The 144,179-nt window shown below is 43.5% G+C and overlaps 1 protein-coding gene across 1 annotated transcript; it reads left to right on the forward strand.

Moving 5' to 3' along the window:
- The first annotated feature begins 2,042 nt into the window (after positions 1–2,042).
- On the forward strand, positions 2,043–88,336 carry GPD1 (glycerol-3-phosphate dehydrogenase 1). The gene is made up of 8 exons (XM_089687321.1): positions 2,043–2,202; positions 25,430–25,607; positions 47,380–47,520; positions 51,532–51,670; positions 51,760–51,872; positions 73,731–73,964; positions 81,360–81,466; positions 87,361–88,336. Exons 1-8 carry the CDS (start codon positions 2,165–2,167, stop codon positions 87,455–87,457), a joined length of 1,047 nt encoding a protein of 348 aa, XP_089543447.1. The 5' UTR covers positions 2,043–2,164; the 3' UTR covers positions 87,458–88,336.
- Positions 88,337–144,179: the final 55,843 nt, after the last annotated feature.

Genomic DNA, 144,179 nt, shown 5'->3' on the forward strand with positions numbered 1-144,179 from the left:
CCTGCCCCCCTCTCCCTCCTCATTGGCTGTGGTTGATGGCAGCTGGAACTGCTATGTCTCAGCCAATGAGGAGAGAGAGAGACTTGGGAGAGCAATCAAATGTGCACAGTGCTGGATCAGGCGAGTATGAGGGGGGGCTGAGGGGGGAGCTGCAACCTGAAAGTGTTTAACCTTCATGCATTAAAAAAAAAAAAAAAAAAAAAAAACCTTCAGCCACTTGAAGGCTTGGTTCACATATATGCATTTTGCGTTGATGCTTTCTCCAGTGCTTTTTGCAGTTTGTTTTACAATTTCTACACATTTTTACCGCATTTTGCATTTTGTTCAGCTTTTTTTGTTAAAGTGGAATTTTTTTGTTGCTGGGCAGAATGAAAATGCAAAACGCAGGAAAAACACGACAAAAACCCACTACCATGCATTTCAGTAGCTTGTCCATTGAACTATTGTAGGAAAAAAAAAAAAAAGCTGCTTTTTGCTTTTAAAAAAGTCCCTGACCCTTTACAAAAACACAGCAGCTCAAAAAAGCATCGATGTGAACATGTTCCATAGGAAACCATGTTAAATGGACTGTAGTGCGTTTCTGCAAAAAGCACTAAAAAACGCATTGGTGTGAACGGAGCCTTAAGGATAAGTTCACCTCTTAGTTAAAAATAATAAATGCACTTTTTTGCAGGTAAAAATGTACATTTATTATTTTTGTCTGCAGGAGCCTGTGAAGCATTGCACCAGTGATCAGCAGATCGTTCATGCATTGCAGGTCTCCTACAGATCTGTCGGAATATCTGCTTGCCGTACGAGATGTACAGACATGCAGATATACTGGCAGGAAGAATCAATGAACTAACACTGCGCTCCACAGCACCATTGTACTTCATTGAGAACTACAAGCCGACATCTGCTAAGGCTGCTGGGACTTGTAGTCTCTTATTCACAGAATGCTGTGAATGAGCGATGCGGTCGGGCGGAGCCACTTTTTTTATGTTACAGCTAGCAGTGGGGAGGAGAATTTCCCACACTAGCTCTCAAAGTGGGAATGGGGGGGGGGGGGCAGTCAGATCGTGGCATGTTACACCCTGAATATGAGTGTAACATGTTATGAAAGATGAACTTATTTAGCCCCTTCACACCGAGTGTACAAAAATATGTGGCCTCTCCGTGGCTGGGCCTTGAAGCCGAGCGCCCGCATATTTGCGTACCATTTGTACACAAACATGTGCTGAGAGTGCGCGCCCTGCATATCGGTGTCCCACAGACAGGTCCTGATCGCTTCTTGTGATTGGGACCTTTCGATCATGTGACCGCCGTGGTCACATGACCTTAAAACCTGCCTGGTCTCCTGGCGTCAGAAATCCCTTAACGGGCCGGGAGGCGCCAGCGTGAACGGGTTAAAGACAGGCCAAAAAAAAAAAAAAACAGGCGTTTTGTTGTATGACAAAACAAAGGGAAACGCAGCAAAGTTAGCTCCAAAAAATGACACAGGAGCAGCGCTGGAGTGCTCTACATTTTTTTTTTTGCCCAACATGCAAAAAAAAAAAAAAAGTGACGCTCCCTGATCACTCAGGTGTGAATGCAGCATTAGAGGGGGACTATGTTTGTTCTCCATGGCCCCACTGTATGTAGCCCCCCTCTCTGGCTCACTCCTATAATAGACTATGGAGGGACTGCTACTCATGTGCACGGTTTGCTGCAAACAGAAGTGACGGGGAAAGGAGAGGTTCAGGAGCACATGGAGCCACAGAACTATCGCAATAATCATTTCATGAAAAAAAACAAGAACAGAACAGAACAGAGGGCCATCAAGTAAGGGGTGTCTATGGATTATTTGTGAAGAATGGAGATTTGGCTCATTGTCCCTTTAATGCAGTGATCAGATGACACTCCCAGCCTATCCAGTCCCAGCCTTGTGGACAGTCCCTGCCCTGCCAAGTGCACATCCTGGTACAACTCCACCACACCCGGGGGGGCAGCTCCCTGGCCAAGTGACAGAAGAGGGGCAAGCCGTCACCTCTCCGCCAATCAGAAGCCGGGGGCGCGGCCCGAGTTTCACAAGACTGTCAGCATGTTTAAATAACAGAAGTTGTGCTGCGTGTGGGAGTATTAGAGGACTCGTCCGATCTGGAGGTACACACCGACAAGGGACATCCCAGGACAGCTCAGCACAGCCATGTCTCTGAAGGTCTGCATCGTGGGCTCTGGCAACTGGTCAGTATACAGTGTATGCCATAGATATACATCCATATGGAGGCTGCTGATAACTGGGCAGATCTTAGTATATACAGTGCTACCTGCTGACTGCTACACAGGGAGACCTCTAATAACTTGTAGATCTTATATGCAGTGCTATCTGCTGACCACTAGAAAAGGGAGCCCTGTGATAATACCCCTATGTAGATGTTATATACAGTGCTATCTGCTCATTGCTACATAAGGACCCAGTGATAATAATACCCCTATGTAGATGTTATATACAGTGCTATCTGCTCATTGCTACATAAGGACCCAGTGATAATAATACCCCTATGTAGATCTTATATACAGTGCTATCTGCTCATTGCTACATAGGGACCCAGTGATAATAATACCCCTATGTAGATGTTATATACAGTGCTATCTGCTCATTGCTACATAGGGACCCAGTGATAATAATACCCCTATGTAGATCTTATATACAGTGCTATCTGCTGACCACTACAAAGGGACCCTGTGGTAATAATACCCCTATCTAGAACTTATATACAGTGCTATCTGCTGATTACTACATAGGGACCCTGTGATAATAATACCCCTATGTAGATCTTATATACAGTGCTATCTGCTGACCACTACATAGGGAGCCCTGTGATAATACCCCTATGTAGATCTTATATACAGTGCTACCTGCTGACTGCTACACAAGGAGCCCTCTAATAACTTGTAGATCTTCTATACAGTGCTATCTGCTGATTACTACATAGGGAGCCCTGTGATAATAATACCCCTATGTAGATGTTATATACAGTGCTATCTGCTGATTACTACATAGGGAGCCTTGTGATAATAATACCCCTATGTAGATGTTATATACAGTGCTATCTGCTGATTACTACATAGGGAGCCCTGTGATAATAATACCCCTATGTAGATGTTATATACAGTGCTATCTGCTGATTACTACATAGGGAGCCTTGTGATAATAAGACCCCTATGTAGATGTTATATACAAGGGTACCTGTTGGTCACCAGTCCTGATCTGGTAGAAGGTGCAGGGGCTGTCCCTGAGCAGTAGAAATGCTATGTATCCCATGGAAGTGCATGTGATTTGGTGCAGATGACAGAACTGCCTTTGTTTATTGTTCATTCAGTGGCAGCGGGACATAATCCACCCACAATAAAATCCATGCTGTGCTGTCCTTCCACGAGGTTCTGTTCACTCACCGAATCGTTGTACTAAAGGAATATTTATGATCTAGTTTCCTTTTTCATGCTCTGAAGTTATGTAAACAATCAGTTCGCCACCTAACCAATCTCACTTTCTAATCATTTATGCGTTCTGGTTTCCTTTGAGCCATGAGGAAAAATCTGGAAAAAAAAAAAAAACAGGTTGTGCAGATCTGAAGGCAAGAGACTGGAAAGAAATCAGTTGTTGTAATTTGCAGGTCAGCTTTAGGCTCCATGCATACTGGGCTTTAAAAAATGCCAGTTACCTTGGCACAAAAACACGCTGGTAGAAAACACTTTTGTACATGTTTAGGCACTTAGCTTTTTTTTCTACTCGAAAACTCCAATCAAAATACACAAACCAGAATGGTTTCTGTTCTACCTGTAAAACGCTGAGCGTAAAATATGCCTTTAAGCATACTAATGTATATGGACACATGGGATAATATCAAGCCGCTTCTGTTAAGTACAGATACTTTCATTCATACATCACTGCTGTGTGCAAGGACCCTTTCCCGCCCATAAGCAGGGTCTTTTCCTATCCAGTCTGACCACAATACCACAGATTTGGTAACAAATGGCTGATGATGGATAAATGTAGAACAAAGTTATTTTCCAGTATGATGAAGGTGAATTCTCTGTGGATGGGAGATTTATCAATGTGACATCTATGTAAAATCTGCTACATCACTACTAGCACATACATCAGAATGATTGTTGATTTTAGGAGATACTTTACATTTTGCGCACGATCATTTGCATTTTACAGTCGCCTACCTCTTATTTGAGTCATCCTGTTTTTAGGGAAAGCCTTGTTCCTGAGACCTCCTTGTTAAATAAGCCTGACCATGGCCTTTAAATATAAGGCCTTTGGGAGAAAAATTGGACTAACCCCACAGAGATCAATTGGTACTCATCATTCATAGGGTATCACAGTTGCTTAGTGGTTAGCACTCCTGTCTTGCAGCACTGAGGTCCTCAGTTCAAATACCAATTAGAACACTACTTGCATGGAGTTTGCATGTTCTTCCTGTGCTTGCATGTGTTACCTCCACCATTCCCAGTAGGACAATTGGCTGCTGTTTAACCTGTCCTCTAATATGTAAGAAATCTTAAGCCGGCCATGGGTGGAGCGATTTTCTTTTCTGTAACCAGGAAAGAAAATCACTTGATTCCCCCATCAACACAGTCAGTGATGATGGGGGAATCCCTTCCATGGAGCCATTGTGTTCTAACCGGCAAGGGGAGCCTCCTCTGCTGGGAGGACCCAGTGACTGCTGCTAGTGGCCACAATCAATATTTGCATGTAAAACCCGACGAGCTGGTTGTATCGATCGATCAACTTGGGTACATCCAGCCTGTCCATTGATGGTTCGAATCTCTGCTGAACCAGCCAAGATTCGAATGGTCTATGGTCAGCTTTAGCATGGAAGAATGCACAAATATAATTGGTAAAGCTTTTTCAAAAACATTTTTATCTTTATACTGGCTTTACAAATTGCCAAATGCAATAATATGGAAGTTTAATCCAATTTTTATTACGGTATAACACTTTTGGTAGTTAGTACATAGCTAACAAAGGTCTATATATTAGAGGGACAAAGGAAAAAGGGACTGAGGGATTTGGTTCACAAAAAGGGGCAGTTGGGGGCTATACTGACTATTTCTTAACTCCATCAGTGGGATGCAGGTTCTGCTGAGGGAGGTCACAAGACTCCCTGTAGGTCCAGCAAACGTCAGCATTTCTTTTTCTCTTCATACTATTAACTAGTGCAGGGGCGGGCAACTGTGGCCCTCCAGCTGTTGTAGAACTACAAGTCCCATGAGGCATTGCAAAACTGACAGTTACAAGCATGACTCCCAAAGGCAGAGGCATGATGGGACTTGTAGTTCACCAACAGCTGGAGGGCCACAGTTGCCCACCCCTGGACTAGTGGATTGTACAGCCTGATTTATCTCTAGATACAAAGCATGTAATATGCTGACCCTATGGCATCTGTACTTTGAGCAGCTTACCCTGAACAAGTATTCGGATCAGGAAAGTCAGACGTCCTTATGTAAGAGGGTCAACATGTCATGGGGACAATTGGTATTTTCAGAAGTAGACAGCTATTCCGCTCTCCTGTTTATCCCCGTGACAGGTCTCCTTTAATTTTCATAATAAACTGGTCTCAATCTGCAAGCTCCTTTATTGCCTTCAGTGTCCCTATGCTGCAGATAGTGGCAGTGAGTGTCCCTGATCTTCATTGATGACATCATTAGATCAAAGTTCTCCAGAGATGTGTTTTATTATTGATCTGGATATTCTCTATCAATGTTTATGGCTATCATAGTACACACATGTCCACAGGCCACTGAATTTTATCTCAAGGATATCACCCCAGCTCATAACCTCTGTACCATCGTAAATGTGCTTGACAGAGCAAATTCCGTCCTCAGACAGGCTATCCTTTTACACGTGCCCTTTGCATGCTAAGAGTAGCTGAAGGAGTTTAACACTTTATCAACACAAAAAACAACAGACTTCCTCCCCTGACAAAGTTTCTTTTCCATTTTATATGAGATGATCCTAGTCTGCTTAAAGAAACCAAAATGTTCTCAACTACTTTTAGCATTGGAGCTGGTGGTTATGAATTGAAGAACATCTGAGCACATTGCACCTTTTTTTTTGAAATTCGTACAATAAACTTAAACATTCTGGAAAACTGATAATGTGAACATTACATTAACATGGGAAGGGTTCATCTTGCTTCACCTTCTGCTCTGACTATGAGAGGAGAGCTAAACTGTTATAGAGGGGAATCTCCAGATGGAGACACCTGTTCTGCTGACAGCTGTCAAAGGTGCAACCTCCCCTCGCTTAGGGAAGCCTTCTCTTACTTTGTGTTATGTTTCCAGACAGAGAGTAAGGAGAAATGTCTCAGACAGGGACATAGAGGTTCCAAATCTTCACTATCCAAAACTAGGTTTGTATTATATGCAGTAGCATCAGACTTTCACAAGGGTGTTGGACCCTAATGAAGCTTTTGGCCAGTGCCTTGTAGGGTCTGAGCAGACCAAGTGAAGAGAATCTAGTTCCATTAATATACTTAAATGGCTGCACTATAAATTTAAGGGATCTTTAGCTACAGATGAGGCACAATTATAGTTGTGATGATGGGTGTGTGTCTCTATTCTATTGTGCATGTTAGCTTGTGGTGAATTCTTCAGTAAGGATGCCACACACGATGATACACCTGATCAGCTACCAGATACATGGATCTGGTCATGTTGGGCTTTTCTTTGGGGAATGATGAAGCACATTTGACTTTTAAAAATTATTGTATGGATAGAATTTGCAACTTGTGGGAAAATCTCTCTTTTTGGATGGTCATGATTATACATAGTATCAATTAAATCACACGTTGGCACTGCAACAGGTTCAGATGGGATGAAGATGAGCTGATACCACAACCAACTCACTCTTGGTGAGACATCTTCTCTATTAAATATGTGATAAAACCTTCATGGCCACCAGAAGTCTTGCGGCACAAGCAGAAAGAACCTGTTTGATAATTTGTTGATGGTGATTAGTCTTCCAGTTTTGTCGAGGTTTGTTCTCGGACTTAGGACTTTAGTGACAAGATCAATTGATTATCAATCATTAGTCTAAGCTTCTCTATACAGGACATATCAGTCTGGTTTTTTAGAGGAGTAGCATCACAAGTGTTACCTACGGCGGTCTGCATGCAAGTGTTGTCTGCCTCAGAACGCCCACTCCTCCAGGCTGACATCCAACCATCAAGGCATTTTAATATTTGCATAACTCTGGTACACTGTGTGCATCAGGGTTAGAGCTGTTGAGAGGAGTACTGAAGCCTGTATTACATAGGGAATGTGACATCACTGGGTTTAAAATAAGACATGTTGCTAAAACAAAACTGGCAATAAGAGTGGCAACAACATTTGGCCAATAAAACAAGATAATCTACATTTTTTTAGTACAGCTTGCTGACAAACTGGGTCCAGGGTTGAATCATAAGAAGCGCTTGGATGGATGGTGGTCAGCCTAGTAGTTAAGAGGTAGAGGAAAATGGGGAGGCCTGGGTCATAGTTACATAGTTAGTCTGGTTGAAAAAAGAAAAAAAAAAAAAAAGGGAGGACACAAGTACATCCAATTCAACAAATAGAAGCTATACAATCCTGTGTTCACAATCCAATACCCACAGGTGATCCAGAGGAAGGCACTGAAACCCAATAAAGCATGATCTAATTTGTGCCAGCAAGTGAAAAAAATTCCTTCTTGATCCCACAAGACGCAAATCGGATATACCTGTGACCAACTTTATCTATAAATATTAGTATTCAGTTATATTTTGTGTATCCAGGAAAGAATCCAGCCTTTTATAAAACAATCAGTCAATAGTTTACAAACCATATTACAGGTTAAGCAGAGGATAAGACGTCATTTGGAGGGTCATTGGTTAATAATCTATTTTAGGACCACTGGGTGTATTGGAAACATTGTACTATACATTGTTTAGTACCTACAGGCTAGGTTTAAATAAAAGATTCCCAAACCTTACATAAAGGAGGCCTCCACCCATTCCAAAAATAAGATAATTTAGTTATGGACAGACAAGTGTTGGGGGGGGGGGGTTCTTGGTAACTGATAAAGAATAGCTTTCCATACCACAAGGGACAGTAGGTTTTTTACAGCCTCTCAATATTTTGATACCTGGGATATTGATTAGACCAAAAAGGGCCCACTCAGGGGGTAACGGGTAGGTATACAAAAAGGTGGGCACTGCCCCAGTTTATAACTGGATTTTACAACAAGAACCATGGACAGGCATCGCATATCAAAAAAAGGAAAGAAAATACCCAGTTCAACTTGCCAGCCAGCTAGCCAACAACCAAATTAACCTGTCTAACAATGTGCGTTTATAAAAATGGGTTTAGTTAGCACACATTTGCAAATACATACGTGAGCCACATCACCCTGATATTCTGTGTTCCTAACTCTACAAATTGTGAGAGCCCTCATAGTAGAGGCACATGCATTTAATGGATAGATCAAGGGCAGTTGAACCTGAGGGAGCCCACCTCTCCTTAAAGGCACAGGTAGGTAGTTTATCAAGTGTGTGGTGGAATAGCGCACTACTGAGTGCCAAAAATGTTTGATCTTGGGGACACGTTCAAAAAACATGGTATAGGTCAAAACAAAGAGTTTTATTTATAAATGTAAATAGCATGTTGATTGAGGGAGATGCAAATAATAAGCAGATTAAACTTTAGCTTCAAAGTCCTTCCTCTTTGCAAAGATGAATGTGTTGAAAAAAAACAATGGACAGTGAGTCTGGGAGTTTGGTAACCATTACAAGAATAGACTGGGCAGTTACTTAATGTCACAGTTCTGCCAACAGCGTTGTGGGTTTATCCTACTGTAGGATACTTGTTCCACTGCCAAACATGTGATTTTGTGGCCATTACACCATTCCACCAGCAGATGCCTGGACACAAATAGAATAAATAGATTGTTTCCGGGAAAAGAATTATACATGAAGGGCCCATTCATGAAATTTAGTGGAGGTATTGTTCACAGCAGCCACCCAGTCCAGCAGTGATTTCTAATGTAAGGTAGAAAATGAAACTGAGAATATGAGTGGTTTCTATCGTCAAAGCCTACATAAACTTTTCCTCCACTCCTCCGGAAGTTTTACCCCCTTCATGACCAGGCCATTTTTTTGGTTTTTGGCCCTACTTTACTTTAACTGACAATTGCGCGGTCATGCAAAGCTGTACACAAATGAAATTTATATCATTTTCATTCCACAAAGAGAGCTTTCTTTTGGTGATATTTTCTTGCCACTGGGTTTTTTTATTTTTTTCCAATATAAACGAAAAAAGAATGAAAATTTTGAAAACCAAACAATATTTTTTACTTTCTGCTATAGAACACATCCAAGGCGGCACAGTGGCTTAGTGGTTAGAACTTCTGCCTTGCAGTAATTGGGTCATGGGTTTGTTTCCCAACCATGGCACCTCCTGCATGGAGTTTGCATGTTTTCCCTGTGTTCGTGTGGGTTTCCTCTGGGTACTCCGGTTTCCTCCCACATTCCAAAGACGTGCTGGTAGGTTAACTGGCTCCTGTCTAAAATTGTCCTAGTTTCATCCCTGGCCATGCGGGATCTCCTGCATGGTAGGGGTTGGGGAAAGACCTGACAACCTACCCTGTAAAATAACTGCTAAGAGAATTCATGGAAGAAGTCGCTTACGAGTGACGGTCCATGCAATCGCCAAGGGTCGGATACGACTGAAGGGATAGATAGAACATATCCAGTAAAAAAAATGTCTTCATTAATGTATGCCGATATGTATTCTGCTACCTTTTTTTGGTAAAAAAATTCCCAATAAGCGCATATTGATTGGTTTACGCGATTGTTATAGCGTCTACAAACTATGGTCTATATAGTGGAATGTTTCTTTTTTTTTATACTAGTAACAGCAACAATATAGCGGGACTGTGATATTGTGGCGGACAATCTGATGCTAACATACACTCTGTGGGAACCAGTGACACCAATACAGTGATCAGTGATAAAAATATGCACTACCACTGTACTAATGACACTGGCTGGAAAGGGGTTAAACATCTAGGGCAATCAAAGGGTTAAATGTGTGCCTAACCAGTGTTTTTGTATGTACATTCAGGTGCTTTCACTAAGGGATGTGCTGGATTTTATTTTCTGTTTTACAGGGAAACAAAATTCAGCAGGTCCCCACTGACAGGACAGAGCTCTGCCTTCTTTACATAGGCAGAGCTCTGTTCTATCTTTCTCCTCGCTGATCAGCGGGTGCTGGCGGTCATCCATTGGCTGGTCGGCTTGTGCTGTGTCTAATCAAAGCACAGCCGGGTCGCCGGCAGCGGTCACATGTGCCCCTTACCCGAAAGTGCCGGATCACGTACTAGGTCTGTGATCCAGCACAAGAGTGCCACTCTGCCGCCATATAACTAGGTTATGCGGTTGGTAAGTAGTCAAGGCGTCATTCACAATGACATAACAAAGTAAAGTCTAAATCCATGTGAGTGCGTGTTTGCATGCATGGGATGCACAAGTTCCATGCATTCTTGTGCAGGCAGTCCCATTCATGTGAGTTTAACATCCATGCGGGTGCATTCCCCAACTTACACTGCCTGCGATCTGGGACACGTACCCACACGCACCCACAGGGATATCAGATTGGGAACAGTGGCTGTGTTTGCGCAGTCACTGCTTCCCAATTGACATGAATGGGGCTGCCTGCATGAGGATGTATGGAACACCTGTGAATCCCTTGGCGGGCAAATATGGCCTTCACATGGATGTACATTTTAGTACGCCTCCCTCCTAGATTGTAAGCTCCAAGGAGCAGGGCCCTCCTATCCCTCTTGTATTGAACTGTATTGTTGCTGTATTGTCTCCCGTTATATTGTAAAGCGCTGAGCAAACTGTTGGCGCTATATAAATCCTGTATAATAATAATACGCCTGTTTGAATGAAGCCTAAATGGACTCCGTTCATTCAGCTGTGGCTGCCATACACTGCCCAGTGCACGCTTCCTTTGTTTCATTCAACAGGAGAATGCTAAACTGGCAAACTGTAGATTAACATTAATTGGTAAATATTGTCTCTGATTTAAGGGAGGATTGGAGTCCATACTGGACCCAGACCTATCATAACTTGTCTTGATATATATATTCTGAACAACTTTATGATCACTGACTGGTTAAAGTAGAACTATGGGCAAAAGTTTTTATTTCATTTTGGATAAGGGAGAGTTATAACCCCTGTCCTTTGCATGTTATCCCTGTGCTTGCGTGGGTTTCCTCTGGGTGCTCCGGTTTCCTCCCATACTCCAAAGACATGCTGGTAGGTTAATTGGGTCCTGTCTAAATTGTCCTAGTTTCATCCCTGGCAATGTGGGATCTCCTGCATGGTAGGGGTTGGGGAAAGACCTGGCAACATACCCTGTAAAAATAATTGCTAAGAGAATTCATTGAAAAAGTCACTTACGAGTGATGTCCATGCAATCGCCAAGGGTCGGATACGACTGGATAGATAGATAGATAGATAGATAGATAGATAGATAGATAATCCCTGTCAGATTTTTTTCACCATCTATGTCCCATTGCGGAGATTATCCTTCACTTCCTGTCCAATAGCCAAAACAGAAAGTGAGAGGAAATCCCTGCAAATTAAGGACATTTCTTTGGAACCCCCAGAGCTAGTGTCCCAATAGAAGATTTCCGCTCTGTTATGTTTTTGGGGACAGCCCAAAATTGTGGGATTTTCTTTTATGTTTACTTTCAATAATAATAGTAAACAAGACAAATAGGGTGAATCTCCCTAACAGGGGCACAGACAGCAATAAAAACTGACAGGTGTTCTAATCCATCTCCACTCTATCCAAAACTTAAGACATCCTTTGCCTTTAGTTATACTTTAAGTGAATTACATTGATTGTCTTGTGACAATGGCATCTGAAAGTCAGTGGGATATATTAGGTAGAAAGTAAACATGTTGTCCATGAAGTTGATGTGTTTAAAGCAGAAAAATTGGGCATCATAGTTTGTTGTGTATGGGGCTGCAGAGCTGTCAGGGTGCCCATGCTGGCCCACAGCCAAAAGCTACTACAATGGGCAGGTGAGCATCAGTACTGTACTATAGAGCAATGGAAGAGGGTGGCCTGGTCTGATGAATCATGTTTTCTTTTACATTATGTGGATGGCTGGGTGATTTTGCCTCTTACCTGGGGGAGAGATGGCACCAGGATGCAGTATTGGAAGAAGACAAGCCGGCAGAAGCAGTGTGATGCTTTGGGCAATGTTGTGCTGGGAAACCTTACCATTCATGGGGATGTTACTTGACATGTGCCACCTACATAAACATTTTTAGTGACCAAGCACACCCCTTCATGGAAAGGGATCCCTTGATGGCAGTGGCTTCTTTCAGCAGGACAATGCACCCTGCCACACTTTAAAATTGGTTCAAGAATGGTTTAAGGAGTACGAGTTCAAGGTGTTGAGTTGGCCTTCAAATTCTCCAGATCTCAAACCAATCGAGCAGCTGTGGAATGTGCTGGAAAAACAAGTCTGATCCAACGAGGCCCACCCCACAACATACAGGACTTAAGGGGTCTGCTGCAGATGACTTGGTGTTAGGTACCACAGCATACCTTCAGAGGACTAGTGGAGTCCATGCCTCTACAGGTCAGCAAAAGAGGGACCTCATTTTGTATTTATCTTGGATCATTATTTTAATTATACAGGATTTATATCGCACCAAGATTTGTGCAGCACTTTACAACCTGAGGGCAGACAGTACAGTTACAATACAATTTAATACAGTAGGAAAAAACGGCCTCTGCTCATTAGAGCTTACAATCTAGGAATGAAGGTCAAGAGACATAAAAGGTCATAACTGTGGGGGAGTGATCTGATGGAGAAAATAAAAGTACAGTTGTTTAGGTGGGGGCAGGATAGGCGCTCTGAAGAGAAGGGTTTTCAGGGATCATCTAAAACAGTGGTTCTCAACCTGTGGGTCATGACCCCTTTGGGGGTCGAACAACCCTTTCACAGGGGTCGCCTAAGACCATCGGAAAACACATATTTCCGATGTGTAAAGAGAAGCTACTGTGTAGAAAGCAGCTGTTGTGTTGAAAGCAGCTACTCTGTTAAAAGCAGCTACTGTGTTGAAAGCAGCAGTATTGGAGGTAAAACGACACTTCATGAATTATAATTACTGGATAAATAATTTTATGGTTGGGGGTCACCACAACATGAGGAACTGTATTAAAGGGTCGCGGCATTAGGAAGGTTGAGTACCACTGATCTAAAAGCAGAAAGAGTAGAAGATAGTTGGACAGTCGGAGGTAGTGCACTCCATAAGTTGGGAGAGGTTCTGGAGAAGTCCTAGAGGCGAACATTGGAGGAGGTGACAAGGGAGCTACAGAGTGGGAGGTCTTGGAAGGAACTAAGAGAAAAGCTTGGTTGGTATTTTGAGACCAGGTTGGTGATGTAGCCGGGGGCAGTTGTGGACAGCTTTAGTTGTTAGTATTTTGAATTTACTTTGTTGGGTGAGCGGAAGCCAGTGGAGGGACTGGCAGAGAAGAGCAGCAGACATTGAACGGTTGGTAAGGTGGATGAGTCTGGCAGCAGCAGTCATGATGGACTGGAGGGGGGATAGCCTATGTAAAGGTAATCCAATGAGGAGGGAGTTTCAGTAGCCGAGGCGAGAGATGACCACGGAGTGAATTAGAAGCTTTGTGGTGTCAATGGTTTGGAAGGGGCGAATACATTTCTATTAGAAAATGTGATCAAAGATATTTTATCTTGTATTTGTCTTCTTTAGTTTATGCATTGTTCACCAGCAGGACTGTTTAAACATACCTGTGTATATACTGTATACAATACATTCATATGATTTGGCTGCTCAGCTTGTTCTGGTGCAGGTGATCTGACCTTTAGCACACTTGGCTATACACTGTGAAAGCTAGAACTGTTCAGTCTTGTTGTATATTATGTAAAGCAGCCTTTTTCAACCTTGTTCACATGGAGAAACCTTTTGAACAACGTTCTGGGTTCAGGAAACCCCTGGTAATAAATATAGTTAATATATTTATAAATACTATATCTACAGATCACTGTACATTATTAGTGTGATGATCACTGGGAAGAATCCCCCCTTACAGAAAGCAGAAAAGATCATTGTCGGTAGTTACTCATCTGAGAGGCAGGAGTTGCACATTTTTCAAGGAACCCCCAGCAACCTGTAGATCAGGCTTAGGCAACCTTTGAGAGTTAGAGATCTACCTGTACAACTTGAAACAGATCAAAGATCACTAGGGTGCGGTGTCAATTTAAAAAAAAAAATTAACTAGCCAGGTCTATGAAAATAGCAAGAAAACTTAGAAAAATCTAATAAAACAAATGTCACTGGAAAAATATATGATAATACCTCAATATGCTCACCCTATAGCCAAAGCAAACAAGTGCTGAACTAAATAAACTATGCATGAAGGTATAAATCAATTGAATCAAGTACATATAATAATATAAACGCAGTGTCCAAAAATTAATAATATAAACGCAGTGTCCAAAATGCCAAGGTATAAATCAATTGAATCAAGTACATATAATAATATAAATGCAGTGTCCAAAAATAAATATTACAAACGCAGTGTCCAAAATACCAAGTGTCCAAAAATATTAAAGTCACACACTAAAGATGCAAATCCAAGTACTTTCTGCAGACACTTTCCCAAAAAGACTCCAAAATTCCAAAAGTGATCCTCAAAAAAAAGAAAAAGGAAATAGTGTATTATCCTTAAAACAATAATGTACAATCATATACAACATATGTGTCACTCCACATCAAACGTGACCATATATGTGAATCAAGTGCTCGATGTGAAAAAACGTGCTAGTGAAACACTCTGGTGATCAAATCAAAAAATCAAAGTGCTGGTAGTAGTGCACACTTCTATAGTGTAATGACTGAATACCCTTACCAGATGGCAAAAGAAACAGCACTTTAATACCACTAAGGGTATACACCATCCAAGGAAAGCTAATCCAGCCTGGATATGTTCATTGAGATGTCCTCATAGCCTCATGGATAATGCTCCTATCTGTCATCAGGACCTTGAGCAGGAAAAATATAAATGTATAGAGATTGATAGGGAGCGCTAGATCATCTACCCAATAGGGGGTGGACCATGGGTGGTTATATTAGTAGAAGGTCCATGTGAGAATGTCATCCAAGTCCATCCTTAATGGAAGGGTTATGGGTATGTGGGCTTGTAGGAGGAGGCAGCCGGCTGTAAGAGCTTGTAGATACTCCTATATGCAGGTAGAAAAGAGAGACAATGGCGCCACTCTTAAGTGTAGATGGTATTAAAAACAGGCAAATTTAATAATAAAATGTACTCACAAGAGAAGATAATAATAGGCATGTCATGAGGAATGGTTGTCCGGTGGAGCAGATAGTCCTTTACGGCACTCTAGGTGCATCCCTGCTGCTCCGGTGGTGTTCAGGGCTCGAGGAGTAGCAGAGAGGCGCTGGGAGGCTCACTCAGATGTACAAAAGACTGGTCACCTACCCAGGTCTATAACTGGCTTTTTAAACAGTGAACATGGAAGGCGTCACTACGTGAAAAAGTAAAAAGTAGGGCTATCCAGTTCAACTTGCCAGCCTACCCCAGTCTAATAACGGCCATTATCGGCAAGGAACTCAGATGGCGTCACCACATGGACCAGGTTTCCAAGATGGCGTGCGTTCGGAGCATGCGCGCTCTTTTGTCAGGCCAATCCGGCGGCCATCTTAGTGGAGGTTAATATGGGCAATGCAGGTGGGTTGGACGATTAGGCAGATCAGGCCACGCTGCAGATGAGATGGAGTGGTTCACACTAAGGGCGCTGGATGTGGGGCGATGGAAAGTTTGTAACATGCGGCAGCAATAAACAATGTATACATAAAAGGATATGCTGGTGATACTTACAAAAGAAGCTGAGAGGCAGTATTATAAACATGACAGACCTTAAAGGTCCTGCAAGAATTAAAAAACAATCATGGTAAGACTTATAGAATGTGGGCAATAATATAAGTGATAAACATATAAATAAAAATATATATATATATAATTTAAAAAAATAAAAAATAAATAAGGGAATATAGAGAATGTGAAAGTAGAGAGAAAAGAATGGAAGTAGACATGGACCTGGGAGTGAGTTATAGCAGGTGTGGATAATGCATAGGAAGGGAACAATGACATTATTATTATTATGTGTGTAGGGATTTATAATGTGTGGAAGAGTAGGTGGGTGAGTGATGGGGGGGGGGGATATAATGATAGGTATTCTAGTATCATGGACAATTCCAGCCTCCCGGTGCCAGGATATTTAGAGTATAGACCCATAAGGTCTGTCTTTGGCAGAGGCGTTTGAAGCGTTCTGCCTGGGAGGGACCCCTGGGGATGGTTCCTATTACCCATACTCTCATGTAGTCTGAGGATTGGGAGTGAAATTCAGAAAAATGTTTTGGGATGCTCAGTTTGTTCTTGCCATCATCTACTGAGCGTCTATGTTCTCTGGATCTTTGGTGAAGTGTACGGATGGTACAACCAACATAAAGGAGTTCACAAGGACAGGATATGCAATAAATAAGGAACAATTGTAGAATTCTTCTAAGTTGTAAGTTTTGCCTTGGGTAGAAAATAGTTTTTGTCCATGTAGGACGTGTTTACAGGTAAGGCATTTTGGTTTTCTGCACTGATACATGCCTTTGATGGATAAGCAAGTGGGCATGGAGTTGGTGGGTATTTTTGCTGTTTTTAGTTTGCTGGGGGCCAATTTGCTTTCCATGTTGCGAGCCCTTCTGTAGGAAAATTTGAGAGTATGTGGAATGGATGTCCTAAGGTTAGGGTCCTCCATGAGGATTCCCCAATGTTTGCGCAAGATGCGTTCCATTTTATGGTGGTGGGTATGAAACTGTTGTGAACCATAGAGGTCGAAGGTTGGGGTGGTTGGTGTTAGGGGGAATTTTTTAGCTAGAGGGGTGGTTAAATAGAGGGAGAATGCTATAAATACTGAACATTGTCAGTCAGTAGAGCAGCGGACAGTGTCAGAAGGACAGAGGATAGTGTTAGTAGAGCAGGGGATGTTGTCAGTGGGCAGTGGGCAGGTTGGTGGTGTCAGTAGAGCAGTGGATGATGTCAATGGAGCAGTGGATGGTATCAGTAGGCCAGAAATTTGTGTCAGTAGGGCAGTGGATGGCGTCTCTAGTTTTTTATTTTTATTATTTTTAACAGCCCTGTTGGGGGATTATGGTGAAATATTAGGGGTCTAAACAGACCCCTGATTTCTCACTTTTGAAACAGAGAAAAGAGATTGAGGACTGTGTTCTTAGTTTCCATCTCTGTAGCCTCAGCTGCACAGAATTAATTAACAGGGAGAGCTCTGCACAGTCTCCCTGTTCATTCACAAACTAGCATAGTAAACACAGTTTACTTTGCCGTGGTTATGAATGAACACATTGAGTGATCGGTACCAATCACTGACTGTGTTCATTCAGGAAAGGAAGAAGTCGGGGGCATGACATATTTACCGGCCCTTTCCCTTGCTCTCCATCCTGAAACAATCCCATGCAGCAGCTTGCCAGAGGGAAAACTGGAAGCTCTCCAAGGGTGGGGGGGGGGGATCAGGGGAGCACAAAGGGGGCCCAGGCAGCAGAAGGAAGGGGAACCTGGACAGGAGGGGTAGCATTTACTGGAACAGATACCCTTTAGTTCCCCCAGCAGCTGAAAGAGGGCAGGAGGGAGAGGAGGAGAAACTAGGTGCTGCAGGGGGGAACTACAGGGAATCGGTTCCAGTAAATGAGCAGTCTGGGGTTTGGCAAGAAAGGGATGTGATCTACCAGACACCTGCCTGCAACCAATGGGTTGCCAACCCCAGCTCCTAAGGAACTCTAGCTGAGAAAGACTGATCTAAAGCGATAGAAGCAGTTTATTTATTTATTACAGGTACTCCGATAGCGCTGTCAATTTACACAGTGCTTTAAATATACTGTACATTCTTATCAGTCCCTAATCCTAAAGGAGTGTACAATCTAAGGCTCTTAACTCACATTCATACAGATAACTGGGCCAATTTAGTCAGGAGACAATGAACCTTCCAGCGTGTCTTAGGACTATGGGAGGAAATCAGAGTACATGGAGGAATCCCATGCAGAGACAGGGCGAATATGCAAACTCCACACAGGTAGTGCCGTGGTTGGGATTTAAGCCAACAACCCTAGCGCTGCTAGGCAGAAGTGCTAACCATCTAGCCACTGTGCTGCCCAAGATGCATGACATAAACGTATACTCACAGGTATTGCCATTTTATTATATTATTAGCCACACTGATTTTTTAGTGCCAGTGTAAATGTTATTTCGAAAGTGTCCATCATCAAAGAAATTGCCCCAATTATTGTAAGGGTAGGTCTAAAGCCATCTGACTGATAGCCAGATCATTAATGGGCATCGTGAAAAGTCATATTTTTCAAACCTGTATTAAAGCTACTCCAATGGTGCAGCTAATAACTTATGAGCAATACAGTTCAGTTAGCTATGTGGATATCTAGAAAAGATAAGTAACTATTGGGACTTTGGTAAATACTGGCCTAGACCAGTGGTGGCGAACCTATAGCACGTGTGCCGCAGTGGGCATGCAGAGCCCTCTCTGTCGGCACGTGAGCAAAGTCGCCCCAGCAGCCAAGCATTGGATAACAGCTCACATAGGGGCCAATGTGAATGCTTGGAAAGGAGAAGTGGCACCAGGCGATGATGTCACGAGCCGCAACTCATTAGCCGCGACTCGTCCGAGCTTTCGCATGGCCGGTCAGTGTGCTGCCAAGAATCTATATATTGGACTGGCTGTGAGTTTTAATACATTCATTTTTATTAACACAAGATTTTATCTTGTGCTAGTGGTCAGTGGAACTTTGCCTACTTGTGCTGGTGGTCAGTGGAACTTTGCCCCCTTGTGCTGGTGGTCAGTGGAACTTTGCCACCTTGTGCTGGTGGTCAGTGGAACTTTGCCTCCTTGTGCTGGTGGCCAGTGGAACTTTGCCCCTTGTGCTGGTGGTCAGTGGAACTTTGCCCCCTTGTGCTGGTGGTCAGTGGCACTTTGCCTCCTTGTGCTGGTGGTCAGTGGAACTTTGCCCCCTTGTGCTTGTGGTCAGTGGAACTTTGCCCCCTGTGCTGGTGGCCAGTGGAACTTTGCTCCCTTGTGCTGGTGGTCAGTGGAACTTTGCCCTCTTGTGTTGGTGGTCAGTGGCACTTTGCCCCCTTGTGCTGGTGGTCAGTGGATCTTTGCCCCCTTGTGCTGGTGGTCAATGGAACTTTGCCCCTTGTGAAGGCGGTCAGTGGAACATTGCCCCCTTGAGCTGGTGGTCAGTTGAACTTTGCCCCCTTGTGCTGGTGGCCAGTGGAACTTTGCCCCTTGTGCTGGTGGTCAGTGGAACTTTGCCCCCTTGTGCTGGTGGTCAGTGGCACTTTGCCTCCTTGTGCTGGTGGTCAGTGGAACTTTGCCCCCTTGTGCTGGTGGTCAGTGGAACTTTGCCCCCTTGTGCTGGTGGCCAGTGGAACTTTGCTCCCTTGTGCTGGTGGTCAGTGGAACTTTGCCCCCTTGTGCTTGTGGTCAGTGGAACTTTGCCCCCTTGTGCTGGTGGCCAGTGGAACTTTGCCCCTTGTGCTGGTGGTCAGTGGCACTTTGCCTCCTTGTGCTGGTGGTCAGTGGAACTTTGCCCCCTTGTGCTTGTGGTCAGTGGAACTTTGCCCCCTGTGCTGGTGGCCAGTGGAACTTTGCTCTCTTGTGCTGGTGGTCAGTGGAACTTTGCCCTCTTGTGTTGGTGGTCAGTGGCACTTTGCCCCCTTGTGCTGGTGGTCAGTGGATCTTTGCCCCCTTGTGCTGGTTGTCAATGGAACTTTGCCCCTTGTGCAGGCGGTCAGTGGAACATTGCCCCCTTGAGCTGGTGGTCAGTTGAACTTTGCCCCCTTGTGCTGGTGGCCAGTGGAACTTTGCCCCTTGTGCTGGTGGTCAGTGGAACTTTGCCCCCTTGTGCTGGTGGTCAGTGGCACTTTGCCTCCTTGTGCTGGTGGTCAGTGGAACTTTGCCCCCTTGTGCTGGTGGTCAGTGGAACTTTGCCCCCTTGTGCTGGTGGCCAGTGGAACTTTGCTCCCTTGTGCTGGTGGTCAGTGGAACTTTGCCCCCTTGTGCTTGTGGTCAGTGGAACTTTGCCCCCTTGTGCTGGTGGTCAGTGGAAGCTCTGTTATTGTGCTTTTCTTTTAAGACAAAAGATGTTAATATAATGGGTTGTTTTTTCTAACGTAAAACCTCAGTATTCAGGTTTAATTGCAGTTTTGGCACTTTGCAATAAATAAGTGGGTTTTTGGTTACAGTTTGGGCACTCTGTCTCTAAAAGGTTCGCCATTACTGGCCTAGACAGAGTCCTTCAGTATATTGTACATGAGAGATTATGAAGTGCCCTGTACTGGTCAAAAGATATTTTGTCTTACCAGCTCAGCTGGCAACCTCTCAAGGGTATCATATTGAGACCTATGCAGCCCTCAACTGTGACCGTTTTTAGTAGCTTGCTAACCCATGTTTTCCTTGGAGTGTAGAACTTTGGCAGGAACATAGAGTCCATTTTTTGCATATGCTATATATCTTTGTGGTGGAGTTATATCAAGTATTGTCTCTAATTTTACACTACATCACCTCCAATCTTATTCATAATCTTTGCAAATTGCACAGTGAAGGCTACCTTTGGTGTTTCATTTGGCCTAAGGAGTTTGGGGTTATCTTAGCACCCTGGACTCACTGCAGCTCAACGCTGGATTTAGGAGACACAAATCCCTTCTCCATATCAATAATTTCGTTCATCCTGAGTAAAGGTGAAGTAGGCCCTCTTAGCACAAGTTAATAGGATCTGTTGATGATGTCAGCAATGGGATTGGAGAAAAGTATTATTTATGGATAAAGCACTCCAGCCAGTGCTCGTGTTTCTTCTGTGCAATATAGATGGTCAACTCTACTGTATTGCACCCTATGGAAGACTCTTACATGGAAGGCTTTTGTATGCAGTTTGAAGTGGCTGGGCATCTGTGACATTCAATGGCAAGTATAACAAGTCAAAAGCAAACTGTGCTGAGAGGAATACTGAGGCTGCAATTGCAAACCCATGAAAATGCCATTTTTTTTTTTCTGGCAGTCTCCGGCTTCAGTTCATAGTCTGACCCAGAGTAAGTATGCAACAAACAATGTCAGAGAGAAGCTTGAACTCTTGATTTACATACTTCTTCCATGTAATTTAAAGATGGCTTTTATTCTCAAAATCTGATTGTACAATTTCCTTTCCAGTTACCAAAACGGTGTCATGAACGGACCTACCTTAAACATTCAATCTATTCGTATCAAATAAGGCAGGCCATTGTACTATATAGTTGTTGGCAGATTTTAAAAATATTGTTTGATCAGATTGTAACTAGTATGGTAGGCAATGAGGTCAACAATGGCAGCCCTACATATTCCTCTTAGTACAGCTTTTCTTACAAGTGTATGTAATGTCTAACAATGAACTTCTCATATTTGCTCTCTTTGGGTCTGTTAACTATACGATTGAAAACATTTTGTTATATCTTTTGATTAGTGCAAAAAGGAAAAAAAAATGTTGATCATGTGAGAAATTCAGATTTATCATGTGCACGCTTTCTGTGTTATCTAAAACAGCCCTCCCGGTTATTATCTTGGACTACAGATTGATTAGCCTTTATGTCGTGAATATAGGAAAGCGGTAGTGGCTGAGTAATTTAGCAAAACGCAACGAGCAGGGCTGACACCAGGGGCGGACTGACCATTTGGAAACTCAGGCACTGCCAGAGGGCCCGGGGTCAGTAGGGGGCCCCATGAAATGCCCCTGGTACCTTTTTCATAGGCTTTTTTGAGTTTGGGCAAGGACACAGGGACCCCATGATCCCCTGGCTGACACCATTCAGTTCACAAAAATATTGTGTGTCATCAGCCCACAACAGGAACTGAAGCTGAGTGCTGTGGTAGAACAGGTATCTTTCTGTGCTTTCAGGGTCTTTAGCGGCCAGTTCACACTGTGATCTCACAGGAATGCATGCCGCCTTTCCTTGCGATTCCCGTGTGGTGTGACTTTGCAGCTCATTCATTTAAATAGGCTGCAAATTGCATTGGAATGCAGAAAATGTAGTGCATGCACTACTTTTAAAATCACGCCACACCAAATTGCATGGCACTGTAAAACCATGTAATTTGGTGCCAGCACACGCACTGCATTTGTGATCTGTGTCAGGGGTGCCATTAACATCACAAGGGCAGTGCGTTTGAGTATCATTTGAGAAACGTGCACAGAACATGCCTTTCCTGCTCCATGTTCTGGTGTGAACTGGCCCTAAAGGAATAAAATCTGGGAAAATATGCATGTATTGCAGAGATGTATTGCATATTTTATTTTATTTTGCCTTAACATATACTTTAAATATAATAACATAATTACAATATAGTAAGGGTACAGGTAAACCGACCAGCTAGCTAATAAATGCTGTTCAGTTTTTGTCAAGAGTAGAAAACAAAGAGTCCTATCAGTACAGAACATATCTGCGTAGATTAAACATCAGTCACATGTTCTTTTCAAAATCAGCATATCATGTAATATAGATAGTGTTGCCCTTGCCTCTGGGACGCAGTACTGGGCTCCATGCACTCGGGGCGTTTTAATAACGCTGGTAACATTAGCTGTGTAAAGTCATGTTAAAAATGTATAGTTTTTTAGCATTTTTGCGTTAGCGTTTAGCAGCGTTTTACCACTTTTTTGTGTTTTTTGTGTTTACGTTTCTTAGTGGGTTTTTTGCTTTGTTTTTCAGCGTTAGAGCGTTTTACAGCTAAAAAACTCATCTAGAAACCCACTAGTTCTGGGGGTTTTTTTCTAGCCAAAAAATGCCCCTGCCAAAAACCGCTGATTAAAGCCTATGTGTGAATGGACACATAGGATAACATGCTGGGGGGTTTACTGGCTGTAGGAAAAAACATCAAAAGCCAAAAACAGCCGCTGTAAAAACATCCAGTGTGCATGAGGACTTAAAGAGGAACTAAACTGCCAGACTAGATAAACAAAGTTGGGCTTCCAAGAACTTTTTGCCATAATGTACTATAATATTTTCACATTATGGCAGATTACTTAGCAAAGTGCCCCCCTCCACTGCTGCACAGACCCCAGGTGGACAAGAAGACAAGGCACCTCCTGCAGAGTGCATGGGCTGCTGTTGGTGGCTGGAATCTAAAGAGGACCTTCACCTAACAATAAAAGTTCCCATAACCACCCCCCATTCCTTTGCTTGTAACATTATTGCAGTGTTTTTTTCCTCAGGAAGAGAGCACCTATTTTGGTGGTACTTGTCTAGGCAAGGATGGCCTCTCCTCCTGTTTCTCCCTTGACTTTTATAGCTGCTGACTTTTTTAATTTTCCCATGCCCGAGCAAAGGTACTCCTTACGCAGGTGGATGGTGACATCAGATCACTCCCCTCCTCTTACTCCTAACCCCTGGGGCCTTCACTACCGCTGCCAGTGTTTAGCTGCAAAGCAACACCTTGGAGTGAATTTAATAAACACAAATAGGCTGAGCACTTCGCAAGTGCAGTTGCCCTCATTTTCCCCAGAGCTTAGTAAATGTGATAAAGCTTCACTTTGTAAGAATACCCAGTCAGGTATAAAGAAAATAAAACATAAACAGCATTTTTGCTTGCACATGATTGGATCATGGAAACCAGTAGAACCTCACCACATTTACTAAGCTCTGGAGAAAATGAGGGCAACTTCACTTACGAAGTGTACAGTCTATTTGCCTTTAATAAATCAACCCCTTTGCTTGTTCACAGTCACATTATTCAGCTATCCACCATTAATTATAGATTTTTTTCGTATGCCTCTAAGCCAGCCTTTTTCAACCAGGGTGACCAGGCACCTTGGGGTGCCTTGAGGTTTCTTCATGTCAAAATATTGCCAAAACTTGTGTACAAGCCATTGGGTGGAACAAGCTTTCCTTTTAGTTACACAAAGCCACGGGTTTTCATTGTGCACCATTACGACCTTCTACCCACCAGTGTCCTGACAACCAATGATGTTATCGGTTGATAAGGAGGATGTCGATTGTCTGCACAGCATCCTTGTTTGACCCTCCCCTGCCCCTTTCCGTCAGTGCTGGGGTCACATTAGCTCAGTGATGGAGAAAAGAAACATTGGAATACTAGTTAGTACCAGTGTGCAAACTTTGCTTTGGAAGAATAAATCACCTCTACCATTGGGTATTCTACATATGTGGATGTTGCTGTGTTATATAAAACTATTAGAATAGAATGGGATGCCTCGGGACTGTCCATAATTTTAAAGAGTGCATCGGGACTGTCCATAATTTTAAAGGGTTCCCCGGGACTGTCCATAATTTTAAAGGGTTCCCCGGGACTGTCCATAATTTTAAAGGGTGAATCAGGATTGTCCATAATTGTAAAGAGTGCCTCGGGACTGTCCATAATTTTAAAGGGTGACTCAAGACTGTCCATAATTTTAAAGGGTGAATCGGGACTGTCTAAAATTATGGATAGTCTTGAGACACCCTTTAAAATTATGGACAGTCCCGATTCACCCTTTAAAATTATGGACAGTCTTGAGTCACCCTTTAAAATTATGGACAGTCCCAAGGCACCCTTTAAAATTATGCACAGTCCCGATGCACTCTTTAAAATTATGGACAGTCCCGAGGCACCCTTTAAAATTATGGACAGTCTTGAGTCACCCTTTAAAATTATGGATAGTCTTGAGACACCCTTTAAAATTATGGACAGTCCCGATTTGCCCTTTAAAATTATGGACAGTCTTGAGTCACCCTTTAAAATTATGGATAGTCTTGAGACACCCTTTAAAATTATGAAGGGTGACTCAAGACTGTCCATAATTTTAAAGGGCAAATCGGGACTGTCCATAATTTTAAAGGGTGTCTCAAGACTATCCATAATTTTAAAGGGTGACTCAAGACTGTCCATAATTTTAAAGGGTGCATCGGGACTGTCCGTAATTTTAAAGGGTGCCTCAAGACTGTCCATAATTTTAAAGTGTGCCTCAAGACTGTCCATAATTTTAAAGGGTTCCTTGACTGAAAAAAGGTTGAGAAACACTGCTCTAAGCATCCAGGCTGAACCGCAGATTGGGAAACCCTGATCTTCAGTATAATTGTTACTATGTATATGTTGCCCATTGGCCTTTGCAGTAAATAAATGTGCTTTGTCAAATTTTAGAGAGAACCGTTTTTCAAGTCTACTAGCTAAACATAATCCATTGCCAGTTTAAGATTTCTGCCTGTACAATAATTCACCATGCGATGATTTCATCTAATTAATGCTGAATTCTAATGTACACATTTCTCTGCACAGGGGATCCGCCATTGCAAAAATAGTGGGCGAAAATGCTGCCAAGCTGCCTCAGTTTGATAATGTGGTGAACATGTGGGTGTTTGAAGAATTAATAGGAGGGAAAAAACTGACAGAGATCATCAACACAGATCATGAAAATGTCAAATACTTGCCTGGACACAAGCTGCCTGCCAATGTGGTACGTGGGCCGTTTTCTTCTGTATTGTAGGTATCCTCAGGAACTGGGTTCATGTGACTCAGCCTGCCATCTAATATGAAGGATAACCTTGCACTGTTATGATCCTACTGAATCAAACAATCCAATATTCTCCCATGGGACTTTACTGCGCTTTACTAGAGGTCCCTTCCCTGTCATTAATTTTCTCTTGATGTCAGGAAAACAATTCAGAAGTGATTCATGTTGATGACAGAAGAACAAGGCAGCAGACAGAAATGACACTAACACCCGATTTTTAAATCGTGCGACTTACAGTGAAGTCGCACGATTTCAAAGTCGGGTGACATGCTGATTTGAGGTGCGATTTTCAAGACATGTGACACAGATGTCTATGCAAATTGCACCAAAAGTAGTGCATGCACTACTTTAGAAATCGGCGCAGTGCCAAGTCGCAACCGCACCAATATGACCGTTCTAATAGCGGACAATACGTGCAACTTGGCATACGATTTGCAAGTCACACCCGATGTGACCGAGGTGTTAGTGCTTCTAATTGCGACAAATACACACTATAGAGGGATATGCTTTTTAATTTCATGTCTAAGGTTTACAACCACTTTAAAAGAGTACCAAACCCAGGGTGGCAAGCCATAGATTATGCAGTTTTCTTTCCTTCAATCACGGGTTGAAGGAAAGAAAATTGCTTGACTCCTCAATCCCTCCCGCGGCGCTATTGTGTTCTGCTAGAAGGGAGTGTGGGGAGTCTTTACCACCAGCAGAATACAAGAATCACTGCTGTCGGCTATATCCACCGGCAGTGATTGGGTGAAAAACCCTACAGGCTGGTTATACAGAAGTCGATCGATCACTGAATTGACTTTAATACAACCAGCCTGCCTACAGATGGATCGAAATTCGTTAATTTCCTGTTGAACTAGCTGCATTTCAATTCCTCACATCCATCAGAGCCTTTGTTTACCTTAGCAGGGACTATAACCGCTTTAGCGCTGCCCCATAGCAGAAATACAGCTACAGGGCGGCAGCTGTGCGCTAAATCACATACATATACGTGATTTCGCATTTCTTGGTAGGGGTGCACGCGAGCCCTACCCAAGCCGCCATTTGCGGCCGTAGCTGTCAATCACCGGGTCCTGGCCGTTGATTACTGGCTGGCACCCGGTGATTGCCGAGCATCTCCAATGGGGAGGGGAGAACTGTTTGTAAACAAAACAGTTCTTTCCCATCAGTTACTGCACACTGCTTTACATAGCTGTACATAGCAGAGCCATGCAAAGCAGTGTGCTTACAGTGAAACACTAACACAGCACACTTAGCACACAGTTAACCCTTTGATTGTCCCACATGTTAACCCCTTCCTGCCCAGTGCCATTAGTACAGTGTCAGTGCTTTTTATCAGCACTGATCACTGTATTGGTGTCACTGGGGATGTCAGTGACACCAAGTCAGATCCCCCCAGTGTCAGAATGTACTCCACAGTCCCACTATAGGTCGCTGATCGCTGCCATTACTAGTTAAAATAAAAAGCCCAGTAAATATACCGCCATTTGTAAAGGCTATAACTTTCACGTAAACCATGATGGGACTTTACTGGTACAATCAGTGGATAAACTTGTGTTCATACATTTACATGTTTATTGAAATACATCATACAATGACATTGTGTAAAAACAATACTTGGCTAAAAAGCCCAAATCATAACAGCATATTGTTCTATGGCACATGAATCCTCCAAAAGTCGACGCGTTTCACTTGTTAGCTTCTTTAAGATGTGAACAAGTTTGTCCACTGATTGCACCAGTAAAGTCCCATCATGCTTTGTTTTTCTTTGAATTGTATATAAGGGATGAGGTACATATGCAGTCAATAACATAATGTTTCATGTCAACCAATTAATTTACATGTATTGGGATTTTTTTTAGCAAAGACATGTAGCAGAATACATTTTGGCCAAAATTTGTGACGAAATTTGATTTTTTTTTACTGGACATGTTTAACCATTTCAATACCGTGCAATTTTACACCTTCCTGCCCAGGCCATTTTTCAGGTTTCAGCGCTCTCATACTTTGAATGACAATTGCGCGGTCATACAACACTGTACCCAAACTAAAATTTTATCATTTTCTTCACACAACTAGAGCTTTCTTTTGGTGGTATTTAATCACCACTGGGGTTTTTATTTTTTGCTAAATTAACAAAAAAAGACCAAAAATTTTGAAAAAAAAATCACATTTTTCTTTGTTTCTGTTATAAAAGTTTACAAATAAATAATTGTTCTTCATAAATTTAGGCCGAGATGTATTCTGCTACATGTCTTTGGTGAAAATAACCCAAATTAGGATGTATTTTTTAGTTTGTAGGAAAGTTATAGAGTTCACAAACTATGGTATAGATCTGAATATTGATCAATCCTGAAGTACTCACAGCCAATCTAATTTCTTGAGCTCCAAGAATGTCAGAACAGTACAGATATCCCCCAAATGACCCCTTTTTGCAGAGTAGACAGTCCGACGTACTTCATAAGAGGCATGGCGAGTTTTTTGAAGTTGTATTTTTATGTCATAATTTTTCGGAAAATGAAAAAATTTAAAAAATTATTTTCACTATTTTTTTTTTTACATACTGTCACCAGTGCAGTACAGTCATCATATAACTGGCATGGTGGTTAACAGGGACACTGACTGGTGACAGTATGAAAAATATATATATATATATATTTTTTTTTTTTTATTATATTTAATTTTTTATTACATTTTTTAAAAAAAAATTTAAGATTTTTTTTTCATATTTTACTATGACCAAAGTAGTACAATGTTACCATAGTAACACTGTACTACTTTGGGGAAGTGATCAGTATTTTTTTTTTACACAATTTGCTTATAGCAAAGAATTACTTTGCTATAAGCAAGCATTTACCTGAATGAAATCGATTCATTCAGCTTTTTTTTTTTTTTTTGTGCTTAGCTGTGATTTGGTCACAGCTAATCACATGACATGTGCATGTGATTAGCTGTGACCATTCACAGCTAGGCACTGGTATACAATGGATGGCATCATGAATGAAGCCATCCATTGTATACAACTGTCATGTGACCTGCTGTGATTGGTCACGGCCCGTGACAGATCCCGCTGCTGCGCCGCTCTGCATTACCGCAAACGGCGCATGTGCGGGAGCACGCCAAATGGCGTGCACCCGGAATGAAGAGGCACATCTGAAGCCGCCAAACGGCCATTGGCCGGGCGGCTAATGGTTAATAGCAAAAAGTAAAACATTTTTTTTTTTCGCACAGACGATCAAATTATGACTGAAAGAAAGCTCTATTCATGGGGAAAAAAGGATGTAAATTTCATTTAGGTGCAACGCTGCATGACCGCGCAATTGTCAGTTAAAGTAACGCAGCGCCATAACACAAAAAATGGCCTGGTCAGGAAAGGGGGTAAATCCTCAGGAGGGCAAGTGGATAAAGATTCTCATAGAACTTTTTCATTTTGGATAGAGTATGGAATGGTTAAAAGCCCTGTCAAATCTTGTTTCCCATCTGTGTTCCTAAACCCTTTACAACAGGAAATGAGAAGAAATCTCTACAAAGTGAGGGAAATCTCCTCTTAGGTAGTTGTCACCTGAACAAGTGATAGAATAGAATTCTATCTAGGGCAGCACAGTGGCTAAATGGTTAGCACTTCCGCCTGGCAATAATAGGGTCACTGGTTCGAATCCCAACCATGGTACCACCTGCCTGGAGTTTGCATATTCTCCCTGTGCCTGCGTGGGTTTCCTCCGAGTACTCCGGTTTCCTCCCACACTCCAAGGACATGCTGGTAAGTTAATTGCATCCTGTCTAAATTGTCCCTAGTAGGTATATGTATGAATGTGAGTTAGGGACCTTAGATTGTACGCCCCTTGAGGGTTAGGGACTGATGTGAATGTACAATATATATGTAAAGTGCTGCGTAAATTGATGGCGCTATATAAGTACCTGAAATAAATAAATAAAACAAATTGTCATCTATATCTGTAATGGTGACACCATGGCGATTTTCCCTCCCTTTTTGTCCTTGCAACAAATGTCAACAAATCAAATAGAGAGAGTGAATCTCTCCAGCAGGGACACAGCAATAAAACCTGACAGGGGTCAGTTATGGCCATGCTGGAGGCAGATGCTTCCAGAGGTCAGGACATTCTGGCCAGCACAGTACTCCAGCCTCATTACTGCCTCAATTATCCTCACAAACCGCATGGACATGGCGTAAATACATCAGTGGTTCATATAGGGAACTCGGTGTAGATTATTCACCCTGAGGTCATCACAGAGGACAAGGGGGCACTCTTTACGTCTGGAGGAAAATAAATTTCATCTCCAAATATGCTTGAGATGTGTCAGGAATGGAGATTTTTATTTAAATGTATTATGATCATACATTTCCATCCTTAACTTATATATAAAAGTAAAAAAGTACAAAAATACAATAAATAAATACAAAACTAAACAAAGAAACTGAAAAAGTCCCAACGACCCCTGTGGGAGAAATAATAAACAAAGAACATAAAAGTCCATAACCTGGAGGAAAAAAAAAAAACTATATACCATATATATACAAGGCCTCTATGGTCAAGACAAAAAAGAATTATAGAAGGGCCTTTATGGCTCCAAACATGAAACTGAACCATATGCAATTTCCATATATATCCACTGCTTACGGTCTATATGGCCTAACTATACGCAGACCAACCTCACTCTTATGTACACCACGGGGGAGGGCTAAGGAACCCGCAGATCTTCCACATCTGACCCCTACAACCTACCATGCAAAAGGCTACCAAAAAGACCGAAACGCAAAAGCTAGGGAGTGCAAGAGGCAGAAAACAGGGACAGTTCCCATCACCCGAGATCAACAGACCGCAGCAACAGGCTTGATGTTCCTCCACGCCTCCATCCAAGCCTTACGCTGCAGCCTGTCTTTCTCAAGACCCCGAATTTTCCCCACCTCACCAAGGATGTCACTCGCCACCACCTGAACAGGGAGGACCTTCTGCCGAATGGAGACCTGACACCGTGCCATCCAAGTGTAATAACGGACAACTAAGCTGACTAAAAACAAGGTGTCCAAATCAAAACCCATGCGACACTCGAATGCTCCATACACCCACTCCGCATACGACATGCGATGGAGGAAAGGAACACCCAGAGCCCCTCCCACCTGTTTATACACCTCCACGTTAAAGGGGCACTGAAGCAAGAAGTGGTCCATAGTCTCCACTTCACCCCCACACTCCGACCTCGGACAACCACGGTCATCCTGAGGACGGTACTTCAGGTTACCCCTCACGTAGAGCCTGCTGTGGAAGGCGAGCCAGGCCTGGTCCCGCAACTTCAGGGGGATCCGCTCCAGATTTATCAACCGCAAACCCTCCCTCATAACATGGCCCGGGCAATCTATCAAGGCCAGCGGCGCATGGAAAGCAGATGCCACAATCCTCTCACCCAGGAGCCTCATGGGGAGGGACCGGACCTCCTCCGCAGTCACATGCCACCGCCGCAGTAACTTCAGGCACGGGGCCACATAAGCCGGGAGCTTACCATGCTTGACCCGCAGGCTTCTCACTGGCCCGCCACTCTCCCAACTGTGCAGAAAGGGTCCAAACCAGATCCGGAACAGTCCTACCCATGCAGGCAGTCTCTCTGCCAGCATGTTTCCTAAGTTATGTTTCAAGAACATCAGAGAGAAAAAGACCACCGGGTTGACCATACCTAGGCCACCCTCCCGCCTGGATGAGTAAGTCACGTCCCTCTTGACGAGGTTCAGCCGATTCCCCCATAACATCTGGAAGAAACAGCTATAGATCCTCGTATAGAGCGATTCTGGCAAGAGGCAAATGAATCTGACGTACAAAAAGACTGGAAGCAGGAAAGTCTTGATCAAATCAACCCTTTCCCTCAAGGAGAGCCACCACCCCTTCCAGCATCTCACTTTGACCTCGGCATCTGACAGCTTGGATTCCCAATTTTGCTTGCTGTAATCAGCAGAGCCAAAATTGATGCCCAACACTTTGATGTTCGGCTGAGGCACCGGGAAGGTGTCCGGGAGTGAGAAGCTCTCACCCTCCCTACCCATCCAGAGAACTTCACATTTGTCCTGATTGACCTTGGAACCTGATGCCTCGGCATACTGATCCATTACTGAAACCACCTCCTGCGCCTCCTCTGGTCCAGAAATGAAAACAGAAACGTCATCAGCATAAGCCACAAGTCTCAAAGGCGGATCTCCAGTGGCACCCACCGCCACCCCACTCACCGCCCCGCCATCTAGCCTCCTGACGAAGGGGTCAATGGCAAAGGCATAGAGCAAGGGACTCAGCGAGCACCCCTGGCGCACCCCAGATCCAACCTCAAAGGGCTGCCCAACCCAACCATTCACCAACATGAAGCTCTCCGCCCCTTGGTACAATGTCTTCAACCAGCCGATGAACCTCCCCTCCAAACCATACCGGTCCAGGAGATGCCAGAGGTACTTGTGATCAACTCGATCAAAAGCCTTTGCCTGATCCACCGCCAGCAAGTACTTTCCCCATCCTTCAGCCTTACATCGCTCCAGAGCCTCCCGGACAGCTAACACCGCTGTAAAGGTACTCCTGCCCCGGACCGAGCAATGCTGCTGACGAGAAAGCAAACTGTCTGCCACTGACGACAAGCGCCAAAACAAGATCTTCGCCAGAACCTTTCTATCGACATTGAGGAGGCTGATGGGGCGCCAGTTCTCAATAGCCGAAGGATCCTTACCCTTTGACAGGAGAATAACTGCAGACTGTCTCATGGAAGGAGGGAGAGATCCCTCATCCAGACAGCTGTTATACACTTCCGCGAGACGAGGTGCCAGGCGGGATTTAAAAGTCTTAAAAAATTTGGCTGTCAGACCGTCTGGCCCAGGAGTCTTTTTAATGGCCAGACTATCAATCGCTCTGGACACCTCTTCTGCAGTAATCTCCCCAGTCAAACTCGCCAAAGGGACATCACTGTCCAGACCAGGCGTGGATTCCAAAAAGCTCGACATCCCTGTCCGGTCAAGGTGCTTCTCACTCAGTAAATCGGCATAAAAGGACCTGGAGACCTCCAAAATCCCTGACCTGGATTTAGTCAGGGACCCTGTACTATCCCTCAGAGCAGAGATCGTCTTAACTGCTGCACTCTGTTTGCAATTCTGGAAAGGGTCGGGTGAGTGGTATTTCCCATAATCCCTCTCCAGAACCAAAGAGGCATGCCGATCATACTGGAGTTTCCTAAGGAGAAGCTTCACCTCCGAGATTGCCCCCGAATCTCCACCGCTAGAAACAAGGCGGTCGAGCTTCCTCCGCAACCGCTGGTAGGTGTTATACTGTTTAAACTGCCGTCTCTTACCAACGGCCTTGAAAAACCTGCTGATCCGCACTTTGGTGAGCTCCCACCACTCAGACTTACTGCCGCAGAAATCCAGCACCGTCTCCTGCGCCTGAAAGAACTCCTCGAAAGATCGTCTCACCTCCTCGTCCTCCAGCAGAGACAAATTCATCCTCCAGATGCCCTTTCCTCTCAGCGGTGTGTCTGAAATATTCAAGGTGACAGATAGCATAAGGTGATCGGAAAACTCCACCACCCGACACTCAGGTGCCAAGAAGGCAGAGTTCTCCTTCAAAAAAAACCTGTCTATCCTACTCTGGCTATTACCTCTCCTATAGGTGAAACCCGTGCCGTCTGGGACACTTTGAATCCAAGCGTCAACCGGACCTGTCTCCCCGACTATAGCATTTAGAAAATTGCTATCATATCCCAGCCTGTCAGTGAAGCCTCTCCTGTCCTTGGGCCTAGTAATGGTGTTAAAATCACCTCCAAAAACTACCAGCCGGGATGTAAAGAGGTAAGGTTTAATCCTTGCAAAGAGGTTCTTCCTGTCCCACTTGGACTGTGGGCCATAGATATTAATGAGACGGAGCTCATGCCCCCTTACGAGAACATCCAGAATCAGACATCTTCCGATCTCTACCTCAATTATCCGCCGACACGTTACCATGCCGCTAAAAAGCACCGCGACTCCGCTGTAAGGCTCAGCCGCAAGAGACCAGTAGGAGGGCCCACGCCTCCACTCACGCTTGGCCAGATGAACATCAGCCAAGGTGGGCAACCTGGTCTCCTGCAAAAAGAAAATATCAGCTTCCATCCCACTGATCAAAAATAAGGCTGTTTCTCTAGCACTTACAGACTTCAGGCTGGCAACATTAATAGTTGCCACCTTTATCGGAGCGGGAACTGCCATTAAGATAATTGAGAGGGACGTTTCTTAATCCTCCTCTTGACTTTCTTTGCAGGGTCCCTCACTCTCTTAAGAGACCCCCCAGCATCCTCGTCCTCCATCGGGGAAGCGGGATCACCTGACCCCTCCCCCGACAAAGCCCCAAACCTATTCCCCAGGGCCACATCCCCCACCTCTAAAGAGGACACCGACCCCGCTGAGGACAAAACTGGCTTACTCCGCCTACCCACCAGGGACCACCCCTCCTCCACCTGAGCCCCTACCGGAGCAGAACCTTGGGACTCCCGGGACCCCCTACCGGGCTTCCCACTCCCCCGCAGCGGCAAGAGCACGGGGGGAGCAGACACTGAGGGACTAGACCTAGCCTCAACCATCCCGGCCTCTTTAGCAGCCTCCCTCGGCTGTTTCTTACTCCTGGGAGGAGGAACCGGCACACAAGAGGGAACAACGGGGGACTTCAAAGGGGTAGATGAAACAGGGGGGACAGAGACAGGAGGGGCCACAGAAACCTCCCCTTCCCTCACAAGGGCCGCCACAGCAACCGAAGCCGCTCTCTCCAATGCCGCCTCCGCCTTTTCAGCATCTATCTGATCCAACTCTGCTTCAAGCTCCCCCACCGGAAGGTTGTGGAGGGCCTTCGGGCACTGGTTGTATGAATGCCCGAGCTCCCCGCAGAGATTGCATCGGATGACATTGCAGTCCCTGACCAGGTGTCCTATTTCCTGACACAGGGAACATCTAATGACGGGGCAGGTGGCCGCAAAATGCCCCTTGCCCCCACACCGGTGGCAGACCCTCGGCTGACCCGCATAAAAAATTATCAGGCGGTCCTTCCCTAGAAAAGCGGAAGAGGGAATGTGCTGGAGCACATTTCCAACACCTTTAAGCGGACGGTGGTCATCCACCCACCTGTCCATATTCCCCTCTCATCCTTGATCTTCCCAAGGGGCCCCATCACATCCCCATATCTGCTTAGCCAGACCACAATATCTGATGCTGGGATTGATTCGTTTCTCACCAGCACCGTTATTTTTTTAATCAGGGACTGGCGAGAGACGAGCCTCGGGGTTAGGCCCACCCACCTAGGGCTGGTGACAAAGGTGGCCTCATACCTCTGCCAAAAGTGGTCCAACAATTCCGGCCGCATGAAGGACACGTCATATTCTCCAGTACCAACTGGAGCAATAAACGCGAAAATATCCGCGGCACGGAAGCCCATTTCTAATATGCGGTCTATGACCTCTCTCCTGCTAAGGGGGGGGGCTCTCCTGCTAAGGGGGGGGCCCTCCCCTGACCATTTCAGCTGAACAACATTTCGCCTTGCGGCCGAAGTGGGTAGGTTACCTGCCCTTGCCTGGGCCGATCCCACTGACCCCTGACCTCCCCTAACTGCAGCAGAGTAACTGAGCCCCGATCTAGCCCCAGGGGCGCTCAACACCAAGGGGGCATGACCAGGGAAAGCCGCCACACCAGCAGCAGCAACTGAAGGGGCAGACGCTGATGAGCCATGACCTGGGGGAGCCCGGGGCTGGGGACCACCCATACCAGCAGGAGAACCCACCTGAGCCTGACCCGCAGGAGCCTGGACCTGAGAACCTGGAGCCCCCCGAGGAGAAACCGGGGGACCTGCTGGTTGCACACCAGAGGCCACCATGCCCTCCAAAGGGGCGGGGCCTAGTGGGATCACCACCGGAGGGGAAACACCCTTAGCCAGGACTGTAGGGCTAACCTGCACCTCAGACAATTTTGCAGGCATTATACCCGCTACCCCAGTGTCCAGAACCATCTCACCAACACACTCAGCAGAGTCCTTCTACTTCTCCCCTTCCAGTGGCTCCCCTGCCTTTGCCAACACGTCCTTGGGGATGTGTTGCAGCATGACAAAGGCAGCATGCTCTTTCACCACCGGCTTAGCCGGCTTGCGGGGGATGACATCACTTTCAGCTTCTTCCTCTGAGTCCTCGGACGTAAACCTGAAGTCGGCTCCACGCAGCTCTGCAACCGCCTCTGCCAGGAACTGCAATCCGCCCGCCATCTCCGCCTCCTCCACCTGGGTCCCCCAATCCACAGGCAGCTGCCCAGGGAGGAGGGACTCTGATGATCCTGCGACCACGCTGTCCTCCATTTTAGGCGTCATTTCCTCTGAGGGTGCTGCGGGCTCAGCCTGCCCCTGCTCACCTTCCACCAGCAACTCCCCCGACAATTCCTCCACCGAGGAGGCCTCCTCCACCGGACCCCGCATCACCGCAACACTGCGGCTTCTTGCAGCCTTAAATCTCGCTTCACTCAGATACTTCTCACTTAGGACGCCGCTCTTGCGCTGCAGCGCCGCCACATACCTCCCCTGCTGTGACACATGAAGTTCCAGCGCCTCCAGGTCCGGTTTTATGGCCTGCCGCTTTGTAGACCATACACGGTCGTAGGATGACCGGAGCTTCTTTAGCTCCAGAGTCAGCTTCTGGAGCTTGGCTTCCTCCTTCTCTACTAACCTGGCCCGAGCGGCCACACGGTCCTGGTAGGCAGAATAAACTTCCCCCTTCCTAGGGGCCATTCCCAGGTCCTCTACTGGTGAAAAAGAGAGGCCGGTACTAGGCCCCTCCAGGGCCTTCTCCTCGCTGGACCCAGGCCCAGGATCCGCCATCCTGCCTGGGCTGGGCAGGGCACTTTAGCCCCAGGCTTCTCGGGCCTTTCTGGAGCTCAGCAGACAAGTGCAACACACCCTCTCTCAGAAATGGACTCGCCAATAGTGGTGGGACTCACCTGCCTTGTGGGTTGCAGTTCCAGGGCTGGCCAGCGGGTGCTCTCAGCAACCAGAGGCTCATTCCTGCAATCAGCCAAAACACCTGAGGCTGATTGCAGGAGGTGCATATAAGGAATGACCAGGCCTGTGATCTGGGCCTTGGTGTATGTTTCCCATGAGTCCCTCTACCTGGTATCCTGTGTTCCTGTTCTGCTGATGATCTGATTTGTTGCCGACCCTGCCTGATCCTGACCTCTGCTGACTTCTCCTGTTGAACCCCTGGCTTGCCTGACCATCCTTCTGCCTGATCCTCGGTACCGCGCTGCCCGCTACCTGCTGAACCTGGCTTGTGACCCCGACCATTCTCTGCTTGCTCCTCCTGTACCACGCTGCCCGCATGATACCGACCCAGCCTGTCTGACTACGCTTACTTCACCTGATGATCCATCCATCCCGCACAGATCACCTTTGGAAAGTCTGCCTGCCTCTTCCCATCAGCACTCCCCTGCCAGTACTCTCTACCACAGCCGGACACACTCAGGGGTCGCGACCTGGTTCCAGTCTGCACCAAGTCCATCCCCACCATCAGGGGCCCTGGTGAATAGCAGGCTGGTACTTAGACCCCGCACCCTGGGGAAATCCGTGCTGTGGGCTGCTAGAGACACTGCCAGGTGGCACCTGACAGTACCTTACGGCCTGCCTGACCATTCCACCTCTCCAGCCTGACTACGCCTGTGTTCTTGAATCCTGCTTCTTCCCTGTGTCCGTCCACACATTTCTGTTCATACCCGGATCCCTAACAAGATGATTGTAGCTGTATTAGTGCATTTGCGACAGGAACATTTGAGTACTGTCCGTGATACTTTTTTTATTTGCACTAACAAACAATTTTGAGGACAAGCTTTCGGTGAGTGTCCTCTTCTTCAGGTCCAAGCAGTACTGATCACAAAGGTTTAGCAGAATGTTAGAAGAAATGTAGGGGATGGGAAAAAAAAGAACAGAGATAAGACACAGCAAATGCAAAGTCTGGGGGTTGGGGGGACAACACTCACAGAGGCAGTCATGCTTGAGGTGATAGTCATAAAACTGTTGGATAATGAGTGAGGAATCCCATGTCCAAATTCAGGCCGTTATCTCTTCAAATAGAATTATCATTCTTAGTTCAAAAGTTTTTCTTTCCTGAATGGATTTGAAATTTCTTTTAAGAACCTTTTTTTCTATCCCCTACATTTCTTCTAACATTCTGCTAAACCTTTGTGATCAGTACTGCTTGGACCTGAAGAAGGGGATACTCCCCGAAAGCTTGTCTTCAATATTGTTTGTTAGTGCAAATAAAAAAAGTATCACGGACAGTACTCAATTGTTTCTATCTCCAAATATGGAAAGGTTTCTTCACAGTGAGAGCTGTGAAAATGTGGGATAGACTCCCTCAAGAGTTGGTTCTGGCCAGTTCAGTGGATTGCTTTAAAAAGTCCTGGATTCTTCCTTAGATACACAGAATATAACTGGTTACTAACATTTATAGGTAAAGTTGATCCAGGAAATATCCGATTGCCTCTCAGGAGATCAGGAAGGAATTGGATTGTGCTTTGCTGGGTTTTTTTTGCCTTCCTCTGGATGAACTGTGGGTGTAGGATTAGAACTTTTTTTTTTTTTTTAATAGTTGAACTGGATGGACTTTTGTCTTTTTTCAACCAGACTAACTATGTAAACAGTTTTACATTCTATCCAAAAGTAAAAATAAATAAATAAATTTGGCTTCATATAGCCTTTGATGTACTCCTGCACACCCATGTTATGTGTAAGGCCACCCATCACAATGAGGGCCAGAGGTGAGGTGCGGTAGGAGAGAGGGGGCAAGCCAATTCTTAGCAGGATTTTAGATTTGAATAATAGAGCATCATGCATTCTGGAGCTTTTGGGGCATTCATGAAGATCACTAAAGGAAATCTGAAGTGCAAATCTATGGAGGTTGCCACTGATGACTTTCCCTTTTGAAAATGCTAACTCCCTGGCTGTTACACTGATCTATTTGCTTAAGTCCTGTGCATTATTGGCTTGTACCCAGTATGCAGGTTAGAAGCTTCATTTTGGGACTTTCCTGATTTGCACAATTATTCCAGATCAATGTTTTAAAAAGTAATAAATCCAGATTGGGAGGCAACAAACATTTTCAGAAAGACAGCAATGGTAGCCTTCATATTTCTCTTTGTAGAAGGTTTATTTTAAAGGCATGCATAGTATCGTCATTTTGCTTGCCATTAAATTCACATTTAGGAAATGACAGGTTTGCAAAGAAAATGCAGAATTCACTTTTGGGTTTGTTGCTCCACTGCGCTAATGTAATGTGAATACAATGCTGTATTTATCATAATAGCTGATCGCTGCTATGCATGTATTATTTATAAGAGGTACATCATTCTTTTCTATAGATAAAAAATTCAAATACAGATCCTGTTGTGCTTAAAAGATATGCATGTAGGCTGTATATAGGGAAAGCCTTCACATTAACCTTAGGTCTGTAGGTGGCAGAACCATTAGGTATTACAGTAGTCATTACAAGCTGGCTGGGAACATACAGGTGGGAGTCTAATGCAGATATAATGTAATAATACCTCCTGCAGAATAATAGCCTTCTCCATCCTCCACCTCATTTACATGATGTATAAAAGTCTCCAGCGGTTGGCAGATAATGTAATGTATTACGTGAGAACATTTTACTTTCCCTGGTTCCTCTTGCTCCATGAATATCTCCAGAACTGTTTACACAGATGCCATGCACCGTCTCACTGGGTTACATAATCGTCTCTTGACGAGGAGCGAGGAGCCACATTTTGACCGAGAGCCTCATTTCGAGCCGCTCTGAGAAATTATCAAAACCAACAAGGCTATTTGATTGCTCAATAATGCAACACGACCCTTGCCCCGCATACATAAAGCCTACTTATCAATCAGAAGGCTGCTCGGGTGAAATCGTCCAACACACTAGGGGAATGAATGCATGAAAGATCAATGAAGATAAAAGTGTGCCGTCATTTGTCAGTAGTGACCTGCGAGGGGAAGGTGCAGCACCTCTCTGAGGGAAGATGGTCCCTATGGAAGAACATGTCTACCTATGTGTTCCCATTAAAATGTGTTCACTGGAACATTCCCTCATTGGCTTTAGTCATACATGTACACCGAGGTTTCAACAGGCCTCAGTGTACATGTATGGCAGAACTAAGAGACCAAGTGCATCCTGACAAAGAGGAACTCTCCAGCCAGAAGTTATATATATCATTAAATATGAATGGGCCAAAACTGTGCCACATCCCTATTAAAACTCAACTCAACATTTGACACGATGGGGTGTTGTAGGCACAAAAAAATCTATATTTGTCTTTTTTTAAAAACAGTTTATTCATACAAAATTCAATTAAAACATGATATTTTCATCGACCTAATGTCTAAAATCACAGTCAATTCTGCAAAGCTCTTAAATTCTGCAAAGCTCAACACATTTCTTGGAATTAATCCACTTCATCAGGAGCTAGAGATGAATGTCTCTGAAAAAACCCATATAAAGGAAGAAAAATAAGTTGTCAGAGGCCCAAAGCAAATGGGGGCATTCGTGTGTGTATACATTTGATCCCCTGCTGATTTTGATGACCCAAAACACATGGCCAAGGCAACAAAGGAGTGGCTCAAGAAGAAGCACATTAAGGTCCTGGAGTGACCTAGCCAGTCTCCAGACCTTAATCCAATTGAAAATCTGTGGAGGGAGCTGAAAGTTCAAGTTGCCAAACATCAGCCACCAAACTTTAATTATGCATCTGGTGAGTGCTTAATTTTACCACATTCCTGGCACATCACCGAATTATTGATTTTAGCACGTGGAACACCGATTTGGGATCATACTTACCTGGACCTCCACTTATTTGTCACCTTTATGGACATTGATTTGTCATTTTTGTGTTACTAGTTTTGATAGTGAAAGACTATCAGCACTTTACCATAATAGCACTTCATTGTCACTCAATTTGGACATTGATTTACTACTCATATAATATTGTTTTATTATCAGCACTTTATGTGCACTTTTTCAATTGCGCATTTTTTCTTGAATGATACCAGTATTTTATAAGTGTTTCAATTTCATTTAGCACTGCCCCTATTTATTACATGGTTTTTGGAGGTTTTTGGTTGCCTTTTTGGTGCTATAGCAGCTTGTGTTTTAGCACTCGCTTGTTTGTTTGTGTTTATTAATGAGAGGATCTGCCAAGAGGAGTGGGCCAAAATCCCTCATGAGATGTGTGCAAACCTGGTGCCCAACTACAGGAAATGTCTGACCTCTGTGATTGCCAACAAGGGATTTTCCACCAAGTACTAAGTCATGTTTTGTGAAGGGGATCAATTACTTATTTCCCTCATGAACATTCAAATCAGTGCATAATTTGTTAGACATGCATTTCTATTGAATTTTTTGTTGCTACTCTGTCTATATATATATATATATGTGTGTGTGTATATATATATATATATATATATATATATATATATATATATATATATATTGTGGCAGTACGGTATCCTGCCACGGTGGAAATCATGATGGACACCCAGGATTCTCAACTATACAGGTTGAGGGGCTCCAGGCAGATCTCATAATGCAGAGGAAACTGGTTTATCAGTTTCCTCTTTGGTTTGTAAAGCCTGTTTTGGGACCTGTAGCCTGGAGATTTCTTAGAGATTTGGGAGGGATGAAATCTCCAATCCTGGGCCCATATTTTGGGAGCAGCCAGCGTGCTGATTGCACAGGTGTGTGCAGGCCTTTTTGTGGAGGCCAGGCCATGATTCTGAGCTCCACCCCGGCAAACGGAGTCAGGAGGGCTCCAGCCTGGCAGACGGGAGGTCTCTGCCTTGGAGGCAGGTGGAAGCCAGACTAGCTGTGTGCTAGTGGCCATAATTTGGGAAGAGTCTGCAGGAGACAGACATAGAGTGGTATCCCTGAGAGAGCCAGAAGGCTGAGTATTATTTAATTTGTGTGATGGTGGATACCCCTGCGTGGGAACCTCTTATGTTACGGGACATTCTTTAAGGAAAAGTGGGCAAAAAGGCCCTTAAAAAATAAGTGAGTTGCCGTGTGCTTTGAAGAAGCTCTACCACTTGAAGCGAGTTCCCACAATATATATATATATATATATATATATATGTGTGTGTGTATATATATATATACACACACACAAAATTGTGCTCAAACGTTTGCATACCCTTGGAGGATTGGCAATATACAGTTTGTACCATTTTGAAAGAAAACCTGGGTGAGCAGGCAAAACATTTCTTTTATGTCTTATGGGATTCATATTGAACTGTAGGTCCTAACAGAATGGCATAATCATAAAACAAAACATGGCAACAAGTATCAAATAAAATGCTACCTGTTCAAAAGTCTGCATACCCTTAGTTCTTAATACTGTGCATTGCCCCTATAGCATCAATGACAGTGAGTAGTCTTTTGTAATAGTTGTCTATGAGGCAATGAGAATTCTTGCAGGTGATATAGCTGCCCATTCGTCTTGGCAAAATGCCTCCAGGTCAAGCAAACTCTTTGGTCATCTTGCATGAAGAGCACGTTTGTGATCTCCCCAGAGTGGCTTGATGATATTAAGGTTAGGAGACTGTGATGGCCACTCCACAACCTTTGCTTTTTTCTGCTTGGCCTTGTGCTTAGGGTCATTGTCATGCTGGACAGTCCAAGGGCACCCCATGCGCCGCTTTCATGCAGAAGAATGCAAATTGTCTGCCAGTATTTTCTGTTAACATGCCACATTCATCTTGCTATCAATTTTCACAAGATTCCCCATGCCTTTAGAGCTCACACACTCAAAATACATCAGTAAGCCACCACCATGCTTCACAGTGGAGATTGTTTTCTTGGCACTCCAAACATAGCTCTTATTTTGGCACTTAGTTTTGACCTTAAAGCTCTATTTTGGTCTTGTCACTCAATATGATAGTATGCCGGAAGCTGTGAGGTGTGTTAAGGTGTTGTCAAACATGTTGTAACCAGGCTTTTTGTGTCAATGGCGCAGTAAAGGTTTCTTTCTGGCAACTCAACCATGAAGCTCATTTTGTTCAAGTATCGACGTATTATGCTCCTTGAAACAACCACGCCGTCTTTTTCCAGAGCAACTTGTATTTCTCCTGAGGTTACCTGTAGGTTTTTCTTTGTATCCAAAACAATTCTTCTGGCAGTTGTGGCAATCTTTTTCGGTCTACCTGGCCTTGGCTTAGTATCAAGAGATCAAGATAATTCTTCAGTGACTAAACAGTACTGATTGGCATATTTAAGGCTTTGGATATCTTTTTATATCCTTTTCCATTTTTATTAAGTTCCTTTACCTTTTTACACATGTCATATGAAAGTTCTTTTCTGCTCCCCATGGCTCAGTATCTAGCCTGCTCAGTGCATCCAGGTGAGAGCTAACAAATTCATTGACTATTTATACACTGACATTAATTGCAATTTAAAAAGCCACAGATATTGAAAATTAACCTCTAATTGGCATTTTAACCCGTGTGTGTCACCTTGTGTGTCTGTACCAAGGCCAAACATTCCAGGGTATGTAAACTTTTGATCAAGGCCATTTGGGTGATTTCTGTTATCATTATGATTTAAAAAGGAGCCAAACAACTATTTCATAATAAATGGCTTCATATGATCATCATCCTTCAATAAAAGCGCATTTTTTGGCATGGTCAGTCATATTTTCAATATCAATGCCAAAATGTCATGATTTCTGCCAGGGTATACAAACTTTTGAGCACAACTGTATGTGTGTTTATTTGTTTATTTATTACAGGTACTTATATAGCACCATTAATTAATGCAATGCTTTACATATATATCGTACATTCATATCAGTCCCTCCCCTCAAGGTGCTTGGGCCAATTTAGACAGGAACCAATTAACCTATTGGCATGTCTTTGGAGTGTGGGAGGAAACTGGAGAACCCGGAGGAAACCCACGCAGGCACAGGGAGAATATGCAAACTCCATGCAGGTAGTTGAGATATAACCCCAATTTCAAAAAAGTTGGGACGCTGTGTAAAATCTACAGAAAAACAGAATGCAGCAATTTGCAAATCTCATATTCACAATAGAAAATAGAACACATATGTTTAAACCAGCATTTCTTAACCAGGGTTCCATGGAGTGAATGGTTTGAACCAGCGAATAGTGCGACCCCTCGGGAGGACTATCCCCATAACCCAGGGAACAAAGGGTTAAAGGCACAATTAGACCGAAGTTACTAGTAGAGGTTATTAATAAGGTGAGAGGTTGAAGGTGGCGGTATCGCACAAGGCGGTGATATCACATTTACCTGTTTTGTGCACTTGGATGGGACTAATAAACTGTTTGGATACTAATGGAACTCCCTACCCCAATCCATCAGAATGTCACCTACCCTCCTCACCTTCAGGCGCACCCTGAAAACCCTCCTCTTCAGGGAGGCCTACCCCAACCTCACCTAACAACTAACCTCCTCCACTCCACCCACCACTCCATCCCCCACAGCCATCTCCTCCTGTACCACCTTCCCCTCCCTCCTAGATTGTAAACTTGAAAGAGCAGGGCCCTCGAACCCCTCGTGTATTGTACTGTTACTGTCTTGTCTCATGTTCTGTCCCGCTTGCTACTGTACAGCGCTGAGCATACCCTTTGGCGCTATATAAATACTGTATAATAATAATAATAATGCCCCGTACACACGATAAGAAAATTGTGCAAAAAAATTTGCGGAACCCCTGATCAAACGATTTTCTCTTCGTTGACGTGAAGGATATTTTAACCAATAACAATATTGTGAACGAAAAAATTTGGTTGCACAACAAAGAAATATTTTGTCCTTTCGCATACGAACGACCAATTTTCTATGCGTTAGTATGACAGTCGTACAAAAAATATCTATCAAGCACTATCTCGCATGAGTGGAAACAGAAGATGACCCGGATGTTTATGTCCAAGGAATCTTCGTAAACACAAATGAAAAATCCAAATGTTAAAAGTAGATTGGCCTAATGAGACAATGAAACCAGAATTCTGCAGATTATATTTTATGTATCACTATTTATGTATATAGGTCATGTAATAAACTATATTATACTCATTGCTGGTAATTGTGTATATCGCTCGTTCTGGCCGGAAGGGCGTGGCTACAAGGTCACATGCACACTGCATCACTTCCACTTGTATGGAAGACGTCAACACTACGTATTGCCCGACGAACGATTTTTTAGATTGGTTAATGTGGGCCACGATTTCAAACAACGAACAAACGCCTCTCAGTTGTTGGATGACCAGTCGGTCGATTTTCTAATCGTGTATTCCCGCCTTTAGAAGAACTTATTAGATATAAGGACTGTGATCTTTTGAATGTAGCGCTTATTTATATTGATATATATTGTTTATTGATAAAATTGTGTGGTGCGATCATATTCGGACATGGCAGAAACTATTTTGATAAGTTTTTAGTTCCATTTAGGAGTTTTATCATTTATTTATTATAGGTGATTGCACAAAGGTTTTTATTTTATTTCACTAGTAAATGAGGGGAATCTCTGCTGACTTCCATCATCCAATCATATGCAAGCAGAATGCTGTTTTTTTTTTTTTCATTTTCCTTACATGAGATTGGGTATTGTTTGCAACGTGAAGCTTCATGTTAACTACTGAGCTCTGCAGAGTGCACATTCTATTTGCCTTTAGTAAACCCACCCCACTGTTAGTAAAAAAAAAAAAGAAAAAACAACAACCTGACAGCTGTTATAATCCTCCCCTCTTCTATCCAAAATGGATAAAAAAAATAGCTTTAGATACAGGAAATTTTGGCTGGAGTTCAAGGATTGTTACTTTTTACCCAAACAATAGGTGCTGTGTTTTATGAAATAATCATGTCTCTGTCCTGCTGTTTACTGCTTCTGTCCTTGACTGGTTGAGAATCAGACCCCATTCACATTACATAGTTACATAGTTAGTCTGGCTGAAAAAAGACAAAAACTCATCCAGTTCAACCATATAAAAAAAAAAAAGTTATAATCGTACACCCACAGTTGATCCAGAGGAAGGCAAAAAAACCCAGCAAAGCATGATCCAATTTGCACCTGCAGGGGAAAATATTCCTTCCTGATCCCCTGAGAGGCTATTCGGATCCTAATCGGATATTCCCTGGATCACGTTTACCTATAAATGTTAGTATCCAGTTATATTCTGTGTATCTAAGAAACAATCCAGGCCTTTTTTAAAGCAATCCACTGAGCTGGCCAGAACCAACTCTTGAGGGACTCTATTTTTTGCTGACACTCAGAATCAGTGAGAGAGCAGGCCAGGCCAAACAGTTCTGATGAGAAAACAATGAAAAATAAACTTTCAGTGCATGTAATACTCCATAAAGCCGTAATGCCCAACACGCGGCTTGCTGGCTTCTTGTGTGCGGCTTAATGTGCCCTGGGCTAGGTCCGCCATCTCTGCCCAGCACTATAGATATAGATGGCAGCAGCAAGTGAAGAGGTAAGGTTACATTTAGCTGCCAATGCACAAAAGGAGGGAGGTCAAAAGAACACAATGTAGTGACCACCAATACAGGGGGAAAGGGAGGTGGAGGAGGGAAAAAACACTGCCACTAACCACCACTAGGGGAAGAGAGTGGTGCAAAAAATCCTGGCAGTAATATGAGTGGGTTAAAAAAAAAAACTATCTCCAATCACCAAGGTGAAGGGGGGGGGGTAAGAAACACTACACTAACCACCAATGCCACAGGGGAGGGATGGGGTGGGGAGTTAAAACCACTGCACTGACAAGCAGTGCATTAGGTAGGAGGGGCGTGTATTAAAAACACTAATGGAGGAGAGGGGGTTAGGTTTCTGCTATTAGGCACCAATGTTGGGGGGTAAGAGGGAGGTGGGTAATACCACGCCACCAATGCTGAGGATTATTATTGTGGTCACTGACATCAATGGCTACAACGTTCTCTTCAGTGTGCATTGTGGTGCAGCAGGATGGATCTTTTTAGGCATTACTACCCATTTGCTTTGAATGACCTTCCAAACTCAACTCAAGGTACCTCAATGCACCACTATTTGGGGCCCCCTGGGAAGTGTCAGTGGCCGCAATTGGGGCTCCCTATTATTTAAAGTTGACCATCACGGTCCTAAACCCTTATTAATTTGTGCTCAAGACCAGAGGTGAACAGGATGGGGTGCATTAGAGGTTATCAGTGGATGCTGGGACTTGTAGTTCCTTAGGGAACCACGGGAGAACTAAATCTGGCTGTATACAGAAGAAATTTCATTAGTTTCCTGAATCTGAATCTGCTGAAATTCGATCAGTGGTTGGCCTTGTCTGCACCTGTTTCGACAATCTTCAGTCTGCAGATTGAAGGAGTGGACAGTAAACTGTTGGCCAAACCCTGAATGCAACTTACCAGACGGTCACTGTTTGGGCATTCGGACGGCTGGCAGCACCAGCTGTCAGACTTCAATAGCCAGCAATGGGAACATGCTGCAGAAGGAGCTTTCTCTGCCTGTTTTAGTATGACTTATCAGTAAGGAAGATGTAATGGAAGAGGGGGGGGGGCACAAACATCATTTTTAAAGTTTCGGGGGGTTCTGTAAATTTGCTTTTCATGCATTGAATGGTAGGTTACATTTTAGTTTTATTTTGTGATTCCAGCTGTTGCCCCTAGTCATTATTTGATATGTTTCTTTTGTCAGGTGGCTGTGCCGGATTTGCTGGATGCAGCGGCCGGGGCCGATATCTTCATCTTTGTCGTCCCTCATCAGTTCATTGGGAAATTATGTGATCAGCTGAAATCTCATGTAAAGAAAGGAGCGTTTGGCGTGTCTCTCATAAAGGTGAGAGTGATGTTCCTCTGATCTGTGTGCTATCATTATATCATGGAATGTTATTGAGTGGCTGGAGAGTGCACTGTCTATACAGCATTTGAAAACTTTTCTTTCAGGTTTAGTTTTATTCAAAGATGTTTTCCAGCTGAAGACCCCAACAGAGTCACATTCACTTCACAATCCTGCAACACCTCAGTAGGATTATTTCATTAGGCAAACAGCAGTGTACAAATTGCAGCCATCAACAGCAAGCAAGCAGACCTAAAGTGTTGCTAAACCCACAACAGTAAAATCAGTCTGTATATGCAGTGAAACATGGTTGTTATACTCACTGTGGAACCTAAGGGGTTAATCCTCGGCATTGTGTAAAAATGCTGTTTGACCCTGTCTTCTCTGCTCCTCCCCTTCTTCTACTGTCCCCAATCCATCTGCTGATAGAACAGAGCCTTGGGGGCAAGCTGCACATGGTCAGTTTGGTGTGTATTGCTAGAGAGGTTTTTTTTTTCTTGGGAGAGTGCATGTGATCAGCACATGGCCAATCAGCACTGTCCAGGCAGAGATCAGGGGTCATGAAGCCTCATTGGACAATCAGGGGAGAATGAAAACTCTTCCTACAAGCTTTAACCAGTGCTTTGCTGGACACTGATAGAAGTCACTATATACTGCTGATGAGAAAAGGTATTTAGTAGTTTATATTTACCAAAATAATTGTATTTCCATGTTCTGTGTACTGTGGGAGATCAGATATAGTGGATGCAGGGCCTGGGAAACCAGATATAGTGGATGCAGGGCCTGGGAAACCAGATATAGTGAATGCAGGGCCTGGGAAACCAGATATAGTGAATGCAGGGTCCTGGGTTTAGTAACACTTTAAAGCCTAACTCAATGGAGAAGAGTTAAGAGTTTCTGTCTGTGACCCCATTGAGAAAATTTTCTCCTCACTTCCTGTCCGTATGACACTCTTACAAGAACTTTGGGGGGGCACAGTTGTAATTGGGACAGGATAATAGTAAAAGTATGGAGTGATAGACTGCTTGATATGTTGCGATTTATGGTGGAAGGTGCGTGGAGATTAACAGCTCACCCTTAAGAGTGGTCCCTGAAATCATGGAAGAGGATTAAAGAATAAGAGTGCCACTCCACTGGTAAAAGTCCTGAATACATTTTTTTGCACTCAACAAACTAAGCCAACATGTTCCCGGGGCCATAGGGGCCCCCCTTCTTTAGAAGGTTAGGATCTGGCCTTGGCTGAGGATTCTTCAAAATAGGACAGCTATGGACTTTTGTAGCATCTGTTCCAGCTCAGTGACTTATAACAAGCATGCAGGTCAGAAGCTGCAACTTCCCAGCCACACAGGCCTGTTGTGGGGATGTTTAGACAGGCAAAGGTGCACTTTGTTGGGTATCGGATTTTATTCCCCGCCACATCCTGGCACCCTAAGGAGTCTTTTGCTGGCGCCAGCCGTGCAGCCCCGTATTTGTTCTAGTTATTTGACATATTAAGACGTGAAGACAGAGATAAGGTTGGCAGACTAGCATTCTGAAAAAAGAGGTTGGTTACAAAAGTAAATGTATTTCTCTTTTCCATTTTAAAGATGAATTCTGATCAGCAATATACATTTTTAATTAGGGTACCCCCCCAAGCCCCCTCCCCTACTATGGCCTTGTGACCTCCTTCACATAGGTGTATGTAATCCTATACCCATGTGAGGGTCATGTTTTGCCTGTACACTGGTGTTCCATGAATCCACATGAACACAGTCCCATTCATGTTAATTGGGATGCAGCGGCTGTATGGGAGCAGTTTCTGTTCCCACCTGGACATCCATTTGGGGTGCGTGTTCCTGAACTCACACTCCGCGTTCAGGAACACGAATCCACATGGATGCCAAACTGGGACAGGTGTCTGTACAGCTGCTGCATCACCCCAGTTGTCCCGAATGGAACTTCACGCACAGGGATGCACAGAACGCCTGTACATCCTGTGTAGGCAAAACGCAGCCCTCACATGGGTATACGCTTAAGTACACTTTTGTGAATGAGGCCTGGAAATTCATGAATTATAACTTGTTTAGTTGGGGGGTGTTATGTAGAGGAATACTTACCCTATTCCTCTCTCCTGCTGCAACCAGCAATCTTCCTCGCTCCCGTTCCAGCCCTAGATTTACCTTTTCTGTTTATAGTTGACCATGCTATAAAGTTCAGGAAGGAACAGCATGCTGAGGTTCTATTATATATGTAAAAAAAAAAAACCTGACCCCCCACCCCCATTAACTCCTGAGTGATTTGAAGCATTTTTTCAGAAGTGCTTCATTGCTTGACACTCAGATTTTAATGATATTTTATTGCGTCCATTAACGTGCTACCGATTATCGCTCAAAAATGTTCAGGAGCTTCTTTGGAACATGATCATACAGTCTTAGCCCCAAAAGACTTTAGTGGGAGCACCTGAAAAATGCGTGAAACACATATTTTTCACATGACTTCACACTTTACAGCCATCTCCTCCTCCTATTGACTATCTTTCCACCGGCTAAAACAAAACCACTTAAGCCTGAAACATGTAACAAACATATGTACAAACACGCAAAAAAATTTGTGTGAAGAAACTGGCAGATACTCAAGTGTGAATGTAGCCTGGAGTGTTTCTGAACATAACACACCATCAAGTCTGATATCCAGTTTTGTACAGTTCAGTTGAGGCAGTGCACACCACCCAAATAGAAAATGCTGAAATACCTGTAGCACGCTACTAGTGTAGAGTAGGCTGTTAGGTAAATTTAGTTTAGCTCTTCTGTGATCAGTGGAACACGGGTGGATTGATTAGTGCTGCACAGTGTTTCCCTGGCTGCTGTTCTGTTACTTCCCTCTGTCTTCTAGAGAAATCTAGAACATAGTGGGATGAAAGACAGAGTCTGCAGCCTGAATATTTATGGGACTCCAGCCATTCCCTGGGGAGATGTGCTCAGCAGTTGTGGGAGATCCCATAAATAGTCTGAGGCCTGAGCAGCAGGAGCAGTATTCCTGGGTCCAGTTCTTCAGGAGGAGACCCCTGTGCAGAGGCCCTGCCCCCTGGGGCAGAATTCTGGGAGGGAGCAAGCCTGAAGACACCGAGGTCCCAGCTAGGCTCAGCTGGGGGGGGGGTTCTATTTCCAAGTCCTGTACTAAGCGTGGGTGGGAAGCTCTCAGGAGAGTGCCAGGAGGAAATTGTGGGAGAGACCCCAAGCTTTCCTGTTGTAGTGTGAGTCTACATCTCCCTCATTAGGAAGAACCTGGTAGATATTGGCAGGAGGCAACTGATGATACTGTGGCTAGGTGAGAACCCCACTGCTAAAGGAGTGTGTAGCTTTAAAACTCTGGAAGGAGTACAGGTCACAGTCAACCTAGAAATCCAGTGGGACATTTCTTTGTGCAAGTGCAGCTAACAGTTTGTGCAGTGCAGCCAGACGTGAAGCAGTCCTCAAGTTGTATAGTTTACATTCCTGGGGTTATACCATGCTCCCAATCCCTAGCCAAGTTCATTTGTCCCAATAAAACCTGAAAAGAAACCCCTAGACTGTTCTCTGGAGCACGTCGAAGAGTGCCAAAAATGCTGTGAGCCTGTCTGTGTGTGCTCTAAGGGGGTAAATAGGACTCAATTCCCCAGCAGCTCTTGCAGGGGTGCGCTACATACCAACACCAGAATACATGAAAAGTTTTGTCCAATTTCAAGAATTCAAGTTTAGTATGCAAATAACAATTATGTACAACTAACCGCGGCTTGATTGCCTACTTATATATAGTCATATAAAGCTAAGAAACTCAGAAAAGGATCAGGCCAAACCATAGATGCTCTCTTACACACCAGCCGGTCTTCATAATACTAGAGCTTCTAATCTAGGCCTGCCCAACTTTCATGATCAGATGTAAATATGGCAATGATATCAACAGATTCAGCAACATATTGCTGCGTTACTTGTTCCGCATAGGTGTTGGATTGTCTATTACTGGGTTATAACAGTATCTATTAATTCCTCCCAGGGTGTAGATGAGGGGCCAGAAGGTCTCCGACTCATATCAGATATCATTCGGGAGAGGTTGAACATCCCCATGACCGTGTTGATGGGTGCCAACATTGCCAATGAAGTTGCAGATGGAAAGTTTTGTGAGACAACAATCGGTAAGCTGCTATAAAATGAGTTATTGGATGAGTCCAAGACATAAAATAAATATATACCTTAAGGTCATATGTACAATGTTTTTCACCAGGCTGCAAAAATAAGGAGCAAGGAAAGATCTTGAAGGATTTGTTCCAAACAGCAAATTTCCGTATCACAGTGGTGGAGGAAGCCGACACAGTGGAGATTTGTGGAGCTCTTAAAGTAAGTGATATAATGACACGTGTGCTTCTTTAACCACCTTCCGCCCGCCCTATAGTCCAATGACGGGCGCAAGGTGGTTCTCTCGTTCTGATAGGACGTCATATGGCCAGGAAATGGTGCATCTGAAACAGCTTCATTGTTTGCATGTGCATTGCTCTCTCCCCCCAGCCAGTGGTTGTGTTCCTGGCCTCCGGTAAGAGCATGAGAGCCTGTGAACCACAGGAGGTGAGTGAAGGGGGGGGGGGGCGGGGGCGGTGCCGACGGGAGGGGGGGGCACCGCCCTGCCGACTCTGTGAAAGTGATTGCCAGCTATGGAGCTGCCGCATCACTTTCACTTTCAAACCGGGAGCTGGCTGTTGACTTCAATGACAAGGATATTTTATGATCAATGGATAATGCCTATGTATCAGATGTGATTTCAACAGGGACACTGTGCTACTTAGGAGTAGATTTGGCCACATGGGCGGTTTTTAATTGATTGTGGGCTCTTGTAATTATTTTCTAATAAATACACCTACTGTGATCTCTAGTTTGTTGCATATTCCAGTATTCATTGTATGACTGTTCATGGTTAAAGGAGGTCTATGGTCACAGCATACACTTTTATTTTATAATATCAGCATTGTAAATAGCAGTACAAGCAATAGTTTTTTTAGACAATCTAATATAAACTAATGTAATAAATCTTTGCAAGTTCTGTCTATCTGCTGGTCATCTCTTTCCACAATTTCCTGGATTCTTTATACTTTCATGTCTGCTGTTTACGGTCAATTTCTAAGGACTACATATCCCATGGTACCTTGTTGCCTGCAAGCTGTGATTCCTGTATTGGCTCTGCCTCCTGAAACTCCTCCTCTCAACACCTCTGTAGTTCAGAGGGCAGGCTTTGTGAAATGTGTGACACAGTATTGCCTATTCATAGGACAGAGTGAATATAGTTGTGCTCAAAAGTTTACATCCCCTTGGAGAATTGGTAATATACAGTATGTACTATTTTGAAAGATAACATGATTGGGCAAGTAAAACACATTTCTTTTATTTCTTATTGGTTGCATTTTCAGCTGTACCTCATAACAGAATGGTACAATCAGAGAACAAAACATGGCAACAAGTAAACAAATGAAATGACCCCCGTTCAGAAGTCTGCATACCCTTAGTTTTTAATACTGTGTATTGCCCACTATAGCATCAATGACAGCGAGCAGTCTCTTGTAATAGTTGTCTATGAGGCTCCAAATTCTTGCAGGTGATATAGCTGCCTGTTCATCTTGGCAAATGCCTTCAGACAATGCAAAGTCTTTGGTCATCTTGTGTTAACCACACGTTTGAGATCTCCCAGAGTACCCCAATGATATTAAGAACAGGAGACTATGATGGCCCCTCCAGAACCTTGACCTTTTCTGCTGTAACCACTGGAGGCTTATACTTAGGGTCATTGTCATACTGGAAAGTCCAAGAGTGTCCCATGCGCAGCTTTCATGCCTTTTAGAGTGGCTTGATGATATTAAGTTGAGGAGACTGTGATGGCCACTCCAGAACCTTCACCTTTTTCTGCTGTAACCACTGGAGGTTCAACTTGGCCTTGTGCTTAGGGTCATTGTAATGCTGGAAAGTTGAAGAACATTCCATGCGCAACTTTTGTGCAGAGGAATGCAGCACTGATAGGTGGCACTGATTGGCATTGATAGGTGGCACTGATGGGTGACACTGAAAGGCAGCTCAGATGGGCACTGATATGTGGCATTGATGTGGCACTGATGGGCACTGGCACTGTTCAGCACTGACAGCTGGCACTGATGGACACTGACAGGTGGCACTTCTGGGGCCACACTGATCATCAGGGCACACTGATCATCAATGCCCTGATAATCAGTGTACATTTCCCCTCTGCGGAATGCCGATTACTGGCTCTCCTCTCGAGCTGTCAGCATGACAGCTCGTGAGGAGAGAAATGCCGATAACCGGCATCTCCCTGTTTACATGTGATCAGCTGTGATTGGACACAGCTGATCTCATGACCGAGCCGACATCTTCGGCTCTTTCTGTGGATCGGTGATCCGCTGTGTCCGAGGGACAGAACGAGAGAACCACCTTGCGCCCGTCATTGGACTATATGGCGGGTGGGAGGTGGTTAAAAAGGAGCCAAACAACTATGTGCTAATAAGTGACTCCATATGATCACTATCCTTCAATAAAAGACAGTTGTTTGACACGATCAGCCATATTTTCAGTATAAATGCCAACATTTCATAATTTCTGGTATTCAAATAAAGTGCAGTGCTCAAATATATCAAACAAAATGAATTAATTATGGTGATAATAATGTGTGAAAATTAGTAAAACTTAATCACAAAGTGTCCATAAATTATATATTCATATGGTGGAATCAAAATAGAGCAGTCCCAAAACTGTGGTGAGATCAGAAGACTTCCAAAGACAGCCAGTGTGACATCATCCACTCACATGCAAGGCTTGTCATATATGACGAAATGTGTAGGGCGGAGGTATGCACACTCGCTACCATGCATGTGCAACTGGCCAGTGGCCATCTTGGATGCTGGAATGACCTGTTCTTATGTTTGTACATACTGAACTGTGCCTTTCACCATCTGAGTGCAATTTATTCAATAAACTTTGTATCTTTGATGGTTTTACACTATGTAGATACATCTTTTGTTGCATGTATTGCGCCACGAGTTCTTAGTCCAATAACGTATCTGGAAACGGTTGGATCTATTGGAAGATCATTTATCATTTCCTTGGGTGTATCGTATATTTCCCTTGATGTTACCAATGATATCCCACAAAGCGCATATTGACCACTCTTAGTAGGGGTCACATGCTGTGACGGGAGTCACTTTGGGTGGGGGGCCAATGGAACCCAGCTCACTTTGGAGAGGTGGGGAGACCCCTGTCTCAGCTCCCCATATCCCTCTTATGTGTAAATCACCCTGTGCCTGTTAGGGGTACAGGGTGATCTGTCCTAATATTGTGTGGGCTTTGTCTCAGACTGTGTAGACATGTTTAGGAGATAGGTGGGGGTTGTTGATTGTTTAATGTTATGTGGCTGCATCCCATTGTTCTATTGTTTGTCTGGCTTGGGAGCAAACTATTATGGGATGTATGTGTTTATGTGTATTAGCTTAGTGGGGGGGGTGTCTCCAGCAGCCCTCCCTCCTGATGGGACTGTCTGCTGGTGTGAAGTTTGAATAACTGTGTGTCTCTTGTTACTAAATGTAGATTGCCCTGCCCTGTGTCATTATGCAGGGAGGGGGGATTGTCCCCTGAGTGTATATATCTTGTATCTGTGTTCAAATAAGGAGTTCCATGTTCAGACAGACTGGTGTCGTCTAGTTTTGTATGGTCGGCTGTGGTGTCTGTTGTCGGTGTTCAGACGGGGAAGCGGTATTCTAACGGAAGTACTTACGTGCGGTCTGGGTTGGTTCCGTTACACATGCCTTCTGGTAAGCCTTGCATGTGAGTGGATGATGTCAAATTGTCTGTCTTTTTGGAAGTCTTCTGATCTCACCAGTTTGGGGACTGCTCTATTTTGATTCCACTATATGAATATATAATTTATGGACACTTTTAGGTGTTATTAATTTTCATACATTATTATCACCATGATTAATTCATTGTGTTTGCTAGAGCGCTGCATTTTATTTTAAAACTGTGTATGAGGTGCCTGGTATCGGTACGGTGTCCAGCTGATGTATGTATTTATTTGTTTTTCTAATCGTAGATTTTGGGTATATTTAGAATTCATAATTTCTGAGCTTTTGAACACAACTGTAAATGTCAAAGAATATGTTTGGGATCTACACTAAATAAGTTTACAAACTTCAGAGCATTAGAAGTAGGCTAGAAATAATTGAAATTCAATGTGACAATTAGTATGCGATTTTACATCTTGAGCATAGATATGCTTCAACTGTAGGTGATCTCTGCATCCTGCAATCACAGTATCTTTCTGGCAGTTTAGGTTTTAAAACTCAGGTCTAAAAACAGGACAAGACAGCCTTAAAACCTGATTCTCTGAGCATTGGTCAAAGTTTTGACAGTCCCAGTTTAGGGGAACACAGGGATGTTTACCATCCATTATGCAAAGTCACATTGTTGGCTTTGTCTTTGTTTTTGTCACTTCTCCTATTCCCTCAACTGTTGCCTTTTTGAATAGCTCATTATTTTGTTAACGTTTAAACAAATAATGCCACAGAATTTCCTAACCCCTGGCTGTTTTGTTCTTTGGGCACAGTCATTTGGTATGAAGAGATCTATCGAGATTACAGATAAAATGTTGTTGGTTTATGTTTGATCACAGTTCAGTAATGGATATTTGTGCTTGGGTTGCAGATTACATTTAGCAAGGAGTGTCATTCAGACTTAAACTATAAGAGGATTATAATTCTGCACACAAGATAAAAACAGCTCACAGTCCATAGTGATGGGGGGGTTCTTTTCTTTATTGGCTGGATATGCTGGAATGGCACCTGCAACTACCTGTAACATAAAGGGAAACTACAGTGCTTTTAATGTATTTTAGATATAAAAGCATAGGAAGTAAAAGTGAGGATAAGCAGGATAGGCAAGCAAATAGCATTTTCAGGAGAGGTCAACAATGACACCTTCCATAAATCTCATATTATGGGTTTCCCTTAAAGTGTTACTAAACCCAGGACCCTGCATTCACTATATCTGGTCTCCCACAGTACACACAACATGGAAATGCAATTATTTTAGTAAATATAAACTGCTAAATACCATTTCCCATCAGCAGTTAGAGCAGTCTTGTGACTCCTATCAGTGTCCAGCAGAGCACTAGTTAAAGCTTGTAGGAGGAGTTTTCCCTCTGCTCTAGGAGGATGCAGGTCCCCAGACCTCTGTCTGAACAGCGCTGATTCACCCTGTGCTGATCACATGCACTCTCCCAAGAAGTCTGATCAGGAGATAAGAGGGGGGCACTGGAAGAAGGGGAGGATCAGAGAAGACAGGATCAAACCGCATTTTTACACAATGCAGAGGATTAACCCCTTACGTTCCACAGTGAGTATAACAAGCATGCTTTACTGCATATACAGACTGATTGTACTGTTGTGGGTTTAGTAACACTTTAAAGGAATGTATGAATGTAGTCTTTTCAGTTATTTTTTTAATTATCTACATGAGATATTATCATTATGTAAATATGTATTGTGTGTTTTTATATATGAAGACAGCCATATTCAGAATCTGCTTGAAGCAAAAAGCCAGCCATACATGGATCGAAATTCACCCAGTTCAGCAGGGACCAGCCAAATTTCGATCCATGTGTGAGCACCCTGGTTGTACACAAGTCGATTTACTGATCAACTCTGTCTGTTTTTTCCTGAACGATTAATACCACTGGCTATACCTGGCTCTAATAATTGTGTTCTGCTGGCAGGGAAGGGTCCCTGTCAGCAGAATGCAATAGTGCAGGAGGGATGGAAATCGAGCAGTTTTCTTTCCTTCTTTCCCACCTTTTAATGTGGCTGGCTTCTTCACTCAGTGCTGCTTCCCTATGGTCTTCACAGGAAAGAGCTAACTGTGGACAGTGTAGTCTACAGTCCGTAAGTTGGAAGGGAGGGGGAAGAGGAGGGAGGAGCAGGCGAGCACCTTGCCGCCCTGGGCTGTGGGGCTGTGTGTTTCAAATAATGTACACAGTGTATGGAGACACAACTCCCTGCATGCAAGGGTGGCTCCATGGCATGCTGCACGAGAAAGGAGCCAAGCTGAAACAGGATGCCTGGACCATGGTACAATTCAAACTGGAACATAGGCAAGGATGAAAGGATAGCCAAACCACATACTCAGTAATTGATGAAATCATAAAAAGCAAGGGTGCAGCGCTAAAATAACTGATAAAATCTTATGATGACTCACATGAAAATAAACATGCTTGATCCAAAATATGTCATAAATAAAATATGATAAAAATGGTAATAGGTCCAGTTACAATGTGCAAATAAATTGCCACTAAAAAGTGACCAATAAAGTGAATAGTGCCAGACACATCAACCCAACATAGTTTGCAATGAAGGTGCATATGAGATCTCTGATGATCCTCAGAATCCAGTGAAAATATCCAACGATATGGTGATGTGAAAATACCGTGGAAAGATTGCGCACTTACGAGATACGCAATCAAAATGTGCATAGACAGATGATATCCTCAGCACACTGGAAATCCTTATGCGGGTCAGGTCTGGTCCGATCTGGTATCCTTCACTGTCTGGTACACACTGACACACTAGGAGAAGCTGCTCTGTAGATGTACACAGCTCACAAGGAGCACCAAAAAAAAACAGAGGAGGCCAAATAGTGTGATATCCTTTTGACATGAAGCGTTTATGTCATATGTGCCATATAAACAATAGGGACAAAACCACTGACCATGTGTGAAGATGAGGATGGCCGCCGGGGCCCTCCTAGGCGCCGGCGGCGTGACGTTACAGCGCTGTAGTCCCTCTCTGACGCGTTTTGTGCGATTGCACGTAGTCATAGGGGGTCACTGGACATATTACCATTTTTATCATATTTTATTTATGACATATTTTGGATCAAGCATGTTTATTTTCATGTGAGTCATCATAAGATTTTATCAGATGTTTTAGCGCTGCACCCTTGCTTTTTATGATTTATTTGAAGGTTTTATATGGTACCTTTGGTGTTTAGCTGCTATTTATGTTTTAAGCGCTCGCTCACTTCTTGATTACTGAATGGATGAAATCAGCCTCTGAAAGTAGTTCAACAAAAACAGACGGTTTAATATCACTTTAACCACTTTCAGTCCAGACACCTTTACCCCCTTCCTGTCCAGGCCAATTTTCAGCTTTCAGCGCTATCACACTTTGAATGACAATTGCGCGGTCATGCAACACTGTACCCATATGAATTTTTTAGCATTTTTTGAGACAGATAAAACTTTATTTTGGTGGTATTTATTCACCACTGGGATTTTTAGGTTTTTTTTGCTATATAAATGTAAAAGTCCAAAAATTTTGAAAAAAAGTGTTTTTTCTTATAAAATTTTGCAATTAAATAATCTTTCTTCATAAATCTTGGCCAAAATGTATTCATCTATCTTTTTAGTAAAAAGAAATAACCCGAATTAGCTTATAACCAAAATTTTAATTTTTCAAAAACATTTTTATTTTATTTTTTTACATTTTTATTATTTATTTATTTATTTTTAAACCTACTGTCACCCTAGCAGTACAGTGTCACCATAGTGACACTGTACTACTTGTGGGGGGTGGTGAAGATTTTTTTTTACACTGATTGCTTTTACATCCATGAAGGCTATAAAAGCAATAATTTCTCTTTCTCTCTGGCTGCATTCTTGCAACCATTGAGAAATACTGTGAGAGCTGTGATTGGTCACAGCTTGTCACATGGTACAAAGCTGTTGTGAATAGCACTGTACCATGTGACCTCTGTGATCATTCACAGATTTCACTAGTAGTAAGCAATAATGTCAGACTTGACATCTTGCTTATTACTATTCATGTGATCACTGATTGGCCAATCAGTGATCACATGATCAGGACCTCACACAGAGGTCCCGTACAGCGATCGGTGTTCCACTGTGTCCGGAGGACACAGCGGGCACCGGATCGTGGTGCCACGAGCTCCCAGGGAGCACGCACAGGCTAAACCCGCCCCTGCGCTGCTCCCGTCCAGCTGTTTATATACACGGGCCAGACGGGAAGTGGTTAGGGAGAGAAGGCAAGTGACTGCTGAGTGAGTGTTTGATTCCTCTAGTAGCTATTTACAGATCTCTATATACAGTCATGGCCAAAATTATTGGCACCCCTGCATTTCTGTCAGATAATGCACCACTTCGGCCAGAAAATTGGTGCAATTACAAATGTTTAGGCATTCTCATGTTTATTTCTTTTGTGTTGGTATGACTCAAAAAAAGTAGAGAAACAAAAAGTCAAATCTGACACATTCCACGCAAAACCCCAAAAATGGACTGGACAAAATTATTTGGCATCCTCAAGTTAATATTTGGTAGCACACCCCTTGAAAAAAATAACTGGAATAAGTCTCTTCCTGTAACCATCAAGTTTCTCTCTACTGGAATTTTGGAGCACTCTTCTTTCGCCAACTGCTCCAAGTCTCTCAGATTGGAAGGGTTCCTTTTCCCAACTGCTGTTTTGAGATCTCTCCACAGGTGCTCTATGGGATTGAGATCTGGACTCATTGCTGGCCAGTTCAGTACTCTCCAGCGCTTTGTCTGAAACCTTTTTTGGGCGCATGTACACAGCTTTAGTCCCAGTTCACACCAATTTGTTCTGTTTCGGATTCCGCACGACAAGCCATGACAAGAGGAATCTCATTATTTCTATGGGGAAGAACTCCCCATACAATTGCAACTCGTTTTTCTGTAACTTGGAAAATGGTTCAGATGCTTCATTTGGTGCAACATAGTGCATTTTTTTACTTTAATGGAGAGCATTTAAAAATGCACCAAAAAACACATGATAAAGCAGATGCAATGGGTACGATGTATCGTGTGGTGGCAATACTCTAGGGCAGGGGTCTCCAAACTATGGTCCTCCAAGTGTTGAGGAACCGCAAGTCCCATGAGGCCTTGTAGGACTCTGACAGCCACATGCAAGACTCTCAGATGTAGAAGCATGATGGGACTTGTAGTACTTCAACAGCTGGAGGGCCATAGTTTGGAGACCCCTGCTGTAGGGTAACCAGGTTTTGGATAAACCTTTTCCATTCAATACACTGAATCACAGACGTAAGTTTGGCTAGAACCCCTGAGATAGCCCTTTTTCAGAAACTGGATTCTGACATTCCAAAATGGCCTAAACAGTTGATCTTATACATACTTCGAGCAGCCAGGATCGCGATAGTGTGTTGGTGGAAGCAAATGGTGGTCAACGTGGATTATGTCAAAAACAAGTTAAACTGGATAATGATTAATGAGAAACTCACTTGCACCCTTTCCAGTGATTTAAATTTCATAAGACATGAGACCCTTGGATGGCATACATTTTGAAGAAAACAAACAGAGGGTGCATCGGCCTGGTGCATTACCTGAATTACATTTATTGATTGAAAGTCACAGATCGTGATATACTCACAAACAACAATGGTAAAAAGGCTCATCATACAGAACAGCAATGTCCGGTCTGCCTGATGTGGTAATCCGCACAGAAACACAGGACCTCCAATAGGCTAATGCGTTTTGGGGACTTGCCTCTTGTTCAGAGGATCTCTGTACATTCATTGCTACTGTTGATATGGATGTATGCATTTACGTTTACATATGTAATGTTCACTATTGTTTATTTCTGAACCTTACCTGGACATGTTTTGTATATGCTGCTGTTTTACTTGGAAAACTTTAGTATACAGACTGAAATAAAATTTAAAAATGCACAAGCGTGACTGTATACTTTTTACCTCTGAGCTTGTGAAGAGATTTTAAGTGATGGAGCATGAGGACATAACTGAATTCTGTATTGGACTCAGCTTTAACTGATGCATGTCAAGGTTATAAACAGTCTAAATACAGTATATTCCAAGGCCATCAGCCCAAAGTGTAAAATGTTTTGATTATGGTTAACAAGGCCATTCTGCTTTGTGCATTTGTTAAAGTTTCCTAAAGGCAAAACTTATTTTTCATGTTGGGTAGAGTAAGGAAGGATTATAACCCTTGTGAGCGCTGGGGGAGCAGAGCAGAGAGCCGGTGACTGATAGCCATCAGCCCCCGGCTCACTGAAGACTGAGGATGGAGTGATTGGCAGTCTTTGATCGCTCAATTCTCGGTGTAGAGGTGGCGGGGGATAGATGCAGCATTTATACTTACCTAGATCCACCTAGGTGAGTATAAATGTTTGTTTTTTTGTGATTACGAACTTCTCTTTTAACATTACATAGAAGGGAAAAACTTCAGTTTTCGGAGTTTTCAGAACAAAGCAACTAAAAAATCGTATCTATTAAATACAGATAAATATTATATATTACTAGCCGTGCACACACAATAGTGCTCAGTGACAAATCATTACAAACAAATATCTCTTTCCACAAGTATAAGTGAAACATGACCTTAAATATGTGACAAACTACAGATAATTGTGAAGTGATTCTTTAAGAAGAAAAAATTCCCGTGCTATTTATCACTATCTCTAAAAACACACTGTGTATATACAAACGTCAAACTAATCAAATTATATATGTGTTAATTGAGAACATAAAGTCCATGCAAGTGAATCTGTGCTGATGTGATCTTTACTCCAGTGAAAAATGAACAGAAATCCTCAAATGGCAGCAATGCCTGCTCACCTCCACACATTGACCCCCACAGGGCCACAGGGCTATAATAAACAGTAACAGATCCTCTCCACTCCTCATCACAGGGACCATGGGATAGGAAAAAGACCTCTGCTCAGCGCACCTTATTCACTCCTCCTCCACTCAAGGTAACATATATAGGGTATAAAGCAAAAAACCTTCCATGGTGCAGTATCTTTTTATTTAAATTGCAGATAAAAGTTGGTAAAGCACTCACATGTATCCCCAGTAACAATCGCCTTTCACCACATACTATGGGTGTACTGCATGGTATACTGGGTGTAGCAAGATGGCTGCTGCCGGAAGTGCGTCACCACATACCGGAAATGACGTATCGACGCGTTGCGTCACGTGACTCTATCAGGGTTCAACTAAAAAAGTAAGCAGCCATTTAACATTTTTGTATTGCTATGGAAATGGGAACATGGAAAGTGTTGCTCCACCAGGGATGCTGTCAAAGTGGACAGCCAGTCATAGGGAGCTAAGCCATTCCTGGTCCCACGTTCACACCACTACATGCTCTTTGCCAGGGGCGGACTGACAACTCTTGGGGCCCCCGGGCAATAGGGGATCATGGGGCCCCTGTGTCCTCACCCACACTCAAACCACACCCAAATAAAGCCTATGAAAGGTACTAGGGGCATCTCATGGGGCCCCCTACTGACCCTGGGCCCTCGAGCAGTGCCCGAGTGGATGAATGGTCAGACCGCCCCTGCTCTTTGCATATGTGTGGCTGTGTAGCGAGGAATCCCTCCACCTACTATGATTGGCTTTCCACTTTGATAGCTCAGTGCGGTGTCCAAACCCACCTGAGCTCATCCCTATTCTCTAAAATGGTCTGGTCTGTCTTCTCTTTGTGTCTTAGGTCTTACCAATGGCATGTTCATTCTCTGTGTGACTGTATGCTTCCATCTTCTTGCCTTGGTCTTCCTCTTATGTCTCTTCAACTTTACCAAGCATAATTATCTCTTCCAGTGGATTGGTTCTTCTTATAATATATGCAAAATAAGGCAGATTTATATTAGTCACATTTGAAAATCCATTTTTTTTTCTTTAGAAATTCATAATAGAATTAAATTTTGATCTTATTCCACTCCAGCCATAAAATGCCATTCATTTATAGGTGGAGGGGTGCCTTGCATGGACATATGTCACCGTTGACTGCACCAGAAATTAGGCTTCTTATCTTTCCTTGGAGTGAAATCACACAATATAACAGCTCAATATTCTAGCAAAAGCTTGCCGGCCTGGAACATTTTTTATCGCTATCATTATATGGAATTAAAAGTATCACAAAATGTTTTTATTGTTGAGGGAAAAAAAATACTTGGCCTGATGATTATTTCTGTAGCATCCATCTGCTGGACTGGAGATGTAGCTGAAAAGCTGAAAACAAGTTTATTAACATAATGTCAGAACATTCCGCTCTGCTGAGCAATGAATTGGAGAAGACAGTTAACAGCTGTATAAGTGTAACAGGGGCACTAAATAGGAGCTCAGTGATTGAATCAGTTATGTGGAACTAATTTGGGTCAGCAGAACAGATAAGAGTTTGGGCAATCTTTTATGGTGCCTATTCACTGCCCACTGTTTTCTGCAGTGCAACACCCTTGAGATTAGTTTGTGATAATTAAAAGTAAACAATTGACAATAAACATTGTACATGAAAAAGGCGAAATAACCCGAATGCAGGAAAATGTCAGAGCTGAAAGGGTATATAAACTCTATTATTTGCACCCTTTTAGTCTATTAAATATCCCATTGAAAGTATTTTATTATATCTAATCAACAAGGGAAAAAAAATAGCTGTTCATGTAGCCAGAAATCTGATAACTTCCTGTACTCTCTGTCTCTGAACTGTTATCAGTTAGCATTGTTTTCTGGTATCTCCATGGAAGACAAAACACCTCTCCCTGTTGTGGATAAGAGAGGGAGATGTTTTGTAGTCCTAGCACACTCCCAGTCCTAGGGTGGGACAACTGCTCAGGACAGTTGTCACCCTAAGACAGGAAGTAAGTTAAAGGCAGGATCTCCAGGTTAAAATAATTGAAAAAAATTGTGAACAAATGGAAAAGAATGCAACTGCCACATCAAGGATAGGTAAGCTGCAATACTATCAGTTTTTTTATTCATGGGTTTAGATATGCTTTAATAGTGCCTGAATAAAAAACATATATACTCGCCTAGGCAGCATCAGTCTCATGCTGTATTTGTCTCCCACCAACTCTAATACCGAGAATCAAGTAATCAAAAACTGCTGAACGCTCAGTTCTCAGCCTTCAGTGAGCAGAGAGCGTGTCCATCAGTCACCGACTCTCTGCTCTGCCCCTCCAGCGCTTACTGGGGCACTGGACTGTGGAGGGGGCAGGAGCAGCTTGCTCAGGGTCTCAGGGGCTTGCTGAAAGGCTGATCCAGGTGCCGGTCCAGGGTTCTGGGTGGATCCCGACTGTAAAGTCAGGATATTTCCAGAGCCTGGACCGGCTGAGTGATGTCAGCCAACAGAGGGTTTTAGCTTGCTGATGGCTAGAAACAGGTCTTAGGAATGAACTGCACTCCTGTAACCTACAGGAAAAGTACAGCCAAAAAAAACAGCTTTGGCCATACTTCTCTTTTAAGCTCCTTATCTACATCCCCTGCAACTAGTATAGCTACTGTAAACCTACTATGTAGGTAAACTGTGTTCATATAGAAAATGCTAATAATGCGGCTGGACTAGTTATTATTCAGAAGTTGTCACCCCCAGGGGCAGACTGACCATTTGGAAACTCGGGCACTGCCCGAGGACCTGGGGTCAGTAGGGGGCCCCATGAGATGCAACTGGTACCTTTTTCATAGGCTTTTTTGAGTTAGGGCAAGGACACAGGGGCCCCATGATCCCCTATTGCCCGGGGGCCCCATGAGTTGTCAGTCCGCCCTGGTCACCTCTATATTTATTCTTTACATTTAATTGGCTTCAAATTTTCGTTAAGGAATTGGCTCCTGCAAAGGAGTCTCCCTGCAGTGTGGTAATGAAGGGTATTGATCTGGCGGAGGAAGGGTAAGGTTCTCCATACACACATAGATTTCTCTTGTTCAGCCCTGTGGGGTTCACTTGAATCCCCCAGCATGGAAGGAGAAATCTCCTCTGATGACTAATGTATTCCAACAGCCACAACATCCGAAGCTGTCAGAATACCTAGAAGTGACTGCATCTGATTGGTAGCAGTCACTGTTTGACCAAGAATTTTCCACCTAGCTGATTCTAATGTCCAGATTGATATTTGTCAAGTCTGGTGGTGCCAGCAGGGCCACCCAAAGCTCAGCTTTCAGATGATTCAGCAGAAATCAGATGGACTTCAAGCGGTGGCCAGCCTGAAGCCTAGAACACATGATCAGAAAATCGTATGAAAAATACAGCTTTTGAAGCTATCGTACGATAATCTGATTGATAGTACACAGCTTTCAACTGAAATGATTAGAACAGACAAACATGAACATTTTTCTTGTGCAATTTTTATTTAATCAGTACAGTTTTCGTCTGAAAATACAATACAATACATGACATCACTTCTGAATTCTTATTCTGCCGTACAAGAATTTTCGTAATTTTAGTAATCTCTTCACTTTCAATATCAGAGTAGCATGCAAAAAAAAGGGACGATCATTCAACCGATGTTCTCATTGTGTGTATGGGGCTTTACACATACTGCTTAAGTGGAGCTAAACTTACCTTTCCTAAAACAGTCCCAACAGTACCAGCATCTTCTGCTGGGTGCTGGTCTTCAGCCACCTTCATTATCTGGCCCGGGATGACGTCACTCCGTCAGCCATCCCGGCACACAGTTTTGGTGATGTAAACTGAGCTGTGCAAGCACAGCTCAGTTTACATTCCACAGAAGACAATGAGAAGGCAGGTAGGTGTATTTTATTGCAGAAGAGACATTACATGTCTTTTCTGCAATAAAGAACCTACCTCCTTGCAGTTTTTGACATCAGGACTTTAGTTAAGCATTACTATGTAGAGCTGCCACAAAAAGGGTGAATTTTGGCCGGTTCATGATGAAAAGCTAATATTCATTCAGTGGGTGGCCCTGTTGGCTGCCTCCTTCCCGACATCCCACGACTGAAAAAAATCAAAATAGCCAGGTAGAAAACCGATGGTCAAACAGCTCCAGCATCCAATCAGAAGAAGTCTCTGTTTGGGTATTTTGACAGCTGGCAGGACTGGCTGTCTAAATACAACAGCTGCAGCAGAAGATTCATCCATCTGCAACATTAGTATGGATAGAGGATTCTGTAAAATGTTTTGGTTCAATCTGCAGGCTGAATGGAAAAAAATCGATGTGTGTATGGCCAGGTTAAATGTAATGTTCCTATGGATGATATATTATATTGCCAAAAGTATTGGGACCCCGTCCAAATCATTGGATTCAGGTGTTCCAATCACCTTCATGGCCACAGGTGTATAAAAGCAAGCACCTAGGCATGCAGACTAGTTCTCAGGGAATATTGTGGTACCATGATAGGTTGCCACCTGTGCAATAAGTCCATTAGTGAAATTTCCTTGCTACTAAATATTCCACGGTCAACTGTTAGTGGCATTATAACAAAGTGGAAGCAACTGGGAACAACAGCAACTCAGCTATGAAGTGGTAGGCCATGTAAAATGACAGAGTGGGGTCAGCGCATGCTGAAGCACACAGTGCGCAGAAGTCGCCAACTCACTGCAGAGTCAATAGCTAAAGATGTCCAAACTTTTTGTGGCCTTCAGATTAGCACAATAATAGTGCATAGAGAGCTTCATGGAATGGGATTCCATGACCGAGCCGCTGCCTCCACATCACCAAGTGCAATGCAAAGTATTAGATGCAGTTGTGTAAAGCACGCCGCCACTGGACCCTAGAGCAGTGGAGATGTGTTCTCTGGAGTGACCAATCGCGCTTCTCTGTCTGGAAATCCGATGGATGTGTCTGGGTTTGGCAGTTGCCAGGAGAACGGTACTTGTCTGACTGCATTGTGCCAAGTGTAAAGTTTGGTGGAGGGGGGATTATGGGGTGGGGTTGTGTTTCAGGGGTTGGGCATGGCCCCCTAGTTTCAGTAAAGGGAACTCTTAAGGCGTCAGTATACCAAGATATTTTGGACAATTTCATGCTCCCAACTTTGTGGGAACAGTTTGGGGATGGCCCCTTCCTGTTCCAACATGACTGCGCACCAGTGCACAAAGCAAGGTCCATAAAGACATGGATGAGTTAGTTTGGGGTGGAGGAACTTGACTGTCCTGCACCTGACCTCAACCTGATAGAACACCCTTGGGATGAATTACAGCAAGCCAGGCCTTCTTGTCCGACATCAGTGCCTGACCTCACAAATACGCTTCTGGAAGAATGATCAAACATTCCCATAGACACACTCCTAAACCTTGTGGACTCCCAGAAGAGTTGAAGCTGTTATAGCTGCAAATGGTGGGCCAACTCAATACTGAACCCTACGGACTAAGACTGGGATGCCATTAAATTTCATGTGCGTGTAAAGGCAGGCCGACCAATACTTTTGGCAATATAGTGTATTTGGGGGGTTTAGGTACACAGTGGCCACAGACATTCCCCTGCTACAAGAATTATCAGTAGGGAAAACTGTTAGAAATTTCAAATAAAAAGCATTAGAATTCACAGATAATACACAGAAAATGCCTGCCTGGAATGTTTTCATTCTAAAGTATAATTCCACACAATTACAGACTAGCAAGCGATAGGAAGGAATAGCGTGCCCCTGTGACAAGTTCCACCCCAGTTGGGTACTTCCCGGCAGTTACAGCTGCTACATGATCATTTGAAGACAACACAATTATTATGTTTTGTCTTTGGACAGAAAACAAGCTATTTGTATATATCCAGCAATGAAACTGCAGGGAACGTACAGTTTGCTGGATTAAATTATTATGCGACTGTGACATGCCCAGTACATAATAGTAATAATAGGTAAAGTTTCTTTGATTTTGGTGCTCAGAGAAAGCTTCTGAAAATATAGTCATTATTCTGTGCACATAGCCACATAATCACTGCATGAGGGCCATATTTTATCCTACGGTTTTATTACAAATGTAGAGGTCAGCGCCACTTAATGTTTTTATCAGTTTTCTATGGTCACTGACAATTTGAATCACATAATAAACTTTATTAAAGACAGCAACAGTCAGAAAACAATGACTGTCACATCCAATTGTAGTTGCACATTAGGGGTTACATTTTATGAATGAGCTTCTTGCAGCAAAGAGAGTTCATTGCTGATTGGAGCTGCATTTGGGTGATGTGCTAGTTTGTCTGAAACACACAGAAGCAAGGCCTGAAAGAGGTTGAATTGCTTCTTACAGCCTTTTCTTCCAATTTATACATAGCTACATTGCTATTCAATTTACATATGTGAGGCCTGATTTGTATTTTGCTTGATCTTCTCCTTCCATGCACAATATAAAGATTACATTTATGTTCTGTTGTATTGACTCCACATGTAAATTATTTTACAATGCTCACGCTTTTTTGTGTACTCAGTATATATAATTTTTGTAATCATGTAATTACAAAATCTGGCAGGTACTCACAAGCAGAATAGATGAAGCTTTCCAGATGCATCTTCCTATTGGCGTTGCCAAACCTGAGACATGGTATATACAAGCTGTAATGCTCAGAATGTAGGTCGGTAGACGGTGCACATCTTCATTCATGGGGATGCAAGGATCTGATCATGTGCACAATAAGACTTTTTCTATATGCACTGTGTTCTATGTTCAATCATCATAGACACAGTTGGAGGCTATAGGGCCATTCATGTGTGTATTACTGAAACAACGCTCATCAGCTGAACCCAAATACTGAGCCAAGTTAGACAACTGCCAACCCATGATTTGTTCTACGGTCTACCATCTGCAAACTGCCAGATTTTCTTAAACATAATCAGGCTGTCACGTTAAAGCCGAACTCTGGGCAAACCGCTAAATACACACGTGAACCTTTTTACTTGCCGAAGTGTTCATGGTGTTCTACAGGCAGTCTTGTGATACACACATCCATGGCAGACAGCAAAGCCAAACCATGAAGCCCCAGGCATGTAGTAAAGCAATAGAGCCTGGTCCAGGACATACCCCCACCTTATGACTAGACCCTGAAGAAGCAGCAGAATCCTAGGTCATCTGTTTGCTCTTACCTCCTGTAAGCATGTTCATGGACAGCACTATGTAAAGCAGTTGAGCACTGCTTAGCTAAGCATTGACCCTTCTCCGTCTACATCAGTGGTTGTCAACTAATAAGCTAAAGGGGGCCTCAAATGCAACCCTTGACATCCACAAAAGGTGGCACATAATGTTCAGTATATGTAATGCTTGAGAGGACTGTCAGAAACTGCAGACCTACTAGAGCAGCGGTTCTCAACCTGGGGGTCGAACGACCATTTCACAGGGGTCGCCTAAGACCATCGGAAAACACATATTTCCGATGGTCTTAGGAACCGAGACACCGCTCCTCTGTCTCAGGCGATGTGTGGGCGGGATGATATGCTGCCCCTGTCACCTGGCCACACCTCCGGGATCACTCAACAGCTCCGCCTCCTCGCCGCTGATTGGCCACCGGAACTGTAGCTCAGGAGAGGCACACAGGCGGCCAATCACCGGCGAGGAGGTGGAGCTTGGAGAGGAGGAGCCGAGCGGCAGCGCGTAGATCAAAGAAGATCGAGGGAGCTGCCGGAGCAAGTGAAGAGGAGAGCGGCCAGAGAAGGAAGACAGCTGACAGGTAAGTGCAAATTTTGCTGCTGCAGCCAGGTATGCAGGCTGTAGATGGGAGAGGGAGAGAGCGAGCCCAGGCTGGAGCAGGGGTCAGCAAGGTAAGTATCATTGGTGTCAGTGGGAGGAATAGTGTCCCATCATTTGTGTCACTAATACCAACGATGGGGCACTATTTCTCCCACACATACACCAACGATGGGGCACTATTCCACCCACTGACACCAATGATGGGGCACTATTCCTCCCACTGACACCAACGATGGGGCACTATTCCTCCCACTGACACCAATGATGGGGCACTATTCCTCCCACTGACACCAATGATGGGGCACTATTCCTCCCACTGACACCAATGATGGGGCACTATTCCTCCCACTGACACCAATGATGGGGCACTATTCCTCCCACTGATACCAATGATGGGGCACTATTCCCCCCACTGACACCAACGATGGGGCACTATTCCTCCCCCCACTGACACCAACGATGGGGCACTATTCCACCTCCCACTGACACAAACGATGGGGCACTATTCCTCCCCCCACTGACACCAACGATGGGGCACTATTCCTCCCCCCACTGACACCAACGATGGGACACTATTCCTCCCCCACTGACACCAACAATGAGGCACTATTCCTCCCCCCACTGACACCAACGATGAGGCACTATTCCTCCCCCCACTGACACCAACGATGGGGCACTATTCCTCCCCCCACTGACACCAACGATGGGGCACTATTCCTCCCCCCACTGACACCAACGATGGGGCACTATTCCTCCCCCCACTGACACCAACGATGGGGCACTATTCCTCCCCCCACTGACACCAATGATGGGGCACTATTCCTCCCCCCACTGACACCAACGATGGGGCACTGTTCCTCCCCCCACTGACACCAAGAACGGGGCACTGTTCCTCCCCCCACCGACACCAATGATGTGACACTATTTCCCCCCCCACTGACACCAATGATGGGGCACTATTCCCCCCCCGACCCCAATGATGGGGCACTATTCCCCCCTCCACCACACTGACACCAATGATGGGGCACTATTCCTCCCACTGATACCAATGATGGGGCACTATTCCTCCCACTGATACCAATGATGGGGCACTATTCCTCCCGCTGACACCAATGATGGGGCACTATTCCTCCCACTGACACCAATGATGGGGTACTATTCCTCCCGCTGACACCAATGATGGGGCACTATTCCTCCCACTGATACCAATGATGGGGCACTATTCCTCCCACTGACACCAATGATGGGGCACTATTCCTCCCACTGACACCAATGATGGGACACTATTCCTCCCACTGACACCAATGATGGGACACTATTCCTCTCACTGACACCAATGATGGGGCACTATTCCTCCCACTGACACCAATGATGGGGCACTATTCCTCTCACTGACACCAATGATGGGGCACTATTCCTCCCACTGACACCAATGATGGGGCTCTATTCCTCCCACTGACACCAATGATGGGGCACTATTCCTCCCACTGACACCAATGATGGGGCACTATTCCTCCCACTGACACCAATGATGGGGCACTATTCCTCCCGCTGACACCAATGATGGGGCACTATTCCTCCCACTGACACCAATGATGGGGCACTATTCCTCCCACTGACACCAATGATGGGACACTATTCCTCCCACTGACACCAATGATGGGACACTATTCCTCTCACTGACACCAATGATGGGGCACTATTCCTCCCACTGACACCAATGATGGGGCACTATTCCTCTCACTGACACCAATGATGGGGCACTATTCCTCCCACTGACACCAATGATGGGGCACTATTCCTCCCACTGACACCAATGATGGGGCACTATTCCTTCCACTGACACCAATGATGGGGCACTATTCCTCCCACTGACACCAATGATGGGGCACTATTCCTCCCACTGACACCAACGATGGGGCACTATTCCTCCCACTGACACCAACGATGGGGCACTATTCCTCCCACTGATACCAACGATGGGGCACTATTCCTCCCACTGATACCAACGATGGGGCACTATTCCTCCCACTGATACCAACGATGGGGCACTATTCCTCCCACTGATACCAACGATGGGGCACTATTCCTCCCACTGATACCAACGATGGGGCACTATTCCTCCCACTGACACCAACGATGGGACACTATTCCTCCCACTGACACCAACGATGGGACACTATTCCTCCCACTGACACCAACGATGGGGCACTATTCCTCCCACTGATACCAACGATGGGGCACTATTCCTCCCACTGATACCAACGATGGGGCACTATTCCTCCCACTGATACCAACGATGGGGCACTATTCCTCCCACTGACACCAACGATGGGACACTATTCCTCCCACTGATACCAACGATGGGGCACTATTCCTCCCACTGATACCAATGATGGGACACTATTCCTCCCACTGACACCAATGATGGGACACTATTCATCCCACTGACACCAATGATGTGGCACTATTCCTCCCACTGCAAAATTACAGTTATGAAGTAGCAACGAAAATAATTTTATGGTTGGAGGTCACCACAACATGAGGAACTGTATTAAGGGGTCGCGGCATTAGAAAGGTTGAGAACCACTGTACTAGAGGAAATGATGATTTGAGACATGTAGCATGTGGACATGCTACATTTTTGGCTGGGGATATGCTGCAGAAGACAGTATGAAACTGGGAATATGTTATACGAAGCTATTCAGTGCTATTATCCTAGTCCAGGGGTAGGCAACCTGCAGCTCTCTAGCTGTTGGGGAACTACATTTCCCATGAGGCATTGAAACATTACAGAACTGACAGTTACAGCTATGACTTGCAGAGAGGCATGATGGAACTTGTAGTCCTGCAACAGCTGGAGAGCCGCAGGTTGCCTACCCCTGTCCTAGTCAGTGTTCCCACTACAGACTTCTGAGATCTGAGGGCTGCACATCATATACCAAAGGGCCAAGTGTGGCCCTCAGGCTGCAGGTTGGGCTCCAGGGGTCTACAAGCTCCTGCAGGATTACATCTCCCCTCCTTTAACAATTCATCAAACCATATAGCGCTGATATCCATAGGTAACCCTTGTAAAGGGAGGGTGCATGGCTTTATGGTGATACCATCCAAAATTCAGCAATGATCAGAAAACCAGAACACTGAGAAGGAGATTCTAAAGCAGGATTTACTGAAAGTGGTTTTAAAGCCTCAAGGTTTTTTTTTTTACCGTAATGCATTGTCTGCATTAAGGTAAAAATACCTACTGTGTCTAGGATCCCCCCTTATATTTATCTGAACCTGATTTCCATCCAGCACAGTGCACAAAATCACTAGGTACATAATCAAATCCTAGGACGAGCTGAGCAAAGCCCCGCTGTCTGTGTCTATGGATGTATGGCTGGGGATGTACTTGAAGGTGGGGGGGAGCCAGGAGCACCGACAGGGGACCTGAGGAAAGGAGGAGAATTGGGGCTGCTCTGTGCAAAACCATTGCACAGAGCAGGTAAGTATGACATGTTTGCTTTTTTTTTTTTTTTTTTTAAAACCCTGAATCCTTAAAAGTCCCAAAAAGAGGGCTACCATGCTCTCAAAACGTTGGTGTAACTTTATTTGCTTCAGAATCTACTTTCTGGTGTGCTGGCTCTCTTCACAGCTGCCTTTTATATATCTGTCTGAAGTTTAGCAATAGATCTGTGTCTAGTAGACATTATAAATAAAGAAAATAAATTAAAAGTAATGGAATTACTATCTTTCCATTTCAGAACATTGTCGCTGTGGGAGCTGGTTTCTGCGATGGTCTTGGATTTGGAGATAACACAAAGGCTGCCGTCATCAGGCTCGGATTGATGGAGATGATTGCCTTTGCCAAACTATTTTGTGCCCCACCGGTAACGTCTGCCACCTTCCTGGAGAGCTGCGGCGTTGCTGATCTCATCACAACATGTTATGGCGGCAGGAACAGAAAAATTGGTGAAGCCTTTGCACGCACTGGAAAGGTAGGAACATGGGAAATTATTTTTCCAGCATTGTCTTGCGGTAGACTGCTGTTTACACATTGTAAAATGTTTCTGGAGAAATGGACAACAGAACTGGTTTGCATATCAAAAGCTGACTAACTCCATCATCATAAATCCAAGAAAAGCAATCAAGCTGACGAGAGAATTAATTTTTTAGATTTCATTAATTGGTATCTTGGAAATTTTATAGATAAGTCACTGCTATGTTAATATTGATCAGTGATTTCAAATGAATAATTACTACTGTAGTAGGGAATAGACAAAAAAAGATACACACAGCATCTTTCCAAATACCTTTTCTGCTTATTCTAGGTTTCTTTTTATAACCATGCTTACTTGGAATACACATCAATATTAGGTTAATAATAGGTTTCAGTTCCCTACATCATCAGAATCAACATGCCCAAGTGTCCTAGGTGCCAGAAAGAAGTGTATTTTGGTAGATCCTATCAGGTAGGACATCTCCAAAGATGCCTACCCCTGTCCTTTGCTAAAAAAAATGTGGCATTGCCTTTGTGCTCCACCAACATTTGTAATTCCTAAAAATGAATAAAGTAAGCAGACTTTGTTACATATACATATCTTTCTGGAGAACCATTCATATAAGGGGTGCTTGGAGATTTATCTGGTGAGAGCCTACAGTTGGGAATCTACACATCATTAGATTGCCCAGCGTTCTGTGACCACCCACCTATACGGGGGTCAATACCTTCTGTTTTTTGGAGAGCCAATAATAATAAGGGAGCCAGGAGATTCATCCCATGAGAGCCTGCAGTTAGGAATCTACATATTACTTGATTAAATAGCGTATTTGACCACCCAATGGGGGGTCAACACCTTCTGGTGAGTGAGAAATTCATCTGTTACTCACACTTGGTGGAGAAAATTTTTTTGAATTATGTGATACCCTTATATGGGACTTCCATTCATCTACGTATAAAGAATCTTCACTATACCCTGTATTAGTTAACTATTCACATGGTGTTGGGAGAGCACTTTTCAAGTATATGATATTTATTGTATTGAGCAAGCGCCTATCTATTTATGGTTTGTTACATCAATATTACAATTGTAGTTGGGCTAGTTTCTTATCAGCGCCCTAGGAAAGTGAGTACGTGGCAGAAGAGTTAGTATAATGCCAAGGACATTGGTTGCAGTCGACTAAACATACAAAATGAAATACCAATATGTAGAGTTTAAAATTTCTTTCACACCAGCAGTAAAATTTAATCCTGCAGTTGCTATGGTAAATGGCCCTTTGTTGCTTTTACCACCATCTTAATAAATAAAGAACCCCCATAGAGTGTGTCCCTTAATCCTGGGGCCTATAAAGAGATGATTTATAAAAAAAAGGTGCAAAAAAAAAAAAGTAATATTTTCTGATGCTAAATATACACAGGCATGTTTGGTATTAATTTTTTTTTTTTTACACAATTAAAGCAATGGCATAGGAATCTAAAAGGCTGCAAGACGCTTCAACACTTTTCACAAGCTGTCTACACGCCATTAAATTGTGCTGTGTTGTTATAGTATAAAATGGTATAGACGAGTCCTTTCTGTGACACACACAGCAATACTACTACTAAAGGGATGGTGTACGTCAGATTTCAGCACTTTAGAGTACTGAGCACAATGAGAGCATTCCTGATTGGTTCTTATGGATTACTGAGCTTTACATATTACTCTTTGCGTTAATAATAAACTTGTTATTTTTGTTGAATTATCCACATCAAAAGTTCCTCTTCAGCAAGGCAATGCAAAGATTACAGTACAGCACTTGTTGGCAACCAATCAAAGGGCTATAGTTAGCACTCTTGAGGAGTATCTATGACAGGTCTAGCGGCTTGTATTAACCCCTGCAGCACTGCGAGATTACTGCTGTAGGGGTATTGGGGGGTGGGGACAGAAGATTTCTCCAAATATCACTCAAACCGTACTCTCCACTCCTCGCACGACCTCCTGCTCTCTAGCTCCCTTGTCTCCTCCTCCCATGCTCGTCTCCAGGACTTCTCCAGAGCTTCACCCATCCTCTGGAACTCTCTGCCCCAATTTATCAGACTATTGCCTACTCTGCTCACTTTTAGGTGATCTCTGAAAACCTATCTCTTCAGGGAAGCCTATCCTGCCTTTCGCTAATAATGAAATCTTCTATTCCTCCTACCAATTCATCCCCCACAGTTACTACCTTTTGTACCACTAGCCCCTCCCTCTTAGATTGTAAGCTCTTGTATTGAACTGTATCATTGCTGTATTGTCTCCCTTATATTGTAAAGCTCTGAGCAAACTGTTGGCGCAATATAAATCCTGTATAATAATAATAATGTCTCCCTTTATATTGTAAAGCTCTGAGCAAACTGTTGGCGCAATATAAATCCTGTATAATAATAATAATAATTTTAACTAAGAGAGCAGCCACGAGCACAAAGGACACTTCTCATTGAATGTAAGCATCGTCCCTTAATTAAAATAATCACTTGATTAAAAAAAAAATGTAACTAAACTTAGGCTTTAGATCTCAGTATACTTTAACTGATTTAACATCTGATTGGCTGCATTAGGTAGTTGCACTGTGTACACACCCTGTGCTCTCTGGAATACTGTACAGAATAAATCTATAAATCTCTCCACTGGTATTGGGTTAGAATTTTGCAATATGTTCCCTTCATCAGGCTTATTGGTGCTAATTTATTACGACATGCACTCTGTAATGCTGTCAGACGGCAACCGCAGGCAGTTCTTTGTATTGTTGTGAAATCATGACTCTTGTCTAGATATAGAGGGGAAAGTTTAAGCAATGTTCTGTTCACTTCTACTGTCTTTATCTCGGTTATATGGCTTCATTTGCTGTGGGAGGCCAGATGCCTGTACTGTTCAACTCAAGCACAGCAATGTGGACTCTAATGTGCCCTTTATATCGCCTTCTTGAAAATATCATATTTGTGCTCAGAAAAAAAATTCTGTTTTAGGGTGACACAGACAACAAAATCTGAATGCTGCAAGTGTTTATCTGTGTATTCTTGTTAGGGGGGGAGTGAGTTCTCCCAGAGGAACACAATAGAACAGTGGTGAATCCCTGCATCAACATTACTTGTGTTTATATATATTTTATATCTGTCCTTTTTTTTTTTATCATTCAACCTGTGAAAAAAAAAAGTTTAGCCGTATACCCAGTTTTATTCTAGCGACGGAGCTGCTTTAAAGTGATACTAAAGGTCCACTTTACAAAACAAACATATACTTACCTGCTTTGTGCAAAACCATTACACAGAGCAGGTAAGTATATGTTTGTTTTTTTGTTTTTTTTATTTTAAATCCTCCTCTGCACGGGTTTCCCTCCCCGGTGGTTCTGGCCCCTCCCCAATACTGAATGCCCCCAGAGCAAGCTGCTTGCTCTAGGGGCACTTGTGCGTCCTCGCTCCCGAGCCGCCTCTGTGTGTCTATGATACCAATATAGCATGCTTTGGCCCCTCCCCCTGCTCCCTCCTCACTTGCTGTGATTAACAGCAGCGGGGGCCATTGGCTGTCTCAGCCAATGAGGAGGGAGAGACCCTGGAGAGTCGAGGCTCCCGTGCACAGTGCTGGATTGAGATGAGGCTCAGGTAAGTAATGGGGGGGCTTGGGGGACCTGCACACAGAAGGTTTTTTACCCTAAGTTGACCTTTCATAACATGCTACACCCATATTCAGGGTGTAACATGTTATAAAAGCAAAGGCCCTCGCTCCCCATCAATCCCCTGCTTTGACAGCTAGCAGGAGATCTTCTCTCCAACCAACCCCCCCGCTAGCTGTCAAATTTTAAAAAATGCGGCCGTGCAGGGCTCCGCTTGCCTGCGTCACTCTGATTGAGAAACTCCAAGTCCCGACAGCCTTAGCAGTTGTCAGCTTGTAGGTCTCAATGAACTACCATTGTGCTGTGGAGAATTGTGGTGGTTCAATGAATCTTCCTGTTACCATATCTGCTTGCTCTTACATCCCTGCAGCAAATAATAAATGCACATTTTTTTACATGCAGAGAATGCATAAAGGTAAAAACAAACTATGAACTAATTTTGTACATCTGGTCTCACCCACTTCCCACTCTGCATAGCCAGTGAGGTTGATGCTAATGCTTCCTCTTGTAGCTTTCTAGCTTCCTGTGTCACCTTTCCTGATCACTGGGTGATGAAAGAGAACCATCTCATTGTCCACTCTGTCTTCTAATATTCCTCCTGTAAGCTGACTGAGCACCCCCAGCCCTCAATGCCGGAAAACCTGTTAAATTTACAACATTGTGCAGTATTATAGTACAAGCAAACAAAAAACAGATTCCTCCATCCACATAATCAAGGTGGATAGGATAATCCTCCCAGCTGAGACATTGTATTCTGACAGCTGAGATCCTCTGCTGTCAGACTACATGGCCCATTGGCTGCCAACAGTTAACTGTTATCTAGAGCTGGGGTTAGGGTCCTTTCACACGGGGCAGACCCATTTAGCAGATCCGCTTGCTTAGCGTTCAATCTCTCCGCTGAGCAAGTGGATGACAGCTCTCTTATGGAGTTATAAAAGTTACAAAGTCATGGAAATGTACATCTGGATGTAGATATCTTACATAGTTACATACTCACATAGTTTGGTTGAAAAAAAAACCCACACCAGAGTGCCTAGAGCCACTCTTTATACTCATAGATTGCAGGGAGGTTTGGGAGTTCCACATGTTTCTAGATACTACTTGGCGGCTCAGATTTCCCAGTTGTCTATGCTTCATGCCACGACAGATATCCCATTATGGGTACTCCTTGGAATTACCCAACTGTGCTCCGCTTTCCTTAACTACATTGCTTTGGCTCCTACCTAAGTTGAGCCCTCCGGATTTGAGCCCTATCATGCTTCATAGTTTACGAACCTGGGATTCTGTTAAATATTCGGGTAATTTGATATCATCGTTTCTACCTCTTTTGCCAATTACGCCTAATCCTTTATTTCCACCAGGCCTAGAATTTCCCCCTTCTTTCTCTTGGTGGACATCCCATGGCTTTGTTATTGTACATGATTTTCTGAGCGCTCGTACGTTTTCATCATGGGAGTCTCTTCGAGAATCACGGGGGGGTCCCGCTACGGGAATATTATCGGTATTTGCAATTGCGCCACTGGGTCCTGTCTCTCCGTCGTACCTCTACATGTCCTTACCGCAAAATGCCCTTTGAGCACGCTTGTCAGCATTCCCCAGGGTCCCCTGGTCTCATTTCTGTAATTTATGCCTCTCTTAACAGTAGGTCCTCCTCACCACCCCTGTCTTATGTCTCTCAATGGGAGCGAGATCTGGGTTTCTCGATTGCGGTGGAAGATTGGTGTAGGGCCTGGGGGATGGTGGTGAAATGTTCCTTCAATACCATCACTCTTGTGGCAGCCTACAAAGTTCTCCTGCAGTGTACTGTGTCCCGGCTCGGAATGCTCACTTTAATCCGATTGGTGGAAATAGGTGTTTCCGGAACTGTGGTCTACGTGGGGACGTCTTGCACATTTGGTGGTCGTGCCTGCAATTGATAGGCTTCTGGTCTAGGGTTTTTGATTTGCTGCAAACATTACTTCATATTACGGTCTGTAGGGATGCAAGGGTGTCCCTCCTGCATTGCCCAATTTTGGGTCTGTCTAGGTCTCAGCAGAAATTGGCATCCTACCTATTTATTTCGGCCAATCAATTAACAGATGTCTATCGTTCTTCATGATTCTTATCTGAGATTCCTTAAGGTTTGGGAACCTTGGATACGTTTATTCCCTGCCATCCCTGCCTCCTACTAATTATGGCCTCTTATAGTCATTGCCTGTGCTAGCCCTGGATCTGTGATTATTCTAGTCTTCTTTTCCTCCATGCTTTATTTCTGATTCTTTCTTTTTTTCTTATTTTTTTCTATGTTTTTATGTTTTCTTTTTCCTTCTTTCTAACTTTTTTTTTTCTTTTCCTTTTTCCGGTAATATGATGGATTGCTGCTACTATTGTTTGGTTCGGCTTTTTGCCATCCCTCCTTGATGTCAATGGACATTCTGTTATTTGGCTAATACAAGTCAGCAGGATATATCTGTTTGTGTTATTGTTCTGCTCTGCCCCTGCGTGGGTGTATTTTGAGCTTGTTGTATTCTTAAAACAAAACTTTCTCAATAAAAATATTGAAATAGAAAAAAAACCACAAGACCATCTAGTGCAACCAACAGCTTGCTTGTATTGTATGTTAACGCATACCTAAACCCAAGAGCAAAAATGTAATTTATTGCAGCTCGCCAGTCCTTAGATGTGGCTTCAGCATTAGTTTTGTTAAAGGAGAAGTACAGCCAAAGCTCTCTTGGCTGTACTTCTCCTATGGATTACAGGAGAGCAGTACGTTCTGCACTCCTATGACCCGTTTTCAGCTGACAGCCGGTCCAGGCTGGGGACCTGTGAAACCTCATTTTTCAAGCTGTCAGAGAGTGAATGTCTCAGAATGAGTGTCTGGGGCATATGCATTTGTGGAGTGTTTTTGATGCATTTTTGGTGCGTTTTCTGGTTGCATGTCTCCAATTATTTACCTGTGAAACATGGACATATAACTCAAAAAGCACACCAAAAACCTTACCTTGGTGCATTTTTTTATGCATTTTCCATTCATTTCAATCGGGAGGTGTGTTTTTAGTGCACTTTTTAAACATGCACCAAGAATGCAGCATGCGGGGCTTTCAAAAACGACATATAACTGCAGCAAACTGGTGTGAAGAGTTCCATAGGATTTAAAGGGATATCTTTTTCATGCATTTTTCCTCTGCTTTTTAAGCCCCAAAAGTGCACGTAAAACCAATCATAGTGAAAGGGCAGGGATTCTTCCCAATGACTACAAATGTAAGGAGCATCCTTCCCAGTAACTAAACCACTAAAGTACCATGAGTTATAGACAGAGTCATTATTATCAGGGGTTTGCTGAGACTGGAAAGTTATTTGTAGGGTTCCTCCATGTTAAAAAGGTTGAGAAAGTCTAGTCTGTGGTGTCCATTGGTAACGGAGTTTTGTTGTCCTTCTCCTATTCTGTACCGGGAGACTGAAAGGGAAAATTGTATTGGTTGTTGGGGAAGCATAGAGTGTCAGTTCTTCCCCCCAGTCTTGACAAATAAGGACTGTACTCGTTTTGGAAATGCTCAGCCGAGAGATGGAAATGATCCTTCCGTATATATTAATGTATCAAAAATAGGATAGAGAAAAAAAACAGATGAAGGCAGAACGTCAACTTGTAATGAGAGTTGTCTTTGCAGCTTCAGCATTTAGCCTTTTTTCTTCCTTCATTAAATTGAAATATTTTGTCTTCCGTCAGATGTTGTTGTACTCTGTGTACCGCTCACAGTCACTAACTAATGACATTTGTATTGCAGTCCATAGAGCAGCTAGAGAATGAGATGCTGAATGGACAGAAACTGCAGGGACCACAAACCTCAGCGGAGCTCAATCACATCCTCAAGAGTAAAAACATGGTGGAGAAGTGAGTATCCTGCTGATATAGAGGAGATTAATCCTGTCTTTGTTTACTGAGAATTGACTTCCTTTGCTTCTTTTTCCAGTCACGTTAAAGCAGACCTGTAATTTACTAGTGAAGTAAATAGCGTATAGATTCATCTGTGGAATGAAGGAGAGAAATCAGATTTCTGCCATCCACGATAAACAGCAAAGATGAAGAAAATTCTCCTGCCGGCTATCGTAATCCAACACCCAAGGCTGTCAGAATACCCAAAAAGTGAATGCATCTGATTGGTTGCAGTCACTGGCCAATACTTTTCCACCCGGCTCCTGACAAAAAAGTAATTTGAAGATTGATCAAAGGAGAGAAATCTAAAAAATTCCTCCATCCACACTAAACAGTGTGAATGAGGGAATCTTCCCTGCTGGCTATTGTGTGCCGAGACCCGAGGCTGTCCGAATACCTGAACAGTTACTGCAGCTAATTGGCCGCCAATTTTCTACCTGCCTCCTTCTGCAAAAGTCAATAGAAAAATTGAATTTTGCTGAGCCCAATGGTGCTGACAGGGCCACCCACAGCTCAAATTTCAGACAATTCAGCAGAAATTAGCTGAAATTCGAGCCACATTAGGAAGGCTTAAAGTGGTTCTAAAGGCAGAAGGTTTTTCACCTTAAAGCATTCTATGCATTAAGGTATAAAAAAAACCTGCATATAGTTCCCCTCCCTCAGCCCCCCCCCCCCCAAATACTTACCTGAGACCTTCCTGATGCAGTGATGTGCACAAGAGCAGCGGCTTTCTCATCTCTCTTCTCATTGGACAGAGAGGCAGGAATGGGAGCCATTGGCTTCTGCTGCTGTCAATCACAGCCAGTGAGGAGGGGAGGGGGTGCGAGCTGCTCTATGTGTGCTTTGTGTATGGACACACAGAGCTGGCTCGGAAGCAAGCATGGACAAGTGTCCCCATATCAAGCAGCTTGGAGGGCACTCGGCAGGGAGAGGAGCTAGGAACGCCGGCAGGGGACCTGAGAAGAGGAGGATCGGAGCTGCTCTGTGTAAAACCATTACACAGAGCAGGTAAGAATGATGTTTTTTATTTTTTTAAAAATAAAAATTGTGCCTTCACATTCACTTTAATGTATTTTGTCTATTTCCTTTTATTTATTTTAATTTAGAGACTATTGATATCCAATCGTTACAAATAAACTTCTGAAAGTTGCAAACCATTCTGGGCTTTCTAATATTTTCCACTGCAGAGGAAATATCAAAGTGATCCATGTTCACAGTGGATATGTCCCTTCGCTATTTTTGCCCATTCTGATATGTTGCTACTTAGATCCAGTCAAAGAAGAGGCTATTCACTGCATAGCAGTAAACTAGGTTTAAGAAAACGTAGAACAGCAGCCTCACATTTGCTGTCTACTGACTGCAAGTGATGGTAATTATGAAATATTGATATGGAAACCCAAGAAAAAAACAAAAAAAACATAAATCGATCATAACTGATCAAATGGTAAACACAAATCTGGATACCATGGGTTAATGCAGCTTTCACTTGATTGTTGCCCTTTAGCCTGGGTTCACACTGATGCGGTGCAGAATTCGCAGCTTTTTCTCTGCGAATTCTGCACCGCATCACAATCACACCCTGTTCAGGCGAACCGCTGCGGGTGTGTATGTTAACAACATCCCGAAATCAGTGCAATGTGCAGAATCAGATCACATAGGTGTGAATACCCATGCGATCCTATTCTAGTGCGGACACAAAGAAAGGGTCCTGCACCTTTTTGGTGTGGGTGTGGTGCGATTAGAGCCATACAAAATGTATGGATCACATCGCACCGCACACAATTCGCATGTGATCCGCACAGGAATACGGTGCGGTTCCTGTGCGAATCAAGTGCGATGTACCACACGGCACATATGTGAACCCAGGCTTAGAAGACTGCTTTATTAAATGAGCCAGGTTGTGTACCTTTTATTGAAAATCAGTTTCTTTCGAGTACATCTATAAAAAGTCGGCTGTAGATCAGCAGCTTAATGTATTAATAAGAACTATTGAATGTGCAGACTTTCTGAAATAGAGCACACACAGAATGAAAAGTAAAAGCAGCAGCTGTCAGTCACCATCTCCCCTATGGTTACCACATCAATAACTGGCACAGCAGGCTCTTGTTTTCCTCTCGGGGATGTGGAGAGCTCTGCCGGCTGGTAATAAATTTGGTGACAGCGGGTAGTAGGATTCATATCTTCCACAGACAATTCCTAAGGTTGCAATGGGTGTTAATTTGCTGCTGGGATTCTATCAATGTGACTGTCAGTGTATCATTGCTAGTTCTGCACTGTAGACTGTTCCTGTCATTGGATGTCTCCTTACCAGTGTAGACCTATTAACACGGATGAATCTAAATAGAAAATCTAATGATGTGTCATGATTAATTCAAAGCTGACATAAGCAGCCTTTACAGAGCATGTATCCATGCTCTTGTCACATGGGAGTCTCTGAGCATTGTGTTTTCCCAGCTGGGAAACAGAGTTCTGGAACAGCCAGAATAAGTGGGATTTTCCATCAGGTACTGTATTGCTGGCTTGTAGTCTAAAGCTGACTACATGTAAAGGTTTCTCATGTTCAGCCCAGCGAACTGAAGATGTCTACTGATTCCTCCATCTACAAAGAGTGGCAGTGGAGGAATATTCCCTGCTGGATATTGTATGCCTATAGCTGGCATATGCAACTCTCAGAATACCCAAATAGTGACTGCAGCTGACCGTCATACCAGGGGCGGACTGACCATTTGGAAACTCAGGCATTGCCCGAAGGGCCCAGGGTCAGTAGGGGGCCCCATGAGATGACCCTGGTACCTTTTTCGTAGGCTTGGATGCAGTCACTGTTTGGCCAACTTTTTTCCACCTGGATCCTTCAATTTCTCAATTGAACTTTGTTGAGCTGAGTGGTGTCTGCAGGGCCACCCATTGACTGAAATTCCTGTGAATCAAGGTGTGTATGGCCAGCTTTAGACCTCGATAATAATTATGTATGTTACCAGTTAGGAAATGATTGTGGTGGCTACTTCAAATAACTTGAAGAGACTATTAAAGAGATTATTGTGTTTTTTTTCCTTTCTTGTGCAATAATTTTATTGAAAAGTAACAGAATAGTAATACAAGAAGCACCTTATCCACCCACACAGGGGCTATGACTGGAGCCATCAGATGGAACAAATATACATAAGATGACTTTTTTTTCCCCTTTCAATGCCATGTATGCTACATGGTCAAAAGGTTGTGAACAGTTGACCGTCATCCAGGGGCGGACTGACCATTTGGAAACTCGGGCACTGCCCGAGGGCCCGGGGTCAGTAGGGGGCCCCATGAGATGCTCCTGGTACCTTTTTCATAGGCTTTTTTGAGTTTGGGCAAGGACACAGGGGCCCCATGATCCCCTATTGCCCGGGGGCCCCATGAGTTGTCAGTCCGCCCCTGCGTCATACATATGTATATGGCTAAAAGCAGCTGGATGCCTCAGTGTTTCCAGTGAAGGATACAATGTACAGAGACATTTTGGACACTTATGTGATTCCAACCTGAAAACAGTATGGAGAAGGCTCTTTTCTACTCCAGTATGACCATTCCCCCATGCAGAAAGCTAGGTCCATAAAGACATGGTTTGATGAGTTTGGTATCAAGTCGCCTGCAAAGAGTCCTGACCTTAATGAAGTACCTTTGGAATAAATTAGAAAGCCCATTGTGAATCAGCTACTCTTGTCCAAACCCAATATCTGACCTCACTAATGCTTTTCTGGCTAAATGGGCACACATTTTCGTAAGTACACTCCATAGTCATGTGGAAAGCCTTCCTAGAAGAGTGGAGGTTGGTATAGCTACAAAAGGGGGATGGGTACAACTACATTTGTCCATAGTTTTGGAATGGGATGTCCAACACATGATCAAATATTCACAAGCTTTTGGCCATATAGCATAGTGTATGTGATGCAGGCGAGATCAAACAGGTAGGTGGGGCATATGTTGTCCTTGTTTTTACCCCCTTACCTGGAGTCACAATGTAAATGGCAGAAAAGCTGAGTGTAAATAGTGAAATATTTCTATTCCAATCATTTTTATTGTTTTTTTTCTAAAAAGCTTAAAAGCAGTAAATAATTTACAAAATGAGTTTATAATAAAGTACAAACAGCTTCCTGCCCCGCTTCAGAGTCCTGAGAGGCAGGAAGGTTTGCCCTATCACGTGACCTCTGTGATTGTCTGTCACAATGGTCACATGATTGGAAGTCAACTCTGGATCATTACTAAAGACCAAGAGCTGTCTTTGACAGATCTGTCACTGCACTTAGTATGTGCAGTGAGTGTGCTCTGCCACCCATGGTTGCATATATGCAACTTTTGGGCATTAAAGGATAAGTTCACCTTTTATAACATGTTACATGTTACGCCCATATTCAGGGTTTACCGTGTTATGAAAATATCGACCCCCACTCCCCGCCGATCCCCCGCATTGACAGCTAGCAGGGTTCTTCTCCCCCCTGCTAGCTGTCAAATTAAAAAAAAACCTGGCCATGCAGGGCTCCGTCCTCCTCTGTGAATGAGAAACCACAACCACAAATCCCAGCAGCCGCTAAGGCTTGTAGTTAGCAATGAACTACCAAGGCACTTTGGAGCATCATGGTAGTTCATTGAATCTTCCTGTCAGTATATCTGCTTGTCCGTACATCCCGTACGGGCAAGCAGATATACTGACAGATCTGCAGGAGACCTGCATTGCACCAGCAATGTGCTGATCGCTGGGGCAATGCATTACAGGCTCCTGAAGCAAAAAATAATAAATGCACATTATTTTACTTGCAAAAAAATTTGCGTTTATTTTTTTTATCAGAAGGTGAACTTATCCTTTAAAGCCCACTTTCTTTGCTGCTGCACATATGCGTTACATGGGTGGCACCAGGTTAAGGACTAATGTGTAAGGAAGCCGAGTGTAGGTGTCTCAGATAGAGTGGTAAGGCTGAAACCTTGTGGTATGAGTTGTGTAGTATAGGGAGGATATTATGAGAGAGGTAGAGTATAAGAGGTAAAAGGTTGGTGTAGGAGCTCCACTCCAACCATTATCTGCAGATAGTCATATGGTAATGAATGACGGGACAATTGGAGGACTGGGGTTTAGCATTAGAGGGCAAGAGTAAGTGAGGGAGGAAAAGAGGGCAAGAGGTGGAAAAAGGAGTAAGAGGGAGAGAGGAGTGGAAGGGGGATTTAGGAAAAAAGGAAAAGAGGAAAAGAAAGCAGTGGGTGGGAAATGGTGGGGTAGAAATAAGGACCAAGTGCATAAGAGACTTTAGATTGATAAGAAGGTTTAATGAAATAAGGGCAGAAAGTGCAAGACCCAGGGCTCCCTAATTTTCTGACATTTCGGTAGGTTATCTTGTTGAATAGTAGTCAGTTTTTCATAAAGCATGCAAAGGTACAATCATGATTTAAAGACTTCTGTGGCGAGGGTCAGTGATTCATGGCTTTAGTCAAGGTCTGATGCAGAAATCTGCCAGCCGTCTATGACCAACTTGATGGTAGCCCATAGATGGACCTATTTTTTTTTTTTTTTTAGTTAACCAGCATGTTGAATGAAAAAAACACTGACCTGCTACTCCCATTCACATATTTGGTAGGTCAACTTCTGTACAACCTTCCTTCCCATACATGGATTGAAATTTGGCTGGCCAAATTTCAATATATGTATTGATCGGCTTTAGAGGTTATATTTATAAGGCTGCTTTCTGTCACTGACTGTCTCAAACAGCTAATGGGTTTTGAAGGTACAATTTCCATTTTAAACCTGTCTGGTCCTCAAGTCTAACTATCCAGTATTACTGACCAGCCCCATGGCCATGCTGACAATACTCCTTCATTGTCTTTTGCAGATTTCCTCTCTTCACTGCTGTATATCTGATCTGCTATGAAGGAAAACCTGTAACAGAGTTTATTACATGCCTCCAGAATCACCCTGAGCACATGTAAGCTGGTCCAGTGAACTCTGACCTTCATCCTCTTCACCTCCTGCGCCTTTCAGCAAAAAAAAAGAAGAAACTCAAGTTGTTGGACATATGTTTGGATACACGTGTCTGTGGATGTAGCTATACGCTCTATGCAGACATCTAGAGAAACAAGAACATACACTGTGACTGTAAAGATCCCACTGGCTGGATTTATAGAGATTAGTTGTATTCGGTGCTAATGCCCAGGGTTTACCAGGTTGAACTGTTTCTGGGGGTGATTTAGATATTTTAAAGTATTTGCCTGAAGGGAATTTTTTACCTTGTTTTAAAAAAGATTATATATCATTCATGGTTCCCATTTTAGTTCCTGGTCATTCCAATTCACCAGATATAAAACCACAATAAAATTCTAACATCCTATTGGCATAGGCAGCTCTGCTAGGAAGATGGGGGAAAAAAACAACTAAAAGTATGTGAGATGGAAACTTTGATTATCGTCATGCCTGAATTAATGCAGGCCACCTTATTTTAACATTCTAGTTCCTCTGTTTGTCCTGGAATACCACCGTCTTCAGTCAGGTATAAAATTCAGCCATTTACCAATTTCTTCTATAATATTAAAACTCTGCTGGGCTCATTAATAAAACGTACTAGTGCAGAGGAAGTGGACGCATGACCCATAATAATCAGATTCCAGCTGTCATTTTCCATGGTAAGCTGCTATGAAAAGCTTGATTGTCTTTATTCTTTGCCTCAGGTTTTGTAAATGACACCCAGTGCATTGTTCCTGCTTAATGTATTGTCTTAATGTCCTAAACCCATCCAGGATGTTCACTGTGCATGAATAGAAAGATGTTTGATTAAAATGAACACTTGTAAATAAAACCTCCTGTGTACATTTCATGTTATCATTTTTCATTGATTTATTAACGTTCAGCAGCAGTATCTTTAGCAGTCCTGTGCACAACGAGGATGTCGGCAGACATCACAGTGGTGGTCAGCTTCCCGAATATAGGGGGGCTTCAACTGCAGCTCCAGGGATCACCGAGTGGCTGCAAATAATATTCAGTGTATATAAACTCGCCCTCTCCTAACACGTTTTAGAATGGGTGTACCACCATGTGTCCATTCTCTGCCACCATTGGACGGCTGTCTATAGTTCGTATGGAGTGTGCACTGCACATGCATGGCCAATTGTTTGCTTTCTAGCAGATAAATGGCAGTTGCACATGCAGTTTGGTTCTGTGTTAGCTTTGAGCAGATGGGGTGGAGAGTGCACAGGTTGGAGCACAGTATGACAGTACTGGCTGTTAACGAAGACATGAAGCTGCGGCCCACTGGCTGCTAGTCACAGATTTGCATGGCGTGAGGAGGTGCCACCCATTCCACTACTGTGTCTGGGTGGCTGTCCCTCCTGCCCATCTCTTGTCCCTGCACTGCATTAGTTAAGGGAACCCTACCCATACATTCTATGCACATATGGAATTGGCCTGAAAGCCACACCATCTCTTTGGATCTAGAGCAGGATTTCTCAACCAGGGTTCCTCCTGCAGTTGCTAGGGGTTCCCACTAACATCACTGATATTGTTATCTATCTATAAAGGGGTAATTCTTTCCAATGATCACAAGTGTAAGTACCATTCTTCCCACTTACCATCTCACTAATGTATCATGATTTGTAGATAAAGTCATTTTTAGCAGGGGTTCCCTGAGACCAGTGGTGTATTTAGGCTTTGTGCTGCCCTAGGCAACGCAAAAATTGGACGCCCCCCCTTCATGGAGAGAGCCTGACATTGACCAACAACCCCCCCGAGAGAGTCTTTCGCTAACACACATCATGGAAAGAGAGAAAGATACATACCTTCACAGCTCTGGGCACCCCCAGGAACGAGAGTCAGGCTCTGCATACACCATCAAGCGGCCCACGGCCTCTCTCAGATCCCACCTGGTCCCCATGCCACAAGTGTCTCTTCTTCCGGGGGCGGTGCTGCCCCCCTGAAAAATGCCGCCCCAGGCAAATGCCTTATTTTATACTATATACAGTTGCAAGAAAAAGTATGTGAACCCCTTGGGATTACGTGGAGTTTTGCATGAATTGGGCATAAAATGTGCTCTGAACGTCATCTAAGTCACAACAATAGAAGAACACAGTCTGCTGAACATAATACTACACAAACATTAGATGCTGCCATGGTTTAATTGCACATAACATGTAAACATTCACAGTGCAGGGAGGAAAAAGTATGTGAGGCCCTAGCTTAATGACTTCTCCCAGAGCTAATTGGAGCCAGGAGTGAGCCAACCTTGACTCCAATCAGTGTGATGATATTGGATGTGTTGCTGACAGCTGTCCTGCCCTTAAAAAACACACACCTGTTTTGGGTTTACTGGTTTCAAGAAGCACTGTCTGATGTGAACCATGCCTCGCAGAAAAGAGCTCTCAGAAAATCTACGATCAAGAATTGTTGACTTGCATGAAGCTGGAAAGGGTTACAAAAGTATCTCCAAAAGCCTTGATGTTTATGTGTCCACGGTAAGACAGACTGTCTACAAATGGAGAAAGTTTCGCACTGTTGCTACTCTCCCTAGGCGTGGTCTTCCTGTAAAAATGACTGCAAGACAACAGCGCAGAATGCTGCATGAGGTAAAGAAGAATCCCAGAGTGTCAGCTAAAGACCTACAGAAATCTCTGGCACATGCTAACATTTTTGTTGACAGATCTACAATAAGGAAAACATTAAACAAGAATGGAGTACATGGGAGGACACGGAGGAAGCCATTGCTGTCCATAAAGAATATTGCAGCATGTTTGAAGTTTGCAAAAGAGCACCTGGATGTTCCACAGCACTACTGGCAAAATATACTGTGGACAGATGAAACCAAGATTGAGTTGTTTGGGAAGAACACACAACACTGTGTGTGGAGAAAAAAAGGCACAGCACACCAACATCAAAACCTCATCCCCACTGTAAAACATGGCGGAGGAAGCATCATGGTTTGGGGCTGCTTTGCTGCCTCAGGGCCTGGACGGATTGTTGTCATTGATGGGAAAATGAATTCCAGAGTTTATCAAGACATTTTGCAGGAAAATGTACAACCATCTGTCCACCAACTGAAGCTCCGCAGAGGATGGGTGATACAACAGGACAATGACCCAAAGCATACAAGTAATTCAACTAAACAATGGCTGCAACAGCACAGAATACGCCTTCTGGAGTGGCCCAGTCAGAGTCCTGACCTCAACCCGATTGAAATGCTGTGGCATGACCTTAAGAGAGTGATTCACACCAGACATCCCAAGAATATTGCTACACTGAAACAGTTTTGTGAAGAGGAGAGGTCCAAAATTACTCCAGATCGTTGTGCAGGTCTGATCTGCAACTACAGGAAACGTTTGGTTGAGGTTATTGCTGCCAAAGGAGGGTCAACCAGTTATTAAGTCCAAAGGTTCACATACTTTTTCCTCCCTGCACTGTGAATGTTTACGTGTTATGTGCAATTAAACCATGGCAACATCTAATGTTTGTGTAGTATTATGTTCAACAGACTGTGTTCTTCTATTGTTGTGACTTAGATGACGTTCAGAGCACATTTTATGCCCAATTCATGCAAAACTCCACGTAATCCCAAGGAGTTCACATACGTTTTCTTGCAACTGTATAACCTTTTTGTGATATATTACAATAAATAAAATAAACTAAATTAAAACATAAAGTGTTCAAATAAAAATCACAAAAGGTACATTGTTTGGTGGAACTTGCCTAGAGCCATGTCTGGAGCTGAAATGTCTATGTTTTAAATGTAAGTGATTATTAAATCTATCCCTATGCTTTGAATATCAGTCCTGAGACCATTCTTATCTTTCTGAGGACCTTGGAAAAATGCCATTGAAGAGAGTATGGAGAATTTCTGATCCATAGTATTGTTAAAGCTTTTCAATACTCACAGAGGGTAATAGTATTTAGTACTATTGTGTGCTGGTTGATGGTGTGCATAGAGTTGTAGTGACCACTGAGTGTTCACAGTTGATTTGTGTGATTATGCGCACTATAAGAAAGGATTTTTTGATTTGAATAATTTATTCATTTATTATATAAATATATATATAATTTTTGCACTATATTGAGAGTTGCACTGGGTGATTACTTTAGTTTACTATGGTAATGCACTAGATTTTGTATGTTTTTATTTTGAGGTTCTTACTGGATGAAATAGAAGTCAATCCTTTTATTTGATGAAAAAGTTTGAAAATTTGGGACTTTTTTGGACATTGTTTGGACTTTTTTTGGACATTTGTTTTGGACACTTTTGGTTTTTTGGACTTTTGTGATTTTTATTTGAACACTTTGTTTTAATTTAGTTTATTTTATTTATTGTAATATATCACAAAAAGGTTATATATAGTATTGCACTTTCTATGGAGGAAGTATGACTTTTTGAGGGGTGTAAAGGAGGAGGGTATATATTTATTCGGTTAAATGCCTTATTTGCCTTGTGGCAAATTTGCCCCTGCCTGAGACCCAAAAAGTTATTTCAAGGTTTCCTCTGTGTTCAAAAGGTTGGGAAAGGCTGACCCTTCCCTAAAACCCCTCAAAGCTTTGATCAAGTGTTTTTCTGCAAAGTAAGCTATACAGTAGAAGTTTGCAGGCTTCCATTACTGGCTTGCCAAGTTGGAAAGTGTGGGCTTGTGCAGTAAACCTTGTAACTGTGTATATCATAGCAGAGCACCTGGTGTTAGTGCTGAGAATTCTATACATTTTCCTCTGATTGAATAAGTGCTGTGCTGCAATAAGGCACCGCAGGGAGATCATTCCCTATGAAATGTTCTCCAACAGAGGGATCATTGAAGAGGCTGAAATGCTGGAGGTGTACCTGGGAATTACAGATTTCGAAATTATATAATACATGTCGGTGAATAAATGAAGTGTGAGCAGGTGGTAGCAAAGGCAGGATCCAGCTGAGCTAGACTGAAAGAGATGAAAATAGTTAAATCAGATTACCATTTACCATACACATTCTTTTCTTGTTTTATGTACACAAGGAAGAATGTTTTCAAGGCAGAAAGATATTGCTTTTTTTTTGTGTACTGTGACAATCTTAGAAACAAAAAAAGTTTCTTGGCTGTATTTGTTGAAGACCGGAATAAAGCAAATAATAGGACCGGTACTTGCCATAATCTATTCTACAACATTTGGTTCATTATTACAGGGACTAGTCAGGCTTATTACAGGACAAAACTGTATGATTCAGAGTTACCAATAAGATATCAATTAACTGTAGTTATGAAGGATAAAGGAGAATTTGATTGCTGTGGGTTATTGCACTTCACCTATAATTACTGCACTTTTTCATTCCTTGATAATTAAGCCTTGGTGTGCACTGTTATCAAGTACAGAAATTGTTTTTGCCCCCACCTGCTTACCTTGGAAAACCTTTCATGAAAGTACAGAGATTATAGTGTGTCCACAGTATTTCCAGGGCGGTGAAGGTAACCATCCTCGAACTAACATGAGTATTAGAGCTGAACTCCAAGCAAAAAAGTTAAATACACAGATGGAATAGATACCGGTTGTGTAACCAATCAAAGGATTTGTATTTCTGTCCATCCTGCTATGAAATTTATTCAGCTCTGCCACACAGCACATGCCTGTCTGGTAGAGAAGGAGATCTGGTTTTGCTCAGCAACATAGAGCTGCTCCCCATTCCCATCATGCAAATGGTCAGTGAAGGAGAAGCAGCATCCTGATGAGCCCACCTCTCCATCTTTCTGCTCTCTCCTTCTGCCAGCATGCTTTTTTGCACTGCAGGAAATATAATTGGCTTTTTGTGCTGCTTTTCCTCCCCTAGTCGAAGCTCTGCTGTACAGGGAATGCAAGAGAGTGACAACTCAAATTCAAATTCTTACTGTGCTTGCAGAGCAGCAGCTGTGTCTTTTACATCTCCTGAGAGTTGCGCTTGAATTTGAATGGTCAGACTTTCACACAAAGTCACATGAGAGAATTTAAATAGAAATTATAATGGTTTTTAGTTTAACTGAAATTTGTTTTTTTACTCTTCATAAGTTTTGTGCAGCTTTGGGTGGGATAAAACCTCCATTCCTAGGTCCACGTTACCTGTTAATCAGACTACACTAACTAGTCTCAGCTATCCCTTTATACATACAAGCTGACTGAGGGTCAAAGGGGGGTTCCCTCTCTGGCACTCTCTGATGAGGGAACCTTCTGCTGATTGAAAAAGCTGAATGCTGACAGAACACTAATAAAGGTACAAATGCTGTGTATTTGTTATGGGGAATCAATCCTGTTAGCCAGAAACTGACTTGAGTTTAGTTAGTAGCTCAGATGAGATGTTTTGGTTGTTTATGATATGGACTCCTGCATTGTGTTTGCTGCCTTGCTGAATAAAAGTGCAGGACAAACCTGCTTGGACTGTTCCAAGTCCCTGTCCCATGCATGTTTTATAACTGCCAACACCAGTCGAACCTGCCCCTCTTAAAGTGATACTAAAGGCTTAATTTTTTATAAATAACAAACCTGTTATACTTACTTGCTCTGTGCAGTGGTTTTGCACACAGCAGCCTGGATCCTCCTCTTCTTGGTTCCACTGCCGGCACTCTTGGCCCCTCCCTCGTGTCGGTTGCCCCCACAGCAAACAGCTTGCTATGGGGGCACACGTTGCTCCATGTGTCCATTCACACATGGAGCTGTGGCTGAGCCCCACCCCCGCGCTCTTCTCATTAGCTCACTAGTTGTGATTGACAGCAGCAGGAGCCAACGGCCAATGAGAGAAAGGAGTCCCAGGATAGTCGAGATTCCCGTGCATATCACTGGATTGAGAGGGGACTTACGTGAGTAGGGGCGGCTCAAGGGTGATGCTGCACAGAAAAGGTTTTACCTTCATGCATAGAATATTAAAGTGTTACTAAACCCAGGACCCTGCATTCACTATATCTGGTCTCCCACAGTACAATTATTTTAGTAAATATAAACTGCTAAATAACTTTTCTCATCAGCAGTTAGAGCAGTCTTGTGACTTCAGCAGAGCACTGGTTAACCACTTGAGCTCCAGAGGATTTACCCCCCTTAATGACCAGGCCTCTTTTTGCTACTCGGCCCTGCACTAATTCTACTGATAATTGCGCGGTCATGCAATGCTGCACCCAAACGAAATTTACGTCCTTTTTTTCACACAAATAGAGCTTTCTTTTGGTGGTATTTGATCATCTGTGTGGTTTTTATTTTTCACGCTATAAACAAAAAAATGCCAAAAATTTTGAAGAAAAACAATATTTTTTATTTTTAGCTATAAAAAATATATAGTAAACTCAAAGTTGGTTATAGATTTAGGCCAAAATGTATTCTCCATGTTTTTGGTAAAAAAAATCCCAAAAAAATCCCAATAAGTGTATATTGATTGCTTTGTGTGGAAGTTATAGCGTCTACAAACTATGATATAGATACTGCAATTTACGCCATTTTTCTGCTATACAGCGCTGCGCTAGTTTAACGGACAATTGCGCGGTCATGCAATATGGTACATAAATGAAATTTACATCCTTTTTTTCCCACAAATTGAGCTTTCTTTCAGTGGTATTTGATCGCCTGTGCGGTTTTTATTTTTTGCGCTATAAAAAAAAAGTCTGACAATTTTGAGGAATAAAAACAATATTTTGGACTTTTTGCTATAAAACATGTCCAGTAAAAAAAAAATGCAAAAATCAAATTTAGTCATAAATTTCTGCCAAAATGTATTCTGCGACATGTCTTTGCTAAAAAAAAACCCAATAAATAAATTAATTGGTTTGCGTGAAAGTTATAGCGTTTACAAATGGCGGGAAAGATACTGGGATTTTTAGGTTTTTTTTTATACCAATAATGGCAGCGATCAGCGAATTATGGCGGTGATCATGGACTTATGGCAGCGACCAGCGACTTATGGCGGAACTGCAGGACTGCAGCGGACATTTTGACATTGGGGGGTACTGACTTGGGGTCACTGACATCCCCAAAAACACTAATACAGTGATCAGTGCAAAACAAAAAAACTGACACTGTACTAATGGCAATGGGGAGGAAGGGGTTAACTTTATTTAGCAGGGAAGGGTTATATGAGTGAGGGGAGTGTTTTACTAGGGGGCGGGGGTGTGTACTGGACGGGACAAGGCTGATCGAGAAAGAAAAACTGTTCTTTCTCGATCAGCTCATCCTCGAGCTGTCAGGGAAGTGACAGACAGCACAGCTACTGCAGCTGTGCTCTCTGTCACTGTTTGCCGCCGATCGCCGGGACATAGCCGCTAAGGAGCGGCTGTGACCCGGCGACTGACATCTGCGGCAGAGAACCGCGGGACAAATAGGGTGGCGGCGCGCCTCGCGCGCGCCCCCTATTTGTGTTACAAATCACACGTCTTAAAACGTGGTTTTGCCTGTGAGTGCTGCCCTGCCACCGTATATGTACAGTGGCTGGGCGGCATGCGGTTAAAGATTGTAGAAGGGGTTTTCTCTAGGAGGATAGAAATCCCCTGATCTCTGTCTGGGCAGTGCTGATTAGCCCTGTGCTGATCACATGCACTCTCCCAAGAAAAAAAAACCCTCTCTAGCAATACACACTAAACTGAGCATGTGTAGAAGGGAACGGTTCAGTCTGTCTTGTCAGCACAGGCATTTGAACAAAAAGAGGGGCAGATAAGAAATGATCAAACATCCTTTTTACACAATGCAGAGGATTAACCCCTTAGGTTGCACAGTGAGTATAACAAGCGTGCTTTACTGCATATACAGACTGATTTTACGGTTGTGGGTTTAGTAATACTTTAAGCCTTTACAACCACTTTAAAGTAAGTACTATCATTCTTTAAAAGCTGTAGTTTTTGAATTAGGTTAATGAAATCCTAATAAATATAATATACAAAATATTTTTTGGTTCAGTGTTTAAATTCTTCACTGTTCTGGAGGAGCTGGGCTGACTTGCAATGAATAATGGCTACCCTGACACTGACCTCTCCCCCAGCCGATTGGCTGCAGCCGCTGATAGAGAGAAATTTTCCAACATGTCTCTTCAACAGAAATCGATCAAATGATCAACATCCGTAAAATGGGGACTGCCACGCACTGATTTTGTCCAGTCTATGCTGAACTGGCCAACTTTCTTTAGTGTATTGTCAGCTTATGTTTTATCCTAAAAAATGCACCATTTGCTGTCAGTTTATTATGTACTAGCTCAGCAACCAAGTTTTTTTTTTTCTACATGGTCATTATCCTTTATAACAAATAATAGTGTGGTATGGATAAGTGCTTCCACCTCTGTGTATATCAGGACATATACAGTGAGGAACAGAAGTATTTGAACACCCTGCGATTATGCAAGTTCTCCCACTTAGAAATCATGGAGGGGTCTGAAATTCACATTGTAGGTGCATTCCCACTCTGAGAGACAGAATTTAAAAATTTCAGGAAATCACATTGTATGATTTTTAAAGAATGTATTTGTCTTGCACTGCTGAACATAAGTATTTGAACACCTGAGAAAATCAGTTTTAATATTTGGTACAGAAGCATTTGTTTGCAATTACAGAGGTCAAACATTTCCTGTAGTTCTTGACCAGGTTTGCACACACTGCAACAGGGATATTGGCCCACTCCTCCACACAGATCTCCTCTAGATCTGTCAGGTTTTGGGGCTGTCGCTGAGCAACACGGGGTTTCAGGTCCCTCCAAAGATGTTTTATTGGATTTAGGTCTGGAGACTGGCTAGGCCACTCCAAAACCTTGATATGCTTCTTACGGAGCCACTCCTTGGTTATCCTGGCTGTGTGCTTCGGGTCGTTGTCATGTTGGAAGACCCAGCCATGACCCATCTTCAATGCTCTGACTGAGGGAAGGAGGTTGTTGCTCAAAATCTCACAATAAATGGCCCCATTCATCCTCTCCTTAATACAGTGCAGTTGTCCTGTCCCCTTCACAGAAAGGCACCCACAAAGCATGATGTTACCACCCCCATGCTTCACAGTAGGGATGGTGTCCTTGGGATGCAACTCATCCTTCTTTTTCCTCCAAACACGATAAGTGAAGTTTAGACCAAAAAGTTCTACTTTGGTCTCATCTGGCCACATGACTTTCTCCCATGCCTCCTTTGGATCATCCAGATGATCATTGGCAAACTTCAGACGGGCCTGGACATGTGATGACTTGAGCAGGGGAACCTTCCGTGCAATACATGATTTGAAACCATGACGGTGTAGTGTTCTACCGACAGTGACCTTTGAAACTGTGGTCCCTGCTCTCTTCATGTCATTGACCAGCTCCTCCCTTGTAGTTCTGGGTTGATTCCTCACCTTTCTTATCATCAGTGATACCCCACAAGGTGAGATCTTGCATGGAGCCCCAGTCCGAGGGAGACTGACAGTCGTCTTTAACCTCTTCCATTTTCTAACAATTGCTCCAACAGTTGATCTATTTTCACCAAGCTGCTTGGAAATTGCCCTGTAGCCCTTTCCAGCCTTGTGGAGGTCCACAATTTTGTCTCTGGTGTCTTTTGACAGCTCTTTGGTCTTGCCCATGGTAGTAGTTGGCGTCTGACTGACTGTGGGGTGGACAGGTGTCTTTAAAGAGCTCAGACAGGTGCTACTAAGTTAGATTAATGAGTGGAGTAGAGGTGGACTTTTTAAAGGCACAGTAACAGGTCTTTGAGAGCCAGAATTCTTGCTGTTTCTTAGGTGTTCAAATACTTATGTTCAGCAGTGCAAGACAAATTCTTTAAAAATCATACAATGTGATTTCCTGATTTTTTTTAAATGTCTGTCTCTCAGAGTGGGAATGCACCTACAATGTGAATTTCAGATCCCCCCATGATTTCTAAGTGGGAGAACTTGCAAAATCGCAGGGTGTTCAAATACTTCTGTTCCTCACTGTACATGGCCAGTATGTTACCCATCACGGATAAAAATGTGGCTGTTTCAGCAGTGACCAGCCAAATTTAATCCATGTATGACTAATGTGGTTGAAAAGAAGTTGACCTACCATCCCATTGAATTTTAGCTGCTTGATCAGTGCTGCAGCCTACAGCCTGCAGCACTGTTTTTTTGTATTCTGACGGCGGGGAAGTTTTCCTACTGTCAAAATACAATAGCTCCATTGGAGGGATCCCCCCATTCACCTCGATTGTGGGAATGGGGGGAAACAGGTCAGTTTGCTGGTTGAATGAAAAAAAAAACAAATGTATGGGCAGCGTAATTCAGTCACTGGTTTGTAGAACATACCCTTTGAATCCCATTATCAGACAATGACAATGCTTACTATCAGAAAGTCCAGGTAGAGTAAACTGTTTCTGTTTGTAGCCAAAGCAATTACTAGCAGGGAGCTGAATGTAGGGAAGAGGTTACTCAGATAAGTCCTTTTCACACGGCATTTCCTGGAACTGTGACCAGTGTTTCGTTATATATTAAAAAGCAGAAACATTCATATTATTCTCAATGGAAAATAATTAAACCACAGGGCCCAGTGAATGAATGCATGTACAATTGTGGCCTAATACACACTGGACATTTGCATAGCACTCCTTAACGCCTTTCTCCTGGCAGGAGAAAAGCAGCATCACAAATGCGCCTAAAGTCACATTTTTATAAACATGTTTAGGAGTGTCAAGCATCTTTTTCTGTCAAAATGCTACTGCTCCTGAATTCGCTGGCATGGGGGGAGGGGGGTTCTGTCTCTAAATGCCTGTAAATGCCTATGTGTGCATGGACTAACATTGAGGGAAGTTTAGAAGCAGGAAAAAAACATCAAACCTTCTTAAAAGTGGTGGGCTAAAAAATGTATAGAAAACTGACTGTTTTACTAGTCTTGTGTAAAAACTCAGTAGCAGAATTAGAAGAGTTCTAAATTCCTAGAGGAGAAATCCTGAGTTCGTAGAGAAGAAATCCTAAATTCCTAGTGGAGATATCCTATATTTCTAGAGAAGAAATTTTAAATTTATAAAGAAGAAGACTTCTATTCCTAGAGAAGAAATCCTAAATTCCTATAGAAGAAATCCTATTCTCCTAGAGAAAAATACTAAATTCCTAGAGAAAAAAATCCTCAAATCCTAGAGAACAAATCCTAAATTCCTGGAGGAGAAATTCTAAATTCCAAGAGAACAAATCCTAAATTCTTAGAGGAGAAATCCTGAGTTCGTAGAGAAGAGATCCTAAATTTGTAGAGAAGAAATCGTAAATTCCTAGAGGAGATATCCATATTTTTTCTAGAGAAGAAATTTTAAATTAATAAAGAAGTCTTATATTCCTAGAGAAGAAATCCTACATTTCTAGAAACGAAATCCTAAATTCCTAGACATCAAATCCTAAATTGAATGTGACAGTTCATAGCCAGACAGGAAACTTCTGTATACTGGAAAAATTCTGCCCAATCAGGGTTGGTAAAATCTCAATGACTGAGCATGTCCTGTGGCAGTAAATGGGCTGTTCAATCTCTTTTGGGCATTCATGACTAATTTTATCATCTTTGATAATGGCAAATACCAGCAGATGGAAAACTGCAGAAGGATATATAGAGTTGTACCACAGAGTAAGCAGAATGCACCTTCAGTTTGTGTTGTACGTGTTCGAATATGTTATGTATAGCATACTGTATAAAAAAATATCCTGTTATAAGTATTAGATCTGCTTTAATGTAAGCCCAGAAAAATATGTAGGTTTCTTTTGCTGACATCATAGTGAGATGTAGGTTGCCTGATTACTATACTGATCCTCTGACTGAAATCACTGGCCTGGACTAAGTGTGCAGACATGGCTTCACTAACAGCATGCTTGTACTAGGTCAGTAACTTTGATGGCCAAGCAGCTATCATGTTCAAAAAGAGATCATCAATGGCATTCTCCATACCTCTCTCAGTCCAACGTAGTCCCTTGAAGACTGAGATTGAGCTCTGCAGTCACTTTTGCAGCATTTGTTTTCTTATTCCAGGTCACGATCCTGCGCAATGTCCTTTTGTCTCTTTCAGTCAGTTGACCATGTCGACTGCATTTATGCTTATCAGACAACATTTTCCCGGAAACTGTATATGCCATCAAGACTTTTGATACTGTACCATGCAACACAGCAAATAAATTGGCAACTTAAACCACAGAGGTACCAGCTAAGCGGGTACCAACAATTTGCCCTCTTTGAAGCTCAGTAAGCTCTGACATGACTCCTTAGTATTAGCAGCGCATGCAGTGAATGGCGAAAGGGAGCCTGTTAGCTAGGTGTCTCATCACAATGCGGAAGCAAAAGAAGGTTACATCGCTTGTGCTTTCAATGCGAAACATATCGACACTTCACACCTGCAAATCATGTAGTGTTTCTATATTTTTATCTAACCCCTGTACAGTGAGGAACAGAAGTATTTGAACACCCTGAGATTTTGCAAGTTCTCCCACTTAGAAATCATGGAGGGGTCTGAAATTCACATTGTAGGTGCATTCCCACTCTGAGAGACAGAATTAAAAAAAAATATTCAGGAAATCACATTGTATGATTTTTAAAGAATTTATTTGTCTTGCACTGCTGAACATAAGTATTTGAACACCTAAGAAACAGCAAGAATTCTGGCTCTCAAAGACCTGTTACTGTGCCTTTAAAAAGTCCACCTCTACTCCACTCATTAATCTAACTTAGTAGCACCTGTCTGAGCTCTTTAAAGACACCTGTCCACCCCACAGTCAGTCAGACGCCAACTACTACCATGGCAAGACCAAAGAGCTGTCAAAAGACACCAGAGACAAAATTGTGGACCTCCACAAGGCTGGAAAGGGCTACAGGGCAATTGCCAAGCAGCTTGGTGAAAATAGATCAACTCTTGGAGAAATTGTTAGAAAATGGAAGAGGCTAAGATGACTGTCAGTCTCCCTCGGACTGGGGCTCCATGCAAGAACTCACCTCGTGGGGTATCACTGATGATAAGAAAGGTGAGGAATCAGCCCAGAACTACAAGGGAGGAGCTGGTCAATGGACATGAAGAGAGCAGGGACCACAGTTTCAAAGGTCACTGTCGGTAGAACACTACACCGTCATGGTTTCAAATCATGTATTGCACGGAAGGTTCCCCTGCTCAAGTCATCACATGTCCAGGCCCCGTCTGAAGTTTGCCAATGACCATCTGGATGATCAGAGGAGGCATGGGAGAAAGTCATGGTGGTCAGATGAGACCAAAGTAGAACTTTTTGGTCTAAACTTCACTCGTCATGTTTGGAGGAAAAAGAAGGATGAGTTGCATCCCAAGAACCACATCCCTACTGCGAAGCATGGGGGTGGTAACATCATGCTTTGGGGGTGCTTTCTGCGAAGGGGACAGAACGACTGCACTGTATTAAGGAGAGGATGAATGGGGCCATTTATTGTGAGATTTTGAGCAACAACCTCCTTCCCTCAGTCAGAGCATTGAAGATGGGTCATGGCTGGGTCTTCCAACATGACAACGACCCGAAGCACACAGCGAGGATAACCAAGGAGTGGCTCCGAAAGAAGCATATCAAGGTGCTGGAGTGGCCTAGCCACTGATATTAACACTGATTTTCTCAGGTGTTCAAATACTTATGTTCAGCAGTGCAAGACAAATAAATTCTTTAAAAATCATACAATGTGATTTCCTGAATTTTTTTTTTAATTCTGTCTCTCCGAGTGGGAATGCACCTACAATGTGAATTTCAGACCCCTCCATGATTTCTAAGTGGGAGAACTTGCAAAATTGCAGGGTGTTCAAATACTTCTGTTCCTCACTGTATGTCTGTACCTCTAGAGAAAAAGTGTCAGTGGACTGTGCGGTGATCACTGCACTGTTCCATTGCGAACTACAAGTGGTGGCAAACAAGACTTGTAGCTCATTCATTCACAGATCTCCAGGGAGGAACCTGCTGTACTGACGTCACGCCGCCACATCCTCATGAAGGTCCGGCGGCCATTTTAACTATTATGCTACCAGTTCTCTGTATCCACGTGGATGATCTTTTCATTTAATAAGTTTTGCTACACCATAAGCGCTCCTGTTGTGGCTCGTTTTTCGAGCTATTTTCCCCAAGGTGGATTGCAATATTCCTGCTGGCTCTATCCATGGTAAAGTGTCCTGAGCCATCCCTGTAATACAGTAAGAGGCCAGTGATGGTGTCGGAGTCATCCCTGTCATAGCTGTCAGAAGTCAGTGGTGTTTCCTTGTCTCCATACCATGATTTTCCTGAAGGAAGGTTTCCCTACCTGTGGAGGAGCTGGATATTTTTCTATGTGCATTTAATATGCGCTTCTGGTGAGTGCATTAATATAGCATTATCTACCACAGAATCACTTTTCACCCGCTTATCACGCAGATTTCTGGGATGTTTTTATCCGAATGATCTCATCCATTTAATTTATATTGGACTGTTCACCATTGTCACTTTATATTTATATTTATCTGCAATTAACAGTCACTTGCTGATATTCTGTAGGACACCCATGCAATAGTATTCACTTTAGCGCTAGCTCCTTGAATATATCACCATTGTCACTTTATTCAGTAATATTGTATAGCGCTGCATTTTATATTTTTTTATTCAAAGATCTCTGTTGCAAGAAAATAACCCTTGCATGCTGTCACGGTGGGGGTATAGGGCACGTTTGGGTAGGGGGTCTTATTTTCACCATGTTACAACTATAGAAAAGAACCACTCCCCTTTAAAAAAAAAAATCGAATTTTTTGCTTTGCAACATGAAATGAAGAGATGCATTTTTTGTTTTATCCAGCTGTATTTACTCAGTGCAACTTATAACATCCAAGTGAAAGAAATAACACCAATATGTCAGAAAAAATATAAACAATTCAATAACAGAATCACTGAGTTCTAAACCCCCCCCCCCCCTGCCTAAAAATGACTTGTAAACTCAATCAGGTGTAACTAATCACCTTGTCAATGGCACACAAAGCCATTTGACTTTCAACTGTCATAAGCTGTGGTCATTTTAATTAGCTCAGCATGAAATTAGCTTTCCTGGAGCATTTCAGTCACTGATAGTGAAATTGAAGCAAACAATCAACTATGGGTGGCAAGGCACTGTCAAAAGATCTCTGGGACAATGTTGTGGATGGGCACAAGTCAGGAGATGGATACAAAAAAATTCAAAGGCTTTATCAATGCCTAGAAGCACAGTGAAGTATTTGGTACAACACACACCCTCCCCTGGATCAAGGTGTCACTCTAATGAGCCAGGAGGAAACTGGTCAGAGAAGCCACCAAGAGACTTACAGCAACTCTGAAGCAGTTGCAGGAAGTTATGACAGAGTGGTCATTGTGTGCATGTGAAAACAATATCACAAATTCTCCACAAATGTGGCTTACATGGGAGGGTTGCAAGAAAAAAAGCCACTTCTCAAGAAAGACCACATGCAGTCACCACTGCAGCTTTGCCAAAACGCACCTTGAAGATTCTGGGGCCAAATGGAAAAAGGTGTTCTGGTCAGATGGGACTAAAATTGAATGATTGGCCTCAACACTAAATGATATGTCTGGCAGAAAGAGAAATCCAAAAGAGCTCACCATCCAAATAACACCATTCCTACAGTAAAGCATTCCTTTGTCTTTATCCCCGAGGCATAGGCTCTCATTGACTGACAGGATCAACAGGTTTTTTTTTGCACCTATAGTCCAGTGTTAGGGATTCCATCCACTTTAACTGCTCCATGGAAGAGAGAGGTCAGTTACTGTATGATCTATAAGCAGACCGTGTACAATCAGTATGGGGTAATCTAGAATAATCAGCAGTGTATTATGTTTAATACACCGGTTTGTGTTGTTTGTCTCCACTCTGCTTACTTTTTCAGGCAGATCCTGTTTGGCAGTTACAAATACTCTTGGCCCTGACCAGAAGCTCATTTGTAATCTGTCCTAGGCAGTGCGTGACAATGTAAATGTACCAGTCCAGCTACATTGAGTTTTCTGACAACAGGCCATTGTCTCCCAAGTGACACCGCAGTGTTGACTCATTGAGAACCACAAGTGGCCAAATCCCTAATGAGCACGTGAGCTGTCCAAAGGTGTGCAAACACTATCAGGCATTCACTAATATATCCATGGGGTCTCCCTTACTTTATAATGGTCTTTAGCCTAGATGTGTGAGGCCCAACTGATTTTGCTGTACAGTTTATCTATTAAAGCAGAACTCCAGTCAAATTTTTTATTTTCCCTTGCAGTGGGTCTCTGCGCACACTGCATGGGTTAACTGCTCGTTTTGTCCAGGGGCTCAGGGAAAAGCTATACTTTCCCCATCCTCCGATCTTCCAGAAAACCAAGCCCCCCCACATCCAGCAGTGGACTGTTCCTACCATCTTTAAATCCAGAGATGGTCTATAGGCGTGATGATGTCAGGAACAGCCCATTAACAATACCGCTTAGTGCGCACGGGGGGGGGGCAGGACCAGTCTTGTGCTCAGAGGATCGGTGGATTAGGCAAGTATATCTCAGCGTTATGAACCCCTAGATAAAAACGAGCCTTTAACCCATGCAGTGCGGGAAGCTGTCACGTGATCATATCCCTGCTGGTCCAATTGGCTGCGCCCAAGGCATTCCCTGCCCTGCAGCTGCATGTACACAATGGAGGGGGAATGCTCATGATGTAATTGACCTTATATTACCATATGGCCATTTTAGGTCAATGACATTTGGACCGAACCCAGGTCATCCCTAGTTCAGACCGCAGCTGTCACACACCGTAGGAGAGGTTACATACACGTTCCCATGTTTTTAGAATGATTATACACATGCTGACTCAGGCCTCATGCAGATTGTGTGTTTAGCCCTATGCATGAGGCTCCAAAGTTTAGGTGTGGGCAGAAGGCACAGGCACACTGTCCAGCTCAGCTGCCAGCAGCCTAACTCTATGAGAGGCTGAAAGCTGATACTGAAAGCTGAAAAAAACTGGACAATGTACTAAGTAGTATTACTAAAATTTAGGACCATATGCACAATAAGTCTCTGTTTCGGACATTTGTTCTCAGGCGCATACTGCCTCAAATGTGAGTACCACTCAATGCTCCGTCCAGCCACAGCAGCTTTCACCCTCTCGGAGTTTAAAGAATATGTTACCTCAACATTTCATATTCCTGATACGTGCCTGTTGTACCACGTACTTGTGTTAAAAAGTATCCTGTTATCTTTGTATTGCTTCCTTTGTATGAAATCACTGGTGTTCCTGCCAGTCCCTCTACTTTATTATCTCAAACTGACCACACTAAGCAAGAGAACACATCCATCTCAGCTTAGTCAGTTTTTCAGCTGTGCTGGGAGAACAGTCTGCCTATACTCTATTGATCAAACGTGTACTGACACACCCCCATGAACAGCCATTCACTGGGAAGACCAGTGTATTGCTGTTTCTTGTCTCCAAGTTCTCTAAGCCCTTTATGGAGCGGAGGAGAGGGGTTATGTAAATCACTTAAAGAAAAAAAGATATTTTAATATATATATATACACATACACACACACACACAAATGTTTAGCCTTTCATTTCTATTTATAAACCAAATGTATTGTTTTACAAGGTGAGGCCAGGTAGCTGGCAGTGGGGCCTGATGGAGCACCCATGCCTTCCGCCCGCACCTAAACACGGGAGGCTCATGCACTGGGGCTAAACCCATAGTCTGCATGGGACCTTAGAGGCATTGGGCTCCCAGAAAACAAAAATCAATTTTACAAAAAATAGAAAAAAGGCTACACTCTAGTCTTATAACTAAATGCCAGTCTATGCAGAATGCAAATGATTCTTTGAATGTGAAGGGCACTGTCAAGCAGGGAATACTGTTTTCTTAAAGAAGTGTACTTGCTCACCAACAATGTGTAAGTAGGTGGTACGTGTCAAATAACATCCCCATGAATGGCAGGATCCAAGGTATCCCAGCAGAACATTGTCTAAAGCATCACACTGCCTCCACCAGCTTGCCTTCTTCCTGTATTGCACCCTGCCGCCATCTGTTCCCCATGTAGTGACACACACACCCGGCCATCCACGTGATATAAAAGAAAATGTGATTCTTCGGACCAGGCCACCTTCTTCCATTGCTCCGTGGTCCAGTTCTGATGCTCAACTGCCCATTGTAGGCGCTTTTTACTGTGGACACGGGCCAGTATGGGCACCCCGACTGGTCTGCAGCAACACATCCTCATACACAACAAACTGCAATGCCCATTTTTTCTATTAGCACTTCAGGGACAACATGTCTACTTGCTGCCTAATAAATCCCACAGCCTTTCAGACACCACTGTAACAAGATAATCAATGTAATTCACTTAACCTGTCAGTGGCCATAACGTTTTGGCAGATCGGTGTATATACGACGCAGACATGTTAAATCCCTCACTCCATGTCTCCAACTTTAGTATTACCTGAAATTTAAAGCTCAGCCTATTTAGGGCAAAGAAAAACCTTGCTTCACTTATCTTTCTGCTCTGAGAATCAAAATACCTGGTACTTCTGGGTATGGATGAGCATGTGACTCTCTCCATTTGACAACAATGCTGGGCTCAAGCATTGTCATTCAGGCAGTCCATAACCCTGTGAAAGCTAAGACTAGGGAAACTCATGGCAGATACATTACTTTCCTTCATTCCCAGTGTCTGAACACAGCAATGGGGGGAGGGGGGATGTAAGTATATGTGCAAATGATAGTCTGCATTGAAGGGCGCCTATTGATTTGCCCTTCATGAACAAGATTCACTTCATGTTTTATGACAGACTAAAGAGGGCGGTGAAATTATTACTGTCCCATCAAGTAAATGTTCTTCTCTATTGTTCTCATAGTAGGAATTTGAAAGACTCCAAACCAGGTGGTCCAAATTTACCAGGGTAATAAGACATAGGTCTGCATATGAACCATGGCTAGGCTAAGAAGTAGGCAGACAAGGCAGCTGCCTTGGGTACTTAAGCAGAAGGGAGTGCATGAAGGACCTGCAACCTATATTGATGCAGTAGTTTGCAGCTCATGGTGAGGGACATACTTTGGCTTTTTCATCTTTTGTGCTAACAAACTTGTCCCAGGTTCAATATCAACTAATTTCTCATTACAAAGGGAGCAGGTAAGTGTTGAATGGCTACATTTAGTTATTTTGCCAGCTCCTTTTTTAAAACAGAATTTGAGACATGCCTATTTTTGCATAGTTACATTGGTCCAGCTTGGGATAATCCCCATGAAAGCTGGAAATCACTGTAGTAGGCACTGCTATTACAGTGATCTCCACTAGCTTCAAGGTCTGTGCCAAGCGGCCACCTTGCTGCTTAGTGAACACAGAATGTTGCTTGCTTGGCCATTCAAAGAACGCTTTGCATTTTTGTGATGCAATGATGCAAAGCATTCTCTGAATGGACAAGGTTGAGAATGTGATGTTACCTCCCTGCTTCTCCACCTCATCCAAACAGAGAACACTTTACATTTATTGAGAAAAATGTAAAAAGTGTTCACTGAATGGCACCTGTGCCGAACCAGTGACCTTCTGTGTTCACCATGGAGCAAGGCAGCTGCTCAGCACAGGATCCAGAAGCTAGTGGTGATCACTTTCCAGCTTCCACAGGTATGACAGTTACTTACTTATATTGGTCCATGTTGGACCAATGTAACTCTGCAGAAATAGCCATACCTAGTCTTCAGAATTAAACCCATATTATGCATATCCTTTTAAACTGGAGTCTTTAACTACTTCCTGTCCAGCCCATGTATATAAACGGCCAAATGGGAGCAGTGCAGGGGTGGGTGGCCGTTTATAAACGTCCTCCCTGCTTCCCCTGCTTGTGCATGCTCCCTGGGACACCGATCGTTGTACAGGACCTCTGTGTGAGGTTCTGATCATGTGATCACTGATTAGCCAATCAGTGATCACATGAATAGTAGTAAGCAAGATGTAAATTCTGACATCATTGCTTACTATGTGTGAAATCTGTGAATGATCACAGAGGTCACATGGTACAAGGCTATGCACAACAGCCTTGTACCATGTGACAAGCTGTGACCAATCACTCTCACAGTATTTCTCAATGGCTGCAAGAATGCAGCCAGAGAGAAGGAGAAATTATTGCTTTTACAGCCTGTATGGGTGTAAAAGCAATCAGTGTAAAAAAAAAAAATCTTCATCACCCCCCACAAGTAGTACAGTGTCACTATGGTGGCACTGTACTGCTAGGGTGACAGTATGTTTAAAAAAAACCCAAAAACATAAATAATAATATAAAAAAATAAAATTAAAATGTAAAATAAATTTCACTATGGTGACACTGTACTGCTAGGGTGACAGTATGTTAAAAAAAAACCCAAAAACATAAATAATAATAATGTAAAAAAATTTTTTTTAAATTATAATTTTTGGTTATAAACTCATTTGGGTTATTTTTTTTTTACTAAAAAGATAATTGTATACATATTGGCCAAGATTTATGAAGATTATTTATTTGCAAAATTTTATAAGAAAAACGCTTTTTTCAACATTTTTGGACTTTTTGATTTATATAGCAAAAAAAAAAAAATCACAGTGGTGAATAAATACCACCAAAATAAAGTTTTATCTGTCTCAAAATAATGCTAAAAAATTCATATGGGTACAGTGTTGCATGACTGCACAATTGTCATTCAAAGTGTGATAGCACTGAAAGCTGAAAATTGGCCTGGACTGGAAGGGGGTGAAAGTGTCCGGACTTGAAGTGGTTAAATAGATTTTCTACTTCCACAAAGAAGGTGGAAGACCTGTCCCCATACGTCCCCCCACCTTGCTGCTGAGTGGCGAGATCTTCCCACTGACAATGAGCTGTCTTAATATCACAGCCAATCAGTAAGCTGCAGGTTTTATCTGTACAACACAAGCTGCCCATTAGAATGTGATAGGTGCTCTATAAGCAGTCATAGTCTTGGAGCTGCTCAATGGACTTTCCAGGAGGAGGGGCGTCTAGTCATGAAGTTTTTCTTTTCTCTCTGAATATTAAAACCCCTTTAAATGAAGTATTTGGATGACACGTTTTAGCTCAGTAGTAACACAACATGTTATAGAAACCCTGCTCTCCATGGATCTCCATTGTGTGAACATTTAGAGAGGCCACCTGAGCGTATTCTACAGCGGTTTGCTGCATTGATGTGCCTTAAAGGTGTCCTCTAAGATCAGCCTGAGCCCTAACAGCTGTGTGACTTGCCCCATGTGTGAGCAGACTCTGACCTTTCCAATGCCTGGGTCTCCCTCCCCCACAACCAGGGAGAAGGAACCTAATCTGCTGACGGAGCAGAGAGCTGGGAAGGTTTTCTGTGCTAAATGTCAATGTCCTGATAACCTTTTTGCAGCTAAGCAGACACAGTGACCCAATTTCTTACATCCCAGCACTTATACCCAAACCCCTGCTATCCCCTTCATTGCTGAGCATGCTTTGGTGACAAAGATCTATATGTGACTGTGCAAATCTCAGACCCCCGTCCGTCCGTCCCTGCATGCAGACGGTCTTCCTGCCATCCTAAGGGTCTCGGATCTGGCTGCATACACCAAGCATGTATCAAATGCACATTGCAGGAATAGTACTGGGATCAACGGTCAGAGCGCTTACTAAAATAGGACAGACCGCAAACCCTCTAAAGTGACCTTTCATACAGAGACACAGTTTTAGTTGTAGTTTCACGTCCCCTTACATAATTGCACGCTCTTACATTATATTTTTATCTGATAATATTGAAGTTTAAACATAGATATTTTTATTATACAGCTTTCTGTGAAGAAAGAGCTTCATCAGAAAATGTATGGTTGAAAAGCAAAAAATATATATGTATATACGGTGAAGGAGTATTTGATCCCCTGCTGATTTTGAATGTTTGCTCACTCACAAAGAAATGATCAGTCTAAAAATTGAATGGTAGGTGTATTGTAACACTGAGAGACACAATAGCAACAAAAAATTCAACAGAAATGCATGTCTAACAAATGATGCACTGATTTGAATGTTTATGAGGGAAATAAGTATTTGATCCCCTTCACAAAACATGACTTAGTGCTTGGTGGCAAATCCCTTGCTGGCAATCACAGAGGTCAGACGTTTCCTGTAGTTGGCCACCAGGTTTGCACACATCTCAGGAGGGATTTTGGCCCACTCCTCTTGGCAGATCCTCTCCAAGTCATTAAGGTTTGGTGGCTGACGTTTGGCAACTCAAACTTTGAGCTCCCTCCACAGATTTTCAATCGGATTAAGATCTGGAGACTGGCTAGGTCACTCCAGGACCTTAATGTGCTTCTTCTTGAGCCACTCCTTTGTTGCCTTGGCTGTGTGTTTTGGCTAATTGCCTTGCTGGAACACCCATCCACGACCCATTTTCAATGCCCTGGCTGAGGGAAGAAGGTTCTCACCCAAGATTTGACGGTACATTGCCCCGTCCATCGTCCCTTTCATGCGGTGCAGTTGTCCTGTCCCTTTAGCAGAAAAACACCCCCAAAGCAGAATGTCTCCACCACCATGTTTGACAGTTGGGATGGTGTTCTTGGGGTCATAGGCAGCATTCCTCCTCCTCCAAATACGGTGAGTTGAGTTGATGCCAAAGAGCTCGATTTTGGTCTCATCTGACCACAACACTGTCAACCAGTCCTCCTCTGCATCATTCACATGCTCAGTGGCAAACTTCGGATGGGCCTGGACATGTGCTTTCTTGAGCAGAGGGACCTTGCGGGCACTGCAGGATTTCAATCCTTGTCGGTGTAGTGTGCTACCAATTGTTTTCTTGGCGACCGTGGTTCCAGCTGCCTAGAGATCATTGACAAGATCCTCATGTGTAGTTCTGGGATGAATCCTCACTGTTCTTATGATCATTGACACTCCACGAGGTGAGATCTTGTATGGTGCACCAGACCTAGGGAGACTGACAGTTGTTTTGTGTTTCTTCCATTTGCGAATGATTGCACCAACTGTTGTCACCTTCTCACCAAGCTGCTTGGCGATAGTTTGGTAGCCCAGTCCAGCCTTGTGTAGGTCTACAATCCTGTCCCTGACATCCTTGGACAGCTCTTCGGCCTTTGCCATGGTGGAGAGTTTGGAATCTGATTGTTTGATTGCTCCTGTGGACAGGTGTCTTTTATACAGGTAACAAAATGAGATTAGCAGCACTCCATTTTAGAGACTGCTTCTAATCTCAGCTTGTTACCTGTATGAAAGACACCTGGTAGCCAGAAATCCTGTTAAATGATAGGGGATCAAATACTTATTTCCCTCATGAACATGCAAATCAGTGCAGAATTTGTTAGACATGCATTTCTTTGGAATTTTTTGTTGCTATTCTGTCTCTCAGTGTTACAATACACCTAGCATTAGATTTTTAGACTGATCATTTCTTTGTGAGTGGGCAAACATTCAAAATCAGCAGGGGATCAAATACTTATTTCCTTCACTGTATTTATCACAGAAATGTATAAAGTGCAGACAAATTATGCAGCAATATAAATTCACATCAGTCCTTGTCGTCAAGGAGCTTACAGTCTAAGGTCCCTATCTCACATTCATACATGCGCATGCTAGGACCAATTAAAACAGGAGCCAATTTATCTGCCAGCATGTCTTTGAAGTGTGAGAGGTAACCGGAGTAGCCAGAGGAAACCCACCACCTATTTTTACTGTACCCCCCCCCCCCCAGCCATACATGTAAATGAGCCCTAAAAGTGCTGCATATCCTTATGATTTTCCTTACTTCAGTAAAAGACTTCTGCAGTCATTTCACATAGATAACATTTCACTAAACACTATAATAAAATCTTTAAGCAGCTTCTACTCTGATGAAGATTTCCTTTCATTTATTCAGCAAAGACGCAGACTGCACTCCACTGGCAGCACTGGCCCTGTGCTCACTGCTCACTACTGTCACTTGTACACACAAAAGAAGGCTGAACAGCTTATCTATTGGTGGAAATGGGGGGGGGATAAGCTGTGGAAGAAGGCTGCAGATGTGAGCTGTGGAAGGAGGGAAGTGTGTGGAGGTGAACTGTGGACAGGGGTGCAAAAGTGAGCTCTGAATGAGCGCTGTAGAAGAGGGGTGCAGAAATGAGCGGTGGACAGGAGCGCAGAGATGAGCGGTGGACAGGAGCGCAGAGATGAGCGGTGGATAGGAGCACAGAGATGAGCGGTGGACAGGAGCGCAGAGATGAGCGGTGGACAGGAGCGCAGAGATGAGCGGTGGACAGGAGCGCAGAGATGAGCGGTGGACAGGAGCGCAGAGATGAGCGGTGGACAGGAGCACAGAGATTAGCTGTGGATGGGGGCTGAAGAAATGAGCTGCGGACAGGGGTGTACAGGTGAGTTAGGTGAGTTGTGGATGGGAGGTGTAGAGGTGAGTTTTGGATGGAGATGCAGATGTGAAATTTAGGACGGGAGGTACAGATGTGAGCTTTGGACAAGGGGGCAGAGGTTAGTTTTGGCCAATGGGAGGTGCACAGGTGAGCTGTGGATGGGAGGTGCACAGGTGAGCTGTGGATGAGGGGTGCAAAGGTGAATAATGATGTATTGGTTTTTTTTTGTTTTTTTTAAGGAAAACATTTTTACTGGGGAAATATTTACTTGATGGGGAGGAGCACATCATAATGAGATCAGTGGTGAATAGTATATAATGCAGAAGTTGGGATGGGGGAGGGGGTGTTTGAGTTTCTAAACCAATTCTGACATAAAAAAAAGCCCTGTGTATATGAAAAATGTTCATCAAAAACATGGTGCAAATTAATTATTTTAATTTTAGGTTGACTTTACAATAATAAATCAAAATTATTTCACTGGGTTGCCTTTAAATCTGGAGTCAGAGAAAAAAGATAAATGCACAGCTGAAATACAAGTATAGGAAATATTTTATCTGCCAAATGTCTTGTGATTCTGTTCAGCAAGTTCTGTGGGACAGCTCCAGGTCCTGGACCTCTCTGTAGACTAATCAGCAGCCTACAAAGACCCCAGCCTGTGACTGGACAATGAAGGATTCCTGTGATCTCTCCTCTGCAAGTATGTTCACAGAGTGCTGTGCAAAGCAACTGAACTATGGATCAGAGTGCTACCCCTCCCTCTCCCAGTTTCAGAGCTGGAACTGGATGTCGATGTCAAGACTCAGGTATTTAAACTGAATCTGTGTGCAGGACACTCAAGTATTCATGTATTCTTAATACATGGTAAAGGAGTTTTAAAACAAGTCCTCACTAACCTCTGAAGCTGTCTCTCTTGTGAACAGTGAAGATGATGTGCTCCACAATACCTGTATCTATAGATGTCATTGAGGGCTGATTTTAGAGCTCACATATGGCTTATGAATAATATATAATTATGCACTTGAATCTCACCTGGCCCAATATTCATTTTAAGCTAGTTCTACTTGAAATGAACTTTTTAATGCCTACATACCAGAATGATGTGTGTCTGCCTGTCTGAAGTTCAAATTAAAGCAAAACAAATGCATAAGCCTACTAGAAGCTTAACTAGTAGAAGTAAAGGAAATAAAAAGCATACTATATACTGACTGCAACATGAGCACACATATGCAAAACAACAGTGCTTGGCCCCAAGATCTATGAGCATTGGAGAAAATGCAGAATATGGATATTGTATCATGCAACTTTGTAGTGGGACTGTTGCTTGATACATTATCCACAACCAATTGAAGTGTGCCTTTCATCACTGCACAGTGAAGTCAGCCATTAGCCATGAGAAACGATCTCATTCTTTTCAGTTTACTTGAAAGTAATTAAATCGTCAGGGCATCCAGCATCTTTGTTTAATAAGATGCCTGATATAATCTTCAAAAATTGGCTGACTCATACACTTACACTGAGAAAGGGAGTCGTAAAGAGCAGCCATCGTATAGCAATTAAAAATATGGAAGAACAATCATAAAAAAATGTGAAAGTCACATGAAAAATACCTTGGCAGTAAACACTGCAATAATAACAACATATTGTATGTGCCTAACACAAAATATAGAATGTACTCCTAGATTGTAAGCTCCAAGGAGCAGGGCCCTCCTATCCCTCTTGTATTGAACTGTATTGTTGCTGTATTGTCCCCCGTTATATTGTAGCAAACTGTTGGCGCTATATAAATCCTGTATAATAACAATAATACTTTTCCTTTTTACGATTTAACAGCATTTTTTACTAAAGTAGTACAAAAAACCATGATGATGCAAAATTTGCAGATATCCAAAGCAACCAGATTTCAATTTACTGCTCAGGTATGAGGGCAGTTTTGGTTCAGATGGTGCAAATATTGTTCCCCATCTGTCATCATCTCATCAATAACAAATGTCCTCGATCGGTCTAATGGAAGCGGACCCACATAATCACGAAGGCAGTCTAGGCATGAGGCTATGGCCTCTTGGATGTCTAGGGAGCCCAGCTACAACCTTCATGCTCCTGCAGTAAACCAGGGTGGCAGGGAAACTGGTCACAGCTATGCACCTGCCTGCAATCCCACAAGGGAAGATGTACTAGTTGGTGGTTGGTGTCTGATGGGGACAGGCCATTAAAAGCAAGGCAAATGGGGTGCCTTCTCTGTGAATTTTACAATATTCAACAATGTCTATCAAAAGGCTAGGGGAATGAAAGCTGCTATCTTGCCCAAGGCCCTTTGCTGCCATAAAGTGGCACTAAGCCCAGAAACAAAAATTATACATCTTGCAGTCTATCAATGCTTAAATATGATGGCTGCAGTGTCTTTTTTATTTTCATCTGGTGATCACACTTCTACTACACTGGTTTTAGGGGGTCTCCGCTCTGGATGGAGAAGCAATGGAGACACCCTTGGACAGCAGCACTGTCAGTCTGGGTTAGATGCACTAGCAGATTTAGATGGACATGACTAACAAAGCTGAACTCAAACTAGCACGTTTTAAGCAGTTACAGCAACAGGGTTTTGTTTTCCTTTGGGATAAAGGTTTTACATAAATTAATAAATGCTGCACTATAAGCACCGCTGTCAGTGGTAAATGGTTTGTCTCAACCCTCTAACTGTAACTTTTGTCAATCAGCTTGTTTTGTTGAATGAAGTTGAAAAATAACAAACTTACAAACTGGATCACCTGGTGAAAATAACAGGGAGAAAAGTCTAAAAAATAGAAACTAATGAAGCCACCACATTTAAGAATTGATTAGCTGCACTATATTAGATTTGTGCTTTTGGATTTACCACAGTTTAATTTGTCTTTGAATGGGTGCATTTTGGTGTTCAGAAGCATTCCATACTAAAAAAAAAAAAGAAAGTGTAATATGTACTGATTAGCTGAAAGGATTTTTAAATGAAAGGAGATGCTTGAAAAAAAAAAGTTAAAATACCCAGAGAAATACATTCTGACCATGGGAACACAATGCCCTTTTATAAACAAGGGTTACTATGTGCACATAGGGGTGATAGGATGGGATCCCTAGCACTACAAACACCATTCATTAATGAATACTGGGCTCTGTGTAAGAATTAAATATTGGCAGCGTATTTTCAATGACATCTAGTGGCCAGTCTGATAATTGCACATTTTTATTGTTCTATAGCAGGGGTAGGTACATTTTTTTCCCCAGAAAAACTAGCAAGGCCCCATTAATAAGTAAGGAAGGTGTGAAGAAAACTTATAATAGAAAATACAGTACAATGTTATACTACAAATGTGACTTTGAAAATATAAACGTATCTTACCTTTTCAGCTTCAGTAAGAAACTTTTGTTAAAGCCCCACACTGAGATAGTCTTCAACTCTTCCCACCCCCCAACCTGAAAAGAATTGCTATTGCCAAGTTTTCTCCTCTTCTGTTCACTTCTTGCTTGGGTCTTTCTTCTGGAAGGTCAACTTCTGCTTCTGGAAATTGGGTAGCCGCTCCTGAAAGGTGCCAATTCCTCGAGGGGAGCAGGGGACCAGTACTTAAAGTGGAACTTTCCCTTTGGTTGGATCTCCACTTTAACAATTCTCTCAGTACCTGGTTCACCTGCTGCTGGCACTGTGCTTCCTGGGAGGTTGTAGTTCTGGTGTCCACCAGCAGGTGTCTTCCAGCAGCCATCAGTTTCTAGTAATCAGTCTCCACCTGATACTGGTTGCTGGGACGGTGTTAAGGCTGGCCATACATTATACAATTATCTGCAGATTTTTGGTTTAGATTTACCAAAAACCATATAATAGGAGGACAAACCTAAACAACACTTTCAGTTGTATCCAATTAGGCAGGCCCTTGCACTACATAGTTGAAGGTAAATCTAAAGGAAATTGGGCAGAAAATCTGCAGATAATTGTATAATGTATGGCCAGCCTTAGTCTGTCCTCTGCTAGTATACTTCGAGTCAGTGTTTTGCTTTGCTGTGCTGTTGCCCTGCACTGTACCCTGCTATCTTATACTGCAAATAACAACAAATGATAGCGCACCAACCTTGCGCATTACCTTAGCGATAAAAATGGTTTTATTAAAATAAGATGATCTCCCTTCGAAACGCAACAGCCATTACATAGAGTCTCCCTTCAAAGTGGGATTCAAACACTACTTTGGCTCTTGTGATCCATTCTTGGATGTCATATGCTTTTAAGCTGCTATGTTTGTGAGTATACATCTTATTTTAATAAAACCATTTTTATCACTTTGGTAATGCGCAAGGTTGGTGCGCTTTCTTTTGCTCTTATTTGCAGTACAGTTCAGGCTTCCCCAGTCTTTCTTAAAGGCTGCACAACCTTTGATCCTTTGGTGGACGAGTTTGCATGGAGGTCGGTCTATCCACCAATTCCTGATTTGGGTCTCTGAGCACAGGAGATGACGTCTTGGTTTTACCCTGCTATATTATATCTGTTCCCCTTGTTCCTGATTGCAGTCCTGTTTCCCCCTTCCTTGCGTCTTCAGTATTCTCTGTGACCTCTGTTCCTCATATATTGTATTATAGTTAGGCATTGTGGTTATATGGTAGTAGTTCACTTGTATCTTCATGTTTTCTTGCTTCCTGTTTGCCGGTGTATGCCTTTTGTTTTTCTATTAACCACTTGCCCTCTGGAAGATTTACCCCCCTTCCTGACCAGGCCTTTTTTTTAATTCGGTAATTGCACGGTTATGCAATGCTATACCCAAATGAAATTTATGTCCTTTTTTCCACCCAAATAGAGCTTTCTTTTGGTGGTATTTGATAACCACTGGGTTTTTCTATTTTTTGCATTATAAACAAAAAATGTCTGCAAATTAAAAAAAAAAACGAAATGATATTTTCTCATTTCTGTTATAAAAAATATCTAATAAACTCAAATTTTGTCATAAATTTTGGCCAAAATGTATTTTGCTATATGTCTTTGGTAAAACAAATCCCAATAACTGCATATTATTTGGTTTATGTGCAAGTTATAGCATCTATAAATTATGGTAAAGATACTGGAATTTAGTCCATTTTTTGCTCTACGGAGCTGCGCTAGTATAACTGACAATTGCGCGGTCATGCAATATGGTACATAAATGAAATTCATGTCCGTTTTCCCCCACAAATAGAGATTTCTTTTGTTGGTATTTGATCACTTTTTTTTTTTGCGCTATAAACGAAAAAAGACCAAAAATTTTGACAAACCCTGATATTTTCTAATTTCTGTTATAAAAAATCCAATAAACTCAATTTTTTTCATAAATTTAGGCCAAAATTTATTTTGCTACATGTCTTTGGTAAACAAAATCCCAACAGGTGTATATTAATTGGTTTGTGTGAAAGTTATAGCGTTTACAAACTATGGTATAGATATTGGAATTTACACAGCTTTTCTTTCTGACTGCCCATCACATTTCTTGAGGTGCCAAAATAAGCAGTACAAACACCCCCAAATGACCCTTTTCGGAAAGTAGATACCGTAAGCTATTTGCCGAGAGGCATGTTGAGTCCATGGAAGATTTTTTATTTTTTACACAAGTTTATGGAAAATGACAAAGAAAATGATTTATTTATTTTTTACACATAGTTGTCATTTAAATGGTATATTGCTCACATGCCATGGGTATATTTGGAATTACACCCCAAAATATAATCTGCTACTTCTCCTTAGTATGGGGGTACCACATGTGCAAGATTTTTTGGGAGCCTAGCCACATACAGGAGCCCTGCATCCAATGACTTCTTTGAAAGCCTGATGGTGCATAAATTCCTCATTTCACACCTCTAAGCAAATAGTTTGGGGTGTCTACTTTCCAAAATAGAGTCATTGGGTGGGGGTTGTTATCGTGGCAATTTATGCAGAGCATTAGAAGCTTATGCCACACATCACTCACTCTATTAACCACTTGAAGACCAAGCCTTTTCTGACACTTTTTGTTCACATTAAAAAATCTGTATTTTTTTTGCTAGAAAATTACTTTGAACCCCCAAACATTATATTTTTTTAATGCAAACACCATAGAGAATAAAATGGTGGGTGTTGCACAGCGATATTTTAAATACTTACACTTTTTTTAATTTTATTGCACAAAAACAAAATATATTGGCGATTGTTTGGTAAAATATAAAAGATGATGTTGTGCCGAGTAAATAGATACCAAACATGACATGCTGTATAACTGTGCACGCCCTGTGCAACGACGACAAACTACATACATTTTTAATATCAATAGGTGATGCTTTAAAAGCCTTTACAGCCTTCCTCTTTAGATTTACACAGGAGGTCTAGTGCTAGAATTACTACCCTCGATCTGTCATTCATGGCGATGCCTCACATGCATGGTGCAACCTCTGTTTACATGGGGCCTACGCTTGCATACACAGTTGCGAGTGGAGGGACGAAGGTGCTTTAATTTTTTAAAATTTATTTAGATTTTATTTTTATTTTTTTACACTGTCCCTTAGATTTTTTTTTATCACTTTTATTGTTATCACAGGGAATGTAAATATCCCCTGTGATAGCAATAGGCAGTGACAGGTATTCTTTTCTGGGAAATCTTGGGTCTATTAGACTTTAGATATCTCTTCTGCCCTTAAATCATCTGATCTCTCCAATGCTTTCCAAATTTTAAAATGGCGCTGTTTACATCAGGCAAAACCGGAGTAATGAAATGCTCGGAGCTTCCGGTTTTGTACACGATTGAGATGATTGGAGCCATTCTGGTCTCCATTCAGCTGTATGGTCAGCTGGCAGAAAGGCTGCATTCTCAGGATCCCCGATGGCACAGGACTGCTTGAGAAAGCCGTGGAAGGCAGCAGGGGAGGGTATCTGCTCCGTTGCTTGTAAAAGAAATCTGGTGGCTAATTAGCCACTAGGATTGCTTTTACATGAAAGCTGATCGCCGGCTGAAAAAAGTGATACCAGGATGATGCCTGCAGCTGCAGGTATCATCCTGGTATAACCACTCAAAGTACAGTGATATACCAGTACGTCGCTGGCCCTTGTTGGGAATATAGGTTATGGGTTGTTTTTTTCTGCAGCCTGTGGGCTGAATGAAAAAAAGAGAAGAAACCTCTGCCAGAAAAAGTGTGTGATATGCCCACCATTAGAATATGCCGCCCTGCATCCACCCACTTCTAATGTTGGGTATACACAAAAATGTTTCTCTTTTTGTTCAGCCCGTAGGCTGAACGGAAAAAAAAGAACAGATTCCTCTATTCACATCGATCGATGTGGATGAAGAAATCTCTGGCAACATTTTTTTTTAATCAAATATATGCTGATGCATAGGAGCAATCCACCCACTGGCCACCCCAGGCCCCCATACTTGGGCATACATGTTCTTTTTTAACTGGATGTGAAAAATCTCAACGAGCAGTGCAGCACACACTGACGTATATTCTGAGAGCACACCCTGTTGCTGTCAAAATAAACAGATCAGTGCTGCAGCTGAATGGCATTCCTGAAAAAAACATGGTTAACAATAAAACAGTAACTCAATAAAACAACTATTTTTGTATTTTTTATTTTTTTTTTAATGGTCGTGGCTGCATGAATGGAAGACAGGACAAAAACATTCCGCTTGTTCTTCCACTTCACTGTGAGCAATTCATCATTTTTCAAGCAGGTTTTCTTCCCCTTTCTAAGACAGATATTTACAAGCCATTGGGGGACGCACCGGTAATTAGGTTGCACAGTGCCACATGCGCTAATTCCAAGATTGTACAAATGTCTAAATAGTGGCATGCTTGTATAAAAGTTGTCCATGTATAAGCGATACCCCATATGGAAAAAGGGTGACACCAAGTCCTAAACAATCTTGCCACTGCTCCCCATGTAGTCAGGGCATCCAGGGGGCTCCATGTGACTAGCTTTTCCCTTGTAAATCCAAAAATTACATATATAGCCTGTTGCCCTCTCACAGGTCTTATACATTCTGACCACACCCGGCACGCTTGTTGAGGAGAAATTGTTTGAATGCAAGGTGGCCAGAAAAATTAATGACGGACTCATCAATGCAGATGTATTACTGGGAAGTATACACATCTGCAAATTTTTGGTTGAGGTGATTTACGAGGGGCTGAATTTTGTGGAGCCCATCATATTCAGGGTCACCCCAAGGACGACAGAGTGTATTGTCATTGAAATGCATAAATCTCATTATATTCTCATATCTATGCCTTAGCATGGCAGCAGAGAACACGGGCATATGATGAATTGGGTCTGTGGACCAATACAACCACAACCCGTTCTTTTTAGTAATGCCCATGTTGAGGGTTAGGCCCCAGCTTGTACTACACTTATGGAACTCGCCATGTTACCAAGTGATACTGCAGTGCTGGTATGTAAAAGACCAGGATGCACTAGGCCACTGGTGCTCGCCAGTTCACCAAAAGGTAGAGTGGCAGTACTACTGGCACTCTGCTGCATATGAGAATCGTCATGCAATTGTACCACCTCACCTTAGAAGGGACCTCTACTCCATCATCTGAGCTATCTGTCAGGGTGACGCTGCTCTATACAGGTTCGTATTTTGAGGCAGATTCTGTCAGTGAGGCTTCCCCTTTGCTCTCATCTGACATACTCAGAATTCTGTAGGCCTCTTTACCAGAGTACCTTTCGTTGGAGATTTTGGCCACTAAAATGTATAGGTACCTAGTGCGCCTCACAGGAAAACGAGTACCTGGCTGTCAGGGACTGCTTCAGCCGCTACAAAAAAAATGTACCTGCTAGTGCTGGCAGAGATCAGGCCTGATCTTGCTAACCCTGTAGTTTTGTGTGCAATGTATCAAGTTACAGTGATCTACTGACACTGCACTTGCTGGAGGAGAAGGGGGCAGTGTTAAGCCCAGGGGCTAAATGCAGGAGCTGGCAGGTGTTGTGGCTGATCCTGCTAAAAGTTGCATTTTTGGGGACACTATACTATTGTGAACACTGGTATAGTTCTGATCTGATCAAAGATATTGATCCATTCAGACACTATACTAGCAATTGAGGTTAATTGTGTATGTGAGCATATTCCTAGCAATCAAAAGGATTAAATGTTATTTCTTTTTTCAATAACAAACATGTCAGTACTTACCTGCTCTGTGTAATGGTTTTGCACCAAGCAGCTCCGGTCCTCTTCTTTTCAAGGCCCTGACGGCACTCCTGGCTTCACTCCTGAGTAGTGCCCCCAGGGAATGCCGATCACCCTGGAGGCACTGATGCGTGCTTGTCCCTGAGGTGCTGGTCTCTCTTCATTGGCTCACTGGCTGTGATTGACAGCTCGGGAGCAAATGGGCTCCTGCTGCTGTCTCAGCCAATGAGGAGGAACAATTGGACAGCATATTTAAAACATGTAAAAGAATCCAAGAAGTGCTTCAGAAATACAATAAAACTTTTTCCATAAAATGACAGTAACAGGTATTATTTACTTACCAAGGTGCTACATCGCAGCCCCACTATGGCATAAAATGAATGGAGTAGGAAAGTGTTAGAACTCGGCTTAGCCCTAGAAATGTTCCCTCAGTTCCAGTCCTCCCGATAATGATTCACTAGACAGGATGAGTTGAGAACTCACCTACAGCAAAACAGATAAAAAGAAAAACTTTTTTTTAGTAAGGCAGGGGAAGGCTTTGTCTGTATCCATTGGAGATCTTCATTTACTTCCTGTCTGGTTAGTATGTGACATCACCTACAAGTATTAAATCGGACAATGAAGGGGAATTTACCAAAACTGGAGCCACTGTGTATAGAAACCAGCCAGCTTCAATCTTCCATTTTCAAAGCTTAGCTGAATAAGCTGAAGATAAAAAAAAAAACACACCAACCAGCCAGTCAGTGAGCAGTGTGCGGCGAGGACAGCCAGTCAGTGAGCAGTGTGCGGCGAAGACAGCCAGTCAGTGAGCAGTGTGCGGCGAGGACAGTCAGTGAGCAGTGTGCGGCGAGGACAGTCAGTGAGCAGTGTGCGGCGAGGACAGTCAGTGAGCAGTGTGCAGCAAGGACAGCCAGTCAGTGAGCAGTGTGCAGCAAGGACAGCCAGTCAGTGAGCAGTGTGCGGCGAGGACAAACAGTCAGTGAGCAGTGTGCGGCGAGGACAAACAGTCAGTGAGCAGTGTGCAGCAAGTGTAGCCAGAGGAGAAACTCAAAGGCAGACCTTGCCAGTCCCGATGCAGATATGGGGTTGAACTCAAGCACCCCCTGCACACGTCTATGGTGAGTCCGCTCTCTCAGTCTACCAATGGCTGACGCTGGATTGTGAGAGCAGGCTCACTCTGCCTGGATGACACACACTATGTAGGGTTGTCACCTCATCCCTTTAAACCCAAACACATATTAATGACACAGGTTCTGGGGCTATTTTAATGCAGATAAGGCACTAGGTGAGTCTAATTACTGCCTTAACCAGCCACAGGACCTGTGTCATTAATATGTGTTTGGTTTTAAAGGGATGAGATGGCAACCCTAACACTGTGTGAGCATGCTCTCTGTCATCCTGCGCCCCTGAAAATGTTGCACCTGGGTTGACCGTGGGGGTGTCCTTTCCCTACACTCAGGTCAGCTCCCTACTCTATGCTTTGCAGTGTGTGACATCAGATCCATGCCTCTTGCCTTCTGGAGTTTAGAATTGCTGTGGAAAATGTGTGCTTTAGGAGGCTGTAGAACAAAAAGACTGCAGATAAACAGGTATAACTTATGTAGAAGGATTTGTTTCATCTGTGTATCACCTGAGGCCAGTCAGTTTACTGGGTATATGTAAGGGTTTACAAACACTTTAACAGTATAGTACAGGACATAAGGGGATATTTGACACATCCGGAAGTCGCTGCCATCCAGGAATCAGCACAGGACTGCAGGAAAGACAAGTATAGAGCATCTTCTTTTACAGGCTGTTTTTATTGGACTTTTGACCCTGAAGTGACTGATGCATATTTTACTATTCCTCCCCAAAATTGTAAGCACATAGCTGCATGCTGTTCTGTATGACAAACAAGAAACACCCTGCACTTTTATTTAATAAAATCCTGTTAAAGCGGAGTTCCACCTAAAAGTGGAAACTCCACTTGTTTGCCTCCTCCCCCCCTCCACTGCCATATTTGGCACCTTTTGGGGGGAGGGGGGAGCGGGTACCTGGTTTTGACAGGTACCCTCTCCCACTTCCGCTTAGTTCGTCGTAGCAAAATGAGCCAGTAGTTCATCCCCCTCCTCCCTACTGCAGTCTCCTGGGCACTTTCAGAGGTTCCAGAAGGCTGCCGGACCAATCAGGATGTGCAGCGTGACTCTCACATGTGCAGTGGGCACCCGGCTGTGAAGCCACAAGCTGTCACAGCCTGGTGCCCACAGTTGTGATGCTGGCGCCAGAAGGAAAGAAGGGGCGGTGCAGGTGAGCACATTGCTGGACCCTTGGACAGATAAGTGTGTGTTTATTAAAAGCCTGTTTTTGTACCTGCTGACTTAATAAACACAAAAATGGCTGGAACTCCGCTTTAATGAAAAGTGACACATTTTTCCCCCTTTTGGATTTCTATAGACACCAGTAACATAGCCGGTGCCTCCCAGCTGCTTCCTGAGAAAGCTACAACACAAGTGCCTTCCATGCAGCTCTAGGGTATGAAATATAAGATCTTGTAAAATCTTGGGCACTTTATACCCCATGCTAGTTAGCCTAAGGCCACATGTACATTATTTGCCATGGACGTCACGGGTGGGCTAGCCCCGAAAGTAGGAAGAAGCCACTAGCTACCAACAGCATAAAAATTAAATGGCGGCACTGGAACCTTAAGCCGAGAGTGAACAGAGAAGTGGGAGGTATCATTTTCTTACGCTGCTGGGCAAGGCAATAAGACTATTTGGCTTTAGAAAAAATGGAAATGTAATTATGCTGTACATAAAGCTGTATTAAACACAAGCAAACATTAGATTTACTGCATCTTACCAATTCTTAGAGGTGATCAGGGGCGGACTGACAACTAATGGGGCCCCCGGACAATAGGGGATCATGGGGTCCCTGTGTCCTTGCCCAAACTCAAAAAAGCCTATGGAAAAGGTACCAGGGGCATCTCATGGGGCCCTCTACTGACTCCAGCCCTCGGGCAGCGCCTGAGTTTCCAAATGGTCAGTCTGCCCCTGGAGGTGATGCCTGCATTAGTTTTCTTTTTTGGCTTTCTTTCCTTCACTTTCATCTGGTGCAGATATAGCAGTTATAGGTTTGAGAAAAAAAATTTAAAGGCTTGTTCAAACTTGACTGAATGTCTAACTCTTAACAAACACTCCTATAGCATTAGTATGAGCGTTAGACAGGCATTAACCACTTCCCGACCGGCCGTTGTATATAAACGGCCGGACGGTGGCACTGCAGGGTCGGGTGGCCGTCTATAAACGGCCTCCCCGCAACCTGCTTGTGCGCGCTCCCTGGGAGTGCGCAGCACCGCGATCCGGTGCCCGCTGTGTCCTCCGGACACAGTGAAACACCAATCGTCGGACGGGACCTCTGTACGAGGTCCCGATCATGTGATCACTGATTGGCCAATCAGTGATCACATGCAAAGTAGTAAGCAAGATGTCACTTCTGACATCATTGCTTACTATGTGTGAAATCTGTGAATGATCACAGAGGTCACATGGTACAAGGCTATTCACAAAAGCCTTGTACCATGTGACAAGCTGTGACCAATCACAGCTCACTCAGTTCTTCTCAATGAGTGCAAGAATGCACACAGAGAGAAAGAGAAATGATTGCTTTTACATCCTATATGGGTATAAAAGCAATCAGTGTAAAAAAAAAAAAAAAAATCTTCATCACCCCTCACAAGTAGTACAGTGTCACCATGGTGACACTGTACTGCTAGGGTGACAGTATGTAAAAAATAAAAATAAAAAATAATAATATAAAAAAATAAAATAAAAATGTAAAACAAAATGTTTAAAAATTATAATTTTTGCTTATAAACTAATTTGGATTTTTTTTTTTTACTAAAAAGATAACGGAATAAATTTTGGCTAAGATTTATGATGAAATATTATTTATTTGCAAAATTTTATAAAAAAAACACTTTTTTTCAAAATTTTTGGACATTTCATTTACATAGCAAAAAAAATACAAATCCCAGTGGTGAATAAATACCACCAAAATAAAGCTTTATCTATCTCAAAAAAATGGTAAAAAATTCATTTGGGTACAGTGTTGCATGACCGCGCAATTGTCATTCAAAGTGTGATAGCGCTAAAAGCTGAAAATTGCCCTGGTCAGGAAGGGGGTAAAAGTGTCCGGTCTGGAAGTGGTTAATGAGCTTTAGGATGGGCGTTAGACAGGAGATGAGCTTTAGGATGGGAGTTAGACAGGCGTTAATGAGCTTTAGTATGGGCGTTAGACGGGTGTTAATGAGCTTTAATATGGGCGTTAGACAGGCGTTAATGAGCTTTGCTATGGGCGTTAGACAGGCGTTAATGAGCTTTGCTATGGGCGTTAGACAGGTGTTAATGAGCTTTGCTATGGGCGTTAGACAGGTGTTAATGAGCTTTGCTATGGGCGTTAGACAGGCATTAATGAGCTTTAGTATGGGCGTTAGACAGGCGTTAATGCGCTTTAGTATGGGCGTTAGACAGGCGTTAATGAGCTTGAGTATGGGTGTTAGACAGGCGTTAATGAGCTTTAATATGGGCGTTAGACGGGCGTTAATGAGCTTTAATATGGGCTTTAGACAGCCGTTAATGAGCTTTAGTATGGGCGTTAGACAGGCGTTAATGCGCTTTAGTATGGGCGTTAGACAGGCGTTAATGCGCTTTAGTATGGGCGTTAGACAGGCGTTAATGCGCTTTAGTATGGGCGTTAGACAGGCGTTAATGCGCTTTAGTATGGGTGTTAGACAGGAGATGAGCTTTAGTATGGGCGTTAGACAGGTGTTAATGCGCTTTAGTATGGGTGTTAGACAGGAGATGAGCTTTAGTATGGGCGTTAGACAGGCGTTAATGAGCTTTAGTATGGACGTTAGACAGGCGTTAATGCGCTTTAGTATGGGTGTTAGACAGGAGATGAGCTTTAGTATGGGCGTTAGACAGGAGATGAGCTTTAGTATGGGCGTTAGACAGGAGATGAGCTTTAGTATGGGCGTTAGACAGGCGTTAATGCGCTTTAGTATGGGCGTTAGACAGGCGTTAATGAGCTTTAGTATGGGCGTTAGACAGGCGTTAATGCGCTTTAGTATGGGCCATCTGTCAGTGCCCATCAATGCCACATACAAATGCCCATCACTACACATGAAAGCCACATATCAGTGCCCATCAGCGCTGCCTTTCAGTGTCGCCTATCAGTGCCAGTCGGTGCCGCCTATCAGTGCCAGTCGGTACCGCCTATCAGTGCCTGTCAGTGCCACCTAACAGTTCCAATCAGTGCCACCTAATAGTTCCAATCAGTGCCACCTAACAGTTCCAATCAGTGCCACCTAACAGTTCCAATCAGTGCCGCCTATCATTGCCATATATGAGTGCTACCTTTCAGTGCCCATCGGTGATGCCTGTCAATGTCCTCCAGTGATGCCCTTCAATGCCCATCAGTGCCACCTATCAGTGCCTCCTCATCAGTGCCACCTATCAGTGTCTATCACTGCAGCCTCATTAGCGCACATCAGTGAAGGAGAAAAATAACTTATTTACATAATTTTATAACAGAAATTGAGAAAAAATTTTTTTTTTTTTTTTAAATTTTCAGTCTTTTTTAGTTTGTTTAGCAAAAAATAAAAAACCCAGTGGTTATTAAATACCACCAAAAGAAAGCTCGATCTGTCTCAAAAAAAGATAAAAATTTTGTTTGGGTGCAGTTTTGCATGACCGCGCAATTGTCATTCAAAGTGTGACAACACTGAAAGCTGAAAACTGGCCTGGGCAGGAAGGGGGTATAAGTGCCTGGTAGGCAAGTGGTTAAATAACAGGTGAAGGGATAGGAGGTCCACCTAATTTGATATGTGGGGGTGGACGTCAACAACAATCTGTATGTAAAGCTGGGCGCACAACATTAAAATTTGTAAAAGCAAAAATAATTTAAGTTTAAACATGACATGCTCAGAAAATTCCCCCCACAGTACATACACAATGTACTCAGCATGGATGACTAGAACAATATTTTCATCCACATAGTGAAGCTGCATTTCCTGATGGCTCCATGTCAGCACAGCTAGGTGGGGCCCCGCACACCCCCTGCCTGATCAGGATGTAACCCAATACATTTTTGACCCACCCCAGCCTAGGTGGTCCTTTTTCTTCCTCCTGCAATAAGGACAGGTGGCGTCTCCTCTCCTAGCTGGTCTAATGGCTGGCTGTCCAGAATCGATCTTAAGGTTGGACTCGGCCCCTGTACTCCTTTGCTAACAGCAGTTTGACCATGGAGCCCCGCTGCTGGTCCTCGGGGCGGCATCAGGACGTGGTAAAGTACTGCCAGTTATGGGGTGTTAGACCAGTGGGGGTTCCTTGGCAGCTGCTGGCAGGGATAAAATCCTTCCATGGTGGCTGCTGGGGATGATGGCGGTGGATAGAGCTGTGGACACTGCTAAGGGGAGCTGTGCTGGTCTCCTCGCTTTTTACCAGCGCCGCTCAGTCAGTGTGTGTGGGCCAGCGTGGCATGCATGCTGCAGCCCGCTCTGAGCATGTGCGGGACCGCACAGCCAATCAGGAGAAGGGTCGCAGAGCCAGGCTTACGGGAGACAAAATTTAAAGATGCTTCTGGCTCCTATGTGACTGTGTGCTCCTGCAGCCTGCCTGTGCCTGCTATTCCCTCTCTGTCCTCTAGGTATGCATTGCACCTGCAAGACTGTGCTCCTGTGGTTCTATCTGCTGTGTTGCTCTGTCTCATGCTCTTGGTTTTGTCTTTTTACAGCAGTGATAACATTCCTACCCCCTCTAAAGACCAGAGAAGGTAGGGGAGACGTCGTCAGATGCACATATTCTTTTTATTGTTTTTCAAGACAATTACTAATTTTGTCTTTTTTTTGTCTGTGCTGCCCCAGCTCCAGGTCTTGGTCATAATCTTTCCCAATGATCAGAAAGAAGAAGCTCAGAAAGGAGTAGGAGACGGTCATCTGCAAGGGAGGACCAACATTCCCGGAAACAGACAGAGGCCTCGCGTTCCCGTTCAGCCTCTAGGGATCAGTGCTCCTCATCACGATACGGCAGAGAATTGCATCATGACCCACCCAGACCATGAGGATGCTGGGCATTCCTTAGAAGAGCCATGCCGGGCAAGTCAGCTTGTGAGACTTGCTTCAAAGAAGCAACCAAACACCAAGAACCCAATAAGTTGGAGATGGTATCGCTAATGAAGCAGGCATTTGAGGAGACGCTAAAGGCGGTTGCATCTCAGTTGCAGCAGTCAGCCGCCCCAGTTCCATTCACCCCGTGCTCCTTGTCTCCGCAGATGCTGCCAGCTAGTTGGGTGATTCAAGAGGCCCAGGAACCTTTGGCCTCAGACGCTGTTTCCTCGGAGGAGGTTGAGGGCCGTTATGACCGTTTTGATTTTGTCTTGGTCCAAAATTTCGTGAAAGCGATAAGGCAGACTCTGTTATGGAAGATGCTGGGGAAGAACCGCAAAAGGAACAAAAGTTTTTCATGAACATGAAAAAGCAGGGGGTGAACTTCCCATTCATGGAAGAAATTCAGGACATAATTATTGATGAGTGGAACCAAGCGGATATGAGAATCACATTTAAGAATTGGTTCGCAAAGCTATACCCCTTCAAGTCTGAAAGTGTTAAAAGTTTGAAGGAGCATCCAGTGGTGGACGCAGCACTTATGCGCCTCACTAGACACGTAACCCTTCTGTTAGATGATGCAGTGACATTCAGGGACGTGTTGGATAGAAGAGTGGATGTGGATCTTAAAAAGATTTACACACTTGCTGGTGGGGCATGTAGACCTTCTATGGCTTTGGCAGCTATTTTGAAGGCCATGGAGTCCTGGGTTCAAAAGTCAGAAGTGGCAGTGGGAAGTGACCTGAGCAAAGCTGAGGTCTTGGCCTCCTTTGCCAATTTTAAGCTAACGGCTTCTTTTATGGCAGAGGCATCCATTGACCTAATTAAGATGTTGGCCAGGATCATGCTTAATGCAGTAGCAAGCAGAAGAGCCCTATGGCTGAGGCCCCGGATGGCGAACCCAGGTTCCAAACAAGGATGGTGTAAGACACCATTTGAAGGGCAGTCCCTGGTTGTAAATACATTAGACACTGCCATCATAAAAGCCACAGGGGGGAAGTCAATGTTTATTCTCCAGGATCAGAGGCTGCTTCGCAGAAGAGGTGCAGCATACAAAAATTCACCAAGGACCAGAGGTAGAGATGCTAAGTCTTACAGGCCAGGGAGAGAATTTTGTCGTCAATGGTCTAACATGGCTGCAAACCGCAAGTCTAAGAGACCAACTTAGTCTCTGGGACAGGAGTCCCAGAAGTCTTTTTGACTATCTGCTGGCTCACACTTGTTGCGTGGGAGCCAGATTATTCAAGTTCCGTGGGCACAAGAGGTAAAGGAGCCTTGGGTAATTTTCACCATCTGATTCGGCCATGCTTGGAAGTTCCTGAGGCATCCCCGCAGAATCTTTGTCCCGACAAAATTATGGAAATACATAGAAACCCTCCTCAACCAGAAAGTGATAGTTGCAGTACCCCAGCAACCGGAGACCGGAGATAGACCTCAGGAGGCTCAACATGTATATCAAGAAAGACAGATTCAAAATGGAATCTCTCCAGACAATTCTGAAAATCATTTAGCCAGGGGATTGGCTTCTGTCAATGGACCTCAAGGATGCATATTTCCATTATTATTATACAGTATTTATATAGCGCCAACAGTTCGCTCAGCGCTGTACATTACAATGGGGGACAATACATGAGACAGTACAATAACAATACAGTGCGAAACACGAGGGGTTCTAGGGCCCTGCTCCTTGGAGCTTACAATCTAGTAGGGAGGGGATAGTGGTACGGGAGGAAAAGCTGTGGGGGATGGAGTGGTAGGAAGAGTGGAGGAGATCGGCAGTTAGCAGAGGGTGGGGTAGGCTTCCCTGAAGAGGTGGGCTTTAGGGTGCGCCTAAAGGAGAGGAGAGTGGGTGATAGTCTGATGGATTGGGATAGGGAGTTCCAGAGGATGGGTGATGCCCTGGAGAAGTCCTGGAGGCGGGCATGGGAGGAGGAGATCAGGGAACTAGAGAGAAAGATGTCTTGTGATGAGCGGAGAGTGCGTTTTGGGTGGTATTTGGATATTAGGTCGGTGATGTAGTTTGGGGCAGAATTATGGACAGCTTTGTACGTCAGTGTTAGCAGTTTGAATTTGATCCATTGGGCAATCGGAAGCGAGTGGAGGGATTGGCAGAGGGGGGTGGTGGAAATGGAGCGGTTGGTAAGGTGGATGAGTCTGGCCGCCGTATTCAGGATCGACTGAAGTGGGGATAGCCAGCGGTGAGGCAGGCCAGTGAGGAGGCAGTTGCAGTAATCGAGTCGTAATATGATGAGGGAGTGGATTAGCTGATTAGTAGTTTCAGGGGTTAGGAATGGGCGTATTTTGGCGATGTTGCGGAGATGGAGTCTGCATGAGTTTGTTAGCGATTGAACTTGGGGCTGGAAGGATAGGTTGGAGTCTAGTATGACACCAAGTACTCTGGCTTGCGGGGTGGGCTTGATGGTGGCATGGTTGGACGTGATGGAGAAGTCAGTGGGGGGGGTGCGCGGGCTGGGGGGAAGACTAAAAGCTCGGTTTTGGAGAGGTTCAGTTTACGGAAGTGGAGGGACATACAATCTGATATGTCGTTCAGTAGGCTGGTGATTCGGGCGGAGACTGAAGGGGTGAGGCGAGGGGTCGAGAGATAGATTTGCGTGTCGTCGGCATAGAGGTGGTAGTTGAAGCCATGAGAATGTATCAGTTGGCCAAGGGAGGAGGTGTAGATGGAGAAGAGAAGGGGCCTGAAGACAGAGCCTTGAGGGACCCCAACAGAGAGGGGGAGTGGGGGGGGGGGTGGTAGCCCTTCTTGGGGTATTGTATAGTCTTTGTGGTCCTTGTTGTCTATAATTACCCATATTAGCAAGGGCGGCACAGTGGCTTAGTGGTTAGCAAGTCTGCTTTGCAGTAAATGGGTCATGGGTTTGATTCCCGACCATGGCACCTCCTGCATGGAGTTTGCATGTTCTCCCTATGCTTGCATGGGTTTCCTCCGGGTGCTCTGGTTTCCTCCCACACTCCAAAAACATGCTGGTAGGCTAATTGGATCCTGTCTAAATTGGCCCTAGTATGTGTATGTATGAATGTGAGTTAGGGACCTTAGATTGTACACCCCTTGAGGGTTAGGGACTGATGTGAATGTTCAATATATATACAGTCATGGCCGAAATTGTTGGCACCCTTGATATTTTTCCTGAAAATCAAGTATTTCACACAAAAAAGGTATTGCATTAACACATGTTTTGCTATACACATGTTTATTCCCTTTGTATGTATTGGAACAAATATAAAACAGAGGCAGAAAAGCAAATATGACATAATGTCACACAAAACCCCAAAAATGGGCTGGACAAAAGTATTGGCACCCTTAACTTAATATTTGGTTGCACACCCTTTGGAAAACATAACTGAAATCAGTCGCTTCCTATAACCATCAATAAGCTTCTGACACCTCTCACCCGGAATTTTGGACCACTCTTCCTTTGCAAACAGCTCCAGGTCTCTCTTATTGGAAGGACACCTTTTCCCAACAGCAATTTTAAGATCTCTCCACAGGTGTTCAATGGGATTTAGATCTGGGCTCATTGCTGGCCACTTCAGAACTCTCCAGCGCTTCTTTGCCATCCATTTCTGAGTGCTTTTTGACGTATGTTTGGGGTCATTGTCCTGCTGGAAGACCCAGGATCTTGGACGCAAACCCAGCTTTCTGACACTGGGCCCTACAGTGCGACCCAAAATCCTTTGGTAATCCTCAGATTTCATGATGCCTTGCACACAGTCAAGGCACCCAGTGCCAGAGGCAGCAAAACAACCCCAAAACATCATTGAACCTCCACCATATTTTACCGTAGGTACTGTGTTTTGTTCTTTGTAGGCCTCATTCCGTTTTCGGTAAACAGTAGAATGATGTGCTTTACCGAAAAGCTCTATCTTGGTCTCATCTGTCCACAAGACGTTTTCCCAGAAGGCTTTTGGCTTACTCAAGTACATTTTGGCAAACTGTAGTCTTGCTTTTTTATGTCTCTGTGTCAGCAGTGGGGTCCTCCTGGGTCTCCTGCCATAGCGTTTCATTTCATTTAAATGTCGACGGATAGTTCGCGCTGACACTGATGCTCCCTGAGCCTGCAGGACAGCTTGAATGTCTTTGGAACATGTTTGGGGCTGCTTATCCACCATCCGGACTATTCTGCGTTGCAATCTTTCATCAATTTTCCTCATCCGTCCACGACCAGGGAGATTAGCTACAGTGCCATGGGTTGCAAACTTCTTGATAATGTTGCGCACTGTGGACAAAGGCAAATCTAGTTCTCTGGAGATGGACTTGTAACCTTGAGATTGTTGATATTTTGCCACAATTTTGGTTCTCAGGTCCTCAGACAGTTCTCGTCTCCTCTTTCTGTTGTCCATGCTTAGTGTGGCACAGACAGACACACAATGCAAAGGTTAAGTGAACGTCTCTCCTTTTTATCTGCTTTCAGGTGTGATTTCTATATTGCCCACACCTGTTACTTGCCCCAGGTGAGTTTACAGGAGCATCACATGCTTGTAACATTCTTATTTATCCGCAGTTGTGAAAGGGTGCCAATACTTTTGTCCAGCCCAGTTTTGGAGGTTTGTGTGACATTATGTCGAATTTGCTTTCTTTCCTCCCTTTTTTTGTTTTGTCCCAATACACACAAAGGGAATAAACATGTGTATAGCAAAACATGTGTTAATGCAATACGTTTCGTGAGAAATACATGATTTCCTGGAGAAATATCAAGGGTGCCAACAATTTCGGCCATGACTGTATGTGTTAAGCAGTGCGTAAATTGACAGCACTATATAAGTACCTGAAATAAATAAATTATCACTGACATCAGTATTGGATTGGTGTGTGATAAAGTCACGATTGTAACACTTTTTTTTTGGAGATTTGCCATTTAAAAACCTCCTTCTCTTTATCCTCCTAGATTGTAAGCTCGAAAGAGCAGGGCCCTCGATCCCCTCATGTTTTGCATTGAATTGGTATTGTTCTGTCACATGTTCTGTCCCCCTTTGTAATGTACAGCGCTGTGCAAACCATTGGCGCTTTATAAACACTGTATAATAATAATAATAGTCCTTGAGGTCTCTAGAAAATTTCTTTCTCTTTTTAATTTTTTGTTCTTTCTCTGTCTTATCTAAAAGAAGTTTGAGTCTGTCTGATTCAGCTTTATATTCTTCTTTATCCATATATGGGACTCATTTTTCTCTAGTTTTATTAATTTCGTTATCCAAATGAACCAACTTTTTATTTTTCCTGAGGATAAGAAATTTAAGTAGATCAAGGCCCATATTATTGAAATAAAGATGCCATTCTGATTCATTATTAATATCCTCAATTTCAGGTGGTACGTCCCATCTCAGGGATCTCGCACCATACCCTCCTTGACATATTTTTCAGAGATATTTTATGTTTTCAGAAAGATTTTTAAAAAATCTTTTAAAGAAAATTTTTTATATATTTGTTATGGATATTGGTCTTCCTACACCAGCTATTTTTAGCATTATTTTATGAGTTTTTAAGGCTCAATTAGATTAATCTGTGAACATTATTTCTTTTATGATTATTTAATTATATGGTTTTATCACCTTCGGGTGTTTTTTCGAGCCTAATGTATGTTCTTACTTATTCCTATTGTTCATTTTTAGCACTCTTTTATTGTGTTATAGATTTTATATTTTCATTATAGTGATTATTTATTTTGTTCATTTATTAATCAGTTGGGTCTTGATATCTTTATCATACATATTTGGTTTATCTGGTTATTATTATTAATTGCACTCATTCATATGGTGAGACTTGTAGTCCGTCATGGCTGTTCATAGACACCTATTGTTTGGGTCCACAGCAAAATGGTGGCTTTTTTTGCCCTCAATTAGTCTCCACTAAGATGGCGGCCATGGATTATGTGATTTCTCTTATTTAATTGATTATCCTACTGAATGATTCATTATCCCACTCAATAATTGACATTTTCTTACGTTACATCCACAAACTGGTTAATCGCTTGAACCTTGTCATATTCCTTCTGTTTATCCGGCAGGTACAGACGTAATGTCCTTCCTGCCAGTCCGTCTCGCTCGCGCATGCGCGGTACGCTAATATGGCATCTGTCCGCACATGCGCACAAGATTATTTAAGCCGTGGATGTCGGTATGGCGGGCACATTCCTTTGATAACGTGCTCGGGCACGAAACGCATCAGAGAGGAGCCTGCCATAGTGACGTCACGCTGCAGACGGCCGAATGGAAGGCCGGCAGCCATTTTAAATCTTTTATTCATTTGAGTGCTGGTTTTTATAATTATTGATCCTTTTCAACAAATAAAATATTACACTATTAGTACTTCATTTGTCTCTGGCTTGGTGTATACGAGCCCCCAAGGTGGAGAAATCCCTATTTCTATGTGGAAATTGATCCGGTGGTCTGACGCTTACCTGGAGCTGTCCCTGCAAGCTGAGAGTGTCCTGTGAGTGAGATTGGAGTTACCTTGTGTGCTTACGCTGCGCCAGATGATTTCACCATCCTCGCCTACACCCTGATGACCATACTGGGATATTATATGTATATGCACATACCTTTTGCGCTTCTGGTGAGTGCATTCACACTACTGGTCTACATCACAGAAATCACCAGCACGGAGCACCGATCACCTTGAAATCTGGACTTTTTTACCCTGTGTATTTATAACACACTTCAGTCACTTTATTATTGTTGCTTTTATCAGGCACATGCGTCATTTTATGACGGTTAACCATTTGCATTTTAATAACTTTTAGCGCTTTTCAGCGCCCACATTATTATTATATATTATTGTTATTTTAAGCCAGCGGTTCTCAACCTGGGGGTCGCGACCCCTTTGGGGGTTGAACAACCATTTCCCAGGGGTCGCCTAAGACCATCGGAAAACACATATTTCCGATGGTCTTAGGAACCGAGACACCGCTGCTCTGTCTCGCGATCTGTGGGCGGGATGATATGCTGCCCCTGTAACCTGGCCACACCTCCGGGATCACTCAACAGCTCCGCCTCCTCGCCGCTGATTGGCCACCGGAACTGTAGCTCAGGAGAGGCACACAGGCGGCCAATCACCGGCGAGGAGGTGGAGCTTGGAGAGGAGGGGCAGAGCGCGCAGATCGAAGAAGATCGAGGGAGCTGCAGGACCGAGTGAAGAGGAGAGCGGCCAGAGAAGGAAGACAGCTGACAGGTAAATGCAAATTTTGCTTCTGCAGGCTGTAGATGGGAGAGGGAGAGAGCGAGCCCAGGCTGGAGCAGGCGTCAGCAAGGTAAGTATCATTGGTGTCAGTGGGAGGAATAGTGCCCCATCATTTGTGTCACTAATACCAACGATGGGGCACTATTCCTCCCCCCACTGACACCAACGATGGGGCACTATTCCTCCCCCCACTGCCACCAATGATAGGCACTATTCCTCCCCCCACTGACACCAACGATGGGGCACTATTCCTCCCCCCACTGACACCAACGATGGGGCACTATTCCTCCCCCCACTGACACCAACGATGGGGCACTATTCCTCCCCCCACTGACACCAACGATGGGGCACTATTCCTCCCCCCACTGACACCAACGATGGGGCACTATTCCTCCCCCCACTGACACCAACGATGGGGCACTATTCCTCCCCCCACTGACACCAACGATGGGGCACTATTCCTCCCCCCACTGACACCAACGATGGGGCACTATTCCTCCCCCCACTGACACCAACGATGGGGCACTATTCCTCCCCCCACTGACACCAACGATGGGGCACTATTCCTCCCCCCACTGACACCAACGATGGGGCACTATTCCTCCCCCCACTGACACCAACGATGGGGCACTATTCCTCCCCCCACTGACACCAACGATGGGGCACTATTCCTCCCCCCACTGACACCAACGATGGGGCACTATTCCTCCCCCCACTGACACCAATGATAGGCACTATTCCTCCCCCCACTGACACCAACGATGGGGCACTATTCCTCCCACTGACACCAACGATGGGGCACTATTCCTCCCACTGACACCAACGATGCGGCACTATTCCTCCCACTGACACCAACGATGGGGCACTATTCCTCCCACTGGCACCAATGATAGGCACTATTCCTCCCCCCACTGACACCAACGATGGGGCACTATTCCTCCCACTGACACCAACGATGGGGCACTATTCCTCCCCCCACTGACACCAACGATGGGGCACTATTCCTCCCCCCACTGACACCAACGATGGGGCACTATTCCTCCCCCCACTGACACCAACGATGGGGCACTATTCCTCCCCCCACTGACACCAACGATGGGGCACTATTCCTCCCCCCACTGACACCAACGATGGGGCACTATTCCTCCCCCCACTGACACCAACGATGGGGCACTATTCCTCCCCCCACTGACACCAACGATGGGGCACTATTCCTCCCCCCACTGACACCAACGATGGGGCACTATTCCTCCCCCCACTGACACCAACGATGGGGCACTATTCCTCCCCCCACTGACACCAACGATGGGGCACTATTCCTCCCCCCACTGACACCAACGATGGGGCACTATTCCTCCCCCCACTGACACCAACGATGGGGCACTATTCCTCCCCCCACTGACACCAACGATGGGGCACTATTCCTCCCCCCACTGACACCAATGATAGGCACTATTCCTCCCCCCACTGACACCAACGATGGGGCACTATTCCTCCCACTGACACCAACGATGGGGCACTATTCCTCCCACTGACACCAACGATGCGGCACTATTCCTCCCACTGACACCAACGATGGGGCACTATTCCTCCCACTGGCACCAATGATAGGCACTATTCCTCCCCCCACTGACACCAACGATGGGGCACTATTCCTCCCACTGACACCAACGATGGGGCACTATTCCTCCCCCCACTGACACCAACGATGGGGCACTATTCCTCCCCCCACTGACACCAACGATGGGGCACTATTCCTCCCCCCACTGACACCAACGATGGGGCACTATTCCTCCCCCCACTGACACCAACGATGGGGCACTATTCCTCCCCCCACTGACACCAACGATGGGGCACTATTCCTCCCCCCACTGACACCAACGATGGGGCACTATTCCTCCCCCCACTGACACCAACGATGGGGCACTATTCCTCCCCCCACTGACACCAACGATGGGGCACTATTCCTCCCCCCACTGACACCAACGATGGGGCACTATTCCTCCCCCCACTGACACCAACGATGGGGCACTATTCCTCCCACTGACACCAACGATGCGGCACTATTCCTCCCACTGACACCAACGATGGGGCACTATTCCTCCCACTGGCACCAATGATAGGCACTATTCCTCCCCCCACTGACACCAACGATGGGGCACTATTCCTCCCACTGACGCCAATGATGGGGCACTATTCCTCCCACTGATGCCAATGATGGGGCACTATTTCTCCCACTGATACCAATGATGGGGCACTATTCCTCCCACTGACACCAATAATGGGGCACTATTCCTCCCACTGATACCAATGATGGGGCACTATTCCTCCCACTGACACCAATGATGGGGCACTATTCCTCCCACTGACACCAATGATGGGGCACTATTCCTCCCACTGACACCAATGATGGGACACTATTCCTCCCACTGACACCAATGATGGAGCACTATTCCTCCCACTGACACCAATGATGGGACACTATTCCTTCCACTGACACCAATGATGGAGCACTATTCCTCCCACTGACACCGATGATGGGGCACTATTCCTCCCACTGACACCGATGATGGGGCACTATTCCTCCCACTGACACCGATGATGGGGCACTATTCCTCCCACTGACACCGATGATGGGGCACTATTCCTCCCACTGACACCGATGATGGGGCACTATTCCTCCCACTGATACCGATGATGGGGCACTATTCCTCCCACTGACACCAACGATGGGGCACTATTCCTCCCACTGATACCAACGATGGGACACTATTCCTCCCACTGACATCAGTGATGGGGCGCTAGTCCTCCCACTGATACCAATGATGGGGCACTATTCCTCCCACTGATACCAATGGCGGGACACTATTCCTCCCACTGATACCAACGATGGGACACTATTCCTCCCACTGATACCAATGATGGGGCGCTAGTCCTCCCACTGATACCAATGATGGGGCACTATTCCTCCCACTGACACCAATGATGGGGCACTATTCCTCCCACTGATACCAATGATGGGGCACTATTCCTCCCACTGATACCAATGATGGGGCACTATTCCTCCCACTGACACCAATGATGGGGCACTATTCCTCCCACTGATACCAATGATGGGGCACTATTCCTCCCACTGACACCAATGATGGGGCACTATTCCTCCCACTGCAAAATTACAGTTCTGAAGTAGCAACGAAAATAATTTTATGGTTGGGGGTCACCACAACATGAGGAACTGTATTAAGGGGTCGCGGCATTAGAAAGGTTGAGAACCACTGTTTTAAGCGCTGCATTTATATTTATTTAACCTTCCATAAATAAATTAATGGATTAAAAGGCTTACTATTAGCTTTAATAATCACTTCATGGACTGAATTCAGAGCAAGAATAAATGTGATTTGTATGTTTTCTTTGTGTAATCCATATTTAATAAGAACTATCAAGACACTACAAACCCACTGTACCAGATAATACTTGATTGCCTATTAGCTGATTATTTTGGAGGAAACCATATGACTGATACTCGGCAATACTTACATACTAGAACAGGATTTTAGTTCTTGCTTGTTTTAATATGAGAAGAGGCCAGCAACTTCTGAAGCCAAACTCCAGGACATAGGTACACATGTGAACTGTTTTACCAGCCATAAAATGTGCAAATCTATGCAATCAGATTTGTGATCCAGGCACAGGTTCACTTAAAAAAAAGCCAGTCCAAGTATTTTTTTTTTTTTAACCTCCCTGGTGGTATTCCCGAGTGTAGGTCGGGGTAAAGTTTCACAGTTTTACCACAATTGGTAACCCCAAGCTACACTCGTGAATACCTTGCAGCGTTGCTCCGGGATCTCTTCTTCACTTACCATGTCCTGCACTCCCACGATGTCCCCCCTGCAGTGTCCCCTGTAATGTCCTCTGGCGGATGCCAGCATCTGTCTTCTAGGTGCTGTCCCCTGCGAGCGTTGGGACATACAGGGACGGAACTGGCGGGAAATTTGAAAGTTATAAAAGTGACATTCACTCAATACACTAAAATCTCATAGTAAAACATTCCTGTATCAAACCATTTTGCATACATTTTGTCCCGAGTGCTTTGTCCTGTGCCCTGCCTGCATTTTGTCTGTTCTTTCTGCTTGGAAACTGAGAAACGTCCATGGCGTCCAAAAAGCGTCCCTTTAGGTCAAAAGCGGTTTTAGACCAGCTAGAGAACAGTGATAGTAAATTAAAACTACTTGCAGAATTGAGTGATAATGATTCGTGGAGAAATTCGTCATCAGACACTGAAAACGATTTTGCGACTTTGCTCAGTGATGTGCGAACTTGGCACTCTATTTCAAATTTCAGTGTTTTTGGTTTGATTATATTATTTAATTAAATTTATTATTATTATATTTTTTTTATGATTATTTATTAAATTATAATTTTTGATTTCATGTTTCAAATTTTAACATACCCGGGATGTTTACTAGACTCTTGTTCGGACAGATTTCAGTGAGTTATTCCTAAAAATTACAGGCCTACAATAAAAAAATACATATTTCCATGCAAAAAAATGTACCGCTTTGAGCACAGAAATATGGACATAATCAGACCGCTAGGGAGGTTAATCTATTGTCCCATCTCAGTGCTGTTGCTCTCATTCAGCCACTTCCCGGGGTGGATTTATTAAAGGCAAATAGACTGTCCACTTTGCAAGTGAAATTGCACTCAATTTCCTTAGCAAAGTTGGTATACTCACTGGAACCTAAGGGGTTAATCCTCTGCAATGTGTAAAAACGCTGTTTGATCCTGACTTTTCTGATCCTCCCCTTCTTCCAGAGTCCCCCTCTTATGTTCTGATAAGACATATCATGTGGAGTCATGTTCACATGCTCAGTTTGGTGTGTATTGCTAGAGAGGTCTTTTTTTTTCTTGGGAGAGTGTATGAGATCAGCACAGGGCCAATCAGCACTGTCCAAACAGAGGTCAGGGGTTCTGCATCCTCCTAGAGCAAAATGAAAACTCCTCCTACAAACTTTAACCAGTGCTCTGCTGGACACTGATAGAAGTCACAATACTGCTCCAACGTCTGATGAGAAAAGGTATTTAGCAGTTTATATTTACTAAAATAATTGCATTTCCATGTTCTGTGTACTGTGGGAGACCAAATATAGTGAATGAATGGCCCTGTTTTTAGTAACACTTTAAACTCACAAGTGCTTTTTTACAATGCAATTCCTTTATATTTGCATTTGAAATTTACAAATGCAGTTATTTAGAAAGTGAATGATAAGTTTAGCACTGAGAAACACTTTTTGAAAGATAAAAAGTGCATTTTATATACAACTATATAGATCAGACCAAAATGAGGGACAAATTAGAAGGAAAGAGGGACTTTGTTCCAAATCAGGGACAGTCCCTCAAAATCAGGGCCACTTGGGAGCTATGACTAAGCTCTGGGGAAAATGAGTGCAACTGCACTTGAAAAGTGCACAGTCCACTTGTCTATAGTAAATCCACCCCACTGTGCATATGAGCTTGCTCCAGCGTTGGCTGCACACCATTGCTCAGGATCAGCTTCCTGATAATGACGGTAGATCATGCCTTCCCACTGTGTGTCAGCACAGCCACTTGTACTCTCCACTAGAAGCACATATGACACTTAGAAAATTAAAAAGTACAGCTGGCACAAGAATTGCCTGAACTAGCACCTTTATGGCAGGATCACCAGGTATTACTATACTGAAAGCTGCACATTTAAAGCTGAATTTTAGGTATGGATATGTTTCCGTAGTTGCATTGGTATAGCTTTGACCAATATAATTGTTTATGTGTGATACCTGGCTGATCCCTGTGAAAGCTGAAAATCGCTGTAGTAGTCACTGCTACTACAGTGATCTCTGCTAGCTTCTAGGTCCATGCAACAATGTGTACTTTGCAATGATTAAATAATAAAATATAATAGTGGTGTAGCGCTGATAACTAAATGTGCAAACTCCACAATAGTAAGATTAAAAACATAATTGAATGAATATAAATATACACGTACATGTGACTATCCTGAGGAAGTCATGTGTACGTGACGCAACGTGTAGATACGACGTGGTGACGCACTTCCGGCACAGCACTATCTTGCTACACCGGGTTTACACAGTACACCCATACTGAGTGGTGTGACAAGCCTTGTTTGATCTGTGTTAATTTACCAGTGAGGTTCAGTGGAATCAGAGCGACCTGGAGAGTTGGTACCTGTAGGATCCAGAGTGATCCAAGAGGCGTGTTGACCCTTTTGGGTCGCAGCAAGGAGGTGAGGGGGCATGCCTGCCATCTAAGGATACAGTGGGGATCGAAAGTTTGGGCACCCCAGCTAAAAATTTGTATTAATGTGCATAAAGAAGCCAAGGAAAGATGGAAAAATCTCCAAAAAGCATCAAATTACAGATTAGACATTCTTATAATATGTCAACAAAAGTTAGATTTTATTTCCATCATTTACACTTTCAAAATAACAGAAAACAAAAAAATGGCGTCTGCAAAAGTTTGGGCACCCTGCAAAATTTATAGCATGCACTGCCCCCTTTGCAAAGCTGAGACCTGCCAGTGTCATGGATTGTTCTCAATCATCGTCTGGGAAGACCAGATGATGTCAATCTCAAAGGTTTTAAATGCCCAGACTCATCTGACCTTGCCCAAACAATCAGCCCCATGGGTTCTTCTAAGCAGTTGTCTAGAAAACTGAAAATAGTTGACACTCACAAAGTTGGAGAAGGCTATAAGAAGATAGCAAAGTGTTTTCAGATGTCAATATCCTCTGTTCGGAATGTAATTAGGAAATGGTAGTCATCAGGAACAGTGGAAGTTAAAGCAAGATCTGGAAGACCAAGAAAAATATCAGACAGAACAGCTCGCAGGATTGTGAGAAAAACAATTCAAAACCCACGTTTGACTGCACGATCCCTCCAGAAAGATCTGGCAGACACTGGAGTTGTGGTACACTATTCCACTATAAAGAGATACTTGTACAAATATGGTCTTCATGGAAGAGTCATCAGAAGAAAACCTCTTCTACGTCCTCACCACAAAAATCATTGTTTGAACTTTGCAAATGAACATATAGACAAGCCTGATGCATTTTGGAAACAAGTTCTGTGGACCGATGAGGTTAAAATTGAACTTTTTGGCTGGAATGAGCAAAGGTACGTTTGGAGAAGAAGGGGCACAGAATTTAATGAAAAGAACCTCTGTCCAACTGTTAAGCATGGGGTTGGATCAATCATGCTTTGGGGTTGTGTTGCAGCCAGTGGCACAGGGAACATCTCATGAGTAGAAGGAAAAATGGATTCAATAAAATTTCAGAAAATTTTGGATGGTAACTTGATGCCATCTGTGAAAAAGCTGAAGTTAAAGAGAGGATGGCTTCTACAAATGGATAATGATCCTAAACACACCTCGAAATCCACGGGGGATTACATCAAGAGGCGTAAACTGAAGGTTTTGCCATGGCCTTCACAATCTCCTGACCTCAACATAATTGAAAATCTATGGATAGACCTTAAAAGAGCAGTGCGTGACAGACAGCCCAGCAATCTCAAAGAACTGGAAGACTTTTGTAAGGAAGAATGGGCAAAGATACCTCAAACAAGAATTGAAAGACTCTTGGCTGGCTACAAAAAGCGTTTACAAGCTGTGATACTTGCCAAAGGGGGCAGTACAAGATATTAACTCTGCAGGGTGCCCAAACTTTTGCAGACGCCATTTTTTTGTTTTCTGTTATTTTGAAAGTGTAAATGATGGAAATAAAATCTAACTTTTGTTGACATATTATAAGAATGTCTAATCTGTAATTTGATGCCTTTTGGAGATTTTTCCATCTTTCCTTGGCTTCTTTATTGTCAGGGCAGGAGCTGAGGAACGGACAGGCAGGCCTAACAATGTAACGCACTGGCTGACGACAACCACCACCCACAGACCGAAGTCCCTCAGGGCGCAGAGTCTAAGTCCCAGGCTGCCCTTCACCAG

Source organism: Staurois parvus, unplaced genomic scaffold, assembly GCF_062004578.1.
Source record: "Staurois parvus isolate SC_StPar_1 unplaced genomic scaffold, SC_StPar_1.0 ptg000422l, whole genome shotgun sequence".
NCBI lineage: Eukaryota > Metazoa > Chordata > Amphibia > Anura > Ranidae > Staurois > Staurois parvus.

Excerpts from the sequence above, each read along its gene's own strand:
- GPD1 (XM_089687321.1), top strand. The coding sequence starts at position 2,165 with ATGTCTCTGAAGGTCTGCATCGTGGGCTCTGGCAACTG. Across the intron at positions 2,203-25,429 it reads ATCGTGGGCTCTGGCAACTG|GGGATCCGCCATTGCAAAAA; the intron begins GTCAGTATACAG and ends TTCTCTGCACAG. Across the intron at positions 47,521-51,531 it reads TTGGCGTGTCTCTCATAAAG|GGTGTAGATGAGGGGCCAGA; the intron begins GTGAGAGTGATG and ends AATTCCTCCCAG.